Here is a 144,179-nt window from a genome sequence, read left to right as displayed (position 1 = left end):
AGTATGTCCCATTTTAAGCAAGGTAGTCAGTTAGATATTAATTACTACTTGCAAGGACATTTTCACAATTAATTCTTTCTCGGAAATTAAGGAAAAGATAACGCATGAAGGTAAGAAGAAAAAGCCGACCACCATCAAGCAACTGTCGGAAAAGAAGTCGGGATCGATGTGATGCAAACAAATGATTACATCTTCAGAATAACTGGTTGATTTATGCGGTGGAAAGAGATTCACAAATCCAACAAGTCAACAATTCAATACCGCGTTGGCCCACCTCTGGCCCTTGTGCAAGCAGTTATTCGGCTTGACATTGGTTGACGGAGTGGGTGGATGTCCTGATGCTTATCGTGCCAAATTCTGTTAGACTGGCGCAGATCGTCAAAATCGTGAGCTGTTTGGGGGACCCTGCCCAAAATGCTCCAAATTTTCTGACTGGGGAGAGAGATCTGACGATCTGGCTGGCCAAGGTACAGTTTTCCAAGCACGAAGGCAAGCATTAGAGCCGGCTGGGGCGGCCGAGAGGTTCTATGCGCTACAGTCCGGAACCGCGCGACCGCTACGGTCGCAGGTTCGAATCCTGCCTCGGGCATGGATGTGTATGATGTCCTTAGGTCAGTTAGGTTTAAGTAGTTCTAAGATCTAGGGGACAGATGCACTCAGCAGTTAAGTACCATAGTGCTCAGAGCCATTTGAACTATATGAACAAGCATTAGAAACTCTTGCCATTTGCGCGCAGATATCATCTCGCTGAAATGTAAGGCCAGGATGGCTTGCATAAACAGCAACAAAACAGGGTGTAGATTATCGTCGACGTATCATTGTGCTGTCTGTCCGCTGGCACGTTTCTGCGAATAGACTGGGGTTTTCCTAGCGATGAGTGTCTAGAGATCTTATTCCTCAAGGACGGAGCTGCGAGGTGTGGCGTGGTAGCTTTGAAAGGGCCGTCAAATGACAACGGCAGTGAACGTGTTTGCCGCGCTGTGTTGAGTAACGGCGGACTGGTGGTTCAAATGGCTATGAGCACTATGGGACATAACATCTGTGGTCATCAGACCCCTAAAACTTAGAACTAATTAAACCTAACTAACCTAAGGACATCACACACATCCATGCCCGAGGCAGGATTCGAACCTGCGACCGTAGCGGTCACGCGGTTCCAGACTGAAGCGCCTAGAACCGCACGGCCCCACCGGCTGACGAAGAACCAGGATCAGAATTAATTTAAGGAACTTAATGCGTCATTTATCATTCGCAAACAAATGTTTTTATTTAATAATAGTTCCATCAAGAGCCAACAGACAGTTACCGAGATTCTTGCGAAATATGTACAAACAGTTGATCTTTAATTAAACTCACAATGTATAAGGACATTTGCATTACACATAAAATTACAAATAGTATCCAAAAATGTCAACTCTGTAACACAATGGTGGCCCGATTACAAACAGTTAATTAATTAAATAAACCTGCGACTGCACTCTCCCCACAACTATATCACAGCTGTGGAATAATCCCACAACAGGACTTCAATATGAGTTCAACGAACATTAAATAAAAGACATTAAAATGCATATAATTCCATTTGTTAATCTGCTCTCATACACACAAGACACGGCAAGATGTCTCAAGGCTACCTACATGTAAAACAGAACCAACAGTAGTACTTCACTGACTGGCCACAAGCCTGCCCCATATAAATCACGTTAAGTACTTAAATGAACCACCTGACCCCTAAAACATAACTAAAAGGATAATGGCAATTAAAACCTTAAGTTTTTAAAGAAATTATAAACTCGGTCCTCAGTTTGCCCAAAGTCTTTCATCACTCGCCCGCAAGGGCCGTAGAAAAACGGAAATACTGAGTCAATTAGTTCCTAATCCGGCAACACCTTCGCAGTGGCACGATACCGAAAGAATGACAACAAATTGCTCAGCCTGAGAATGGAACGGGAGATCTGCAGAATCGCGTAGGACATGCCAATACTTACGCCTCGTTCGATGACGCAAAAGCCGCCGAAGCAGAAGCAAAACGCGCACTTAGCCCGAACCAGCAGAACAGCAAAGCGTCAACCGCTGCCGATACGAGACTGTCAACATATATCAAAAAACAAACAGCAAAACAAGTTTGATAAAAATTAACAACACGGTTATACTTAAACGGGCAACTGAAAATTCGACTATCTGAACTTCAGTATGGGAGCGGCCCTCTCATAACCTTGCAACTTAAACTTCCCAGCAATAACAAGAAGCAATGTTGTTGTTGTTGTTGTGGTCTTCAGTCCTGAGACTGGTTTGATGCAGCTCTCCATGCTACTCTATCCTGTGCAGGCTTCTTCATCTCCCAGTACCTACTGCAACCTACATCCTTCTGAATCTGCTTAGTGTATTCATCTCTTGGTCTCCCTCTACGATTTTTACCCTCCACGCTGCCCTCCAATGCTAAATTTGTGATCCCTTGATGCCTCAAAACATGTCCTACCAACCGATCCCTTCTTCTAGTCAAGTTGTGCCACAAACTTCTCTTCTCCCCAATCCTATTCAACACCTCCTCATTAGTTATGTGATCTACCCATCTAATCTTCAGCATTCTTCTGTAGCACCACATTTCAAAAGCTTCTGTTCTCTTCCTGTCCAAACTATTTATCGTCCATGTTTCACTTCCATACATGGCTACACTAAATACAAATACTTTCAGAAACGACTTCCTGACACTTAAATCTATACTCGATGTTAACAAATTTCTCTTCTTCAAAAACGCTTTCCTTGCCATTGCCAGTCTACACTTTATATCTTCTCTACTTCGACCATCATCAGTTATTTTGCTCCCCAAATAGCAAAAATCCTTTACTACTTTAAGTGTCTCATTTCCTAATCTAATTCCGGGAGCATCACCCGACTTAATTCGACTACATTCCATTATTCTCGTTTTGCTTTTGTTGATGTTCATCTTATATCCTCCTTTCAAAACACTGTCCATTCCGTTCAACTGCTCTTCCAAGTCCTTTGCTGTCTCTGACAGAATTACAATGTCATCGGCGAACCTCAAAGTTTTTACTTCTTCTCCATGAATTTTAATACCTACTCCTAATTTTTCTTTTGCTTCCTTTACTGCTTGCTCAATATACGGATTGAATAACATCGGGGAGAGGCTACAACCCTGTCTCACTCCTTTCCCAACCACTGCTTCCCTTTCATGCCCCTCGACTCTTATAACTGCCATCTGGTTTCTGTACAAATTGTAAATAGCCTTTCGCTCCCTGTATTTTACCCCTACCACCTTCAGAATTTGAAAGAGAGTACTCCAGTTAACAAAGTCCAAAGATTTCTCTAAGTCTACAAATGCTAAAAACGTAGGTTTGCCTTTTATTAATCTTTCATCTAAGGTAAGTCGTAAGGCTAGTATTGCCTCACGTGTTCCAACATTTCTACGGAATCCAAACTGATCTTCCCCGAGGTCTGAGGGTATTTCGCCTGTCTCATACATCTTGCTCACCAGATGGTAGAGTTTTGTCATGACTGGCTCTCCCAAGGCCGTCAGTAGTTCTAATGGAATGTAGTCTGCTCCCGGGGCCTTGTTTTGACTCAGGTCTTTCAGTGCTCTGTCAAACTCTTCACGCAGTATCTTATCTCCCATTTCGTCTTCATCTACATCATTTCCATAATATTGTCCTCAAGCACATCGCCCTTGTATAAACCCTCTATATACTCCTTCCACTTTTCTGCCTTCCCTTCTTTGCTTAGAACTGGGTTGCCATCTGAGCTCTTGATATTCATACAAGTGGTTCCCTTCTCTCCAAAGGTCTCTTTAATTTTCCTGTAGGCAGTATCTATCTTACCCCTAGTGAGACAAGCCTGTACATCCTTACATTTGTCCGCTAGCCATCCCTGCTTAGCCATTTTGCACTTCCTGTCGATCTCATTTTTGAGACGTTTGTATTCCTTTTTGCCTGCTTCATTTACTGCATTTTTATATTTTCTCCTTTCATCAATTAAATTCAATATTTCTTCTGTTACCTAAGGATTTCTATTAGCCCTCGTCTTTTTACCTACTTGATCCTCTGCTGCCTTCACTACTTCATCCCTCGGAGCTACCCATTCTTCTTCTACTGTATTTCTTTCCCCCGTTCCTGTCAATTGTTCCCTTATGCTCTCCCTGAAACTCTCTACAACCTCTGGTTCTTTCAGTTTATCCAGGTCCCAACTCCTTAAGTTCCCACCTTTTTGCAGTTTCTTCAGTTTCAATCTGCAGTTCATAACCAATAGATTGTGGTCGGAATCCACATCTGCCCCTGGAAATGTCTTACAATTTAAAACCTGGTTCCTAAATCTCTGTCTTACCATTATATAATCTATCTGATACCTTTTAGTATCTCCAGGATTCTTCCAGGTATACAACCTTCTTTTATGATTCTTGAACCAAGTGTTAGCTATGATTAAGTCATGCTCTGTGCAAAATTCTACAAGGCGGCTTCCTCTCTCATTTCTTCCCCCCAATCCATATTCCCCTACTATGTTTCCTTCTCTCCCTTTTCCTACTGACGAATTCCAGTCACCCATGACTACTAAATTTTCGTCTCCCTTCACTACCTGAATAATTTCTTTTATCTCGTCATACATTTCATCTATTTCTTCATCATCTGCAGAGCTAGTTGGCATATAAACTTGTACTACTGTAGTAGGCATGGGCTTTGTGTCTATCTTGGCCACAATAATGCGTTCACTATGCTGTTTGTAGTAGCTAACCCGCACGCCTATTTTTTTATTCATTACTAAACCTACTCCTGCATTACCCCTATTTGATTTTGTATTTATAACCCTGTATTCACCTGACCAAAAGTCTTGTTCCTCCTGCCACCGAACTTCACTAATTCCCACTATATCTAACTTTAACCTATCCATTTCCCTTTTTAAATTTTCTAACCTACCTGCCCGATTAAGGGATCTGACATTCCACGCTCCGATCCGTAGAACGCAAGTTTTCTTTTCCTGATAACGACGTCCTCTTGAGTAGTCCCCGCCCGGAGATCCGAATGGGGGACTATTTTACCTCCGGAATATTTTACCCAAGACGACGCCATCATCATTAAATCATACAGTAAAGCTGCATTTCCTCGGGAAAAATTACGGCCATAGTTTCCCCTTGCTTTCAGCCGTTCGCAGTACCAGCACAGCAAGGCCGTTTTGGTTAATGTTACAAGGCAAGATCAGTCCATCATCCAGACTGTTGCCCCTGCAACTACTGAAAAGGCTGCTGCCCCTCTTCAGGAACCACAAGTTTGTCTGGCCTCTCAACAGATACCCCTCCGTTGTGGTTGCACCTACGGTACGGCCATCTGTATCGCTGAGGCACGCAAGCCTCCCCACCAACGGCAAGGTCCATGGTTCATAGGGGGAAGAAGCAATGTACATGATAATTTAAAGAATAGTTACATAATAACTCAAATAAGATTTTAAAATCGAGGTCTAACTCTACGGGGGCCTCTTATAATAGACACTCTGTAATTGGGATACACACCAAATGGCAAATGATACACCAATACAGAATGAGATTTTCACTCTGCAGCGGAGTGTGCGCTGATATGAAACTTCCAGGCAGATTAAAACTGTGTGCCGGACCAAAACTCTAACTCGGGACCTTTGCGCCTTACGCAAGTTTCGCAGGAGACCTTCTGTAAAGTTTTGAAGGTAGGAGACGAGGTACTGGCAGAAGTGAAGCTGTGAGGAGGTGGCGGGAGTCGTGCGTGGGTAGCTGAAGTGGTAGAGCGCTTGCCCGCGAAAGGCAACGGTCCCGAGTTTGAGTCTCGGTCCAGCAAACAGTTTTAATCTGCCAGGAAGTTTTTTATACACCTATAACCCGAAGGGCTCCTCAACACGGAGTAAGAGAGCATGGAAATACAAGCACGCACACACATATGACCCACACGTGCATACCTTTAGGCTGCGCGCACACAACTTTAGCTACAGTCCAAATCCAGTAACTCGCTCCAGTAAGGGCCATGAGGTCTACGACAAAGAGAAATTACAATCAGTAGTATCAAATACTCAATAATAACAATCCATGATTTCAGATACAAGAGTGACATTGCAAAATACTAGCTTAGCGCGTACAGAAACCTTCAGATTGAGACACAAAGCCCCAAAGGGATCACCGAAAGGAATAAAGAAACCGGATTCCTGACCATCTCACACCGGGCAGAATCAAAAAACCTTTAAGTACTGTATTTACTGGTTTTAATAGTTAACTTTAAACAAATGCCAAGGGGGCCAGTAGTTTCAGGACTCCAGGTAGACACAGGATAATCACCCTGCTGCTGAAAAGTTGTTGAATACATATCGACATATTTAGCACACCACGACTGACTGATGCACGTCCCAACCAGCTTGCACGCGACGAGGGCCGCTCCTTGCCCACTAAACTCGCCGGCAGCAACAGTCAACGCTGCAGGAAAACGCGGGGCCCCATAGCTCAACGGTCAACGGTGTCAACTCGCAGCAATCGTCAGGATGCCAAGTACTTAGAGACACTCGTTCATCTCCGTGTCCGACTCACCACTCGCCACCACACAGTTCCAGAGGGGACACACAACCCAGCAAAGATGATACGACGAGAACCAGAGTCGATGTAACGGCCGCACAAGTGAGACCAGTAGGATTGCGCGCGTCCTCACGGAAGCCGCCACGTCTCACGTATAGTATGTGGATTTTAGAAAAGTAATACGAAGGTGAATTTGCGCTACCATCGATGCTTTTTGTTGTGGCCAGCGGTTGATATGGGTTGTATTGATGAGCGTCCTGATGTCGCTTGGTTTTCAGAACTCTGTCCGACGGGGTAGCGCTGAGTTTGTGAAGCTCTACTAACGACGTTTCAAGTGACGTGCTACAGCTGAATGCTGAGTGCACGCGTCGTATGAGTTCTTGTGTATAAATCTCCGATCTGCCTTGTTGGAACGGGGATGTGGGAGGACGAAGGTCTCAGTATCACGGGTGAAGAACCACTGGTTCTTGATCAGTTGTACGCAAGGCATGTTTGGAAATGTTCTCAGAGACACGATTACGGAATTCTGACGGACACACCGTCTCATTTAAAGATACGTTGGCGAAATCAAAGTCTATTATTTCCGTGCCTTACGTATATAATTATAATAGTCCGTAAATAGATGTTCTAGTTCAAATGGCTCTGAGCACTATGGGACTTAACTTCTGAGGTCATCAGTCGCCTAGAACTTAGAACTACTTAAACCTAACTAACCTAAGGACATCAAACACATCCATGCCCGAGGCAGGATTCGAACCTGCGACCGTAGCAGTCGCTCGGTTCCAGACTGAAGCGCCTAGAACCGCTCGGCCACCGCGGCCGGCGATGTTCTAGTAATATGAAATGGGTTATTGTTGCTTATTTTACAGCAGAGTCACTTCTGGAACTTTATTAATAATGTTTGCATGTTCTAATATCAGTTTGTAGGTTCAACGAATTAAATGAGTGTCACTGCGAACTTTCACCCTGGTTAGTTCAAAAGTACCTTAAATTTCCATGGTACAGCTGTAACGGTGCTGCGGATGACAACCAAAGGGGTCCTGCTATGAAAAAAAACGGGACCTCAGTCCGTCACTTCTGGTTGCAGAGCCGAATGGCTGGCGACATCTCAGACGCTTCGATTTTATTCTACCCCGGTTTTCTCACTGTCCACGGTTCATTTCTGTTCAACGCTGGCCACAAAATGCACATTCTCAGAAATATCTACCTCAGACTGTGGCCGACGTTTGGTATTAGCTGACTTCTTTCATGATACAGATCAGCTCTTTGTCCATCATAACTTATCGTGACGAATCGCGACGGGCGTTAGTAATGTACACATTGCCGTTAGAGGGTCAACGGCCTCTAGTAATGTTGTACGCTCTTGGTACAAGTGGAACTATCTGAAGCCAGATAGGTGTGCCCTGTGTCCTGTTCTGGCCAGTTTTCGTGTGTTGTGGGCGGCGGCGGATAGGTGGTCTTTGAGTAAAATGGCTTTCTAAGCCTTAATTGCCTTGTGGAGCTCACGTCAATCTACGTGGGTGTCATGAGGGAGTAAACAGGTGGTGGATGGGAGAGGATGTTACACGTTAACAACTAGGTGTGTCTAATTAAGCTTCTCGTGAAATGACTAGCACGGTTCTGGGCGATAGCTCTTGTTGTATCGAAGAGTTCAGCTAGGGCCACATGGTCTTACTGTCTGTAGTAGGCCTGCTACTTCTTTTGAAACTGAATGTCTATTTTTGCTGTATTGTTATGAATCGTATTTTTGTTCTGAAATGTACCACCAGACACTCAACATGACGTATTAATAACGCAATCTGGCGAGTAATACGGAGTTCCAGAGGTGGAAAAGCTTCCTCAAAGCACAACGGAGAAAAAAGGTTGGGGGTTCTGGGTTATTCGAAACCATCATATGAGATTTACATTAGAACATTAACTGCAAACACTGTACTATATTTTCTTAGTTTAGTGTAGTGAACTCGAGAAATTATTTTGTGTCATTACATACCATGAAAATTACCCATCAGGTGGCCCCACGCTGGGCGCCAAAATTGTAGTGAACTCGAGAAATTATTGTGTGATACCACATATCATGAAAATCATCATTCAGTTGGCCCCACGTTGGGCGCGAAAAATGTAGTTAACTCGAGAAATTAAATGAAATAAAACATAAAGTTTCTAGCTCTTTACACAAAACAAAACAAAATTATAAATCTAAGGACCGATTTCACTGGGCGTGGACACGACTCAGTTATTAACGGGAACGAGGAGGGGACGAATCGTCTCTCCATTATTCATTATCGTTCGTCGTGCAGTGCTGTCGGAGGCAGGCGCTGGGTCGGTGTGGCGCGTCGCCTCGGAGCTGTGCTGCGATTGTCGGCTGCCCTCATCAGTAATCCCGGCGTTGCGGTGGGTCCCAGGTACGATCTCCACGTTGTCTGTCCGTTGTCGCTTGCGTGGTCGGAGCTGTGCAACCACGGTGTCGGAAGGCGGATGTTGGCGATTGGTGGAGGAGCGCCCATCCTCTCGCTTCTGCGTTGTCTCCACGACTCCCCCCTTTTCGCTTCTCATCCCTGTCTCAGATCAACTCCTTATTATATCTCTTAAAAGAATATAATGTAACTATTTATTTTGTGGTAACACTCTCCTAGTAAATTTGTTTGACCTTTGATTTATCGTGATCTGTTATTGATTTTTAGTGGAGTTAGTTTTTACTTTTAGCTTTCAAAAAAATACAAAAGAGATATAATAAGCAAAATAATGAATTTCGTAGGTTGCCAATTACGTATTATATCTGGTTTTATCGAGCGCCAGGCTCCCTACAAATTACTGTAAATGCAATAGTGTAATATTACTCAGCTCCAGTTCACTATCACAGAAAATAGACAAGTTTTAATAAAATTATTTCACTGGATTACTTCAATTAATCTCACTGAATATTTTAACATAATTTCTTCCGCTCCGGCTATCAGACATTGTGCTGTGAAAAAATGTTTTTAAATGTACCGCGTAATGGCGGCTAATTGTTAGCAGTCAGAGATTACTGTTACTCGCTCCGCAGCAGCTGGAAACATGCAAAATAATTTTCATTAAATATTCTTTTCATAAGATAAATGTGGCGTAGGTTCTTGAAATAACACACGGAGATCACTTTATACTAATATATTCTTACTAGGACAGAGTTTACACCATTAAATATTTGCAATTACGTTACGACAGAAACAAATGCTAGCGCAGCACAATAGCTTGCGTACCTTATCCCAGCTAGCACCAGAACGAACAGAACAAAACAGACTAGACAGAAGAATGAACATTGCATTGTGTTTTATACTCTTACAGAGATGATAATACTTCTTTTAATTACTTACACATTATAATCTCATACACTAAAATTAATGTCTTTTCCGCATTTATCGATATATATTGTATATTTTTACAGTTAAATCAATGATAAATCAATGTTTGCAATTCATTTTGAGTCACATACAGTCATTTTCATTTATATTTCACCTCGATAAGGGTGAATATTGCAAAAGGGACACTACATTCTCTTCGAAACATTATTCCTTTCGGCATTGTCATTTGGAGGACGAAATTTTCTATGTAGCCCAATGACAGATCGCCGTTTCATAACCACGCCTCTCCATGTGGGGTGGAAACTTCTTATCTGGCGTGGGCTGGCGAGGGCCTAGTGAATTGGCATCTGCCGGCCGGAGTGGCCGAGCCGTTCTAGGCGCTACAGTCCGGAACCGCACGACCGCTACGGTCGCAGGTTCGAATCCTGCCTCGGGCATGGATGTGTGTGATGTCCTTACGTTAATTAGGTTTAATTAGTTCTAAGTTCTAGGGGACTGATGACCACAGCAGTTAAGTCCCATAGTGCTCAGAGCCATTTGAACCATCCAGCTAGTGCCTCAGTAATATTTGTTATCGTCCTGTGTTGAGGCCTAAATTAGGCCTAGAGTGTAAGTTACTAATTTTACTCGGTATGGGCCGGATACATGCGTTAGCTCTCCATATATTTGTTTCTTTTGGGGCCGTGTTAATACTACTTCCAATGGACTGCTCTGTCTGGCGTAGTGAGGCTTTTGCGCCGTGCTGTGAGCGTTACTGTTATTAGCATCGCCCTAGTTAATTGTGTGTTTATGGCGTGGCTGCGCTATCTGACTCTTTGTGTCCGGCCCGCTCTGGACCATCACTTTTTTCGTCCAACGCCTAAAGAAGGGAAAAAAAAGATAAAACGGAGGTGCAAATACTTGACGCAGTGTCCTGTATATGTAAATTTATATTGCAATTGTATCTTTTCCACTATCACTCGCTCTTGGCCAGTCTTAGTGTGTTATAGATGTGGTTCCATTTGCAATATACGGCAGTAGCCTGTTTAGTGGTGCTGTGACGTGTATCTCGTCTGAAGGCGAGGGCCTTGGTGTGCATTTTGGTGTGGCCACAAATTGTATTTACCTTCACCTATTGCAACATACTGCGATCAAATAGTTTACTGTTTCAATTTTTAAATGCTTAAAAACGGATTTGCTTAAACTTTTGTCATTATTATTGTGTGGGATGAAATTGTTAAATATTTCAACCCTGTCGTTAAAGTGCAGCTTTGTTATTATTATTGTTCTGGGAAACTATTTAAAAACTGATTTTCAGAAGTTTTTGTCATTATTGTTGTGTGTGGTAAGATCGTTAATTGTTTGAGCCCTACTGTTTAAGTGCAGCTTCGTTGTTGTTCTCAAAAAAATTTTTAACTACCTAAAATTTAATTTGCACAGGTTTTCCCATTACTATTGTGTGGGGTTAGATCAATAATTATTTGGGCCTTGTTGTTTAAGTGCATCTTTGTTAATATTATTATTCTCGGCTAAAAACGTTTTTGGTATTTAAAAACTGATTTGCCTAACCTTGGTCCCTATTATTGTTTGGATTAAATTGTTAATCATTTGAGCCCCTGTTGTTCACCTGCAGCTTTATTACTAATACTGTTCTGGGATAAGAAATTCTAGCTATTTAAAAACTGATTTTGTATAAGCTTGTCATTATTATTAGGTGGGGTAAAATTATTAATTATTCGAGGCCCAGGAAGAGGCTCCAGTAGAAGCAGATGTAGTTAAGATGCAACAGAATCTCACTAGGAAACCAACTATTTCAAAAAAAGTAGAATGTAAGAGGAAAGTTCTGTTGCTAGGTAGCAGCCATGGAAGAGGTGTGGCCAGATTTTGCAGGAAAATTAGGTGACAGGTACCAGGTCACAAAGTTTTTCAAGCCAAGTGCATGTCTTAGCCAGGTGGTAGAGGATACAGGTTCCTTGTGCAAGGGTTTCTCAAAGCAGGATCATGTGATGATAATGGGTGGACTGGGAAACAGTATTGATAGGTATCAGGGCTACAGTATTGAGTGTAACCTGGTGAAAAGAGCCTCTGCAACGACTCATACCAATGTTGGGCTGGTGCCTGCTTTCGTGTGGTATGATCAGCCCCAGTTGAACCGCTCTGTCAGGAGGGTAAATATGGAGTTGGATCACTTGCGTAGGGATTGTTCCTGTCGAGGTTGTTGATAAGGGGGATTTCGCAAGGCACGGGCTACACCTCAATAGGGTAAACTGGCAGGGTTGTTAGCGAAATCCATAAGGGGGGACACTAGTACTCATGGATATACCTTTTTTTTAGACTAATATTAGTGTCCAGTGAGAAGTTCAGGCAGTCAGGTGCGAAAGAGGTCCAAAACTCACAAGATTCTTACAACAGTAAAGAAAATAATAATGTTACCATATATAACCAAAAATTGGTGGATTAAAGAAAAAAGTAGATTCTCACAAAAGTAATGTAAAAAATTATGTTACTGTTTTTCACCAAAATATTCTGGGATTGAAGAATAAAGTAGATGAGCTCCTGGTTTGTTTAGATGACATTTAATCTGATAATGTAATAGATATAATATGCCTGTCTGAGCATCACATTGGGTCTGGTATGGAAAAGGTAAATATCAGTGCTTATAAACTAGCTGCACATATGAGTAGAGAGAATAAGGTGAGAGGAGGAGTTACCATATATGTCAAAAGTTATCACTGTGTAAAACGCTTAGAAACAAAAAGGTTTTGTCTAGAGCAACATACAGAAGCATCTGCTTTCCAATTTAAACTGAAGGAGGGCTCTTTTATAATTGTAACAATATATAGGTCCCCTTCAGGAAACTTTCATTTATTCCTGGAAAACTTGGATGCCTTATTGTGCTATCTGTCAGATAGGGGAAAGAAAATTATTATTTGTGGGGACTTCTTTGTTTATTCACTGAAAGAGTGTAATGGGAAGAATGACCTGGAAGCCTTGCTCGGTTCTTTCAATTTGACATATTAATTTTCCTACTCAGGTAGTAAAGGACAGCAGCACATTGATAGATAACACTTTTATAGACCAAGATAAGTTTAAAAACATAAATTCTTGTCCTGTTGAGAATGACCTTTCCGATCATGGTGCTCAGCTAGTTACAGTATATGACATAGCTCCATTCAGTAATTCAAAACTACCCCCCAAAGTTGTGCGTTCAATTAATGACTCACAATTAGAAATTTCAGGGAAAATATTCAGCAGTTAGACTGAGATAATGTGTACAAGGAACCGATGCTAATTTAAAATATAACTTATTTCATGATACACTTGTAAGGGAATTTGAAAACTTTTTCTCCAAGAAAGTAGTTAAATCTAATTATAAGAAACCATGTAAAAAACCTTGGCTTACTAAGGGAATAAAAATATCTTGTAACCACAAAACGGAACTGCATACAACAACAAGAAAGAGTAATTACCCAGGAAGAGCCAAATATTATAAAAACTACTGAGCTACATTAAGAAAGGTGAAACACGTATGTATTCATAACCAGCGATGGCGAGGCATGACAGAATCTCTGACCAGAGAGTTATTTATCGTTGCTAGTCTGCGCTTGACCGCGCGTGAGTGCAGTTGCGAGTGGCACTCTGTCGGCAGTAGTAGTCTGGTGCAGTTGCGAGTTACACTCTGTCGGTAGTAGTCGTAGCGAGTGGACGGTTGTACTGAGCGGGCGTCGGCATGCGTCGGCGGCGTGCTCTCCTTGCACCTCTGGTTACGATTCGGGACGAGGTATATTGTTATCGAAGGTAATGAAGCAGCATTGCGCTCAGCTAATAACATATGTTAATTGTAATTAATTTGTTCAAGAATTGCCCCAATAATAATTTTCTTATAAAGTAACTGTTTTAAAGAAAAAGATTCATTTCAAGTTAAACAGTATTTCCCATGCATTCCTTCCAAGAATCAAAATTAAATATGGGCCAGCATTGCACGGAGCTGTGCCATAAAATAAGAGCAGATATAGATGCAGTTTACTGAGGTAAGAATTTTGCTTTTTGTGTTCAGGTTTTAATTATTTCACAGAGCCGAAGGTCAGCGTCGCTGCCCTTATAAGATTTATCAGGTTTAATTATTTCTGTTGAGATGTTACATTCAGTACATGGTTTATTATTTAATTAACATTATTGTGGGTTTAATGAGCAATCTTCATTCTTTAACTTTCGTGTGGAGTTTACATTTTGGGCAATTATTATCTTTAATTTTACAAGGAGGTTACGCTTGACTCATTTTTATTATGCAGTTTTGTGGGAAGACAACATTTCACTTAACATTGACTTTCATATTCTTGCTGGGAGGTTACATTTTGGTAATCATTGACTTTCAAATTTCTCACAGGGAGGTTACACTTGGCGACATCCGGACCAGGATCGTATTTCTTTGAGAATCTTCTGATAAGTAGTCAGATATCTGCTCTTATTTACTTAAATATAATTAGCATTTAGCGCTACGCTTTTACTAATTTTGTCACTTTCTTTTACAGATCATCGGCAATTCGTTGCTCTTTGTTGTATTTGTTTGTTGAATTTTGTATTGTCTTTGTTTCATTATTGAATAATTGTGATTTGTGTAAAAATGCGGCGAAAAACTGTTAATAGTACATCGCGAGGTATAATGAGTGAAATAACCGACTTAAACAACTTGACCGATAGTACTTGCGACACGCAGGGTAATGATGACAGTTCCCCATTTACGGACAATCAGTGCGTGCTGATCATCGGTAATGATTTTATTGCTAATGATGAGCAAATAAATTCAATTGTGTCCTCTGTTAATTTTACGACAATTGATGACGCGGGGCGTTCTGTTGCAATGAGCGCAGCCCAGCTTGAAACACCCGGTTTGCAAAATTTAGGTAATGAACAGACAACTTTTTCTAACGAAAATGAACAGTGTAATCAGAATACGACAGATTTATTTAATTCCGAGGTAGTGACTAACAGTGCACATCCGATTGGCAAACATTTTCAAGAATCACAGAATAACCAAATGGTTACACAAAACGTGACAATTGCAGGTACGTCATCAAATAGCACAGAGAATAAAGCCGGTAATATTGACTTGGAACAAATTATGGCAAGATTGCTACAACAACAATTTAGTGAAAATTTCAAACAATTTAGTGAACAGAACAAACAACAACTTAATGAAAACAACGAAAATCTCAAACAACAGCTTAATGAAAAATTAGACAACAATTCCAGACAGCTTAGTGAGCAGATTACAGCCGTTGCCGTGCAGTGTCATGATACTAAAGAACAATTACGTGAGGAAATTGAGGCTTGTTCTAGGAAAAGTAGTGAAGAAATTAGATCTGTTGCTCAAGAATTAAGGGATATGCAAACAGCTGCAACAGAATCACTTAAAGACGAAATTAATGCAGTCGCTAAACAATGCTCTGAAAAAGCAACACAATTACGTGACGAGTTTAAATTAATGACAGCAGAAATTTCGAGCACAATGGATGCAAAGATAGACGCGAGATTTGAACAACAGAACACTCAAATTGACGAACGTTTTAATCTTCACCTACAAAACAGTGATACGCGTTTCCGTAAATTTGTACGGGATCAGAATAAAGTAAAACGACAAGTCCTGGAAACAATCACCGCACAGAGGCAGGAAGATAAACGTAAGTTGTTTGCGAAGGCAAAAACATACGTAGACAACAATATTGCTACAGTGTCCGACGAAAGTAATACCATCAAACAGTTGAACACAGAATTACGTGATGAAATTTCCGATCTTAAATCGAAAACAGACACACACATAGCAGACTTTCAGACAGTGACAGACAGATTCGAACAATTAGAACTAACACAGGATTCCGATGTCATTAAAGCTGACGTTAAAAAATTGAATGAAACCACACGTAAATTACAAAAACAAATTAATACTTCAGATAATAAAAACGATGATCAGGTAAAAATACTGACTGAAAAATATAATGATTTGGCCAGTCATATTGATGTTATCGAAAGTAATAATGACAGCAAATCAGACGATACTGCACCGATTTTGTTTAACCAAACACCTGAATTCCAAAATTTACAGCAGACAATCAATGAGATCGATTCGTCTAATAACACATTGCGTAGAAAACTGCCAAGTTTACAGCAAGAGGTAACAGAGATAAAAAATATTTCAGTTAATAACACGTCACAGCATATGGCGAATTCCGAACATTTCTTACACTCACACAGCCAGTATAATTTAGGTAATCTACAAAGAGTACGTGAGTTAGATTCCGAACAGTCCCAGTCAAATAGATTTTCATTCAATCCTGAACCGGTTCCGACTTACAGAGACGATAATTTTGATAACAAACATTTTCTATCCGTGAGAAAATTTAAAGTATTTAAAAACGATAGAACACAGAGTCACCCCCTGGATTGGATACAACAATTTAGCTTTGCTTTTCCACCGACTTGGCCCGTAACACACAAACTTGAATTTATTTGCAGTTTTCTGGAAGGCGAACCGGCAACTCGTATGAGACCGATCGCGAGACAATGCTACTCAGTAGAAGAATTTCAGAATGCTTTCCTGTCAGCGTATTGGTCGAAGACGACACAGCGCGGAATTGAAGATCAACTAATTAGCTTACCAAAATATGAGAACTCAAAATTTCCGAGTGTCACGCAATTTTTTGAGCATATGGTCCAACAAAACCAGTACTTAAGTGAACCATATAGTGAATCTGCACTCATTCAATCATGTATTTCTAAATTGCCACGATCATTAAGAGTGTCACTTTTAACGGGTCAGCAAAAAGAAAATATCTCGGCATTCAGGGATCTGTTACAGCTTTTGGAAGTGTAGCAATCGGATTATTCCTTTATAAACGAAAATTTTTCTTATAATAACCAAGGTCAACAAACGTACAGCAATTACGATCAGCCGCGCAATTACAATAGCAAAGCTAATAGACGCTTCAGGAACGACAACCACCAGAATTCTAATAACAGGCAAAATTTTAATTATCAGTATCGACAAAATTATCAGCAAGAAGAACCACATTTTAGTAACAATAGACGTTTTTCTCCGCAACAGCATCAAAGCCAGCCGGTTAGCATACCTATCCAACAATGTAATGCACAAGGTCAACCAAGCTTTAATGTTTCGCCGCGTGCACGTATAGTCCCACCTACAACAAATAGTAACGCACGGCAGCAAGGAAATAACTACGTGCATAAAACACAGTACTTCAATTCCTATCGCAATGCACCGTATAGGAATGACTATCACGACAGACGTAAAAACAATGAGCACCATTATCAACATACGTTTCATAACAGTCGGTCTTACCAGCAGCAAAATGATCAGCAAGAACATATTCTCATGAATGAACCAGATAGTAGATATCATCCAGAACGTAATACGTCTGGAAGAAATAACAGAACAGTTCAAATAGTGGAAATGCCACAGCATCTTGCCGACAATAATAACACGTCAGATAGGATTTGACTAGATACAGTACAGGTCGCATCTTCCAGTAACACAAGCACTACTTTAGACACGCAGAATGTTGTTCACGAAAATGTTATTACTTTTGACGACATCAGAGACACTCTTTTGCAGGAAAGACCAATTGTTCAGAAAACCATTTGACATCCTGTCATCGAAATTAAAATTTGTTCATCGAAATTTTCAGCAGTAATCGATTCTGGATCACCTGTCAGTCATAAATGAGGAAACTTTCAACGAGTGTAACAAAGAGAATGCCTATCCTATGTTACCATTAGGTAAAACGAACGTGAGAGGAGCAATATCGAGTAAAGGAGTAGACGTTAAATTACAGACACATTTATCATTTTGCATTGCAGGTCACACATTTCACTCAAATTTTTGGATTGTTCCTTTTATTGACAACAGACGTTATTTTAGGTACGAATTTTCTGGTACAACACGACGCAATTATTGACTTTCAAAATTCCTATTTAATGTTGAAGGATGAAAATGTGCAATTGGTTTTAGAATTTCAGCACTCTTTATCTGCGGAAGAACAAACAATTAATTGTGCTGAGGTCATTTCTGTATCACGTAGCATAGACTGTAATTGCACATTGTTCACAGATACGTACGTACATAACTATAATACTCCAGATGAAGCCGACTATGACGTAATACAGATGATTTCTGATAAAGTCAAACAGAGCAGTGCAAATACAGACGACGAACACACGCAATTACACAAAATTCTTTTACAGCAAGCTCCAGTTTTTGACAACGTTCCTGGTTCTATGTCCGGTTTTATGTATGAATTTCAAGTCAAACAGCATGATACATTTAAAGCCAAGCATTATCCCATTCCATATATCCATAGAGAACAAGTTAAGAAAGAATTGCAAGCTATGCTTGACTAGGGAATTATTGAACCGGCAGTTAGTCCGTACATAAACCCGCTTCATATTGTTAAGAAAAAGGATGGTTCACTTCGCCTTGTGCTTGACTCACGTCACATCAATGACATAATTATTAATGAAACAGATCGACCACAGACACTAGAAGAACTCCTACAGAAATTTCACGGTACTGCTATTTATTCTACATTAGATCTGAAATCGGGATTTTGGCAAATTCAGCTCCATCCGAACTGCAGAAAGTACACAGCATTTCTCTGTTTTGGTGACTGTTATCAATTTTGTAAATTACCATTCGGTTTAACAATTTCTTCTGCAGCTTTTATTCGCGGTTTGAACACAATACTTCCGGCAGAACTTAAAGACAGAATTACAACGTACGTAGACGACATTCTTATTGCAGAAGCTAACTGGTCTGAACACAATCTGATTCTTGAACGACTGTTGCAAACTTTTCATGCACAAGGACTCACAGTTAATCTCAGTAAATCGCACTTTGGCAAAACTTCTATAAAATTTCTTGGACACGTAATTTCAGCAGAAGGCATTGCGCCTGACCCGGAAAAACTTCAAGCTCTACGTGACATTACTGTTCCTACGACGAAAAAACAACTACGCAGCTTTTTGGGTATAATTAACTTTTTCCGTAAATTTATTCATTACTCTGCTTTAGACACACCTAGATTATGTCAATTGACAGATAAAAACACTATTTGGTCCTGGGATAAGCAAGCACATTCTGAATTTGTGAACCTGAAACAAGCTCTGTTGAATGCACCACTTTTATCGCACCCAGATCTTACCAGAAATTTTTCTATTGCCACCGACAGTTCCAACACCGCTTTAGGCGTACATATTTTCCAGGAAATTGAAGAAGATGGTTCCACAATAATTAAAAACATCGCTTTTGCAAGTCGCATTCTGTCACCAGCTGAACGAAATTATTCTGTTACTGAACTTGAAACATTATGTGTTGTATGGGCTTTTACCAGATTTCGTCATTTTCTTTATGGAAGACATACGACCGTTTACACAGACCACAGAGCGATACAGTTTTTACTTTCGGCTAAATTTACACACGACAGATTAAGTAGATGGAAACTTTATTTGCAAGAATTTAACTTCACAATTGTTCACATTCCCGGCACACAAAATGTTGTAGCAGACGCACTATCTCGTACTCTCAGCAACAATCAGCAAGACATCGCAACCAATTTCTGCAAAGCAAATTCCAGCGTCATGTACATTCAACAAGTTGCATTTGAAAATTTTATTTCGTGGTCATTACAGGACATAGCACAAGAGCAAAATAAAGACAGCGTATGGAAAGAGGTTAAACACCTCTGGCAAGATAGGAATAATGTTACGATTAGAAACCATTACACTGTACGCAATGACATTCTGTTTCGCCGCTCTAATCCTGACAGCAGCAATTGGTTATTATGCATTCCTGACGAGCTTGTTAACACATTAACCTGGTATACTCATTTAAGTTACGCACATTACGGAGCTAGAAAATGTTTTCTTATTCTGAGGCAGAACTGTTATTTTACCAACATGGAGAAACGTATACGACGAGTTTTGGCGTCATGTAAAATCTGTCAGAAAGCTAAATCAGACACAACTTCACATATTCCTCCATTATATCCCATTGTACCTGTTAAATTGAGTCATATGGCCGCTGTAGACATTTTTGGTCCGATTCCCAGAACTAATAGAGGTTTTTGCTACATCTTTGTCGCTGTTGAACTCACTTCAAAATTTGTTACCTTCACTCCGTTACGCAAAGCTACAGCTAAAACTTTTTCGAAAACATTTGTAAAAAATTTTCTATTTCATGTAGGGCATGTGATAAAAGTAATTTCCGACAATGGACCACAATTTCGATCTGCTCTATGGACACGTATGTTACGAGCTAGAAACATTTCTCCGATCTATATATCCAGGTACCATGCTTCTTCGAATCCTTGTGAACGAATAATGAAAGAAATTGGTAAACTGTGTAGAATATACTGCCATAAAAGACATATTGATTGGGACACACACATACACTCATTCCAGGATGTAATTAATTCCATACCAAATGAATCCACTATGCTATCTCCGTCTGTTATACTGAAAAATGTTGAACCACCTAACAAAATTAAAGAGTTAGTAAAATTTCCTACACTACGACACCATGACATAATTGACATTGCGCTGAACAACATCAAACGTGCCGCAGAGCGCCGGAGAAGACAACAAAAACAGGTTTGTATACGCCGTGACTTTCACGTTGGACAGAAGATATTAGTACGTACACACTATTTATCCAACAAAATAAAAGGTAGGTGCAGTAAATTTGAACTTCTATACGCAGCTCCATATCGAATTCGCAGCATTCCTCACCCCCAATGTTGTACACGTCGAAACTTTGAGAACCAGAAAATCGAAAGGAAACCACCACATATCTAACATCAAACCCTTTATTGAATGAACATACTTTATGATTTATCACACTGTAATGCCATTTCCTAATTTTTTATGACCACTTATACAATTACATTCATGTGAATACTTACTGATGATTATCGCATTTTTTCTTGGCAAGTGTCCGGCAAGGTAAGGTTAGCAGGTCGCTTTTCTTGTCGTTACACATCAGACCGTGCATATTTTCCATTTTTATGTGTGTACGATTGTTTTCCTGTTCGTTTGTATGCACTATGAAATAGTTAAGATATAGCAAACACCAGTTGTCTTTGACATTTTTGCCTTATGATATCTCAACATCGTGACTATTTTTACATTTTTTTTGCTGCTGCATTATGATATTCTGTGTACATTTTTGCATCTGAACACTGTCTATATTTTTTGACATATTACGTTTTCTGTCATGTTATGCTGTATGCTTAATTACATCAGTATAAACCAGTTTTTATGTAATGGGTATATGATTTAAATGCAAGACATTAATCTTTGTTCATCATTTTCAGAAAGAAATAACGTGTAAAGGAAATAAATTAAACAGAAATGGGAATGTCACCTACGGAATAAACGAAAGAAGATGCAAAAACCTTATGAGGAAGAGTAAATGGATCAGAATTAACAAGCATTAACAAGAATATACTATACACATCGTAGAATAGCAGTCTTAAATAATTTTTTCTTTCAGAATACGAAGCGACTGATGCGAACTGTCAGACAGAACTATACATCTTAGTTTTAGTGATGAAATATGATAGAAATAAGGAATAGTTGTATAATGAATAATGAAGTGATTTTTTTTGCAGATGATAATGAATGGTGATGAATAATTCTGAAGAATATGCTACTATGAATAATGAAGTATTTCTTTACAGGTGATGATAATAATGGAGTTATGATAATATGGATAATGAAGTGATGGATAATGAAGTTTTTTTCTTTACAGATGAGGATAATGTTGAAGTTTATGTACTTAAGCTATGTAGTTATTTAAGTATTTGTTGCAGTTCGTTTTGACAGTGTGTTTTATATCGTATGGTATGATGAATGAAGGTTTGGAAAGGACAGCTAGAGAACACATATTTTTATACACATTTCACTACCTGGTAATTCGAAGTTCACTTCTTTTCATCATAATATGCATTTCTTCTTCCAGCTCAATAATCCATTTTGTATTTTTTCCAGGAGAAGCTTTTCATGATACTTACTAAACCTGTTTATTATTTAACCTGTACTAGTACTTGCATTTTTTATACCCAGTTGTGTCTATCATTTATAAATGTGATCACATATACTGCCTTGTTTCATAACCTTGCTACAGCTGACTCATGACGAATGACGTTACACATCTTCATTTGCAGCAATAACTCAAAAGCAAACAAAGTAATTACCAGTCCCAAATAATGCTACTACTTTAAGAGAATTCTGAATAATACTGATCAGCTCTGAATAGTATGTCACTTCAGTAATGACTTCTGAATAATACAAAAAGAAAAATGCTTTGTAACTGGCCAATGAATGCCACTGTTTATTGTAATAAGATTACCTATGATGCATATGATTACTATAATTAGACTAATTATGTATAAGTGCTATGCCAATAATTAACTCATTTTCAATAATGACTTCTTAATAATACAAAAAATGATGCTTTGTAACTGGCCAATGAATGCCACTGTTTATTGTAATAAGATTACCCATGATGCCAATAATTACTATAAATAAGTGAATTATGTTAATACTATGCCATTCATTAGGTTATGTTTTGAATGATGACTTCTGATGTTTTGTAACTGGCTAATGAATGCCACTGTTTATTGTGATAAGATTACCTATGATGCCCATGATTACTATAATTAGACTAATTATGTATAAATGCTATGCCAATAATTAACTCATTTTCAATAATGACTTCTTAATAATCCCAAAAAAATGATGCTTTGTAACTGGCCAATGAATGCCACTGTTTATTGTAATAAGATTACCCATGATGCCAATAATTACTATAATTAAGTGAATTATGTTAATACTATGCCATTCATTAGGTTATGTTTTGAATGATGACTTCTGATGTTTTGTAACTGGCTAATGAATGCCACTGTTTATTGTGATAAGATTACCTATGATGCCCATGATTACTATAATTAGACTAATTATGTATAAATGCTATGCCAATAATTAACTCATTTTCAATGATGACTTCTTAATAATCCAAAAAAATGATGCTTTGTAACTGGCCAATGAATGCCACTGTTTATTGTAATAAGATTACCCATGATGCCAATAATTACTATATTCAGTTAATTTTATGAACATTATTCTGTAATACTACATACATGGTACAGAAATGTTCAGTAACTGGGCGATGAGTACCACCCATTACTAGTGTAATTCTCAATGAAGACTACTATGTGACTTAATGTCCTTCACCTTCTGACCTAATTACCAGAAATTACTGCAATATCCGTTTGTCCTGTATATCCTCATGATCATGGAGCACTATATTTGGTTTTTGCACTAATTCTACGTTGTTGTAACAGATAAGAACGTGGTGTTGATACGACATGCTGTCCACCACCTTGAGCGATGGAGATGTTATTATGGTCCCACTGTTTGGTGTACCTAATGTACCACCAAAAAGATAACATGGAATATTACTACGACATTTCAGTGTCTTGGCTACGCTGATTAATACTTCTGGGAAAAGAGCTTCAGATTGTCTCACTTGGTGTTGTGCTTCTGTAGAAAGATATGGACTTTCAGTGCAGCTGCGTGCAACCTAAAGTGCTACAACCATGATGCAATCCTTCCCTTTCCTGTCCTAATTCTTGTGACATAGTAAAAAAAATCATTTTTGTTATCATGATTTGTATTTATGGCCTATGCAATTTTGTGATTTGCAAATATGTTTTGAACTACAGTGCATGTGCACTTTTGTCATTTGTAAACATGATTTCTACTCATTGCATATGCATTTTTGTGATTTGGTCTCAACTACAGTGCATGTGCACTTTTGCCATTTGTGAATATGTTCTGTACTCATTGTATATACATTTTGTCTTTACTTAATATGTTCTGAACTACAGTGTGTGTGCACTTCTGACTTTTGTTAATATGTTTTGTACTGAACTTCAGTGCCTGTGCACCTTTGTCATTTCTCAATATGATTTGTACTCGTTGCCTATACATTTGTGATTTCCTGATATGTTCACTAATTCAGTGAGTGTGCACTTTTGTCATTTATCAATATGATTTGTATATACATTTTGTGATTTGCTGATATGTTCTGTACTCATTGTATATATATATATATATATATATATATATATATATATATATATATATATATATATTTTGTCATTGTCTGATATGTTCTGTACTCAGTGCGTGTGCACTATATTCACTTCATGTTCTACACCTATATACTTATATTTTGTGATTGTAAAGTTAGTCAGTTAAGAAAAAATTTGTTGCTCATGGCAAGTCCAAATGACTCACTATCGCTGCCAAATTTTTGCCCCCCCCAGTGGAGGGTTATGAAACACGTATGTATTCATTACCAGCGATGGCGAGACGTGACAGAATCTCTGACCAGAGAGTTATTTATCGTTGCTAGTCTGCGCTTGACCGCGCGAGAGTGCAGTTGCGAGTGGCACTCTGTCGGCAGTAGTAGTCTGGTGCAGTTGCGAGTTGCACTCTGTCGGTAGTAGTCGTAGCGAGTGGACGGTTGTACTGAGCGGGCGTCGGCCTGCGTCGGCGGCGTGCTCTCCTTGCACCTCTGATCACGATTCGGGACGAGGTATATTGTTATCGAAGGTAATGAAGCAGCATTGCGCTCAGCTAATAACATATGTTAATTGTAATTAATTTGTTCAAGAATTGCCCCAATAATAATTTTCTTATAAAGTAACTGTTTTAAAGAAAAAGATTCATTTCAAGTTAAACAGTATATCCCATGCATTCCTTCCAAGAATCAAAATTAAATATGGGCCAGCATTGCACGGAGCTGTGCCATAAAATAAGAGCAGATATAGATGCAGTTTACTGAGGTAAGAATTTTGCTTTTTGTGTTCAGGTTTTAATTAGTTCACAGAGCTGAAGGTCAGCGTCGCTGCCCTTATAAGATTTATCAGGTTTAATTATTTCTGTTGAGATGTTACATTCAGTTCATGGTTTATTATTTAATTAACATTATTGTGGGTTTAATGAGCAATCTTCATTCTTTAACTTTCGTGTGGAGTTTACATTTTGGGCAATTATTATTCTTTAATTTTACAAGGAGGTTACGCTTGGCTCATTTTTATTATGCAGTTTTGTGGGAAGACAACATTTCACTTAACATTGACTTTCATATTCTTGCTGGGAGGTTACATTTTGGTAATCATTGACTTTCAAATTTCTCACGGGGAGGTTACAAAGGTTATTAAAAAGTCCAGAAGCATGTATATCATGTCTGAGATTAATACCTCTGATAACAAAATCCAAACAATTTGGAATATTATTACAAGGGAGACAGGGCAACCAAGAGTTCAAGATGACGGCATTAGCATCAAAGAGAATGGAAACTTGACAAACAACAAGCCAGAAGTCGAAACATTTTGAATAATCATTTTTTAAATCTTGTAGAGAAAATAGGATCCAAATGTTTACTAGAAGAAGCAAGCCAGTTAATGGAAGAGGCCTTACCACACAATTTGATAGAATTGAAATTCCATCCACCTCTCCTTCTGAAGATAGGAAGATAATAAACCCTCTCAAGAATAAAATCTCACTTGGAATTGATGGCATTTCCAGCAGGATAATAAAAGTTTGTTCCAAAGAGATAAGCGGGATTCTTAGCCACATACGTAATAGCTCTCTGAAGGAGGGTATTTTCCCAGATAGACTGAAGTATGCCATTGTTAAACCACTGCATAAAAAAGGGGATATGTCTGATGTCAATAATTACTGCCCAATCACTCTTCTGACTGCCTTATCCAAAATTCTTGATAAAGTAATGTGTTGTACAGTAGCTTCTCACCTTCGTAAAAATAAAGTTTTAACAAAATGTCAGTTTGGTTTCCAGAAAAGTTTTACTACGGAAAAAGCTATATATACTTTCACTAATGAAATATTAAATGACTGAGTAACTGGAAGTCACCCGTTGGGATTTTTTGTGATCTCTCAAAGGCTTTTGATTGTGTAAATCATGGAATACTTCTAGATAAGCTCAAGTACTGTGGTATGAATGGGATAGCCCTCAAATGGTTTAAATCATACCTAACTGGAAGAGTGCAGAAAGTTGAAATAAGCAGTTCACATAACATGCAAAAAATTTGTGCTTTCTCTAACTGGGGAACAATCAAGAATTGGGTGCCGTAAGGTTTGGTCTTGGGTCCTCTGCTGTTCTTAATATATATTAATGACATGCCACCCTATATTCACGAAGATGCAAAGTTGGTACTTTTTGTCGATGATACAAGTATAGCTATCGTACCCAACAGACAAGAATTAACTGATGAAATTGTAAATGATGTTTTTCAGAAAATCATTAAGTGGTTCTCTGCAAATGGGCTCTCATTAAACTTTGACAAAACACAGTATATACAGTTCCACACAGTAAATGGAATGACACCATTAATAATTATAGACTTAGCTAAGGTAGAATATTCAAAATTTCGAGGTGTATGCATTGATGAGGGGTTGAACAGGAAAAAACACACTGAAGATATGCTGAAACGCTTGTGTTCAGCTACTTATGCTATTAGGGTCATTGCAAATTTTGGCGATATACATCTCAGTAAATTAGCTTACCACGCCTATTTTCATTCTCTGCTTTCGTATGGCATCATATTCTGCGGTAACTCATCATTGAGTAAAAGTGTGTTCATTGCACACAAGCGTGTAATCAGAATAATTGCTGGAGCTCATCCAAGATCACCCTGCAGACACTTATTTACAGAACTAGGTGGTGGTGGTGGTTAGTGTTGAACGTCCCGTCGACAACGAGGTCATTAGAGACGGAGCGCTAGCTCGGGTTAGGGAAGGATTGGGAAGGAAATCGGCCGTGCCCTTTCAAAGGAACCATCCCGGCATTTGCCTGAAACGATTTAGGGAAATCACGGAAAACCTAAATCAGGATGGCCGGAGACGGGATTGAACCGTCGTCCTCCCGAATGCGAGTCCAGTGTGCTAACCACTGCGCCACCTCGCTCGGTTACAGAACTAGGGATCTTCACTGTAGCCTCCCAATATATATACCCGCTTATGAAATTTGTTATTAACAATCCGAACGAATTCAAAAGTAATAGCAGTGTACATGGCTACACCACTAGGAGAAAGGATGATCTTTACTACTCAAGGTTAAATCTAACTTTGGCTCAGAAGGGGGTAAATTAGTTTGCCACAAAAGTCTTTGGTCACTTACCTAATAGAATCAAAAGTCTGACAGATAGCCATATAGCATTTAAAAGGAAATTAAAAGAATTTCTGAATGGCAACTCCTTCTGCTCATTAGATGAATTTTTTGATATAGTAAGTGGATAATTTCCCCATCCCCCACCACAAAAAAATTAAGTGTCATGTAATATTTTGTGTAATGTTATCTCTTGCATGGACACCTTTTATTAACCTGACACGTTCCACATCATTACGAAGTGTCGTATTCATGATCTATGGAATAAGTACTAATCTAATCTCTAATCTAATCTAATCTTCCTTGTTTTTACTGTTCTGAGATAAAAAAATTTATCTAATTAAAATCTAATGTGCATGAGGATTGTCGTTTATTGTTATGAGATAGGACCACTGACAATTTACTGTGGAGATAACCTCTGGCTGTTCAGAAGGGTTCACTGTCTGAGTACCACGCTATTAATTATTTTGAGGTTAGCTACGTGTAGTCAAAATTTCATTGGGTTGGAGATAGAAAAGAAAGTTTTTGCTGTTTAAAGCTGCTTTCATATCAACTGGGAAGTTGTTAATTGAAATCTGATTTAAGAGAAAAGTGTACGTAACTATGAATGCTGCTCTGCTTCCACTTCACAGTCACTTGCACTGCACCTTGCGTCGTTTTAACCCAAAGAGACACAGCAATCCCATCGGGAAAGCTCACGCTAAGCAGCCGTCTTTCATAGTGAAGATAGTTTACTGTATTTACCACTTACGTAGAACGCATCTGGCGTATAGAATACGATATATAAAAAGCAAGCAAGGGCGATTAGGGTCTAAGGTACCAACGACGACGAGATCACTCGAAACAGAGATCTGGCAACGATGGGGAAGGAAGTGAACCGTGACCATTCAAAGGAACCTTCTGGGGAATCACAGAAAACTTACATCTGTGTTGCCGAACGGGGATTTGAACCACCATCCGCCCTAAAACGATCCCAGTTTGACCACTGCGCCACCTCACTCGGTCGCATGAAATGAAGAGTGCTGTTAAAAAATGGTTCAAATGGCTCTGAGGACTATGGGACTTAACTTCTGAGGTCATCAGTCCCCTATAACTTAGAACTACTTAAACCTAACTAACCTAAGGACATCATACACAACCAGGCCCGAGGCAGGATTGGAACCTGCTACCACAGCGACCATAGCGAAAGAGAATCTACTCTAATGTTACATTCACTAATATGGTTGTAGCTCTGCATCGCGTGGCCGCGGTTTCCTCGCTTTTCGGTTTTTTAAGCACATGACACTGTGGGGAAAGGGCTGGTTTTTGGTCGGTTGGTTGGTGCCCCGGTGTGCAGTATGGCTGTCGGCGGTTGCTATTTGTGCATGTTCTGCCTCTTTCTGTCACGTGGGCAGTGAGGCTGAGGACGGAGGCGTGCGTGCTGTCGGCAAGGGTGTACAGCATCTAGTGAGACTGTCATGGACTGTGCAGCTGGTCCCGGCGGTGGTTCGAGTCCTCCCTCGGGCATGTGTGTGTGTGTGTTTGTCCTTAGGATGATTTAGGTTAAGTAGTGTGTAAGCTTAGGGACTTATGACCTTAGCAGTTACGTCCCATAACATTTCACACACATTTGAACTTTTTTTTTTTGTGAGAGGGCGATGGTCTCGTCAATGCTGCGAAACGACGTGAGAGAATGTGAGAAGTTTATTATAAACTTTGAAAGGTGGCTACACGGAGTCACAGCGCCAGAGATCGCGCCAAAGAGTTTTATTCCGCCGCCTCCACTGGCAGTGCTTGTTCAGAAGTTGTGGTGGTTAGTGCTTTGCTGAGAGGATGTTGATAGCTGTATTATTTGAGGCCATGTCGTGTGCAGATGATTTCATGGGCTACGCAGCACATGTTCGAATGGGGATGTTGTAATGATCAGAGTGTATTTTTAGTCAATATATATGAAGGTAAAAAACATTTTTTTTTATTTTTTTTTAAATTTCCTAACTAACAATGCCTCTTGGTCACAGGTTCAGTCAACAAAGCATCGGGCTTGTGGTCATGTATTAGAGTGTAATTCTGGTTTCTATGTGCAATTATAGTATTTCAGTTTTATTTAATTAATTCAGAGTAAATGGTATTTAAAATATCTTGTCTTATTGAGGAAGAACCGTGCCAGATGTGTACGTTGAATCACACTTCCACACACGAACAGTTACACTTGTGCTTTGTTGTTCGCAGTTTTTGTTTCGTACCTTTTATAGTTGCTGGGGACTTAATTAATTAATTGTGGTAACGGAAATTTCCTTTCATTCTTTGTTGTTATTCTCTGCAGTCAGATTGCGTACTAATACTACTCAGGGCCAACCGGTTACGAGACAGAGTAACCGGACAGACGGCGACTAATACTAAAAATATTTGCATTCTATTTAATTAAGCCCCCATGCAACTTGTTATTGTTACCACAAGAAGATCATAGTGGATTTGTATTGTTTCAATTGGCAACTCCTTTTCCAGTTTAAGTTCTGGTCCACCAGTGATGATGCTGGGAATAGAGGAAGGACAGAACCAGTGGCATAGTTATCTTCACTATTTGCAACGAGATTTTATTGTGAAAATTTTAATTACTAATTTACAAAACGACTAGTGACAGCCTCGTCGCAATGTAACCAATGTTGTCTGGAGTGCTGTTATGTGTCGTATGCTGCAGAACCGTGGCATCGAGTAGACGTGCACATAACCTAGTTCTGTCCCATAGGCGTGAGGCTGAGCGAAAAAATTTTGGCGGAGTAATTTGTGTGCATTACTTTTTCATGTCAGTAGGAAGTTCTGAATGTGAATGACTTGTGGGTCCCTTCAGGCCGTATTTCTGTTTTGAAATTTTTCTAATGTTATAAGGGTTGTTACTCTGGATGCGGCCCAGTTCTGTGTGGTTTTATGTTGTTGTTTCAGTGGTATAATCAGCGGTGCGCGCCGTCCATTGTAGCTGGTGGTTTAACAGGCGCGACGACGCCTTGGCGGGGCCAGTTGGAATTGTAACCAATAGCGCGGTTGCTGTGTTTATCAGTAGACTCCAGTTACCCGGCTAATTTGAGTGTTTTGTTATTTGTTTCCGGTGACGCCGAGGCGTTCGTCTTTCCTTCTCCACCGTTCCTTTCAGTTTCCAATCAGACTCGGTATGAGTTGTAGTTGCCGCGCACCTCTGATGAGCCATTACTTGTCACTGAAATTTAGTAATACGTGAAAGATGCCTTTCATTGTACTGGATTTTTAATATCTTATTGTGTGAGAGAAATTGTGAGTTGTTTCTGCTGTTGTCTTAAAAGGTGTCTCGCTTCTGTGGGTGTTTTCTCGGTAAACCATTTATTGTTTGTATGGTTCTTAACATTTATGTAAAGAGGTTTCTAAAATTTATTTGGGGTGTGCTTTTACGCCCGTAGATTTTTGTCTGTTTCGTAATGCTTCAAATTCTAGGACAATTATGTATAGCGTGGTGCAATAATTTACCAACAGCCGTTTGTATTGTAGAAATTTATTTTATGAGCTTCCTATATGCTACCAGTTTCGGCATTACATTGATACCGAAACTGGTACCATATAACAAGTTAATAAAATAAATTTCTACAATACATACGGCTGTTGGTAAATTATTGCATCAAGAAATACATGCCAGCCGTTGTCCCACAGTGCATAATGGATCAATAAAGATTAAAAGAATTATGTATATTATCCTGGGCTATTGTTAAATAAATCTGTTGGAAATTGCGAGCCAGAGTTTTTGTTTGATTGGTAATTATTGCCTTGTCATTATTGAGTTGAAGTATCCCTGAGCGCGTGTCCAACGTCTCAACTGGTAGCAGATCGTAGTGATCTAGATATAGTTAATCATAATCAATTATGTGAATCAGTGCGCGCTTTACAGGCTCGGCTGTTTGCTCTTGGTTTAGAGGGGGAAGGTTTGGATTCGGAACCTGACACACTACAGGCCGCAGCTACCGCACCGCCCGCAGTAGGAAATTTATCCGACTAGTTTGCTCGTTTGCCTAAGCCGTTATTAGCATTAATAAAAGATGTTAAAGAATTGTCCGTGGATATATTGCCACAGATCCAAGAGGTATTGTGGTTAATTGTGTGGCTTCAAATTCCTGCCGGTGCCTTGCACCTTTCTCATCCGGTTCTATTGTCCCTTCTTTACCCTATGACCAGAGCGGGATTCAACATAATTTCTTCGGAAGTTTTACACGCGGAGGGATCCTTGGGACACCTTCGGCAACAGGTGATAAAACAAAAGCTCTCCCCAGAATGCGGATCCACTTAGAGCAAGAGTTTTAGTGACGCGTACAGGCACAGAACGACTTTAGATCGATACCTTGATCGAGTATTCCCTGCCGTGCTACCATTAGAATGCTGGTTTCTGAAACGGAGTGTACTGATCGTCTCATTGAGGGGATGCGACCTGAAGACCGGTCACGTTTTACGTTCACGAGTCGTCCTGTATATTGGAGTCGGTTCCAAGAGCTTGTCGACGCAACTCGGGCACTTGCCTTTGCTGATGAGCAACGCGTGACTTTCGGGGTGGACCTTATTGTTAAAACGAGGATGTGCACACCGTGAAACGAGACAGTAAACAGCACCAGGCAGTTCGACATTGTTTCCGGAGCTTTGCTGATGATCAATTCGTTCGCCAGTGTCCTATACAGAGGGGTCCGCGACCGGTAGTGGACGCCTAAGGACGACGGGGTGGGCTCAACGTAGGAATTGGCCGCTGAATTTTAAAGCTATCCGAACGGATGCTATGCCTCTTCTCCCGTATGTCTGCACTCGTTTGGGTCAGGAGCCGGTGTGTGCTCTCCTGGACTCCGGTAGTTGTGTTTCACTTGTTGATCAAAAATTTTATCTGGAATATTGGCACCTATGTAGATTTAATATTCCTAAATCTGTTGATCGGAGATGTCGGCGCGCTGATGGTTAAGGGTTACCTCTGTTGGAGCAGTTACGTGGTAGTCTATCAGTGTGTGGGTTCTACTAGACGGTGCAACCATTGCTAAGAATCTGCGATTTTAAGCAGCCCACCGGTCGCGCTCTTGGTTGTGCTGGAGATACCTTCCATTTCAAATTTTCCCCGGGTAATAGTTCTGCGTTTTGTTCGCGTAGGCATCTGCCCAGGGTTCACACCCCGTCTGTGGAGGCGGTGCAAGTTAAAGTTAGGGGCTACCCTTCTCATCCAATACACCATCCACCTATCTGACATTATTCCTGTGCGTCATGCGCCTTATAGGGTTTCCCTCTGAAGACGAAAATCTTGCGTGCGAAGACTGTTCGCATGCTGGAAGAAGGGGTGATTAGGCGCTCCACCTCTCCGGAAGGCTCACCTGTGTTCCTTGTCCCTAAAGGACCGGGGGGCGATTATCGAGTAGTGGTGTATTATTGGCCCCTTAATAAAAAGGTGGTTCTGGAGTCTGTCCGTTACCTGATCTTCTTACCGGAGAACGGTATTTTACGGTGCTTGAGTTGAACCAGACGCACTATCAGATCCCTCTGGCTGAGGAATCTAAGGCCGCAACCTCATTTTGCACTGATTGGAACCTGTTCGAATTCAGTCGAGTCCCCTTTGGCCAGGCCACAGGCACGGCGATTTTGTCTCGTTTGTTGGATACGGTCTCAGACGATCTCAAATATACTTGTGTCTACAACTATCTGATGACATGGTCATTTTAGTACATCCTTCTCCGACCACCAAGAGCATCTCGATCAGGTTTTTTCTCGGTTGCGTGTCGCCGGTCTGACCATCAAACCATGTAAAATTGATTTGTGTGGATCTTGTATTTCGTTCTTGGGGCATCTAGTGTCGGCAGAAGGGGTTAGGATTGACCAGGAGCGTACTATGCCTCTCTGAGAGTTCCTGCTACCCTAGGTATAAAAAGGGCATCGTACGACTCATCGGGGTAGCGAAATTTTTTTTGAAAATTCATTCCTAGCTTTGCTCAGATCGCTGCACCACTCAATGATTTAGGCAAGAAGAATCAACAGTTCGTTTGGGGGCAAGATCAATAACGTACCTTTGAATCAATTAAAAGTGTTATTACCGGCCAGAGTGGCCGAGCGGTTCTAGGCGCTACAGTCTGGAGCCGCGCGACCGCTACGGTCGCAGGTTCGAATCCTGACCCGGGCATGGATGTGTGTGATGTCCTTAGGTTAGTTAGGTTTAAGTAGTTCTAAGTTCCAGGGGACTGATGACCTCAGAAGTTAAGTCCCATAGCGCTCAGAGCCATTTGAACCATTTTTGAAACTGCTATTGCCAGTCCTTCCGTTTTGGCGGTGCCCGATTTCAATGGTACCTTTGTTGTACAAACCGATGCGTCCCATGCTGGAATCGCCGCGGTACTTCTCCAAGAACAGCAAGGAGAGAGACGCCCGGTCTCGTATGCGTCCCGGCGCCTTACCAATGACGAGAGTAATTATTCTGTCTATGAATGTGAGGCGCTGGCCGTGTTCCTCGCTCTCGAGAAGTTCTGTTTTTATGTTGAACATCAGGAGTTTCTTCTCGAGACTGACAATCAAAGCCTGTGTTGTGTGTTAGCCAGGCGTCGCAAGATGGGCCGCATAGCGAGGCGGGAGGAGCGGATCTCCGCTTTCCGCTTTCAGGGAAAGCATATCAGGGGAACCAAGAATGCCGACGCTGATGGGCTCAGTCGCATGTTCACGGAAGTGTCCGGGCAAGGTCAAGATCTCGGAACGAATATTATTCTATCCGAGACATCCATAACCCAGAGGTACGTGGAACGTAGCCAGGCTCTGCTACCAGCTGGACGTTGGACACACGCTCAAGGATACTTCAACTCAGTAAAGAGAAGGCAATAATTAACAATCAAACACAAACTCTGGCTTGCAATTTCCAACAGATTTTACTTAACAATAACTTATAGATAATTTCCCTAGAATTTGGAACATTACGAAACAGACAAAATGTCTACGGGCGTCAAAGCCCACCCCAAACAATAAACTTTAAAACCCTCATTACATAAATGTTAAGAACCATACGAACAATAAATGGTTTACCGAGAAAACTCTCACAGAAGCAGGACACCTTTTAAGACAAAACAGCAGAAACAACTCACAATTTTTCACTTATAGTAAGATATTTGAAATCCAGTACAATGAAAGGCATCTTTCACGTATTACAAAATTTCAGTGACAAGTAATGGCGCATCAGAGGTGTGCGCGAACTACAACTCAGATCGAGTATGAATGGAAGCTGAAAGGAATGATGAAGAAGGAAAGACGAACGCCTCGGCGTCACCAGGAGCAAATAATAAAATACTCAAATTTGCCGGAGAACTGGAGTCTACAGGTAAACACAGCGATCGCGCTATTGGTTACAATTCAAACTGGCCGCCGCCAGTGCGTCGTCCCACGGCTAAACCACCAGCTACAACGGACGACGCGCACCGCTGATTATACCGCTGAAACAACAACAAACCCACACAGACAACAACAAACCCACACAGCAACCTGGCAGTATCCTGAGTAAGGATCTTGAAAACATTAGAAAAATTTCAAAACAGGAATACGGCCACAAGGGACCCACAAGTCATTCACTTTCACCACTTCCTGCTAACATGAAGTAGAGATGGACACAAATTACTCCCACAAAATTGTTTCGATCAGCCTCATACACATGGGACAGAACTAAGTTAACGTGCTCGTGTACTCGATGCATCGGTTCTCCAGGATACTAAACATAACAGCGCTTCTGACAACAATGCCTACATTGCGACAAGGCTGTCACATTCGCTTTGTAAATTAATTATAAAAATGTTCACAATACAATCACGTTGCAAATAGTGAAGTTTATAACTAAGTCACTGGTTCTGCCCTTCCTCTATTTCCAACTTCATCACTGGAGAACCACAACTTAATCAGGAAAAGGAGTTGCTAATTGAAACAACACAAATCCACTGTTTTCTTCTTGTAGTAACAGTAACACGTTGATAATAAACTTCTCACATTCTCTCACGTCGTTTAGCTGCCTTAATGAGCCCATCACCCACTCACTAGATACTGTATAACCTCGCCGACAGCACGCTCGTCTCCATCTGCAGCCCCAGTGCATACGTGACAAAAAGAGGCATAGCTTGCGCAAAGAGCGACCGCCGACAAGCAGACTGCATACCGGGGTATCAACCAACCTCCGCAAAACCAACCCTTTCCCCACAACATGGTGTGCTTAGAAAATCGAAAAGCGAGAAAAGAGGAAAACCGTGGCCACGCGATACAGAGTCAATCGTAGAGATCTTAAATGAGTATAGTGAAGCGACTGGAGCAAACGGCGCCACGTATCAACGGTATTTACTTTTACTGTCCTGGTCTCAATACAGCACTGTTTCTTATCCAGTACATCGCGAGTGTATTTAATAAAATGATGGAGAGAAAGACTTGCGCGTCATGACGAAGTATTGCTTTATTAGTGAAAATCCGTAGAAAGTTCTCTTAAAGGGCAACTCTTGGAATGGTCGTTGCACTTTATTAAACAGTGATGAATCTTATCATTTGTTTAACACACCAGAACCGCTCACTACTTCGTCTCTCTGAAAATATCACATGGCAGAGATTACAAAAGCTCCACTAAGTTATTGCAGTGAGGAGCAGTACACCATACACACAGTACATTCTAATCTGTAATCAAGTTATTTTCAGCGAACCATTGTATCGTGCAAGCTGCACTTGTAGCCAAATATACGTTCTTTTCTCCAGCATATGAAGGAATGCGGAAATAAATAGCACTTATCTACAGAGGAAGAGAGCTATGAAAATGATAGGCTGTAACTTACGTACAAAAACAGTCATTTATCAGTGGACGAAGGGGAATTGTGGCGAAGTAATTTGTGTGCATTACTTTTTCATGTTAGTAGGAAGTTCTGAATGTGAATGACTTGTGGGTCCCTTCTGGCCGTATTTCTGTTTTGAAATTTTTCTAATGTTGTAAGGGTTGTTACTCATCCTACACATGGAAGCAAGTAAGCTGTCGTTCTTTGCTTTTCAGTAACATATGTGAAATGCAGTGAGCAATGTGGCCTCATACTGCTGTCGTTATTAAGACTCCGCTGTGAACTGAAATGTGTAGGTTCACATAAACCATCACGATATCTCCGGCTGTTCTCCCCGACAGTAGGAAATGGTAAATGAAATCTATTGATACCCAACAGAGCGCCATGCAGTTTTTTATATTCACGGAGATAGTATTAACTAACAAGTTCCTGAAAAAATGAGACCATAGTGTCTGACACCAACTACACAGAAACAATAATATACGCACGTTATTCATTATTGTATGATAAAGAAAATAAAAGCACTGATGTTCTAATTTTCTTCCAAGCAATCTAAGAGTGTGTCATTTGACACTTTTTGAGCTGTTCACAGGATCTCTTATAGTACGTATCATCGATGTCAGAACTTCATCGAAATGCAACGAACGTGAGAGGTGGTTTTGCGTCTTGTGAAGACGAGGTACTGCTGAATGTGTTCGTTCTGCCCAAAACATTTACTCCGTAACGTGGTTAAATAAAAAATCGTAAAAGAGATTGCTCGCCAAGACAGAGAGAGAGAGAGAGAGAGAGAGAGAGAGAGAGAGAGAGAGGAGAGAGAGAGAGATGGGGGGTGGAGGGGGGGGGGCAGAGCCAAGGGTGGTCAGATGCGGAATCGAACCCTGCTGTAACGGTAGCATAACGTTTACGATTACCATTGTAGTGTCTCATAACTTTTAGAACACTGAAAAAATTATATGAAGACTATCACTTACTCTTTAATACACTCTTAGGAAGGGTGTTGTTCTATTGTCACTGAATGTGATATGCGGAACTATGACCGTGCATCTAGCTCTACAGTGATACCGGCACTGAGCTCTTGTTTCGTGGAAATTAAAAGTACCTTTCGCTGTGTCTTCAGTGTATGAGACACTTGGCTTTTAGTAGTCGCTGTCAACTTACCGGACTAAAATATCAGGTTTTACACTGAAAGCTCCAACAAGAGTTGCAGAAAAGTTCCGTGAATAACATTTTGTACGAAATTACGAAGCTCGTGTAATGCACCAAAGTGTGTTTTATTAAGCGTTACGTAACAAGTGATCGTCTTAACAATGTCTTCTGGATTAATGCGCAGCGGTATATGTCGGTAAAAGAATACTGTTTTGATGTATTTAATTGTGTGTTATAATTTGTGTGTAAAATGTTGTCGACAACGCGGCTGCAAATCCCAGTGAGGCAAGTGTTTCCAGCCGAGTAGCATTCCACGCGGCTAAGTTCGACCATAACGCCGCAGCTAGCCATTCTTTCGCTTCAAGACGGTTTGCTAAGAGTGGATCTAGCGCTGTTCATTTAAAGTTACAACCCGGAAACGTTGGAACCAATACACACACATCAGAAAGAGTTTTGCATCACCTCGGTTTCGAGAGTTCCGGAACCTGTACAGAAAATTGGAATAGAGATGAACATAAACATCAATTCCGCCCTTTTTATTGCTCATGAAAACCAAACATTGCATGTTGTACCACCATTCAGCGAGCCCTTCAGAGGTAGCAGTCCAGACTGCTGTACACACCGGTACCTCTAACACCCAGTAGCACGTCCTCTTGAATTGATGCATGCCGGTATTCATCGTGGCATACTACCCACAAGTTCATCAAGGCACTGTTGGTCCAGATTGTTCCACTCCCCAACGGTGATTCGGCATAGATCCCTCAGAGTGGTTGGTGGGTCACGTCATCGATAAACAGCCCTTTTCAATCTATCTGAGGCATGTTCGATAGAGCTCATGTCTGGAGAACATGCTGGCCACTCTAGTCGAGCGATGTCGTTATCCTGAAGGAAGTCATTTACAAGATGAGCACGATGGGGGCGCGGATTGTCGTTCATGAAGACGAATGCCTCGCCAATACGCTGCCGATAAGGTTGGACTGTCGGTCGGAGGATGGCTTTCACGTATCGTACAGCCATTACGGCGCCTTCCATGACCACCAGCGGCGTACGTCGGCCCCACATAATGCCACCCCAAAACATCAGGGAACCTCCACCTTGCTGCACTCGCTAAACACTATTTCTAAGGTGTTCAGTCTGACCGGGTTGCCTCGAAACGCGTCTCTGACGATTGTCTTGCTGAAGACACATGCGACACTTATTGGTGCAGAGAACGTGATGCCAGTCCTGAGCGGTCCATTCCGCATGTTGCTGGGCCCATCTGTATCGCTCTGCATGGTGTCGTGGTTGCAGAGATAGATCTCATGGACGTCGGGAGTGAAGTTGCGCATCATGCAGTCTACTGCGCACAGTTTGACTCGTAACACGACGTCCTGTGGCTCAACGAAAAGCGTTATTCAACATGGTGGCGTTGCTGTCAGTGTTTCCCCGAGCCATAATCCGTATGTAGCCGTCATCCACTGCAGCAGTAGCCCTTGTGCTACCTGAGCGAGGCTTGTCATTGACAATATCTGTCTCTCCTTATCTCCTCCATGTCCGAACAACATAGCTTTGGTTCACTCCGAGACGACTGGACACGTCCCTTGTTGAGATCCCTTCCTAGCAGAAAGTAACAATGTGGACGCGATCGAACCGCGGTATTGGCCGTCTAGGCATGGCTGAGCTACAGCAGCACGAGCCGTGTACCACCGTCCTGGTGGATGACTGGAACTGATCGGCTTTCTGACCCCTTCAGTCTAACAGGCGCTGCTCAAGCATGGTTGTTTCCATCTTTGGGCGGGTTTAGTAACATATATGAACAGTCAAAAAATGGTTCAAATGGCTCTGAGCACTATGGGACTTAACATCTATGGTCATCAGTCCCATAGAACTTAGAACTACTTAAACCTAACTAACCTAAGGAGGCACACAACACCCAGTCATCACGAGGCAGAGAAAATCCCTGACCCCGCCGGGAATCGAACCCGGGAACCCGGGCGTGGGAAGCGAGAACGCTACCGCACGACCACGAGCTGCGGACGGAACAGTCAAAGGAACTGTGTCAGTGATACAATATCCACAGTCGAGGTCTATCTTCAGGATTTCTGGGAACCCGGATGATGCAAAACTTTTTTTGATGTATATATATATGAAGAGGTGGTGCGGAGAATCGCTGTTGGAGGAGGGACGGAGGTCTTGTGCAAGATTCCTATTTTAGCTCGCAACATGGAAAAAGTTTTTGGCTTAGCCCGGACCAACGGCCTTTTGTATAGCCATTCGGACATCCATCTTACTGTCGATGTTACAATATAGTAAGCAAGGATTGGACGACGAACCGGAGCTGGCACTCAGGCAAATTTTACGAATCGATTAATGCATTTGCGAAAGATTTTAATTGGATTAAAAGTAATGCTCAATTGGCCGCACCATTACTATCTGAACATGCAAAAAAAGACACCCTTGTTCGATTTTAGGTGCAAAAACAGTCACCCTTATGTACAGGGTGACAATTATTGAACCATATGAAATAAAATCGTCATATCTTCTAAACTGTTTGCGTTAGGAAGTTCAAGCTGCGCTGTTGGCCGCGGTACATGAAGGGAATTAGTATGGTTTGGTTCAACGACGAAGCCGACCTTCATTTGGATGATTTGTCAATAAGCAGCCGGCCGCTGTGCCCGAGCGGTTCTAGGCGCTTCAGCCCGGAACCGCGCTGCTGCTACAGTCGCAGGTTCGAATCTGCCTCGTGCATGGATGTGTCTGATGTCCTTGGGTTAGTTAGTGTAACATCCACGAGATAAATTTTAGCTACAGTGCGACGAGAGGAAATTATGCCTGTATAAACATTATCTATTCGACGTATGAAAAAACAGTGAAAACTATGATAAATATTAATTATTTATATAATATTCTATGATGTAATTGGACATATCGATGTGTATCATACAAAGACAATGATAATTGTGAATTCCTTTTATGATCTGCGTTTGTCTTCCTTTGTTTTTACTTTTTGTTGGTTGGCTTTTGTAGGTTGTGAACGCATAACAAACTGAGGTCTGTTAAAAATTGTAGTTATTTGTTAATTATTACTTGAGAATAGAGTTCATTATTAGTAATATGAGTGAATAATTATTTCTAACTTTCATTCCTCTCTCAGTAAGCATTATCTGTATTAATTATTTCTTTCCGCTGCAACGAACGCAGCCATTGATGATAGCGATTTGTATCGCGTTTTTGTCTGTGTTGTCCTTAGAAAAAAATCAAATGTTTGCTTGATGAAGTATAAACAGTGCACAATATGAAAGTAGAGTTTATAGAGTTTAATAAGCATTTAAAATACTTTCTATTATTTGCTCTAATAATAGAAAGTCTCTATCAATTGTCTTCCTCTATCTTAACAATTATCTCAGCGGCAAATTCAAATTACGCAACTCTGCAGACATAAATGCCGAACGTAATACAAATGTGTAAAAATAAATGTGCACCGGTGGTCCCGAACTCATTTTAATGAAAATGATTCGAATCAGATTGGTTCTTTAAAAACAGTGCTCATAGCACGATCCTTATAAGAAACTTTTCTAGCTGATGTATGGAGCCGAAATTAATTACGCACGAGTTGCGAAGAATATTGTTTCAGGTAACATACGTCAGTGTTGTGCGCGGCTGATATTCGGTGGTTTTAATGATAATTTTGCTGAAGATAACTGCTTCCATCATAATCAATAGTTGTATAGAATCTGTTGTATGAACTGTGATTTAGTGACACTTACACAACGTACAGACAACACTTTAACACGACGTTAACTTGGAGTTCTTTAGCAACTTGACCAAATCTTTAGCCGGTAGAAAATTTATTTAGTAATTACTCAATGTAATAAAGTAAGATTATTATCTTTATTTACAAATTAGTTAAATACCAAATCACTGAATAACACAGCGAACGCCACATTAGGTTTAAGTAGTTCTAAGTCTAGGGGACTGATGACCTCAGATGTTAAGTCGCAAAGTGCTTAGAGCCATTTGAACCATTCAATTAGCAAAACTGGCGAATTTGGGTGACTCACATACTGCATTTCTGCGATCGAGAAGTCAACGGGTAACTGTGGTGTGCAACGTTCAGTCACGAAATAATCGGTGAGATATTCCTTGATGGCACGGTGATTACCAAACAGTACGTGAAGATTTTGAAGGATGATTTCAGCATTATCCAAAGTGACCATGATTTCGACAAGATGTGGTTAATGTAAGACGACGCTCAACCCCATCGAAGCAGGAGATTGCTTGATGTCCTGGAGGAGCACTTTGGCGACCTCATTCTGTCTCTGGGGTACCGATAGGCCAACTAGCATTGGCCTCGATTGGCCGCCATATTCTCCGGATGCGAACACATGCGACTCCTTTTTGTGGGACTATATTAAACAAGAGGTGTAGAGCAATAACCTGAAAACAATTACTGATCTAAAAACAGCCATTCATGAGGTCATCGACAACATCAATTTTCCTACACTTCTGGGTTTCATGCAGAATATCGTTATTCTTCTGCCCCATATCATCGACAATGATGGCAGGCATGTCGAACATTTCATAACTTAAATCTGGATATCAGTAGTGACGTTCACATGTTGAATAAAGCGCGTGCACGCTGGAGTTTGTAACTAATTTACGTTTTTTTTCATGTAGTTCAGTAATTGTCAACCTGTAAGTCGGGATTGGAGAGGGACTGATGGTTCAATTTTCGCTCACCGCTACATCGATCTTTGCTCTAAGAAAAGTTTTCACCGTACGAAAAATCTTGCTTCGTTTGGATTTTACGTTCCAACACCTTGTTTTTCTACAATGCTTTTGAAGCGCGCCACTTCAGTACTTCAAACTTGTACTAATCGCTTCAAACTCTGAACGAAGGTAAAATATAAAATCAACACGAAATAGATAAAGTTCAATCGAAACATTTTTAAACAATAATAGTTATCCGTTGTCGAAATACGATAGTTTAAAGTCGAGGTAAATGTAGCACGTAAAATTCTTTCTTACGTGAACTGAATCGGTGGAAACAGTTGAATGTGAATCAAATAAATAAAAAAAAGATGCGATTTTGCGATAAAATTGAAAACTCACTTTCAAAAATCTTCATTCGGGTTTTACTTACAAAACATACTTTTCCGTGGTTTTTTACTTGCGCCAATTCTATGTTTCAATCTTGTGCGAACAGGTTCAAATTTTGTGAGAAACGTGGACAGAAACATGTAATTAATGTTCGTTCTTTTATTTTGTCGAAGATTTGGCCATTGACACGATGTAAGCAATGTGGTTGGAAGGAGAATAAAAACACCTATACCGGATCAACCGTTACCCGAATCAACAAAAATCCTCATCAGTTGCTAAGCTGTGGTGGTGGTCTAATGTCAAAATTATGGTTCAGTGAAAGTTGGGAACCAGAATGAAAAATTCCCCTATCGTAGCACAAAAGGAGAATATGTCCGGCGCAGAGTTAGAGACGTAAAAGGAGGGAACTAGCTTTCCGACTTACGCGGCAGAGTGAAAAACGTTTAAATCAAAACATCTCGACATAATTGCCCTTTTTTATGTGTAAACCCTGCTTAGCTAGCAAAGTGAGCTCCCTTATTTGCAAGTGTTGGTACACTTGTATCTTGCAATTTATCGGCTGAAGTCCCTGATCCCGTTCGCAAAATTCAGAAGATTCGCTGGTCATAGTAAAGAACGTATATCATATGAAACTTCCTGGCAGATTAAAACTGTGTGCTGGACCGAGACTCGATGTCGGGATTTTCGCATTTCGCAGGCAAGTGCTCTACAATCTGAGCTACCTAGTCACGGTCTGGAAGACACTTTTAATTTGACAGGAAGCTTCATTTCAGCTGCAGAATGAAAATCGCATTCTGGAAACATCCCCAAGGCTGTGGCTAAGCCATGTCTCCGCAATATCCTTTCTTCCAGGAGTTCTAGTTCTGCAAGATTCGCAGAAGAGCTTCTGTTGGAAGGTTGGAGACGAGGTGCTGGCAGAATTGAAACTGTGGGGACGGATCGTGAGTCGTGCTTGGGTACTTCAGACGGTAGAGCACTTGTCTGCGAAAAGCAAAGGTCCCAAGTTCGAGTCTGGGTGCGGCAAACAATTTTAATCTGCCAGGAAGTTTCATATCAGCGCACACTCCGCTGCAAATAGAAAATCTAATTCTGGGAACGTATATCATGTGGCTCAAGAGCATAGATGTGACAGCCAAAAAGTTTTTTCTGAGGGGGGGGGGGAGGTGAAATTTCTGGAATGGATTTTAGATTTTCTCCTGGGGGGGGGGGGACGCTAAAACAATTTGTGCATGGGGCAGGGGGGGGGTGTTGATTTTTTCCCCTATGTGATAATTTGTCCCCTCAACCCCCCCCCCCCCGCCCCCCTCTTCTGTTACATGTATGGTGAGGGGTGTAACAACAAATACAGACAAAATTTTATGTGCTATTAGAGAGATGGATAAATCTACAATACTAAGTATCAGAAAGTAGATCACATCTATAACAGGAAGTATCTCAGAGTCGTCATGCATGCCTCCTGACTTAAATGGCGCGCTGTGTCACACCGCACGACCTGACAAATGCCATGTATAATAACGTAATAGCATGTGTTATATAACGCGGCATCGGTTCAAGAAAAGACATCTCACCGTGAGAGTACATCTCTCTAGAACTAGTCTGGTTGGAAGGTGCGAACTGGGTTACGTCAACGTAAGCGTTTGGCATTCTGTGAATCAGTCGTTGATACTTGCTGATTTAGAAAGGATTAGGAGTGATTTATTTGGGATATTTTTTGGGCTTAGGTCAACCAAGATATCTGGATTTTGTATAATAGAAAGTGTGGTGTCACTGCCAGACACCACAATTGCTAGGTGGTAGCTTTAAATCGGCCGCGGTCCATTAGTACATGTCGGACCCGCGTGTCGCCACTGTCAGGATCGCAAACCGAGCGCCACCACAAGGCAGGTCTCGAGAGACGTACGAGCACTCGCCCCAGTTGTACGGACGACATTGCTAGCGACTACACGTACGAAGCCTTTCTCTCATTTGCCGAGAGACAGTTAGAATAGCCTTCAGCTAAGTCCATGGCTACGACCTAGCAAGGCGCCATTAACCATATCTGGAGAGAGTCTCACTTGTATTATCAAGAGAAATGTACCACAAAGAATTAAAATTAAGTATACGAGAAGCTCCGTTCTTTTCTTTATAGCATTCATAAGTATCCTGTTTCAGACCTCACGCAAGACGGCGTGAGTTGACGCGTGCCCTTTCGGCTACTTCAGTGTGGCGTAGCTAGCTTGTTACGCCACAACAGAAAGCGACTTTAGGGGCTTAAAAAGGCTGCGGAACTTACATCATAAGTATTGGCTGTGAATTTGCGAATCGACTGTTGAGTAGAGATTGTATGTTGAGGATGGTTTAGAATTGGCATAGGATCCAATTTTGTCCTGGTTATTGGTACTAGTAGTCCTGTACAAAGTACTATAATGAGGAAGAGTGGTTTATTTTTATTGTTGTTAGATGCATGTATTAGTACTGAGTTCTTAGGACGACTCATGTGCATTTTATTGTTTTGCAGGAACTAGTCACCTGATACCAGAACATGTGATTTGAAACACAGTATTAAGAGGCCTGTGACTGACAAGGTTTTTTCCCAATTTTACTTGGAAAGACTAATTTGAATCACGTTCCGTGTTATATCCACTTACGGAAATCCGTGGCGATTATCCAAGCAACTCTAATATTTTGGGAGAGACATAGTCTAGCAGTCAACTCCTGAAGAGGAAGTGGTTTGATTATCTGTGTAACTGACAATCGAAAGTGGCGGTGACTTTAGAATATTTTTATATCCAGATTTGTTGGTAGTTGCGGTAAACTGCACTCATTATCACCTCCGTACTTCTGTATGGACTTTCGGTTAGCTAAAATTTTTCTTTGTTAAAAGCAAAAATAGTCCCCGGCTAGTCAATTTTGTCCATGAAAATTTAGTCACAAATGTATATACGAAAAGTAAAGGAAGGAAAAAGGGAAGAAAATCTTATTCTGTATACAGAGTAGTCTCAGATACTAGTAAAACAAAATAACAATGTTCTTTTAAGTCAAGCAGTACTTAGTTGCTAAGCTGTTATTCGAAAGAAAATAAAGATAAAATAGGGAAAAACCTTTACTTATCAAAGGTACGTTAAGTAAATACTCTACTTCAGATCATTGGAGGAAGATATAATTCGGACTTCACAGAAGCACAAATATGATATTGCTGACTTTACCGATAGTAAGATACTTGATTCTGTGTTACGGAATTACACAGGACAATAGGTACTGGAACGAGTAAATTTTATTACGAAGAGGAATGAATAATACGGTAAAACCAATTATTACCTTGTTTACTAAATTCAGTTGTCCTTTCTTCATTATTTCAGAATAGTTTTACACAGGAGCAGAATAACTTATCTATATACAAAAGGCCATGTCCTGACTGACTCACTGACTCTTCATCGCCCTGCCCAAACTGCTAAGGAAAGAAACTTTAAAACTGGAGAAGGCACTGTACGCTCGTTGAAGAAGCAATTTTTCGATATTCATATCCCAAGGGAATAAAATAGCAGCCGGCCGCGCTGACCGAGCGATTCTAGGCGCTTCAGTCCGGAACCGCGCGACTGCTACGTTCGTAAGTTCGAATCCTGCATCGGGCATGGATGTGTGTGATTTCCTTAGGTTAGTAAGGTTTAATTAGTTCTAAGTTCTAGGGGACTGATGCACTCAGATGTTAAGTCCATAGTGTTCAGAGCCATTTGAGCCATTTTTGAATAAAATAAGGGATGAAATAGGAGATCAAGGTTTTTTTTTAATGTCACTATTAAGGTAATTTTGAAGCTGGACTAACGAAATTGGTATTCGGTTTCTCGGTCAGAAATAAAGACATCTGTGTTTCATCATTTTTCGAAATTTAGCTATGGGGGTGAAATATTGGGTGAAAGCATTTTTTTTGGAAAAAATATCATTAATAAGGAACTACCAAAGTAATTTTAAAGCTACTTGTATTAACGGTGGTCTTTGACTTCTTGGTTACAAATAAAACGAAATACGTGTTTCAGTGTTTTTGGAAATTGAACCCCTATGGAGGTGAAACGGGTGAATGAAAGTCTTTATGGAAATATTTCATTGTGCGAGCGAGCATTTTTGAAGCTAAATCTATGAAAATTTGTATTCGGCTCCTTGTTAGAAATAAAACATAAGCGTGTTACTGTTTTTGGAAATTTAACCCATAAAGGGCAAAACAGGGGTGAAACGTGTTACGAAAATATTTCATTGGGAAAACATTTTTAAAACTGAATCTTTGAAAATCTGGTGTATGGTTTCTCTGTTGGACATGAAAAAATACTTGTTTCACTGTTGTAGGAATTTCATCTCCTAAGGGGGTGAAATAGGTTTAGACTGATTCATTGGCTTGTCATTGCCCAGCCCAAATCGCTAAGGGTATAAACTTGTCGTTTGGAGATATTATACTGAAGGCACCGTTTAAGAATGGACTGCCTGAAATACCAATCCGAAGGGAACGAAATAGAGGATGAAAGAATTTTTGAAAGTATGTCGCTATTAAGGGAATTTTGAAGCTAGAGCTACGAAAACTGGAATTGGGGTTCTCAGACAGAAAATAAAAATTACGTGTTTCAGCCACTAAAGAGGTGAAACAGTGGGTGAAATATTTTTGAAAATAGAGGATTTATAAGGCTACATCTATGGCAACTGGTATTTGACTTCTCAGTTACAAATAAAATACGCGTTTCAGTGTTTTTGGAAATTCGACCCATAAGGGAATGAATTGGAGGATGAAAATTTTTAAGAAAATATTTCTTTACATTAAAATCTTTTTAAGGCTGCAGTGTACTTTTCCGGCTCAATATTATGTAAAACAACACCTATTTTTTTCAGGCATGGTTTATAATGCATATGTTTTACAGATTTTTTGTTGATATCAGGTAATGCAGCAAACTTTCTAAACAAATTAGAAGTATTTTGAATATTTTTGGACCTACTTAGGGTTATTAAAAAATTACAAAGAAATTGATGCAATTTTTTTTCCAAAATGCTTCCTCTATTTGAGGTACTATTTAATCCAATGTTATATATTTGAAGGAGACCACATTTTTACTAGATATGAATGACTTGAAAACTGAGGGGCTAGACCTATTTAAATCCACCAATTATATATATTACAAGGATAAAAATATCACATATTACATCTTAATTTTTATGATTGTTTTTCCTAATAAAAATGTTCTTTTTTTTCTATAACCTAGTTGATTCTGCAATAAAGCTTAGGTCTACTACATAAGTATCGGCTATTCCTAGTTACAGAAAAAAAATTAGAGCAATGCTCTATAAACTTTAAGAAATATTTGTACCTGAATCCTTAAAAAATACAACTTGCAGAAAATTGCGAATGAAAATATGAGTCCAATTACACTATGCCTCAGGACATTCATAAAGCATATTCTTCGTGCTACAGCATTTCTTCATCTTCAAACTTTCTCTTGGAATTCCTTGTAGCACTTATTACTTCTTTGGTAACTTGATGAGCAAATCTTTCATCCTCATGCACCTGTCGTCTGTCACACACAAGTAATTGATCTTATTTTAGAGCCACATTTTATTCTTAAATTTCTCAGGACTTCCAACCTTCCTATCACTTCACCATTGAAACATGCCACTGCATCTAGTACACCAGCTTTTAATGTATTTACTCCTAAGAAAAACATCCTTAAGTAATATTTCCCATATGCAGTGGTTGAAGCATTCATATGTATTCTGAGTGCCCCCATAAAGACATTTACTAAGTGAAACAGGGTCACTAAGGTCTCTAAAAATTGGTTCTATTTCATTCATAACGGGCTCAGGAAGAGATATATTTGACCACTTTATTATGCCTTTTGGTAACCACACCAAGAATCTGCTTCTTTAGGGCAAAATCCGTGAACAGGGTGGTCATCTGTGGACAACTTATGAATGTAGGTAGCCCATACAGTTTTTCTCATTGCTGTAACATCATTCAGAGGTGCATTTCGTCTAATGGCAGTCCATAATAACTCTATAGAAGGCCTATTTCAGTTTATATCAATCTGCCTCGGCCAGACAGGGATTTTCCATCAGGTAGTATCTTTCCTTTCATTTCTCTTCGTAGCCTCCTCAGTCTAGCACCCATCTTCTTTTGCACATGCCCACAACACCCCAGTTTTGTTACCAAGGTATCATCGAAATCATTGAATTCATTAATTTTATTGAAAGCCTTAGAGTCCCCATCGCCTAGGTACTTCATATATCTAACGTTATCAATGGGCACCAACCTCTGAAATATTTTTAGAGGTCCATCACCCTCCATACCTCCACTGTAACCGTCATAATTCTTAGAACACTGATGTTCAATATGTCCTTCAGTGTTGCCATGGCAAGTGTGGCAGTACTTAGATAAGCACTCAACATCAAAAACTTTTCCATTCTTCTGAGAAGTAGCACTTACAACACCAATCAAGGAACGATGTCCTCGACGTTACCATGTCCCATCAAGTGCAACAGCAATGTCCTTGGTTCCACTAATATTTACAGTTTCGTCTACTGCGCGTTTCATAGATGCTTCAGACACAATCGTCAAGTCAGCTAAAAGTATTTTTATGTACTTGCTCAACCTACAGGGAGGAGGAGGAAGCTGCATCAAACCACAAAACTTTTCAGCAGCCTTTTTTACTTTTCCTATTGCACACATTGCATACAATAACTTCAAATTCACATCATATGAATTATGCACATTGCTCGAAGTAAATTTCGAGGTACATTTATTGCAGGATCTACACAGAACAACTATTTTTGACGCTAAACCCTCCCTGCTACTTTGTTGTTCAGTTATTTCCAGACAGCCTACACCATCGTATTGTTTACATTTGGCCATTTCTTTTATCAAAGAAGATAAAGTCTCACATCAACAACAACAAATCCACTACAAACAGCATCATTGTTAGCGCAAAAATTTGAATTACCAGGAGGCTTGCCATGTGGGAGTTTCTTCCCTGGAGAACTGATATATAGGTTACATTCCACAGTGTGGCGTTGCTTTGTTTTTGAACAGGCTACCAAGGAATTTCCTTTTATTGAATTTCTTCATGTATGGCATAGTTTGTATTTATTGCACGCTAAAGGATATGTACTTCCACAAATATATGTAGCACTTGGGCTACAAACATTTAGTAACATGTGAACAAACTGCTTCAGCGAAACAAAAGTAAATACTAGCAAAGATAATCATTTACAGACACTAGAAACCTTCACTGTTACCAACATATACAATATATCATACGTATAATCGCTGGAAACAGAAAGTTCACAGTTCTTTTTGAAATAATACTTGTTTAAGTAAAAGAAATAACGGGGGTGTGCGGCATACATGACCGTAACTTTACAATTTGGTATTTATAGGTCATTTTTCATTTGAAGTCATATAATGTGTATATCAATGTGATCAGGAAAGATCATAAAATTTAATAAAGTCATAAAAATGTAGATTTTTCTACCATTTATAAGTACCCTGTATCCTTAAAGCTAACCTTATGGGAACTGGTATTTCTCTTTCGGTTAGATGTAAGGAAATATTTGTTAGGGAATAAAAACTGCTATGTAAGTATCTCCACAAGAACATAAAAGGCATAATTAACAAAAGATTTGGACTACAGCTACCAGAATAGCTTTCTAGTCAGAAGAGCAGCCTAAAAGACCATGCTTATATGGTTTTAATTAGCGTGAAAAGCTCAGGTGCTGCAGTTTGTGAACGACATAAAAATTCGATTATATAAGAAAACAAAAAAGCAAATAAATCTGTAGGCCATACAGTCTACGTGAACGAAGCAGCTAGGTAATTTAATGTGTGTGTAAACTCAGCGATATACGTAATAAATTATTCAAGATTTAGCGTAAGTCCAGTAACACTTTTTTTAAAAAAAAGTAAAATATTGCCTCAAGAGAAGCTATTTATAGGATAATTATTCATGTAGATCTACTGAACTATGTACAAGGGTGGTCCCATAAGTACCCGATCTGACCGAGAGATGGCAGTCGTTCTTGAAACAATCACTGGATTAGAAAGTATACGATCTATGAAGCATATGTTTCAAGTTTGAAGACGCCACATTGTTTAGTATGTGTTCGGCAGCCACCAATAGTGAACATTGTGAGTGAACGTGTGAAAATAGAGAAAATTGGTCATCGTTAAATGATACAATGTTTTTTGAAAGGCCTCAGGGCAACCAATGTTAAAGCTGAGCTATATTCTACTTTGGGAGAGTGTGCTTCTTTGTTGACAACAGTAAAATAGCTGAGTTTAAACGAGGTCGTACGAGCTGCCAAGAGGGGCATCGCAGTTGGAGACCAAATGAGGTGACGACTCCAGAAATGATGAAGAAAGTCCACAAAGCGGTACAGGCTGATCGTCTACTGAAAGTGCGCAAGCTATCAGACATAGTAGGCATTTCAAAAAGTGCGGTACATCACATATTATCTGCAAATTTGGGGATGAGAAAATTGCGTGCAATGTTTGTGACACTTTTTGCTCACACTCGAGCAGAAACTGTGTCGTGAAGATGTTTCAGTTGAGTGTTTAGCGAAGCTTCTCAGCAAGAAAGCTGATTTTTTGCGCCATTTCATAACCATGGATGAAACATGGGTCCACCACTTCACTCCCGAGACAAAAGAACAATCAAAACTTTGGACACAAATTGGAGAATTGAGTCCAAAGAAGGCGAAGACCGTTGCATCTGCAGGCAAGGTCATGGCCTCGGTTTTTTGGGATGTGCGTGAGATAATTTACATTGACTACATTGGAAAAGGAAAAACTATCAACGGCGAGTATTATGCGAACTTATTGGAACGTCTGGGCGAAGAAATCGAGCAAATACGGCCGCATTTGGCCAAAAAGAAAGTGTTTGTTCAGGGCAATGCACCAGCTCACCTGTTCGTTATTGCAATGGCCAAAATTAATGAATTAAAGTTTTAATTACTACGTCATGCAACCTATTCGCCAGATTTGGCCCCTTCGGATAATTTTCTGTTCTCAAAATTAAGAAAAATGGCTCGCTGGTGGAAGGTTTTCAACAAATTAAGACGTGATGTCGGCAGTTAACGGCTATTTTTAGGAATTAGACAGTTGTCAATATAATAAGGGTAACGAACTTATTGAACATCGCTGGGAAAAGTGTATACAGCTGCAAGGAGATTATGTTGAAAAATAAATACATATTTTCCAAAATCTTTGTGATTCAAGCCGGCCGTTGTGGCCGAGCGGTTCTAGGCGCTACAGTCTTGAAACGCGCGACCGCTACGGTCGCAGGTTCGACTCCTGCCTCGGGCATGGATGTGTGTGATGTCCTTAGGTTAGTTAGGTTTAAGTAGTGTCTAAGTCCAGGGGACTGATGACCTCAGATCTTAAGTCCCATAGTGCTCAGAGCCATTTGAACCATTTTCCGTGTTTTCTTTTTTGGGTCGAGTACTTATGGGATCACCCTCGTAATTACATACGCGTACCCAGATGGTGCAGCCGGTACAAACGATTATTAGGTAACGTTGTTTTCTACTGTGCACAATATATTCTGTCTGTTAAAAACAGAATATATGCAGTCATGTGTCACAAGCTGACTGTGTCACAAGCTACTGCAGCGTGGACCGCTACGAGAAAGAGAGGCACTGAGCTTCTGCAAGGTACCGACAGGGGTGGGTAGTCGTTTTGACCACAGGGCTGTGGCCAGCTGCGCTAGGGTTCTCGCCTGAGGATTAATCGCACCAAAATCCTGATCGAGATGGTCCCATAGAGTCTCTATTCGGTTTAAATCCGCGGTGTTTGGTGGCCAGGATAGTACGGTAAACTCATTTTTGAGTTGAAACTTCCTGGCAGATTAAAACTGTGTGCCGGACCGAGACTCGACCTCGGGACCTTTGCCTTTCGCGGGCAAGTGCTGTACCGACTGAGCTACCCAAGCACGACTCACGCCCCGTCCTCACAGATTTAATTCCGCCAGTACCTCGTCTCCTACCTTCCCGCGAAAGGCAAAGGTCCCGAGTTCGAGTCTCGGTCCGCCACACAGTTTTAATCTGCCAGGAACTTTCATATCAGCGCACACTCCGCTGCAGAGTGAAAATCTCATTCTGGAAACATCCCCCAGGCTGCGGTTAAGCCATGCCTGCGCAATATCCTTTCTTTCAGGAGTGCTAGTTCTGTAAGGTTCGCAGGAGAGCTTCTGTAAAGTTTGGAAGGTAGGAGACGAGATACTGGCAGAAGTAAAGCTGTGAGGACGGGGCGTGAGTCGTGCTTGGGTAGCGCAGTTGGTAGAGCACTTGCCCGCGAAAGGCAAAGGTCCCGAGTTCGAGTCTCGGTCCGGGACACAGTTTTAATCTGCCAGGAAGTTTCATTTTTGAGTTGTTCGAGCCACGCATGTACACTGCGAGCTGTGTGATACGCTCTGTTGTCCCACCGCTAGATGTTATCGTGCTGAAGAACAAGAGTAGGAGTGGGCATGATCCGCAAGGATATATGCATACCTGTGTTCATTCATTGTGCTTTCCAGAGCAACGAGATCACTCGGGAAATGCCACGAATGTATACCCGAGCCAAGTCACTCCTTCCTCCAGCCTGGACCATTCCAAAGATAGTTGCAGGGTGTTTGCTTTCAGACGTCTCACGCCGAGCACGTAAAACGTAATTGTTGTGGAAAGGCCACCTGTCACCACTCGGTGGAGGTCCAGTTGGCGATACTGACGTGCAAACTGCAACCTTCGTCACCGATAAACAGCAGTCTGCGCGGGTGCATGGAGCAGGATACTGCCCGTTGAGGCTCATACTCAACGTTCGCTGAACCGTCATTGAGGAAGCACTATTGGTAGCCCATGGATTCACCTGGGCGGTCAGTTCCTCAAAAGTTGCAAATCTATTCGTCTGTACACGTCTCCGCAGCCGTCGTTGGCCCGTGGTGCACCACAGATGCCTCGGTGCTGGTTTTGGATAGCGCCTTTTTGCTATGCGCGTTCTCGCGTCCGTCGGCCGTCGTAATTTAATATATTATTATTAATATTTTTGATTACGTGCTGGACCTTAATAAAAATTACATTTCATTCAATTTTGACTTACGATGAAATGCTTTTGTGAAGATCTCCTTTTTAACAATATTAATCTTAAATTATTTGTTAGACTCGCTGAGTCTTACGACATGAGCATATAAGTTGGACAATGGAATAAACTTTTCATATTAATTTCTTCGGCTAGTCAGTTCACTTTAAAGCAAAAAAGCTTTAGTTATTAATTACAATTGCGGCCCACACACGCGCGAGAATATTTTTTCTTACCTCCGTTAACCATTGCATTGTAGTCGGAGTCCTGGCTCTGGCTCTCGGCTGTTGTACTGAAAATAAGAGTCTTAAGCTACGTATTTTTTGCAACGTCGGGCGGCTGTGGAGAAAAACGTGTATTATGTTAATAGCGGGCGAGTTTTTCGCTTCCGCTAATTTTTATAAGTTAATATCGCCACGTAATGGCGTCGTTGGCTGCATCGGCCGCTGCGATTGTTGCACTGTAAATTACTCGAATGCAGGTTAATTCAAGGAAGGCGGACATGAAATCGGGATCACTTTTTACAAATTAAAAATGCACAATAACATTAAATCAATATTTTATCTGCTTAATTCATACAAATATGCCTACATTTGCCACCACTCGTCCGTCTACACGCAACCAAGACAAGAGATGAACTGAAGACGACTAAAAAATTAACAGAAGAGCGTATCTTGTCGTCTCTTTAAATCATTTGGTTATATTTCTTTGCACTCGAAACTTACACAGAGAAATTATTATTTTAGGGGTTCATTATAAAAAATATATATATTATTCAAATTTTAAATGTCTCTTCCTTATAAATATCGTATTTTAAGTCTTTTCGTAATATAGCATTGGGGATGCTATAGCGTTTGCTTTAACCACGGTGGCACACGAAAAACTGACGAACTTTGCTGTTTCGCATAAGCTTCCACCTCTGTCCCCAAAGCCAAAGCCAATGATAATGATAATGCCTTAGGACGTCAGATGCATCGCTACGTTTCTACATTACAACAACGACAGGACTGAAGTTCGCGCCCTCCGGACACGCTTTATTTCTTCAACAGCAGATTTTGCGGAAACGGAAAGTGATATTTATGCATCGCTTTCACAGAATGGGTTGGTAGTCATTGGCTCGTATTGTTATCCAATAAACAGATTGTAATAATGCTTAGAAAGTGTACTTTTTGTGCAAGTATACACTTTTTTTTAAAATGAACAGTGCCTATTGACATTAACGAGCGAAAAGTAGGTTAAGTTAGACCGTCAGCAGTGTTTTTTGCAGGAGTCTAGTGCGAGTCGTTTACGACATTTCGTATTTTGAAGACTTTCCACACCGACACTTCTTTGTGCCAAACAACCTGCGTAGTTTCTAGGTACATCTACATCTACATCTACATGATTACTCTGCAATTCACATTTAAGTGCTTGGCAGAGGGTTCATCGATCCACAATCATACTATCTCTCTACAATTCCACTCCCGAACAGTGCGCGGGAAAAACGAACACCTAAACCTTTCTGTTCGAGCTCTGATTCCTCTTATTTTATTTTGATGATCATTCCTACGCATTCGGAAGAGAAAGTTGATGACTGAAATTTCGTAAATAGATCTCGCCGCGACGAAAAACGTCTTTGCTTTAATGACTTCCATCCCAACTCTCGTATCATATTGCCACACTCCCTCCCCTATTACGTAATAATACAAAACGAGCTGCCCTTTTTTGCACCCTTTCAACGACCTCCGTCAATCCTACCTGGTAAGGGTCCTACACCGCGCAGCAATATTCTAACAGAGGACGAACGAGTGTAGTGTAAGCTGTCTCTTTAGTGGACTTGTTGCATCTTCTAAATGTCCTGCCAATGAAACGCAACCTTTGGCTCGCCTTCCCCACAATATTATATATGTGGTCTTTCCAACTGAAGTTGTTTGTAATTTTAACACCCAGGTATTTAGTTGAATTGACAGCCTTGAGAATTCTACTATTTATCGAGTAATCTAATTCCAGCGGATTTCTTTTGGAACTCATGTGGATCACCTCACACTTTTCGTTATTTAGCGTCAACTGCCACCTGCCACACCATACAGCAATCTTTTCTAAAACGCTTCGGATGACATTACTAGACGGTAAATTAAAGCATCATCTGCGAACAACCTAAGAGAACTGCTCAGATTTTCACCCAGGTCATTTATATAGATCAGGAACAGCAGAGGTCCCAGGAAGCTTCCCTGGGGAACACCTGATATCACTTCAGTTTTACTCGATGATTTGCCGTCTATTACTACGAACTGCGACCTTCCTGACAGGATATCACGAATCAAGTCGCACAACTGAGACGATACCCCATAGGCCCGCAGCTTGATTAGAAGTCGCTTGTGAGGAACGGTGTCAAAAGCTTTCCGGAAATTTAGAAATATGGAATCAACTTTAGATCCCCTGTCGATAGCGGCCATTACTTCGCGCGAATAAAGAGTTAGCTGCGTTGCACAAGAACGATGTTTTCTGAAACCATGCTGATTATGTATCAATAGATCGTTCCCTTCGAGGTGATTCATGTTTGAATACAGTATATGCTCCAAAACCCTACTGCCAACCGACGTCAATGATATAGGTCTGTAGTTCAATGGATTACTCCTACTATCCTTCTTAAACACTGGTGAGACCTGCGCGATTTTCCAATCTGTAGGTACAGATATATCGGAGAGAGCGGTTGTAGCCGCCAGCTGAGTGTAGTGAACTCCTGACCTATTCAGCGGAACCCGAAACCCCACCATCCTATGGCGCAAGTCAAGGCATCTGCAGCCAACACGGTCGCAAAACCGTCTGAGACTCTGATTCAGACCCTCCACCCGACTCTGAACCAAAGGTCCGCAGTCGGTTCTGTCAACGATGCTGCAGATGATGAGCTCTGCCTTCATCTCGTAAGCAAGACTGGCAGCCTTCACCAAATCAGATAGCCGCTGGAATCCAAGAGAATTTCCTCAGATCCAAAGCGACACACGTCATTAGTGCCGACGTGTGCCACCACCTGCAGCTGGCTGCACCCTGTGCTCTTCATGGCATCCGGAAGGAACCTTTCCACATCAGGAATGACTCCACCCGGAATGCACACGGAGTGAACACTGGATTTCTTCCCCTCCTTAGCCGCCATATCCCTAAGGGGCCCCATTACGCGCCTAACATTGGAGCTCCCAACTACCAATAAGCCCACCCTCTGCGATTGCCAGGACCTTGAAGGCTGAGAAACATTCTCTGAAACAGGGCAGGCAGCTGCATCTGGCTCAGCCAGAGACAATACCTGAAACCTGCTTGTCAGACGCACCGGGGAGGCTTTCTGATCAGCCTCCGGGGACGTCTTTCCCTGCCTGCCATGCCTTGGAACGACCTCCCAATCAACCACAGGCGAGGGCTCAAACCCACTGCGGGCAGCAACCGGGGCAACCACAGCGGCAGACCGATCTGGGGACAGATGGGACGATGTTGACATCCCCGTGATACCCAAGTCTGGCTCCCCACAGTGGTGCCCATTGGCAACAGCCTCAAGCTGCGCAACCGAAGTCATCGCCGCCTGCAGCTGTAAGCGATGGGATGCCAACTCAGCCCTCATACAAACACAGCAATCACAGTCCCTGTCCATTCTAATTGATGCTGAACAACAGTTACTGAAACACGAGTCCGTGCCTAGATAACACAAGGGAAACACGCAAAGTGCTCTACAATCTGCCTGAATGTACGATTACAGTAACTAAATCTCGAAATTACACGTCCTGCCGGCCGCGGTGGCCGTGCGGTTCTGGCGCTGCAGTCCGGAACCGTGGGACTGCTACGGTCGCAGGTTCGAATCCTGCCTCGGGTGTGTGTGTGTGATGTCCTTAGGTTAGTTAGGTTTAAGTAGTTCTAAGTTCAAGGAGACTTATGGTTCAAATGGCTCTGAGCACTATGGGACTCAACTGCTGAGGTCATTAGTCCCCTAGAACTTAGAACTAGTTAAACCTAACTAACCTAAAGACATCACAAACATCCATGCCCGAAGCAGGATTCGAACCTGCGACCGTAGCGGTCTTGCGGTTCCAGACTGCAGCGCCTTTAACCTCACGGCCACTTCGGTCGGCCAGGGGACTTATGACCTAAGATGTTGAGTCCCATAGTGCTCAGAGCCATTTGAATTACAACTCCTATACGAAACTCACACGCCATTTAAGTAAGAATCTACAACGTTGAAACACGTATGTTGTGCGGCAGCGATGCTGAGACATTGTAGAATCTCTGACCAGAGCAGTTGCGCTCGACTCGCAGTAGCAGTCAGTCAGTCAGTGTGTGCAGTAGTCAGTCCTCAGTAGTGCTAGGAGTCTGTGAGTAGTGGTAGCCCAGAGCAGTCGGCGGGCGTCGGCACAGCAATGGTCGAGATTCAGGATGAGGTATAATTTTATTAAATAAGTATTCATGCAGCTTTGCGCTCATCACATAATCTAATCTATATTCGTTGTAATTAATTTTCAAATCGCCCCAATAATAATCTGATTTCAAAGCAATTTTTAACTAAACAATGATTCGAATTCCTTCCATTTCCTTTAAAGAAAATTTTCAGTTAACTTCAAAAAAAATTTAATTATTGCGATGCATCTCCTCGTGGCGCAGAATAAGAGCAGATATTTCACATGCAGTTATACTAAGGTAAGAAATTAATCCTGATTTCGAACAGGGCCACAAAGACCGACATTTCGGTTAAATTGAGTTTTGATTAACACTGTACTTTCATTGTCATGGGATCATGTTTCATTATTTTATGGGAACTTATACTTGAGTCAGATTGCTAAATTTTGTTTAATTGTCTTTGTCATTAATAGCTCTGGCTCCATTTCTAATAAATATTGTCATTTAAATTTTCCGTGGGGAGGTTACACTTGGCGGCACCCGGTCCAGGATCGTATTTCGTTGAGAATCTTTTGAGAAAAAAGTCAGATATCTGCTCTTATTGCTTAGATATAATTAGAAATTGGCGCAACGCTTTTACTAATCTGTGACTTTCTTTCTACAGGTCAACGGCAATTCGTTGCTCTGTTGTATTTGAGTGTTGCTTTTTGCATTGTGTTTATTTGTTTTGTGATTAATTGTGACTATTGTGAAAATGCCGCGAAAGACAGTGAATAGTGTATCGCGAGGCATTATGAACGAATTTACCGACTTAAACAACGTGACCAATAGTACTAGTGACACGCAGTGTAATGATGACAATGCTGTGTTCACTAACAGTCAGTGCGTTCCAACCACTAATGATGACTTTTGCCTTAATGATGAACAAGCGAACTCAATTGTCTCCACTGTTAATTTGACGACAATTGATGACGCGGGGGGCTCTATTGTAATGAGCGCTGCCCAGCTTAACACACCCGGTTTGGAAAATTCAAATAACGTACAGACAAATTTCTCTAATGAAAATGAGCAAGATACACAAAGTACGACGGATTTATTTAATTCCGAAATAATGTCTGACAGTGTACATCCGACTGACAAACCTTTTTGTAAATCTCAGAATAACCAAATGGTTACAGAAAGCGAGACAATTCCAGATCGACCATTAAACAGCACAGAGAATAGAAATGCTAATTTTGTGTCGGATCCAATTAGGGCATTATTGTTGCAAATTCTTGAAGAGAACAAACAACAGAGTGAAGATAACAAACAATTTAAAGACAGTTTCAGACAACAGAGCGAAGATTTCAGACAACTTAGAGAACAGAACAAACGAGATAACGAAAATCTCAAACAACACTTAAATGAAAAATTAGACAACAATTCGAGACAGCTTAGTGAACAAATTAGAGCCGTTGCCGCTCAGTGTCATGACACTAAGGAACAGTTACGCGAAGAAATTAAGTCTGTTGCTCAGGAATTAAGGGAATTGCAAACAGCTGCAACAGAAACACTTAGAGCGGAAATCAGTACAGTCGCTAAACAATGCTCTGAAAAAGCTACACAATTACGCGACGAATTTAAAGCAATGACAGCAGAACTTTCGCGCACAGTGGATGCAAAGATTGACGCGAAATTCGAACAACAGAACTCTCAAATTAACGAACGTCTTAGTCTTCACATACAGAACAGTGATACGCGTTTCCGCAAATTTATTGATGATCAAAATAAAGTAAAACGTCAAGTAATGGAAACAATCACTGTTCAGAGACAGGAAGACAAACGTAAAATGTTTGCGAAGGCAAAAACATATGTAGACAACAATATTGCCACAGTGTCCGACGAAATTAATACCATCAAACAGTCGAACACAGAATTACGTGACAAAATTTCGGATCTTAAATCGAAAACAGACACCTACACAACAGATTTTCAAACAGTGACCGACAGACTCGAACAATTAGAACTAACACAGAATTCCGATGTCGTCAAAGCTGACGTTAGAAAACTGAACGAAACTACACGCAAGTTGGAAAAACAGATTAACGCCACCGATTCTAAAACAGATGATCAGGCAAAAATACTGACTGAAAAATATGATGAATTGGCCAGTCGTATTGATGCTATTGAAAGTAATAATGACAGCAAATCAGACGATACTTCACCGGTTTCATTTAATCAAACACCGGAATTTCAAAATTTACAGCAGACAATTAATGAGATTGATTCGTCTAATAACACATTGCGTCGAAAGTTGTCAAGTTTACAACAAGAAGTAACAGAGATGAAAAGTATTTCAATTAATAACACATCAGAGCAGACACCACTTTTCGAACATTTGCCAGACTCGCGCAATGCGTATAATGTGAGCAATTTACAGAGACTATGCGACTTAAAATCCGAAAAGCTACGCGACTTAAAACCTGAAAAGATACGCAATTTGAAATCCGAAATGACACAGACAAACAGATTCACACACAAAACTGAACGTGTTCTCAAATTCAGTGGCGAGAACGTAGATTACGAGCAATTTTTATCCGTAAGAAAGTGTAAGGAATTTAATAATGACAGAGCACAGATACACGATTTGCACTGTATGAGACAATTTATGTTTGTATTTTCATTAGCATTGCCTATAATGCAGAAACTGGAATTAGCAAGAATACAGCAATTTATTTCTGAATTTTTACCGACATTGCCTGTAACACAGAAGCTGAAATTTATTTGCAGAGCGTAATAGACCTCAGGGGATTCATTACGCTTTAATGAATATGTGCCGTAGCGAGCATAGGGCCCCGAGCTGTAGTAGTGCTGTTTTCATCTTTAGTTTTCTGCACTGCTGCCTTCTCTTCTACTATCCTTTATATCTATCAAAACAGCTCTTTAACTATTGCTCTTCCTAGAATTGAGAAAAATGAGTAATGAGAACCCGATAAGACAAATTTTACCGAATGTGACAATTTTCAGTAGGCACTTCAGAACCACCAGCGTAATTTTGATAACAGATAAAATCGTAATCATCAGTGTGTGTAAAATTTTTGGCAACAGGAACCACATTTTGGTAACAATAGATGTTTTTCACTGTAACAGCATGAAAGTTAGCCGCTTAGCATACCTAACCAACAATGCAGTCTACAAGGTCAACCAAGCTTTAATGTTTCGCCGCGTGCACGTATAGTCGCAGCTACAATAAATAGTAACGCACAGCAGAGGAATAACTACGTACAGAAACACACTATTTCAATTCCTATCGCAATGCGCCGTATAGAAGTGACTATTATGACAGACGTAAAATTAACGAGCACAATTTTCAGCGTACATTTAATAACAGTCGATCCTTTCAGCAGCAACAACATCAGCAACAACATATTATCACGAATGAAACAGACAATAGGTGTCATCCATAACGTAACATGTCAGTAAGAAATAACAGAACAGTTCAAATAGTCGAAATGCCACAGCATCCTCTCGTAAATAACAACACGTACGATAGAATTTAACCAGATACAGCACAGATTGCATATTCCAGTAACGGCAAACAATACTTTAGACACACCTAGATTATGCCAATTAACAGGTAAAAACACTATTTGGTCATGGGATAAGCAAGCACACTCTGAATTCGTGAACCTGAAACATGCTTTGTGGAATACACCACTTTTATCGCACACACATCTTAGCAGAAATTTTTCCATTGCCACCGACAGTTCCAACACAGCTTTAGGCGTACACATTTTCCAGGAAATTGAAGAAGATGGCTCGACAGTAATTAAAAACATCGCATTTGCAAGCCGCATTTTGTCGCCTGCTGAACGAAATTACTCCGTTACAGAACTTGAAACATTAGGTGTTGTATGGGCTTTTACGAGATTTCGGCACTTTCTTTATGGCAGACATACCACCGTTTACACAGATCACAGAGCTATACAATTTTTACTTTCAGCTAAATTTACTCACGACAGATTAAGCAGATGGAAACTGTATTTACAGGAATTTAATTTTACGATTGTTCACATTCCCGGCACACAAAATGTTATAGCAGACGCACTTTCTCGTTCTCTCAGCAACAATCAACAAGACGTAGCAACCAACTTCTGCAAAGCAAATTTCAGCGTCATGTACATTCAACAAGTTGCATTTGAAAATTTTATTTCATCGTCATTACAGGACATAGCACGAGAGCAAAGCAAAGACAATGTGTGGAAAGAAATTAAACACCTTTGGCAAGATAAGAATAATGTTACGATTAGAAACCACTACACTGTACGCAATGACATTCTGTTTCGCCGCTCTCATCCAGACAGTAACAATTGGTTATTATGCATTCCTGACGAACTGGTTAACAAATTAATCTGGTACACTCATTTAAGCTACGCACATTACGAAGCTAGAAAATGTTTTCTTATACTGAGACAGAACTGTTATTTTTCAAACATGGAAAAACGTATACGACGAGTTTTAGCGTCATGTAAAATTTGCCAGAAAGCTAAGTCTGACACCACTTCACACATTCCTCCATTATATCCCATTGTACCTGTTAAATTAAGACATATGGCCGCAGTAGACATTTTTGGTCCAATTCCGAGAACTAATAGAGGTTTTTGCTACATCTTTGTCGCTGTTGAACTCACTTCAAAATTTGTTACCTTCACTCCGTTACGCAAAGCTACTGCTAAAACTGTTTCGAAAGCATTTGTAAAACATTTTCTATTTCATGTAGGGCATGTGATGAAAGTAATTTCTGACAATGGATCACAATTTCGTTCTGTCATATGGACACGCATGTTACGAGCTAGAAACATTTCTCCGATTTATATATCTAAGTACCACGCTTCTTCGAACCCTTGTGAACGACTAATGAAAGAAATTGGTAAACTGTGTAGAATATACTGCCACAAAAGACATGTTAATTGGGACACACACGTACACTCATTTCAAGATGTAATTAATTCCATTCCAAATGAATCCACTATGCTACCTCCGTCTGTTATACTGAAAAACGTTGAACCACCCAACAAAATCAAAGAATTAGTAACATTTCCTACATCTCGTCGATTACGACACCACGAAATAATTGACATTGCGCTGAACAACATCAAACGTGCCGCAGAGCGCCGGAGAAGACAGCAAAAACAGGTTTGTAGACACCGAGACTTTCACGTTGGACAGAAGATATTAGTACGTACACACTATTTATCCAGCAAATTAAAAGGTAAGTGCAGTAAATTTGAACTTCTATACGCAGGTCCATATCGGATTCGCAGCATTCCTCACCCCAATGTTGTACACGTCGAAACTCTGAGAACCAGAAAATCGAAAGGCAACCATCATGTGTCAAACATTAAACCCTTTATCGAATGAAACCACTTTACGATGTAACATGCTATGAGGCCGTTTACACATTTTATGACCACTTATGCAATTATATTCACATTACTAATTACTGATGATTATCGTATTTTTTCTTGGCAAGTGCCCGGCAAGGTAAGGTTAGCAGGTCGCTTTTCTTGTCGTTACACATCAGACCGTGCACATTTTTTCAGATGAACTTACACATTTTATGACCACTTATGCAATTATATTGACATTACTAATTACTGATGATTATCGTATTTTTTCTTGGCAAGTGCCCGGCAAGGTAAGGTTAGCAGGTCGCTCTTCTTGTCGTTACACACTAGACCGTGCATTTTTTCAGATGAACTTACGCATTTTATGAATAATTATGCAATTCTCTATAATGACGCATTAATTTTACCAAATTCTCTCTCCATTGAAGTCTTTAATTATCGCATCTATTAACTACACTACATATAAGCTGAACACAACGAATGTCACATTTTGTCTTTCTTATGTATGTACGATTGTTTTCATGTTTTGTTTGTATGCACTGTGAACTAGTTAAGATATAACACACACCATTTGACTTTGACATTTTGCCTTGTGATATCTCAACATCGTGACTGTTTTACATTTTCCTTTTTTGCTGCTGCATTACGATATTATCTGTACACTTTTTGCCTTTAAACACTGTCTATGCTTTTGACATATTACGTTTTCTGTCATGTTATGTTGTATGCTTAATTGAGTCACCATTAACCAGTCACTATTTAATGGGTATATGATTTAAATGCAAGACATTAATCTTTGTTCATCAGTTTCAGAAAGAAATGATGCGTAATGGAAATAAATTAAACAGATGAGAATTTGACCTACGGAATAAACGAAAGAAGATGCAATAACTTTATGAGGAAGAGTAAATGGATCAGAATTAACAAGCATTAACAAGAATATACTATACACATCGTCGAATAGCAGTCTTAACTAATTTTTTCTTTCAGAATACGAAGCGATTGATGCAAGCTGTCAGACAGAACTACACATTTTAGTTTTAAGTGATGAAATATGCTAGGGATTAGGAATAGTTGTGTGATGAATAATGAAATGATTTTTGCAGATGATAATGAATGCTGATAATGAACAATGATGAAGAATATGGTACTATGAATAATGAAGTTTTTGTTTACAGGTGATGATAATGATGGAGTTATGATGATATGAATAATGAAGTTTTTCTTTACAGATGAGGATAATGTTGAAGTTATGTATTTATGCTATGTAGTTATTTAAGTATTTGTTGCAGTTTGCTTTGACAGCAGGTGTTATATTGCGTAGTATGATGACTGAAGGTTTTGGAAAGGACAGCTATGGAACACATTTTTTATACACATTTCACTACCTGTTAATTCGAAGTTCACTACTTTTCAGCATAGTCTGCGTTTCTTCTTTCAGCTCAATAATCCATTTTGTATTTTTCTTTCAGGAGAAGCTTTTTATGATAGTTACTAAACTTGTTACTTATTATACCTGTTCTAGTACTTGCATTTTTCTTACCCACTTGTGTCTATCATTTATAAATGTGATAACCTTGCTACAGCTGACTCATGACGAATGACGTTACACAATCTTTTCATTTATAGGAACAACCTAGAAGCAATTTTTTCTCTTATTTCTTCTTGCTTTCCCTTATAATTACCCAAAGCAATGCATTGCTAGCAGAAAAAACCAAATGTATTAACAGTCCCAGATAATGTCACTAGTTTATGATAATTCTGAATAACACTGATCAGCTCTGAATAGTATGTCACTTGAATAATGACTTCTTAATGATACCAAAACATAATTGCCACTATCTATTGTAATGAGAGTACTTATTATGCCCATGCTTATTAATGCTACTAATGTTTTGTACTATTCAATACTTGCTGGCCACTGAGTGCCCATAATTAATGTAACTTATAATGCCCATGCTTATTAATGCTACTAATGTTTTGTACTATTCAGTACTTGCTGGCCACTGAGTGCCCATAATTAATGTAACTTATAATGCCCATGCTTATTAATGCTATGACTGTAATTAACTGATTTTTCTAATAATGATTTCTTAATGATATGAATAATACTGAATGATGAATAATGTTTTATACTATTCAATACTTGCTGGCCACTGAGTGCCCATAATTAATGTAACTTATAATGCCCATGCTTATTAATGCTATGACTGTAATTAACTGATTTTTCTAATAATGATTTCTTAATGATATGAAGAATACTGAATGATGAATAATGTTTTATACTATTCAATACTTGCTGGCCACTGAGTGCCAATAATTAATGTAACTTAACGTTTTGTTAGTGTTTTCAATGATGACTTCCCATATTAATACTGAATGATGATAAATATTTTGTACTAATCGAAAGTTGCTAGGCCACTGAATGTTAATAGTTACTTGTAAATATGTCATTTGAATGAGGAAAAATGTTTTGTAATACTCAATACTTGATGGCGATTGATTACCACTCTTGTCTTTAAATTAATTAATGAACATTTTTCTGTAATACTACATTCATGGTACAGAAATGTTCAATGACTAGAGTATGGATACCGCAAACTATTTATGTAATCACTAATCAAGACTTGTGTGTTAGTTAATGTCCTTCACCTTCTGACCTAACTACCTGAAATTATTGTAACATCCATTTGTCTTGTCCATCCTCATTATCATGGAGCACTATATTTGGTTTTTGCACTAATTCTACGTTGGTGTGCCGCCTCTTAAAAGCGTGGTGTTGACACGACATGCTGTCCACCACTGTAGGCGAAGAAACTACTTATGTAATCACTAATCAAGACTTTGTTATGGAGCACTGTGTGCCGCCTCTTAAGAGCGTGGTGTTGACACGACATGCTGTCCACCACCGTAAGCGAAGAAGACGTTATTATGGTCCCACTGTTTGGTGTACCTGGTATACTGCCAAATGATAGTATGGAATAATACTACGACGTTTCACTGTCTTGATACGCTGATAAATACTTCTGGGAACGGAACTGCAGATTGTATCACTTAGTTGTGATCCTGTGGAAAGATATGGACTTTCAGTGCAGCTATGTGCAAACTAAAGTGCTATAACCATGATGCAATCCTTTCCTTTCCTATCCTAATAGTGAAAAACATTTTTAGCTAACATCATTTATGTTCATGGCCTATACATTTTTTTTTCGATTTATTGAACTCCAGTGCGAGTACACTTGTGTCACTTGTCGACATGATTTTTGCCATTTGTTGTCAAAATACTAAAGACATTTTCGATTTGTTTTGAAGTGCAGTATGTGTGCACTCTTGTCATCTCTATTGTATATACTTTTTGTGATTTGATGATTATTTACCCTTGTGTTTATTTGTTATGAAAATGTTCAAAAGCTTTTCAGTGCATGTGCACTTATGTGAATATGTTTTCAACTGAACTCCAGTGCCTCTGCACTCTTCCCAATTTACGATATGATTTGTGTTCATTCTGTATACCTTTTATGATTTATGTCACTTGTTACTCATTGTATATACATTTCGTTTTTTACTGATATGTTCTCCACTGCAGTGCATGTGCACTCATGACACTTGTCAACATGATTTTTTTTGCCTGTTATGAAACTGCTAAAGAATTTTTCAGTGTGTGTGCATTTTATTATCTGTCAAATAATTTGTATATACATTTTTCCTGATTTGTTTTGTACTTATATTTTGTCTTGTCTGTAATGTTTTGTAATTGGTGCATGCGCACAACATTTAATTCATGTATTACATCCAAATATTTTGTAAATGTTCATTAATTAAAGAAAAAATTTGTTACGATGGCAAGTCCAAATGACTCACCATCGCTGCCAAATTTTTGCCCCCCCCAGTGGAGGGTTATGAAACACGTATGTTGTGCGGCAGCGATGCTGAGACATTGTAGAATCTCTGACCAGAGCAGTTGCGCTCGACTCGCAGTAGCAGTCAGTCAGTCAGTGTGTGCAGTAGTCAGTCCTCAGTAGTGCTAGGAGTCTGTGAGTAGTGGTAGCCCAGAGCAGTCGGCGGGCGTCGGCACAGCAATGGTCGAGATTCAGGATGAGGTATAATTTTATTAAATAAGTATTCATGCAGCTTTGCGCTCATCACATAATCTAATCTATATTCGTTGTAATTAATTTTCAAATCGCCCCAATAATAATCTGATTTCAAAGCAATTTTTAACTAAACAATGATTCGAATTCCTTCCATTTCCTTTAAAGAAAATTTTCAGTTAACTTCAAAAAAAATTTAATTATTGCGATGCATCTCCTCGTGGCGCAGAATAAGAGCAGATATTTCACATGCAGTTATACTAAGGTAAGAAATTAATCCTGATTTCGAACAGGGCCACAAAGACCGACATTTCGGTTAAATTGAGTTTTGATTAACACTGTACTTTCATTGTCATGGGATCATGTTTCATTATTTTATGGGAACTTATACTTGAGTCAGATTGCTAAATTTTGTTTAATTGTCTTTGTCATTAATAGCTCTGGCTCCATTTCTAATAAATATTGTCATTTAAATTTTCCGTGGGGAGGTTACAACGTAAACACAGAAAAGAAGCTATATACGTATCTTTCTGCGCTGTCGATGTGCACCAACTGGGAGCTCAGGCCACACTAGTCTCTGAGAGCCTACTAGACAGACAAGTGCCACTGACGTACCAAAACAAAACAAATGCCTAACGACTTCGCTACAACCTGCCTGAATTTACGATTACAGTAACTTAAACTCGAAATTACGAGGTGCATTCAAGTTCTAAGGCCTCCGATTTTTTTTTCTAATTAACTACTCACCCGAAATCGATGAAACTGGCGTTACTTCTCGACGTAATCGCCCTGCAGACGTACACATTTTTCACAACGCTGACGCCATGATTCCATGGCAGCGGCGAAGGCTTCTTTAGGAGTCTGTTTTGACCACTGGAAAATCGCTGAGGCAATGGCAGCACGGCTGGTGAATGTGCGGCCACAGAGAGTGTCTTTCATTGTTGGAAAAAGCCAAAAGTCGCTAGGAGCCAGGTCAGGTGAGTAGGGAGCATGAGGAATCACTTCAAAGTTGTTATCACGAAGAAACTGTTGCGTAACGTTAGCTCGATGTGCGGGTGCGTTGTCTTGGTGCAACAGCACACGCGCAGCCCTTAATGGACGTTTTTGTTGCAGTGCAGGAAGGAATTTGTTCTTCAAAACATTTTCATAGGATGCACCTGTTACCGTAGTGCCCTTTGGAACGCAATGGGTAAGGATTATGCCCTCGCTGTCCCAGCACATGGACACCATCATTTTTTCAGCACTGGCGGTTACCCGAAATTTTTTTTGTGGCGGTGCATCTGTGTGCTTCCATTGAGATGACTGGCGCTTTGTTTCTGGATTGAAAAATGGCATCCCCGTCTCATCCATTGTCACAACCGACGAAAAGAAAGTCCCATTCATGCTGTCGTTGCGCGTCAACATTGCTTGGCAACATGCCACACGGGCAGCCATGTGGTCGTCCGTCAGCATTCGTGGCATCCACCTGGATGACACTTTTCGCATTTTCAGGTCGTCATGCAGGATTGTGTGCACAGAACCCACAGAAATGCCAACTCTGGTGGCGATCTGTTCAACAGTCATTCGGCGATCCCCCGAAACAATTCTCTCCACTTTCTCGATCATGTCGTCAGACCAGCTTGTGCGAGCCCGAGGTTGTTTCGGTTTGTTGTCACACGATGTTCTGTCTTCATTAAACTGTCGCACCCACGAACGCACTTTCGACGCATCCATAACTCCATCACCACATGTCTCCTTCAACTGTCGATGAATTTCCATTGGTTTTACACGACGTAAATGCAGAAAACGAATGGTTGCACGCTGTTCAAGCAAGGAAAACGTCGCAATTTTAAGTATTTAAAACAGTTCTCATTCTCGCCGCTGGCGATAAAATTTCATCTGCCGTACGGTGCTGCCATCTCTGGGACGTATTGACAATGAACGCGACCTCATTTTAAAACAATGCGCATGTTTCTATATCTTTCCAGTCCGGAGAAAAAAAATCGGCGGCCTTAGAACTTGAAGGCACCTCGTACACCTCCTATACGAAACTCACACGCAATTTAAGTAAGAATCTACGAAGTAAACACAGAAAAGAAGGTATATACGTATCTTTCTGCGCTGTCGATGTGCACCAACTGGAAGCTCAGGCCACACTACGATGTTGTTACGTTTGCCTACAGTGTACATGTGTGTTCCTCGAGCGCACTGCGACTTTCTAGTAAGTTAGTGTGGTACGCCAAGCAGTTGGTTGAAGGGACGATGGGATTTACAAATATAGAAAAAACTGACATGCCCTTGGTGTATGGAGAATGTAGGGAGAATGCAATTAGTTCGTGTACGGTGTATGCGGCAAGGCACCCCAACAGACGTCAACATTTAAGGCAGTAATTTTTCAACCTTTTCAACCAGTTAAGTGAAGGTGGTAGCGTAACGCATAGTAAACGTAACAGAAGGGAAACAAGTGATAATGGCAGAGGGAGAAAATAATGTTCTTGCTGCCGCTGTAATTGATCCGCACGTTAGGTCACTCACAATCGCTCGAGTAAGTGGCATGAATCAGTCAAGTGCCCTACTCATTCCCCATCTACGTAGGTCCTACCACCATCCCATCTCTCTCCATCAAGAGCTGCGTAGAAACGATTATGGGAACCGCTTTTTTTTCTAAACACGGGAATTAAGACAGGATACTAAAGACGTATGGTGTATTCTGTTCTATTTAAAAATGTATATGTTTGCACAAAAAATACACTTTCTATATGTTATTACAAGGTATTGCTTGGCTAACAATAAGAGACGCTCACTACCGACCGATCCATTCTGTAAAAACGGCACATCAATAGCACCTCTCATTTCCACAATATTTTCGGTGCAAGTTTTAGGTGATTCATCTTTGTGTGAAGGCACATCTGTGAAAAAGTTTCTGAATCATTTTCTTCGTGTACTGCTGAGAGTACCGTTTTATCGTATGAGGGAATGGAAGTCTTGGCGCTAGTCTACAAGGAGGTACGATAGCTGTGCATATGACGGAGAAATGTTATCGAAGTGGCGAACATCACAGATATAACGAACACAGGCATTCATAACCTGTTCCTGGCGCCGTGAACGTTCCTTAAAAATGGCCCTGCAGGATAACATCGTAGTCATCAACAACTGGAATCAATAAGTGTTTGGATAAGCTCTTTTTTCGAGTCAAGCAGGAAGAACTTTTTATATTTTTGTAGGAAATGGAGAGATAGTGACGCCTTCTTGCACACTGCAGTTAAGTGCTCCGTCCAATTTAGATTTTCGTCTGTTGTTACTCCTAGATTCTTGGCTGGAGGGGAGAAGTTGATATTTCTTGTAACTGCCTGAAATTGTAAGGAGGAAAGGAATCTTTATATCAGTCTAAAAAAGTTTTTATTGCGCAGATCGCAGTTAACACATATATTGATTACTTGTTTCAGCGAAGTCGTATTGCCATATTCAGATCGTCGAATACTTCGCTGAAACTTGTAATCAGGAAATGCATCAATTGCGATCTGGGCAATAAAACGTCTATTTTGGAAGGTTTTTTAAGTTGATATTTTTCCCATTTTGGGTTAATGACGATAGGGATTCCCGGTATTTCGGGATAATGAGCCTAGAATGACCAACCAGTACCGCTTTGGGTTTCGATATTAGACTGAACATTTTGAACTGTTCACATCTGTCAGCATCTGCCTTCTTTGGAATACGTTCTACTTGAAGACTGACGGAATTTCGCCTGCTTTATATAATTTACACATCACAAGGAATAGATTTGCCATGGCTGAACCTCCCAAGGATCTCAAAATAATTGTGAGAGAATGTTGCTACTGCAGGAGCTTTGCTTCGACTTAAGTCTCAGTGCCATGGCAAATTTTTCTCGCAGTGTAATGTCTCCGGTATCATCTGTATTTACTTCTTCTTCCCTTTCAGTATTACTGCCTTCAATCACCTGGCATAGCGCGTTTATATATTACTTTGAAATTTGAGATTTCCCTTCTCTTCTTGATACTCACCTTCCATCTGAGCTCTTGATACTCGTACAGTGCTTCTGTTTTCTCCAAATGGCTCTTTAATATCCCTTCTGTGGCAGCCACCCCCCGCCTAGACCGCCATGCTTCTTTCCTCTAGCTATTCCTGCTAGCCAGTTTTTATTCTCTCAGTCTTATTTCTTAGGTGTCTGTATTCCCTTTCGCCCACTTCATTCGTTTTAGTTTTGTATTTTTTTTCTTTCGTCAGTTAAATATCGCCTGAAATTTCCAAGGATTTCTACTAGGTCTTGTCGTCTTACCTGGTTGATCGTCTGCTGTCTTGAGTGTAACTCTCAAAGCTACCCGTTGGTCCTCTATCATATCCCTTCCCCACTTTCAGTCAAACGTTGCCTTTTATGCAGGCTTCACCTACCCAATGTCCTGCCTTTTTGCAAATTTATCAGTTTTAATCTACAGTTCACAACCAGTAAATTATGATCAGAATCAACATCTTACAGTTTAAAATATGGTTTGAAAATCTCTGTCCTACCATCATACAACCAGCCTGATAATTTCCGCTCTCTTCCTCGTATACAGCCTTCTTTCATGAGTCTGAAACCAATAGTTAGCCATGGGTAACTTAAGGCCTGTGGAGCCTTCCAGCAGGTGGCTTCTACATTCACCCTTTTGCCAGTTGTTCTAAAATTTATCGTTTGCATTGTAACATAAATGAAATCTTAGAAACTGGCTGATTAATTTGTTTACAGTCAGCTTTTGGAGAAACATTACTGCGAGAAAATGAAAATTCTCTTACAATTTTCGCGAAGATATAACTGAACCCAAATGTCTCAAATTACCTCTTCCAACTTTTGGTTGTTGCCTTCACGTAACACGTTTTACATTTGTTTTGCGAAATGAGTCAATAGTTCCCAGATTGGGAATAATTTCCACTTTATGGATAAAATGTAATTTTCTTAGGAGTAAAAACAAAAGGGTTCAGTTGTGTTTGGGTTACGAAGCTAATGTTTTTAAAAAATATCATTGCTATTATCACTACCTCGTATTACTGTAACTCCGATCACATACTTGACCAATAATTAATTCTTTTCCAGTATCACCATTAAAGAGTGACACTGTTGTGAAAGGAGTACACGAAATTGTTCATATACTGGTTTCACAAGTTGTCCTAAGTCCACCCGCTACACACATTCATAGCACTAGGCATCTACGACAGTAAAATTGAGACGTATACGCGATATACCCTTAAAAATATCATGAAAATACCTTCTCCGAGTTTTAACTACTCCCATTAAGAGACCAGAAATTGCTTCATTATTCGATGCACAATACATAAACGAACCAGTTGACAGAACAACAGTAACTATTTGGTGGATACTACACTGATGTAGGTCCTTCACAGTGTTATTACTATTATTATTATTATTATTATTACTGTTAGCATTAGTGGTCATATAAATAGCTTTGCAACCAGAAGTCTTTCAATTTCTGCCAGCTGAGAAGTAATGAGTCCAGTGCTTAGCTCATTTAGAAACAGTAATATTAAGTTTAGTGTACACCTTTTAATTTGGTTTATTTCAAATGCGTATGTAGGAGGAGGGTTGTTGCAGAAGAAGCATTTTTTGTAAGAAGTTCCTACCCTCAACATGGATAGTCAGCTTTTTTTGCTGAAAATGAGTGTTTTGTAACATTCAAATGCACTGAGATTTGCTTCATCATTATATAAAGAAGGTTATTAGAAATAAGCTGCATCAATTGTCTCTTTTGATCATTAATTTTTGGTTTAATAAAACATCAACAAAAACATAACATCATTTGCGCTTCGTGGTTTTAGAAATGAAACTGTTCAAAGAAAATTCTTTATTACACAAAAGTTGATAATGTTGGTGGGAGGATACTACCAGATAATATTACTCAGGGGTAATGGTCTCAGAAAGGTTGGGAGCCACTGCTGTTGGTCGACCAATATCGGTTACGTGACTTCCTGTAAAATAGAGACAGTCTTACGCCCGTCTAACGCTGGAGTATATTTGATTGTGCATGTACATCCAGCGATGAAAAAGATATTATCCAGATGGAATCCGTAAAGCTCGACCGAATCTCAAAACTGAGTCACGTCAGTTGATGTCAGGAAAAGTTTTTAAAAAATCCATTTGTAGGAGCCTAATTACAAAAGTGTGAAAATGAAGTTTACGTACCACAAAAGGTAGTAAGTTTTTGGTATACAACGTCCTAGCTTGAGCGAGAGATTGAGAGGAAATCATCTGTAGACTTGGATTAACCTTGGCACAAGAGAATGATTGTATCGTCTGCATATTTCTGTCATTTGCGAAATGAGTGCTAATCACTTGTTATTGTTATAGAGGACTAACCACTTAAAAGGGAAAAACTGAGGATCAGTTAACTGTTTCCTTTTCCAATTTATGAGGAATTGTCATGAAGTGTTATTTATTACCTCGAAAATGTCAAGCTGCGACCATGAAACTTGGTAATGGTGTTGGCCATGATCTGGTTATTCATCTTCCTGGGCGATACATTTTTTGCAGAAACGGATAACTTGATGGAGACCTCAGTTGTGGAAGTGTGCATTTTCACTATTTAGGAAACGTTACACCTTCAAAATTATCATCCTGATAATGCCGTTCTTTCATCTGAGAAAAGAGGCAGAATTCCCTGAGTGCCATGTCGGAAGAATACAGGGATGAGATAAAATTTGCCGGCCCAAAGAAGCAGCACGTGTGACTATATCCAGTGCAAAATGGGTTGGGATCCTGTCGTGGAGCTAACTCTCCTCCCAGGGCAGCTACCATCCATGATTTGCCTTGGTATCCTCCCGTAAACTCGTCAGAATTTTTTTTAACGTACTCCTGTGGTGGTTTGGTCCTCATGGGCGTAATATTTCTTCACCACACCATGGAAGTCCCAAAAAACACGCATCACCCTCTGGTCAGGTGATGGCACATTTTCATTGCTTGCTTCGCTCTTTTGCCTCAGGGTCATAGTGATGCACCCACCACTCACCCATGATGATAAGACGGCTGAAACAGCCCTGACACAGCTACAACTTTGCCGCATCTGTCTCCATTCGGCGGGCTTACTGCATTTCTACTTTCCACAGAGAGATGCTATTGTCGCTTAGTACCTCGTCATTCACAACGGGAAGCGGCTGCGCCACCTAGTCACTGTGTCATCTGATGGAGAATCATTCCCGTACATTTTCAGTAGTGATTGTCGGAACGTTATTCCCTTTCAAAGAGAGTAGACGAATTACCGCACGATACATCCATTTATCAATAGGCTGCGCTCGTTTGGATTGGTTCCTCTAGCGACGTTCTGCGGTAAAGTGGTTCGAGGATTGCAAGGTGTCCCACAGTACCCTAGACATGTAACTGTACGCAAACAAGAGATTAATTTTGCAAAAATAATTTCCCAGAGCGAAAATTAAAACTTTTTGGCTCGGGTAATCGTACGGCTACAATGTGACATATTTTCTAACCGGGTACAACAAATTTTGTATTTTTCACACGCTATTTAAAGTCCTCTATGGGGGCCACAGATCTAGATATATGTGACTGACTGAAGGTGGAGGAGAAGTTTTTCACAGAAGAGACCGGCTCTGCAGAGGAAAGCACTTTGTGATACCTCACATGTCCAGTACTGTGCTACTAGTCTCTCTTCGACGGTCATAAAACAAAACTCCCAAGGAAACACTGATTCTGTCCTATTATACCTACCGCACTATGTGGAATTCTTCGTAATTATTGGAGCCACAATTTGTCGCATGCATGGGAGTCCGTAGAATTATTTCCATGGAGGGGGAGACTCCAAAACTTAAAATTGCAATTTTTGACATGAGGTTCGAGATGTGTCATGCCAAAAGAAGTTAACTCTAAGGGTGAGAAGGAAACCTTATTATCTGTCTTACGAAACGGATAAAATGGTGACACGTTCCCACTTGTAGGTTGCCTATCTAAAAGCGGCCAGTAGCAAAAAAAATTTGATTTTCCGTATTTCACACAGGGGAAATCTGGGAAAGTGGCCACTCTAAGCAAAAATTTTATTTTTCTCTGAACGAAAAATAAGGGTCAGATGATGTGAAATCTGGTTTATAAAGCCCATGTTTGGATGTCACTTTCTAAACTGTGACTCATAATTCATGCCTACTAAATTTCTCTCTTTGTTCAATGGGTACTGTAGATTATTTCGCTTAGCAAGCTTAGATGCCTAGTGGATACATCAGTTACTGATATGCAATAATACATTCATTCCATATCAAGAGTATGGTTGAGGAGTTCTTCTTCTTGTTCTCTGTTGAATACACATTTGAAGTTTCAAAGAATCTTCTAGTCTTTAGTAGCATCAAGGTTTTTTTTTCTTTTTAAGAACTCTTTTTTAAGTACATTTCTTGAATCAGCGAACGGCGTCTTTGTTTGCTTATAGCATCCAAAGCTTGTTTTATAGCTTAGAAATCCCATCACATTTGATTTTCTGAAATAAGTTGATGATAACATAAACCTGTAATAAGAGAACATAGTTTTTCACTAAGTTTTAATACACTTCCGCCTCCGTATGTTTATTAAATGGAACACTCTTGTCTGATTATCAATTGCGCTGTCCTGTAACAAGGTAAATACATTCCAAAATACATGTCTTGGCTAAGTGGCATTTTGACCCGTCAGAAGACTGGCCACGTTGGTTGAGGTGAAAGCCATTACGTTAAATATGATATGAATACGAAATTGCATAACGTAGGCAATACATGATCACACGGTTTCGAAGGTTAAAATATAACATTTTACCCTTTTTAGCAGCATTGTTTCAACTGTCACAATATACATACAGTACCGTTTGTGGAAATTGCAACTCCAAGAAGGAGCTGCGTGAATTCAGTTTATTTAATGCCACAGCTCAGGTTCATGACAAGTAACATATGATTACCTTTTCAAATCTGTACATGTCCTTTGAGGACTACTATTCAATGTGTCGTGTGGCCACCATGCACTGCAATTAGAGCTGCCATACGTCGTGGCATTGAATCAATAAGGTTCTGAATACGTTCCTGAGGGATTTCCTTCCACGCAGTTTGTACCCGAGCCCACAAATCCGTGACACCAGTTACTGGAGGACCGTGATGCATCAGGTGCCGACAAACCATATCCCTAACATGTTCGATGGGCGACATGTCTGTCGAACTTGCAGGCTAGGGAAGCAATGGTACCCGTCGTTCTTCGAAGAAGGCCTGTACATTCCTCGCAATATGTTGCCGGGCATTGTCCTGTTCAAATGTGGCCTGTGGGGATGCCTGAAGCAAGGGGAGTACCTCAGGCTCCACAACCTCCGTTAGGTAATGGTTGCTGTTCAAAGCGCCCGCAATACGTACGAGGCGAGACCAGTTGTTATAACCAACGGCGCCCCAAACCATGACACTGCTGTTTTTCCGCTATGCCGCTCCACAATGCAGCCCTCTAGGTTGCGCTCATCGCCGGACACGTATGCGGCCATCACTGTAGGACACGTTGAAGCGGGACTCATCCCAAAAGATTACATGTTACTACTCAGCATCCCAGTGACGGTGTTCACGTGCCCACTGCAGTCGGAGGAGCTTGTTGTCTTTGGACAATGGAAAACAGTCCACCCTGCAGCAGACGGCGACTAACCGTCGATGCAGACAAGTTCACACTTGTTGCAGTGCTCCAGCGACGAGTCAACACCGTGGATGACGCTGTACGGTCCGTAATGGCCATGCGGACAAGATGACGGTCATCCCGTGCTATAGTCATGTTCCGTGGTCCAGTTCCCGCTCGTCGCTGTGTACGACCTTCCTCTATCCACTGATTCCACACAGGCATCACTGTCGTATCAGCATGCCCTCTACGAGCCAAAACGTCACAGTATGATAATCCCGTTTCCCGGAGACCAATCATTCTGCCCCATTCGAACTCTCTCATATGCCGATATGGCTCCCTTTGACGTCAACGAGGCATACTGGAGCTCACTGTATTGTTTCCACCTTGTGTGACAGCTCTGCACCGACTACTCAAGGCGCAACACTGACTCTGTCGGACCGGTACGAGAGGCGATAACAGGAATAAAATCACATTCTGTGTACAATTTTATTTACATTAGTTACAGTTAACTGTAAATGCCATCAGTGACACAATGAACGTATCATTTGTACTGTATCTTATAAGTTGTTCTGAAACTGACCGCCATCAGCCTCACTGCAAAACTCACATTGAAGAACAAGTTTCTGACGCATCCTGACAAATATCTCTCGAATGTTTCGGATCACATCACAGGCAGCTACAGTTCTGGCAACTAATTTCATCCCAGTATCTACCGGGGTCTCATACTCAAGTGAGTTTAGATGTCCCCATAGAAAACAGTCAAGGGGGTTCAGATCAACTGACCTCGCAGGCCACGGAATAGGACCTCTTCCTCCAATCCAGCGACTAGGAAATACAGCACAGAGATGGCTGCCTGACATCCACACTGAAGTGAGGCGGTGCACCGTCATGTTATATCCACACCCTCTCACGAACAGCCTAGGATACTGAGCCATATTGCAGCTCGCGTTGGTGCTCCGTTGGTAGGTGGCATCAAGTAATAGGGATAGTGGCGTCTCGTTTTCTTCTTCTGTTTTCTGGCGCCATTACGTTTGCTAGCATTGTCTGTCCACGAGTGGTAGCAGCAGCGGTTATCGATATCTAGTACAGTGGTACTATTTTTGGAGGAACGTCAAGTGTTTTCTGGGAAGGGAGTGTGTCGGGTAGTTCAGTTGGGACGGAGCAGCAGTGAGGTCCGGCAGCACGGTGACATGCCGGGACCGCTGGCGGCACGTAGGCACTGCCGGTTCGAGGGGCTGTTGTTGCAAGGACCACAACCTCGTTGTCGACTGGACCCAGGATGTTTGAGCTGAGTGGACATTAACCCAGTAGCGAAACCTCCACTATTTTGAGATGACGCCGTTTGTTTGCGCGTTGCTGCTCACAGGGTCGCTGACACGAAGAGCAACGAGTGGAGTGTTTGTGGTTGGCGAAATTAATTAGTTGTCCTCCACTTCTTATTATTATTCATTGAATTCCTTCTGTTATTATCGGTGAAGTTCAGCCAGCTATATTTTTCTGCATAGTGGCCTCTAATGCGCCAGTTACCTGCCCTGAAGGGTTGGTGTATTTTCGCGGCATCGTATCTTTCCTCAACTTGCCGCTGCTGTCCGGTAAGGCGTGTAGTTCGACAGCCTCCTTGATTCTGGTTTGGATATTTTGTTCTTCTGGACTACCTTTGTCGTAGTGGTTCCCCCTGCTTCTGGATGTTCTAAACACCGGATTCTGAAGACGCAGTGCTGTCCGCCAGCTCTGCCTTGTCAGGATTATTCCATCGTTGTGCTGATTACCAGACGTTAGGTAGATTTTGCAAGAGTGTTCGTCTGCGTTTAAACTGTCACTAGCCTGAGCTGCCATCTCGTTAAGTGAATAAAACTCTTGGCTGCCTGTCTCATCGGTTACGAAGTTGAGCGACTTACCCAGGCCAATCCTTCGACCAATGTCTGAGGCCCATTTCCCTCTTTGTTTGATCGGATTGTGATGATTGTGTGTGTTTTTTTTAAAGCATTTTAGTATCTCTTCGAGAAGTTAACTCCTCTTAAGAATTTATCATCCAGGCCTTCAGCTGTTAAATTGATTTTTGTGTTGTTACTATTGGGGCCTTTAGCCGACAAATAATTTGAATTTCTGGTCTGTAAGGTCTAGGGGTAGCGTCTTTGATTCATAATCAAAACGTCTTCGGTCCCGGGTTCGATCCCCGCCACTGCCTAAATTTTGATAAATAATCAGCATTGGCGGCCGAAGACTTCCAGCATAAGAAGTCAGCCTCATTCTGCCAATGGCCTTGTCAAAGAGGGTGGAGGAGCGGTAGAGGTTCAGGGCACTCTCTTGTCCTAGGGGTGGGAAATTGCCCCTAAAGACGGAAGAATCAGCAATGATCAACGACAAGAGGATGCAGAAGGCAATGGAAACCACTGCATCAAAGACACGTAACGTGTATCCACGGACATGTGCCTGTAATTGAAGATGTGTCATGATGATCTCTCCATTGGCAAAAGATTCCGGAATAGTCCCCCATTCGGATCTCCGGGAGGGGACTGCCCAGGGGGAGGTTACCATGAGAAAAAGATTGAATAATCAACGAAAGGATAACGTTCTACGAGTCGGGGCGTGGAATGTCAGAAGCTTGAACGTGGTAGGGAAACTAGAAAATCTGAAAACGGAAATGCAAAGGCTCAATCTAGATATAGTAGGGGTCAGTGAAGTGAAGTGGAAGGAAGACAAGGGTTTCTGGTCAGATGAGTATCGGGTAATATCAACAGCAGCGGAAAATGGTATAACAGGTGTAGGATTCGTTATCAATAGGAAGGTAGGGCAGATGGTGTGTTACTGTGAACAGTTCAGTGACCGGGTTATTCTAATCAGAATCGACAGCAGACCAACACCGACAACGATAGTTCAGGTATACATGCCGACGTCGCAAGCTGAAGATGAACAGACAGAGAAAGTGTATGAGGATATTGAAAGGGTAATGCAGTATGTAAAGGGGGACGAAAATCTAATAGTCATGGGCGACTGGAATGCAGTTGTAGGGGAAGGAGTAGAAGAAAAAGTTACAGGAGAATATGGGCTTGGGACAAGGAATGAAAGAGGAGAAAGACTAATTGAGTTCTGCAACAAGTTTCAGCTAGTAATAGCGAATACCCTGTTCAAGAATCACAAGAGGAGGAGGTATACTTGGAAAAGGCCGGGAGATACGAGAAGATTTCAATTAGATTACATAATGGTCAGACAGAGATTCCGAAATAAGATACTGGACTGTAAGGCGTACCCAGGAGCAGATATAGACTCAGATCACAATATAGTAGTGATGAAGAGTAGGCTGAAGTTCAAGACATTAGTCAGGAAGAATCAATACGAAAAGAAGTGGGATACCGAAATACTAAGGAATGACGAGATACGTTTGAAGTTCTCTAACGCTATAGATACAGCAATAAGGAATACCGCAGTAGGCAGTACAGTTGATGAGGAATGGCCATCTCCAAAAAGGGCCATCACAGAAGTTGGGAAGGAAAAAATAGGTACAAAGAAGGTAGCTGCGAAGAAACCATGGGTAACAGAAGAAATACTTCAGTTGATTGAGGAAAGGAGGAAGTACAAACATGTTCCGGGAAAATCAGGAATACAGAAATACAAGTCACTGAGGAATGAAATAAATAGGAAGTGCAAGGAAGCTAAGACGAAATGGCTGCAGGAAAAATGTGAAGACATCGAAAAAGATATGATTGTCGGAAGGACAGACTCAGCATACAGGAAAGTCAAAACAACCTTTGGTGACATTAAAAGCAACGGTGGTAACATTAAGAGTGCAACGGGAATTCCACTGTTAAATGCAGAGGAGAGAGCAGATAGGTGGAAAGAATACATTGAAAGCCTCTATGAGGGTGAAGATTTGTCTGATGTGATAGAAGAAGAAACAGGAGACGATTTAGAAGAGATAGGGGATCCAGTATTAGAACCGGAATTTAAAAGAGCTTTGGAGGACTTACGGTCAAATAAGGCAGAAGGGATAGATAACGTTCCATCAGAATTTCTAAAATCATTGGGGGAAGTGGCAACAAAACGACTATTCACGTTGGTGTGTAGAATATATGAGTCTGGCGACATACCATCTAACTTTCGGAAAAGCATCATCCACACAATTCCGAAGATGGCAAGAGCTGACAAGTGCGAGAATTATCGCACAATCAGCTTAACAGCTCATGCATCGAAGCTGCTTACAAGAATAATATACAGAAGAACGGAAAAGAAAATTGAGAATGCGCTAGGTGACGATCAGTTTGGCTTTAGGAAAAGTAAAGGGACGAGAGAGGCAATTATGACGTTACGGCCAATAATGGAAGCAAGGCTACAGAAAAATCAAGACACTTTCACAGGATTTGTCGACCTGGAAAAAGCGTTCGACAATATAAAATGGTGCAAGCTGTTCGAGATTCTGAAAAAAGTAGGGGTAAGCTATAGGGAGAGACGGGTCATATACAATATGTACAACAACCAAGAGGGAATAATAAGAGTAGAGGATCAAGAACGAAGTGCTCGTATTAAGAAGGGTGTAAGACCAGGCTGTAGCCTTTCGCCCCTACTCTTCAATCTGTACATCGAGGAAGCAATGATGGAAATAAAAGAAAGGTTGCGGAGTGGAATTAAAATACAAGGTGAAAGGATAACAATGATACGATTCGCTGATGACATTGCTATCCTGAGTGAAAGTGAAGAAGAATTAAATGATCTGCTGAATGGAATGAGCAGTCTAATGAGTACACAGTATGGTTTGAGAGTAAATCGGAGAAAGACGAAGGTAATGAGAAGTAGTAAAAATGAGAACAGCGAGAAACTTAACATCAGGATTGATGGTCACGAAGTCAATGAAGTTAAGGAATTCTGCTACCTAGGCAGTAAGATAACCAATGACGGACGGAGCAAGGAGGACATCAAAAGCAGACTCGCTATGGCAAAAAAGGCATTTCTGGCCAAGAGAAGTCTACTAATATCAAATACCGGCCTTAATTTGAGGAAGAAATTTCTGAGGATGTACGTCTGGAGTACAGCATTGTATGGTAGTGAAACATGGACTGTGGGAAAACCGGAACAGAAGAGAATCGAAGCATTTGAGATGTGGTGCTACAGACGAATGTTGAAAATTAGGTGGACTGATAAGGTAAGGAATGAGGAGGTTCTATGCAGAATCAGAGAGGAAAGGAATATATGGAAAACACTGATAAGGAGAAGGGACAGGATGATAGGACGTCTGCTAAGACATGAGGGAATGACTTCCATGGTACTAGAGGGAGCGGTAGAGGGCAAAAACTGTAGAGGAAGACAGAGATTGGAATACGTCAGGCAAATAATTGACGACGTGCGTTGCAAGTACTACTCTGAGATGAAGAGGTTAGCACAGGAAAGGAATTCGTGGCGGGCCGCATCAAACCAGTCAGTAGACTTATGAAAAAAAAAAAAAAAGGTCTTCAGCCATGAGTGCAACTTGCTTAGGAATTTTTTTGTTAGACGTTGTGTCTTAATAGTCAAATTTGACAATTGTTCTTTATTGTCAACCTCATTCGCAATTGGTTCCAAATAAAGTGTACATGATTTTTAAAAAAATATACCGAGTAACCAACGGTAACTGAGTAAGGCCCCGTCCACACCTAATCCTGCCTTTCCCTAACTCTCATGTTTCAGTTACGTTCTCCAACAACTCAGGTAGAACTCTTTGCACGAACCTCAAGTGCAGGTGGCGATTCAGACGGCATCATGACTTCCTAGTAATCAGGCTCGTCCTCCTTGTTTCCTTTCAGCAAATAAGGAATGTACATGTAAAAACAGCACAGCACGTTTAAACTTGTACGCATGTTAGTTGTAAATAAGTGGGGAAACACTAATGTTGCCGGCCGAAGTGGCCGTGCGGTTCTAGGCGCTGCAGTCTGGAACCGCGAGACCGCTACGGTCGCAGGTTCGAATTCTGCCTCGGGCGTGGATGTGTGTGATGTCCTTAGGTTAGTTAGGTTTAAGTAGTTCTAAGTTCTAGGGGACTAATGACCTCAGAAGTTGAGTCCCATAGTGCTCAGAGCCATTTGAACCATTTGAACACTAATGTTAGACAAAGCGGTAGACAAGTTTACTTCCATATCTCCTTAAGCTGCCTACTCCGACCCCAGGTTCCCTTATCCAAATTGTTCAGCGTAGTATTCTCTATGTTCTATTATATATATGCATGTGTGTGTGTGTGTGTGTGTGTATGTATGAGTTTGTGACAAAATTATTAAACATACACACACAAACACACACACACACTCACACTCACACGCACACACACACATGTTGTGTATACCTTCATGCACAACGATAACGAGGGGTTGGATGGAAAGTAGTGTGGTAACTGTCACCATAGGAAAGCTGGAGAAGAGCAGAAATGATTGGTGAACAAGCTAACACAACAAAAAATTAAATTGTATTTCTACACGTGTACGAAGATTGATCGGAAATAATGCATCAAGAAAAGGGTCCAGGTATCATAACATCAAGTAGGACGCGGCTCGATGTACTAAGCACGAACCAGGATGTCGTATGAAGAGGTTCCGAGTGCAAGTGGTTGATCGACTGTCACCGGCCGTCCCTTATCATGACGGCAGAGGGCTCTCAGAGTCCAGAGCCGCTGGAGACGTGGCACAGTGAGCGCTCACCATTGGGTCCGCTCAAATCCCGCACGACCGCTATAAGCGTCGGAAACTCCCTATTCCGCTGCCTACTGTGAAACGTCGGTAGAATGATATCGATTCATGATACCACAATATAGATTTACACAGCGTGTCTCAAAATAGCACGGATAAATTTTGAGGAAAGGTTCTTTAACCTAAAACAGGAAAAAAAGGAAAACAAGGACTATAAGGCGCTTACCTTAAGAGATGTGAACACTTGTTCATCTGCGATACTGTGGAACACATCTCTTCAAGTGTAACGTCTTTGCTTTTCGTATTTTGGGAGGAGGTTGTATGGACCAGGAAAGGCGGGCTCTAAAATGCATACCTTAACAGCTATCAACTCTTGTTCAGTAGGAGAGAAGTGTTTCACACTAGCGAAGATGAACAAGTGCTTATAGTTTTTAAAGTATTCATTTTGGAACCCAAGTTTACTATACATTTTTTTCTTGTTTTAGTCAGTACTTCCTCCTCCAAAAGTATGAGAAGCAAAGACCTTGCATTAGAAGAGATTTCTTTCATAGTATCGAAGATGAACAGGTGCTTATACCTCTCAAGGTATCCATCGTAGACAGCATTTTTAATGGAGATTTTTACTTATTGCCGAATGAGGAACTTGTCTTTAAAAGTTTGTGGATGTTTCTTTGAGGCACCGCCCGCATCTCGTGGTCGTGCGGTAGCGTTCTCGCTTCCCACGCCCGGGTTCCCGGGTTCGATTCCCGGCGGGGTCAGGGATTTTCTCTGCCTCGTGATGGCTGGGTGTTGTGTGCTGTCCTTAGGTTAGTTAGGTTTAAGTAGTTCTAAGTTCTAGGGGACTTCTGACCGCAGCAGTTGAGTCCCATAGTGCTCAGAGCCATTTGAACCATTTGAACTTTCAGGCAACCTGTACACACACACACACACACACACACACACACACACACATATCTGAAATGGGTTGCAACACTCTCCATGAGAATAAAACGAAGTAGCTCCTTTCCCCACTCTGGCCACTATACCCATCTTTATCCTAATTAATGACCGCATTTAAAATTTAAAGTTTGTCATAATCTACTCATTAAAGCGAATACTTACATATTAAAGGAGGTTCAACAGAATAATTCAAGTATTAAAATAAAAAACTGTGTATAACTCTTGAGGAAGCGTAACTCAAAGCGCGCAAATTACCCAGACCATATTCATGCAACGTTGGAGAAAGAGAGTGCTTACCGAGATACAACAAATACCACGCGTAATTTGAAACCTTTTAGAGACTTCTGTCGCTGCCCCCTCCCACACTGTCTCCGAGCGCGACAAAGTACTGAAAGGAGAAAAAATTTATCGCAAACGTTTTCACTGTTCGTACAGTAACACTTTAACATAAAGAATGATGTTGTAATGTATTACTTCTTTAGTGCAATCTGATTTTGCAGAACATTTCGCACGTATTATCCACATACAGCACTGAATGTACATTGAAACCTTCCCACACGAAATTATTAAGTAAATTAATATGAATAATGAATGTGATTCTAATTTAGTGTAACCTCTCTACAGAAATTCATTCACATTGAACCTCCACACAAAATTTGTTTCCCATTTAATGTACCCATAAAATTCCTTTCTCATTTAATGTAAGCTCGAAACAGAAAAATTCCTAAACCTCGTAATAAAAAACAAATTCAGTAACCTGGTAAATTTTGGACGACAGCAGTGCTGCGTCATGGCCCTGTAAGATCATTCTGAATAAAAAAGCAAAAATTCTTACGTCAATAAAAATGGCGAATATATCTGCTCTTACTTAAAATTTTTCCGGCACAGCTCCGTGCAATGCTGGCCTATACATTTGTGATTTGTGAAAGGAAGCAACTGATTTTTCTTTTGCAACAATCGGAGTGATCATGGATTGGAGGAATTAGTGAATTCTTTAAATTGAAATGAATGCTTGTAAAAAATTATTTTTATATTAAAAAGATTATTATTAGGACATTTTTTTAAAAACATTTGCATGACAGTTCATATAATACTAGATATGCGCGAGACTGCTTTTTACCTTATACAATAATACTCAGGCTCCGGCATCGCTGCACCGCGACCGGCCCAGCCAACACGATACACCAGACCAGAGCAGACAGCAGACAAGCGCAGATTAGCGACTAGCAACAAATTACTGCTACAGCTACACAGTTCCTACTCAGTCAACACTGCTCTCTGGTCAGCGATTCTCTTATACCTTGCATATTGCAGGCAGCGCATACCTCTTACATAACCCTCCACTGGGGGGGGGGGGGCAAAATTTGGCAGCGATGGTGAGTCAATTGGACTTGCCATGAGCAACAAATTTTTCTTAATTAACTAAGTTTACAGTCACAGAATATATATATATATATATATATATATATATATATATATATATATATATATATATATATATAAGTGCAGAACATGGAATGAAATATAGTGCACATGCAGTGAGTACAGAACATATCAAGCAATGACAAAATGTATACGCAATGAGTACAAAACATACTAACAAATGACATAAAGTGCACACGCACTGTAGTACATAACATATCAAGCAATGACAAAATGTATACGCAGTGAGTACAAAACATATTAACAAATGACATAAAGTGCACACGCACTGTATATATATATATATATATATATATATATATATATATATATATATATATTACCATTTTACAAGAACTAGGATAGGAAAGGGAAGGATTGCATCATGGTTGTAGCACAGTAGGTTGCACGTAGCTGCACTGAAAGTCCATATCTTTCTACAGAAGCACAACACCAAGTGAGACAATCTGAAGTTCTCTTCCCTGAAGTATTAATCAGTGTAACCAAGACACTGAAACGTCGTATTAATATTCAATGTAATCAGTTTGGTAGTACATTAGGTACACCAAACAGTGGGACCATAATAAAATCTCCATCGTTCAAGGTGGTGGACAGTATGTCGTGTCAACACCACGTTCTTGCAGAATCCATACTCTTTCACCAACGTAGAATTACTGAAAAAACCAAGTATGGTGCTCCATGTCCATAAGGATGGACAGGACAAACGGATATTGCAGTAATTTCTGGTAATTAGGTCAGAAGGTGAGGGACATTAAGTCGTATGCTAGTCATCACTGAGAATTACACTAGTTTATCAACCGATTTGAGTAATTGGTGGCACTCATCGCCTAGTTACTAAACATTTCTGTACTATGTGTGAAGTATTACAGAACGGCACTCATTGACCAGTTACAAACCATCAGAAGTCATCATTCAAAACAGGAGCTAATGAGTGTAGCATCAAGCTACTGGTATTTCATTGACAGTTACTAAACATATAGCAAGTATTGAATATTACAAAACATTTTTCAGCATTCAAGTGACATACAACATATTCAAAATAATTATTGGCAGTCATTGACCAGTTACAAACCATCAGAAGTCATCAGTCAAAACAGGAGCTAATGAGTGTAGCATCAAGCTACTGGTATTCACATATATAGCATCTAAGTGACATAATACAAATTTAAAATATAAGAAACAGTGGCACTCATTGGCCAGTTACTAAACATATAGCAAGTATTCAATATTACAAAACATTTTTCATCATTCAAGTAACATACGACATATTTAAAATAATTATTGGCACTCATTGGCCAGTTGCAAACCATCAGAAGTCATCATTCAAAATGAGAGTTAATTATTAGCATAGCATTTATAGAGTATGACAAAAATATTATTTACAGAAATTATTGGCATAGCATGTATGCATTATTACAAAATATCATTCACTATTACTCAGAACTCATCATTCAAGTGACATGTGACATATTTAAAATGTAACACACTGTAACTATTACTCAAGGTCTGTGATTAGGAAACATCATTCAGTATTACTCAGAACTCTCTTAAACTAGTAGCATTATTTGGGACTGGTAATACATTTTTTTTTTTTGTGCTAGCAATGCATTGCGTTGGGATCGATAATTACTTGCTGGGGCATAACAATATTTGCTTTTGACTTATTGCTGCAAATGAGGATAGGTAACGTCATTCGTCATGAGTCAGCTGTAGCAAGGTTATGAAACAAGTAGAGTATATGTGATCACATTCATGAATGACACACACAAATGGGTAAAAAAGTGCAAGTAGTAGAACAGGTTTAATGACTTTCTGCTTATAGCACATTAATTTCATGAATAGCTTCTCCTGGAAAAAATACAAAATGGATTATTGAGCTGAAAGAAGAAATGCATATTATGCTGAAAAGTAGTGAACTACGAATTAACAGGTAATGAAACGTGTACTCAATATGTATGTACTCTAGCTGTCCTCTCCAAAACATTCAGTCATTATACCATGCGACATAAGACATACTGTCAAAACAAACTGCAACAAATACTTAAATAACTACATAGCATTTCTTAACTAACAGTAAATATATAAACTTCATCATTATTCGCATCTACAAAGAAAAACTTCATTATTCTTATTACCATAACTTCATTACTATCATTACCTGCAAAGAAAAACTTCATTATTCACAGTACCATATTCTTCATCACTATTTATCATCATTCATTATCATCTGCAAAAAGACACTTCATTATTCATTATTCAAATTACCATTTACTTCATACAACTATTCATAGTATAGAGTTTCTTATTTCTAGCATATTTCATCACTAAAACTAAGATGTGTAGTTCTGTCTGACAGCCTGCATCAATAGCCTCGTATTCTGAAAGAAAAATAATTAGTTAAGACTGCTATCATACGATGTGTATAGTATATTCTTGCTAATGTTTGTTAATTCTGATCCATTTACTCTTCGTGACGAGGTATTGCATCTTCTTTCGTTCATTCCGAAGGTGAAATTCCCATTTCATAGTAATCCACTGTGGTTTGTTTAATTTATTTCTTTTACACGTCATTGCTTTCTGAAAATGATGAATAAGGATTAACATCTTGCATTTAAATCATATACCCATTAAATAAAAACTGGTTTCTAGTTATATAATTAAGCATACAGCATAGCACGACAGAAAACGTATTATGTCCAAAACATAGACAGTGTTCAGGTGCAAAAATGTACACAGAATATCATAATGTAGTAGCAAAAAAAATGTAAAATAGTCACGATGTTGAGGTATCATAAGGCAAAATGTCAAAGTCAACTGGTGTTTGTTACATCTTAAACATTTCATAGTGCATACAAACGAACAGGAAAACAATCATACATACACGAAAAAAGGAAAATGTGCACGGTCTGATATATAACGACAAGAAAAGTGGCCTGCTAACCTTACCTTGCCGGGCACTTGCCAAGAAAAAATATGACAATCATCAGTAAGTAATCACATATATATAATTGCGTAAGTGGTCATAAAATGTGTAAGTTTATCTGGAAAAATGTGCACGGTCTGATATGTAACGACAAAAAAAGCGATCTGCTAACCTTACCTTGCCGGGCTCTTGCCAAGAAAAAATATGATAATAATCAGTAAGTAGTCACATAAATATAATTACATCATTGGTCATATAAAAATCAGGAAATGGCATTACAGTGTGATAAATCATAAAGTATGTTCATTCAATAAAGGGTTTAATATTGGAGACATGGTGATTGCCTTTACTTTTTCTGGTTCACAGAGTTTCGACGTGTACTACATTGGGGTGAGGAATGCTGCGAATTCGATATGGACCTGCGTATAGAAGCTCAAATTTACTACACCTATTCTTTCCTCTGTTGGATAGATAGTGTGTACGTACTAATATCTTCTGTCCAATGTGAAAGTCACGGCGTGTACAAACCTGTTTTTGCTGTCTTCTCCGGCGCTCTGCGGCACTTTTGATGTTGTTCAGCGCAATGTCAATTATTTCATGGTGTCGTAGTCGACGAGATGTAGGAAAGGTTATTAATTCTTTAATTTTGTTAGGTGGTTCAACATTTTTCAGTATAACAGTCGGAGATTGCATAGTAGATTCATTTGCTATGGAATTAATTACATCCTGGAATGATTGTATGTGTGTGTCCCAATCAATATGTTTTTTATGGCAGTATATTCTACACAGTTTACCAATTTCTTTCATTAGACGTTCACAAGGGTTCGAAGAAGCATGGTACCTGGATATATAGATCGGAGAAATGTTTCTAGCTCGTAACATACGTGTCCATATAGCAGATCGAAACTGTGATCCATTGTCGGAAATTACTTTCAATATATGTTCTACATGAAATAGAAAATGTTTTACAAATGCTTTCGAAACAGATTTAGCAGTAGCTTTGCGTAACGGAGTGAAGGTAACAAATTTTGAAGTGAGTTCAACAGCGACAAAGATATAGCGAAAACCTTTGTTAGTTCTGGGAATCGGACCAAAAATATCTACAGCGACCATGTGTCTCAATTTAACAGGTACAATTGGATGTAACGGAGGAATATGTGAAGTCGTGTCTGACTTAGCTTTCTGGTATATTTTACATGACGCTAAAACTCGTCGAATACGTTTCTCCATGTTGGTAAAATAACAGTTCTGTCTCAGTATAAGAAAACATTATTTGGCTCCGTAATGTGCGTAACTTAAATGACTATACCAAATTAATTTGTTAACAAGCTCGTCAGGAATACATAATAACCAATTGTTGCTGTCAGGGTGAGAGCGGCGAAACAGAATATTATTGCGTGCAGTGTAATGGTTTCTAATGGTAACATTATTCCCATCTTGCCAAAGGTATTTAATTTCTTTCCACACTTTGTCTTTACTCTGCTCTTGCGCTATGTCTCGTAATGACGACGAAATGAAATTTTCAAATGCAACTTGTTGAATATACATGACGCTGAAATTTGCTTTGCAGAAGTTGGTTGCGATGTCTTGCTGATTGTTGCTGAGAGAACGGGATAGTGCGTCTGCTACAATATTTTGTGTGCCGGGAATGTGAACAATTGTAAAATTAAATTCCTGCAAATAAAGTTTCCATCTGCTTAATCTGTCGTGTGTAAATTATGTGGAAAGTAAAAACTGTATAGCTCTATGATCCGTGTAAACGGTAGTGTGTCTTCCATAAAGAAAATGCCGAAATCTCGTACATGCCCATACAACACATAATGTTTCAAGTTCTGTAGCAGAATAATTGCGTTCGGCAGGTGACTGAATGCGACTCACAAAGGCGATGTTTTTAATTACTGTAGTATCATCTTCTTCTATTTCCTGAAAAATGTGTACGCCTAAAGCGGTGTTCGGTGGCAATGGAAAAATTTCTAGTAAGATCTGGATGTGATAAAAGTGGTGCATTCAACAAAGCTTCTTTCAGGTTCATAAATTCAGAATGTGCTTGGCTATCCCAGGACCAAATAGTGTTTTTACCTGTCAATTGACATAATCTAGGAGTGTCTAAAGCAGAGTAATGAATAAATTTACGGAAAAAGTTAATTAAACCCAAAAAGCTGCGTAGATGTTTCTTCGTCGTAGGAACAGTAATGTCACGTAAAACTTGAAGTTTTTCCGGGTCCGGCGCAATGCCTTCTGCTGAAATTACATGTCCAAGAAATTTTATAGAAGTTTTGCCAAAGTGCGATTTACTGAGATTAACTGTGAGTCCTTGTGCACGAAAAGTTCGTAACAGTTGTTCAAGAATCAGATTGTGTTCAGACCAGTTAGCTTCTGCAATAATAATGTCGTCTACGTACGTTGTGATTCTGTCTTTTAATTTTGTCGGAAGTATAGTATTCAAACCGCGAATAAATGCCGCTGAAGAAATAGTTAAACCGAACGGTAATTTACAAAATTGATAACAGTCACCAAAACAGAGAAAAGCTGTGTACTTTCTGCAGTTCGGATGGAGCTGGATTTGCCAAAATCCCGATTTCAAATCTAATGTGGAATAAATAGCAGTACCATGAGATTTCTGTAGAAGTTCTTCTAGTGTTTGAGGGCGATCTGTTTCATTAATAATAATGTCGTTGATGTGACGTGAATCAAGTACGAGGCGAAGTGAACCATCCTTTTTCTTAACAATATGGAGTGGGTTTATGTACGGACTAACTGCCGGTTCAATAATTCCTTGGTCAAGCATAGCTTGCAATTCTTTCTTAACTTGTTCTTCTGTGAATATACGGAATGAGATAATGTTTGGCTTTAAATGTGTCGTGCTGTTTAACTTGAAAATCATACATAAAACCGGACATAGTACCAGGCACGTTGTCAAAAACTGGAGCTTGCTGTAAAAGAATTTTGCGTAGTAGCGTGCGTTCGTCGTCTGTATTTGCACTGCTCTGTTTAACTTTATCAGAAATCATCTGTATAACGTCATAGTCGGCTTCGTCTGGAGTATTATAGTTGTGTACGTACGTATCTGTGAACAATGTGGAATGACAGTCTATGTTACGTGATGCGGAAATGACCTCTGTACGATTAATTGTTTGTTCTTCTGCAGATAAAGAGTGCTAAAATTCTAAAGCCAGTTGTACATTTTCATCCTTTAACATTAAATAGAAGTTTTGAAAGTCAATAATTGCCTCGTGTTCTACCAGAAAATTCGTACCTATAATAACGTCTGTTGTCAATAAGGGAACAATCCAAAAATTTGAGTGAAATGTATGACCTGCAATACAAAATGATAAATGTGTCTGTACTTTTACATCTACTCCTTTATCAGATACTGCTCCTTTTACCTTAGTTTTGCCTAATGGTAACGTTGGATAGGTATTCTCTTTGTTACATTCGTTGAAAGTTTCCTCATTTATAACTGACGTAGGTGATCCAGAATCGATTACTGCTGAAAATTTGGATGATCCAATCTTTACTTCAATGACAGGGTGTGAAATGGTTTTTTGAATAACTGGTCTTTCCTGCAAAAGAGTGTCTCGGATGTCGTCAAAAGTAATAACATTTTCGTGAACAAGATTCTGCGCGTCAAAAGTATTGCTTGCGTTACTGGAAGATGCAACCTGTACTGTATCTAGTCAAATTCTATCTGACGTGCTATTATTTTCGGGAGGATACTGTGGCATTTCCACTATTTGTACTGTTCTGTTATTTCTTCCTGACGTATTACGTTCGGGATGATATCTACTGTCTGGTTCATTCATGATAATATGTTGTTGCGGATGATTTTGCTGCTGATAAGACCGACTGTTATTAAACGTACGCTGAAAATTGTGCTCATTACTTTTACGTCTGTCATGATAGTCATTTCTATACGGTGCATTGCGATATGAGTTTAAATGGTGTGTTTTCTGTACGTAGTTATTTCTTTGTTGCTGTGTGTTACCATTTGGCGGGGGGGGGGGGGGGGGGAGGGGGGGGCGACGCTATACGTGTAGGCGGCGAAACATTAAAGCTTGGTTGACCTTGCACATTACATTGTTGGTTAGATATGCTAACCGGTTAGTTTTGTTGCTGTTGTTGGGAAAAACCTCTATTGTTACCAAAATGTGGTTCCTGTTGCTGATAATTTTGACGATACTGATAATTAAAACTTTGTCTGTTATTAAAGTTCTGGTGGTTGTCGCTCCTGAAGCGTCTATTAGCTTTGCTATTGACATAGCGTGGCTGATCGTAATTGCTGTATGCTTGTTGACCTTGGTTATTATATGAAAAATTTTTGTTTATGAAGAAATAATCTGATTGCTGAACTTCCAAAAGCTGTAACAGATCTCTGAACGCCGAAATATTTTCTTTCTGCTGACCCGTTAAAAGTGATACTCTTAATGATCGTGGTAATTTAGAAATACATAATTGAATAAGTGCAGATTAACTGTATGGTTCACTTAAGTACTGGTTTTGTTGGACCATGTGTTCAAAAAATAGCGTGACAGTGGAAAAATTTGAGTTCTCATAATTCGGTAAACTAATTAATTGGTCCTTGATTCCGCGCTGTGTCGTCTTCGACCAATACGCTGACAGAAAAGCATTCTAAAATTCTTCTACCGAGTAGCACTGTCTCGTGATCGGTCTCATACGAGTTGCCGGTTCGCCTTTCAAAAAACTGCAAATAAATTCAAGTTTGTGTGTTACGGGCCAAGTCGGTGGAAAAGCAAAGCTAAATTGTTGTATCCAATCCAAGGGGTGGATCTGTGTTCTGTCATTTTTAAATACTTTAAATTTTCTCACGGATATAAAATGCTTGTAATCAAAATTATCGTCTCTGTATGTCTGAACAGGTTCAGGATTGTATGAGAATCTATTTGTCTGTGACTGTTCGGAATTTAAGTCACGTACTCTCTGTAAATTACCTAAATTATACAGGCTGTGTGAGTGTGAGAAATGTTCGGAATGTGGCGTATTCTGTGACGTGTTATTGACTGAAACATTTTTCATCTCTGTGACTTCTTGCTGTAAAGTTGACAATTTTCTACGTAATGTATTATGGGACGAATCTATGTCACTGATCGTCTGCTGTAAATTTTGGAATTCAGGTGTTTGATTAAACGAAACTGGGGAAGTATCGTCCGATTTGGTGTCATTATTACTTTCGATAACGTCAATACGACTGGCCAATACATCATATTTTTCAGTCAGCGCTTTTACCTGATCATCGTTTTTAGTATCGCAAGCATTAATTTGTTCTTGTATTTTACGTGTGGTTTTGTTCAACTTTTTAACGTCTGCTTTGATGGCATCGGGATCCTGAATTAGTTCTAATTGTTCAAGTCTGTCGGTCACTGTCTAAGTCTACGGTGTGTGTGTGTCTGTTTTTGCTTTAAGATCGGAGATTTCATCATGCAATTCGGTGTCCAACTGTTTGATAGTATTAATTTCGTCTGATACCGTAGCAATATTGTTATCTACGTATGTTTTTGCTTTCGTAAACAATTTACGTTTATCTTCCTGTTTCTGTGAAGTAATTGTTTCCATGACTTGTCGCTTTACTTTGTTCTGTTCCTGTATAAATTTACGGTAACGCGTTTCACTGTTTTGTAAGTGGTGATTAAAGCGTTCGTCAATTTGGGTGTTCTGTTGGTCAAATTTCGCGTCTACTTTCGCATCCAGTGTGCGCGAAAGTTCTGCTGACATTAATTTAAATTCGTCGCGTAACTCTGTTGCATTTTCAGACCATTGTTTAGCGACTGCACTAATTTCATCTCTGAGTACTTTAGTTGTGGCTGCATGTGTATCACTTAATTCTTGAGCCACAGATCTAATTTCTTCACTACTGCTCCCAGCACAAGCCTTAATTTCCTCACGTAATTGTTCTTTAGTATCATGACATTGCGCGGCAACGGCTGTAATCTGTTCACTAAGTTGTTTAAAATTGTTGTCTTGCTTATCATTGTTTTCATTAAGTTGTTGTTTGAGATTTTCATTAAGTTGTAGCAATAATGCCATAACTTGATCCATCCCAATATTACCTACTCTATTCTCTGTGCTGTTTGATGGCGTACCTGCAATTGTCACGTTTTGTGTAACCATTTGGTCATTCTGTGATTCTCGAAAAGGTTTGCCAATCGGATGTGCACTGTTAGTCACTACCTCGGAATCAAATAAATCTGTCGTACTTAGAGTACACTGTTCATTTTCGTGAGAAAAATTTATCTGTTCACAATTCAAATTTTGCAAACCGGGTGTGTCAAACTGGGCAGCGTCCATTGTATCGGAACGTGCCGCGTCATCAATTGTTAAATTTACTGTGGACATAATTGAATTTATTTGCCCATCATTAGGATTTGACTCAATACTAATGATCGGCAGGCACTGATTATCTGTTATTAGGGGATCATCAATATTACACTGAATGTCGAAAGTATTATCGGTCAAATTATTCGAGTCGACTATTTCACTCATTGCACATCGCGATGTACTGTTAACAGTTTTTCGCGGCATTTTCACTAATCAAAATTAACCACAAAATGAAATAAAGACGAAGCAAAAAAAAAAAAAAATGGAACAAACACAATTACAACAAAGAGCAATAAATTGCCGATGATCTGTGAAAGCAAGAGTGACAATTTAGTAAATCCGTTGCGCCAGATGCAAACTACGTTTTAGTAAATAAGAGCAGATATATGACTACTTCTCAGAGATTCACAAAGAAATACGATCCTGGCCGGTTGTCGCCAAGTGTAACCTCCCCACACGAAATTATTAAATAAATTAATATGAATAATGAATGTGATTCTAATTTAGTGTAACCTCTCTACAGAAATTCATTCACATTTAACCTCCACACAAAATTTGTTTCCCATTTAATGTACCCACAAAATTCCTTTCTCATTTAATGTAAGCTCGAAACAGAAAAATTCCTAAACCTCGTAATAAAAAATAAATTCAGTAACCTGGTAAATTTTGGACGACAGCAGTGCTGCGTCATGGCCCTGTAAGATCATTCTGAATAAAAAAACAAAAATTCTTACCTCAATAAAAACGGCGAATGTATCTGCTCTTACCTAAACTTTTTCCGGCACAGCTCCGTGCAATGCTGGCCTATACATTTGTGATTCGTGAAAGGATGCAACTGATTTTTCTTTTGCAACAATCGGAGTGATCATGGATTGGAGAAATTAGTGAATTCTTTAAATTGAAATGAATTCTTGTAAAAAATTATTTTTATATTACAAAGATTCGCCGGCCGGTGTGGCCAAGCGGTTCTAGGCGCTTCAGTCTGGAACCGCGCGACCGCTACGGTCACAGGTTCGAATCCTGCCTCGGGCATGAATGTGTGTGATGTCCTTAGGTTAGTTAGGTTTAAGTAGTTCTAAGTTCTAGGGGACTGATGACCTCAGATGTTAAGTCCCATAGTGCTCAGAGCTATTTGAACCATTTGAACCATTACAAAGATTATTATTAGGACATTTTTTAAAAACATTTGCATGACAGTTCATATACATTACTAGATATGCGCGAGGCTGCTTTTTACCTTATACAATAATACTCAGGCTCCGGCATCGCTGCACCGCGACCGGCCCAGCCAACACGATACACCAGACCAGAGCAGACAGCAGACAAGCGCAGACTAGCGACTAGCAACAACTTATTGCTACAGCTACACAGTTCCTACTCAGTCAACACTGCTCTCTGGTCAGCGATTCTCTTATACCTTGCATATTGCAGGCAGCGCATACCTCTTACAACATGCATAATTATGGCATTATACATCACATCGTTCAGCAGATACGACGTTATAAACATTGAGATGAATGAAAAATTAGTTTTTTTCCCTAAAGCGGACCGCAAATGTTTAACAAATTAACTCATTTATAAAGCAGTGAGAACTTTGAAGCTGTTTTGTGTACAGTAGTTCAACTCCTTAATGGATCGAAGGTAGGGGGTTCCAGCTATGGCAGAAAAAAATTCATGGTTATCCACTCACATCTATAATAGAATCCTGCAATGACTGAGAATCCCTTACTAATGATTTCAGGAGGGTGGCAGGCAGGCTGTACAGCTGCCCCCTGTTATTAACCCCCCCCTCCCCCCCCCCCCCCTTCCTTGCGGACACCTGCGCAAACACGATTTATCCTGCAAGGATACACATTTCTTCTCCGAAGTGGTGTACGTGGTCAATAATGACAAGATTAGCCGTCGTAGCACGCTGGTGATGATGGAGAGAGGCTGTTTAGTAGCCTAGCTGGACAATGGCTGGCGACAGGAGCCGTTATCGCTGCCGCTGCTATAGCGGTCAGGTTAGTCGATAGCGAGCGTGCTCTAGGAAAAGGCGCCGTGTCCGCGGGCATCGGAGCGAACAATGAGCGCGCGGATTCTGGCGCTATCGAAACAAGCCATGAACTCCGCCGGGGGCAATTCGAAATAAGCGATATAAAGGTCCGCGGTATTACGCCCGGGGCTCTGCTATATGGCTTCCCGCGGGAACCTGACACACATAAATTACGGCACGGCCTGATATTAGTGCCGCGAGTAGCCGCACAGAGGTGGGAGTCTAGTCGGGGGGAAAAGAGAAAAGAAAACAGCGTTGCCAGGATTTACCATCACAGCTGATTGTGCGCCTGTGAACATCTGTGTAAAGTGAGATTAGCTTCGAAAGTTCCATATTTTAATCATTGGTACGGCAATAAAACTGTTTCTCCTTTCCCAATTTCTCGCTCTGAAAAATAATCGATCTCTGCAGGACTGAAATATGCAGGGAATGCCAGGACAAAATTTCAGAATTCGGTGGTGTAGCAAAAATGTCTATATAGACTAGAGGTTTCCAATAGATCCCGAGATGAAATATGGTAAATACTAGTTGTCAATATAACATAGTTTTATTTTGTTATTTCCTTTTTCGTGTGTGCCTATTACTTCTTACAAAATGATTATGTAAAGCGTAAAAGATGCCCAAGCAACGTTGTGACTCATGTAACAGTGATACGGCTGCGAAGTGTAACGGAATATCGTCCTTGAGACATTGTTGTTATTTGTCGTGAGTGGTGTATGACTACCGTGCACTACTTAACGTAAGTGTGGGGTGTAATACCCTCTCACAATAGAGGACGCACACCGATCTCCATACTGCATATTAGGCAGGTTAACATGAAATCTAGTACATCTGTATCTCCTTATATGCCCCGTAAAGCTACTCCTATGTGGTTTGGGGTTGCAAACAGATGACGACGTCTTGCCACCTCGTTGACGTCACCTGGCTGTAATCCCAAAACCTCACAGAATACTCAATTTACGTAGAAAAAACCTCAAAAATCAGATTACAGTGGATGACTAGCTAATGCCTGCGCGATAACAATGGAGATACTATCGAAGACAGTGCTGCCAAAGCAGATTTACTAAACACAGCCTTCCGAAATGCCTTCACAAAAGAAGACGAAGTAAATATTCCAGAATTCGAATCGATAACAGCTGCCAACGTGAGTAACGTAGAAGTAAATATCCTCGGAGTAGTGAAGCAACTCAAATCACTTAATAAAAGTAAGTCTTCTGGTCCAGACTGTATACCAATTAGCTTCCTTTCGGAGTATGTTGATGCATTAGCTCCATACATAACAATCATATACAACCGTTCACTCGACGAAAGATCCGTACCAAAAGAGTGGAAAGTTGCACAGGACACACCAATATTCAAGAAAGGTAGTAGTAGTAATCCACTAAATTACAGGCCCATATCATTAACGTCGATATGCAGCAGGATATCAGAACATATATTGTGTTCGGACGTAATGAATTACCTCGAAGAAAACGGTCTATTGACACACAGTCAACATGGGTTTAGAAAACATCGTTCCTGTGAAACACAAATGGTTCAAATGGCTCTGAGCACTATGCGACTTAACTTCTGAGGTCATCAGTCGCCTAGAACTTAGAACCAATTAAACCTAACTAACCTAAGGACATCACACACATCCATGCCCGAGGCAGGATTCGAACCTGCGACCGTAGCGGTCGCTCGGTTTCAGACTGTAGCGCCTAGAACCGCACGGCCACTCCGGCCGGCCTTGTGAAACACAACCAGCCTTTTTTTTTCATTTGAAGTGCTGAGTGCTATTGACAAGGGATTTCAGATCGTTTCCGTATTCCTGGATTTCCGGAAGGCTTTTGACACTGTACCACATAAGCGGCACGTAGTAAAATTGCGTGCTTACGGAATATCGTCTCAGTTATGTGACTGGATTTGCGATTTCCTGTCAGAGAGGTCACAGTTCGTAGTAACTGACGGAAAGTCATCGAATAAAACAGAAGTGATTTCTAGCGTTCCCCAAGGTAGTGCTATAGGCCCTCTGCTGTTCCTTATCTATATAAACGATTCAGCCGGCCGCGGTGGTTGTGCGGTTCTAGGCGCTTCAGTCCGGAACCGCGTGACTGCTACAGTCGCAGGATCGAATCCTGCCTCGGGCATGGATGTGTGTGATGTGCTTAGGTTAGTTAGGTTTAAGTAGTTCTAAATTCTAGGGGACTGATGACCATAGAAGTTAAGTCCCATAGTGCTCAGATCCATTTGAACCATATATAAACGATTCGGGATACAATCTGAGCAGCCGTGTTCGGTTGTTTGCAGATGACGCTGTCGTTTATCGGCTAATAAAGTCATCAGTAGATCAAAACAAACTGCAAAACGATTTAGAAAAAATATGTGAATGGTGCGAAACGTGGCAGTTGACCCTAAATAACGAAAGGGTGAGGTCATCCACATGAGTGCTAAAAGGAACGCGTTAAACTTCGGTTACACGATAAATCAGTCTAATCTAAAAGCCCTAAATTCAACTAAATACCTAGCTATTACAATTACGAACAACTTAAATTGGAAACAACACATAGAAAATGTTGTGGTGAAGGCTAACCAAAGGCTGCGTTTTATTGGCAGGACACTTAGAAAATGTAACAGACCAACTAAGGAGACTTGCCTACACTACCCTTGTCCGTCCTCTTATAGAATACTGCTGCGCGGTGTGGGATCCTTACCAGGTAGGTCTGACGGAGTACAACTAAAAAGTTCGAAGAAAGGCAGCATATTTCGTATTATCGCAGAATATGGGAGAGGGTGTCACAGAAATGATACAGGATTTGGGCTTGACATCATTGAAAGAAAGGCGTTTTTTGGTGCGACGGAATCTTCTCACGAAGTTCCAACCACCAACTTTCTCCTCCGAATGCGAAAATATTTTGTTGACACCGACCTACATAGGGAGGAACGATCACCACGACAAAATAAGGGAAATCAGAGCTCGTACGGAAAGATATACGTGTTCTTTCTTTCCCGCGCGTTATACGAGATTGGAATAATAGAGAATTGTGAAGGTGGTTCGATGAACCCTCTGCCAGGCACTTAAATGCGATCTGCAGAGTATCCATGTAGATGTAGATGTAGATGCGTTGCAATGCCTCCTTCAGTTGTTTCGTAATTTTTTGGAAATAGACACGCTTAAGCGGATCAGACAGTTATATGTGTAGAAAATAAATAAAAGACTGATTTCTTCATTATTGTGTTTATGAGAGTATGTTTATTCAGGCGCTATGGGCTGTACGTGTTTGTTCTTTGCCTTTTGTGCACGAACAAATACATTTTTCGCTTGTCCACTCGTGAGCATGAAACATATAATTGACCATGTGAGAAGCATGGATTTTGCAGATTTAATCCACGCACTTGAAGCGACTGATCTTTCGCTTTGTTCATGAATGGGAATGCTAGGCGAGCGGGGAACTGTAGCCGTTTGAAATGGCCTATCGGTGGGATTGGGCACATCTTCTCAGTTTGACTTACCATTCAGAACTGTCGTCTAGAGGACGCTCGGCGTCAGTTTTTGACAGCTAGCTTTGTTCCACTGCCCAATCAGTTTAGATAAATGTTGCGCACAGGAATTATTGGTGCGCCAATTTTGAGGGACAATGTATATGGTGGGACAACAGAAGGGTCCAGTTGCAAAGTTAAAAATCTCGTATCCCTTCCCGCTACCGTAATTCGATTTGTAACAGACAGACTCGCCCGCAGTTTGTTTGTGGGTTGCACAGCTGACTGCATTAACGTTGGTGTCCTTTGCTGCCTGAATAGCACGTTCACAAAGCCACTGATGGTTTTTGCAATGTCGAGAATTGCAGCATTGTCTTTCTCGCAATCTGATTTAATGGAGAACGGGGTACATTGTTGCTGGAGAAGCTATATTGCTCTGAACCTCCACACAATGATAACCACATTCCAAATAACCGCCCGTAAATGGGGCCGTTACTCTTTCAGATAATATGCTCCATCGCAAAACGTCAGAGTAGTAGGCGGAATTCACTGTTTGGTTGGGTGGGACGAATTCTTTGTGCACAATTCCCTTGGTATCAAAGAAAACGATGATCATGCTCTTCACTTTGCTCTTCAACTGTCTCGCTTTATTGAGTCTTGGAGAGCGTACTCTTACGGCTCATGCTCTGACCCCCAAACAATGCCGGCACGGTAGCTCAGCGTGTTCGGTCAGAGGGCTATCTGCTCTCTGTAATAAAAAAAAAAAAACTGAGTTAAAGGATCAACAACGAACTAAGACGGGTGTCTTTCGACGTCCGCCGAGAGCAGATACAACGAACGAAAACGAACAAAATGAGATTAAAAAAAAAAAAAACACTTGTTGAATCATTGCAAGGTGTCCGTAGCACTTTTCCCGAGATTCGCACAGAATTTGATACACACGCGCTGTTCTGTTCGCGGATCCATCGTAAAATCGCCACACACCAAACACAGAGTATTACGGAAATCACTGTAGACACGCAACACATCCTTCCAGCTGAATGCCACTCCGCACGCTGACTCATCAGATATGCAGTTCTCGCAACCTAGCGGTGCAAAGATCTACTACTTCTAATTTCCAGATGGCAGCACCAGTCCTGAAAATTTTGGATTCCACCTCGTATAGGTTGTACTTACCACAGAAAAACAAGTAAAAGAAGTTCATTAATGCCTTTAGCAATGGGATCATGGATGATACTGGCTCACAAGAACTGTGTTCGTTCTATTGAACTTAACGCCTCCCTGCGGGAAAAGGGAGGATTGAAATTAAATAGAAAAATGCACTGGAGCAGACAGCCACACACACACTTAACCCCACCCCCCACCTCCTCTGCGAAACACGCACACATAGATTCACAGACAACAATGACAGCTAGTCGCTCAAAGGAGCATTTTATCAAGGCCCTGACCAGAATGGAAACGATGAGTATGGAGCGAGGGAAAGCAATGGCGAGACGGGCTCAACTCATGGAAAAGCTACTCACATGGTGGCGCTTCGGCGTCGATGGAGATGCAACGAGAATTACTGCATAACCACCATTCAACAACAAGACTCCGGAGGCCTTACAGCTTCGCTCTTCAGGTACTTCTGTTGAACAGATCTACCACCACTTGGCACTCGGAACCAACCCAAGGGGAGGTGGTATGAGAAGAACAACCCCCGATTTGCCCAAGCCAAGTGCGAGTACCTCACAGAGCAGGCAAGAAGCAACCGTTCAGCGCCGGAAGCAGCGGCAGAGGGGTGTATGCTGTCCCCTTGGCGCCAGGTTGGTTAAGTTACATGTTCCACAGATTATTTTAACCATACTTTATCGAAATGATATGGAACGAGTTAGTTTAGAGGATACGTATATGTTTAGTGAGAAGATTTTTTTCTCTCACTCACTCTCTCTCTCTCTCTCTCTCTCTATCCCTCCCGCTCCCTGTGTTTAGTTTTTTCCAGGCTACCATCTGGACGAAAGATCAAAACGTTTCGCTACTCCACATTGAACTTCTTTCCGAGTCACTGACAGCTTTAATAAAGGGCAGTGAAGGTAATTTTTCCTCTACTGTTGTAGGCGTGGACATCAGTCTTGTTCTCAAATTATGATTCATTCAAATAATCCCATGGAGAAAAACAGTGCAACTTATTAATAGCATGTTTTGTGGAAGGTCAGTCCTTGTCACACTGGGTGACAAGATAAGCTTTTCAAAGAACCTAAACGATGGACTAACTTAGGAATCTGTTCTCACCTCACTACTGTCTTACCTGTACATCTCCGATGTGCCTGAAAGTAGTTCTCGTAACTGTCGATACACCGATGACTTGGTGCTGGCAGGGGGATATCGTTAATTTAAAGAAACGGAAGCCATCTGAACCTGTGATGTGGCGGTAATGGAAACATGCTTGCGAAGATGGGGACTCAAACCAAACTCTAACAACACACAAACAGCTTGCTTTCAATTGTGCAACAGAGGGACGAATAGACAGCTCCAAGTCTCTTTTCTCGACAGACTACTTAACAAAGTCAGCATACAAAATATTTAGGGGTTACGCTGGAAAGGCCACTGTCCTGTAGGAAGGATCTGGAAATACCGCTGCGAAGATACGAACTTGGAAAAACGTCTTAACTAAGTTGTGTGGAACAACACGTGGCTCAGCTGCTGACATTCTGCGCACTTTGGGACTTGGACTAGTCTTGTCTTCTATGGAATATGGCGCTCCTCTATGGCTCAGTAGTCCACACACAAAAACTCTCGGCACAAAGCGGAAAAACACAATGGGAATTTTCAGTGGTAAAATAAGGTCAACCCCCGTCGAATGGCTGTCCATAATGAGCCACATTCACCCCATGGACTTTGACGAAAAAGACCTCCACTCCCCGTGAGTAGGAAATCCGCAAGTCCCTAGCCATCAAGATGCGGTTATCCCTTAAAGAAACCGACTTCGATCAAGAAAACCACGCATGAAAACAGCCATGGAACAGCAAACGCCTCAGTTCAACCCATGGGAATTGCATAAGAAAGTAACCCCCTGCCTTTGACCAGTCACTCAGGACGTGGACAATGTTTAACAGAATGCCCACCAATCATGGAATAAACATGGACTCCCTTCATAGAAAAGTCTCCATCTGCAAAATCTGACTGTGGAGCAACCAGGCAAACCGTTCGTCACATAGTTGCAGGAAGTCACAACTGGGCTTTAGTGGTACTTTCGGCGGTTTTCTGGTGGCAATAAATGACGCAGTTGATTGTATTAAAAATTTAGATGTCCGTTCGTAATTTACATGTGTTATTGTTTGTGTTATATTTAACATTGTGCTTAAAAATTATACGATACACAAATAAATAAATGCACTACCGAAAGTTTGAAGTGCGATAGTGCAGTTAAAATCCCTAATGCCTTGAAGATGTACCAGCATGAAGGTCGCTGACGAACATAATACATTATTCTTAGTGTTCGCATTTGTACAATCAACAATGTCCTTCTAAGTGATTAGTTATTACAGAAAATTACTCCATAAGACATTGTTGAGTGGAAATATGGAATTTTAGGAGGCTGACTCGTTTGTTTCCTAGAGCAGAAATCATAAAGAGCAAAAGTAGATGAGTACAATTGTTTGAGAAATTCCTTAATTTGCTTCTTTAATTTTAAGTTTTCGTCAAAATGCACACCTAGAAATTTGGAGCGTAATACCCTATTTACTGACTCCTGTTCATGTGCTACCTCTGTTGTTGGTGTGACTAAGTTCGTTGCAGTGTGTTTTCTTAAAATTAAGGGAGAGTCAGTTTTCGGAGAACCGCTTAAAGATGGTTTCAGAAAACATCATTAAGTATGTCTTCTGTTGCTTTTCCTGTAATGGAATTTATTACACCAATAAAATATCTCTTCTGTTGATTTTCCTCTAATGGGATTTATTACACCAGTAGCATCGACTGCAAATATACTAATGCTGCTTGTTTAACGTGAAGTGAAAGGTCGTATAATAATAGGAACAGATGTAATATATGACTGTGTGAGACTCCCTTTGCGATTTCGCCCCACTCGCAAAAACTTTCTTGTTTTCAGTACTGTCTGAATTACTCAGCGCCACATTATACATTCTCTTTGTCAAGAATATTCGAACTAGTTGTGTGTGAAGTCGTGGATTCGCCAAAACTTCAGTTTTTATACGAGTGTAACATGATCTATACAATCTAACTCATTCTGAAGATTACAAAAATACCAATTATAATATACGACATGTAGTGTTAGGTGGGTGAATGCATAAATAGCATTATCTGTCGAGCAATCCTTCTGGGATTCAAACTGTGATACGTTAAGTAAACTGCTCCAATTCGAATGTGAGAGTACTCTTGAGTCTTTCTCGCCACCTTTCTTATAAATCGTTCAACAACTTCATGTTACGTCTCGAAAAATTTCCTGTGACAATGATGCATAATATGCATCACTGGGAAGATTACTTGTGAAGTTAGAGCAACTTTCCAGAGTTCTGCTTAGAATTCCATCAACACCTTGCAAACTTTTGGTTTTTAGAATTTTCGTAATTCTCTTAATCTCAGTGGAGAATCTTGGTGCTATATCGAACTGCTTAAAGTTTTGTGGAACGATATAAAAGTATTTTAAGATCCAAGATAGGAGTAAGGGCAGTATAGCAGGTAAATAGCTGGTTAATGCAGATCGATTTAAGCTACTGTGCAGCTATGTTCGGTGCAATTATATTCAAGTCATGATGACACATCATAAATAAAATCACACATGGTACAACATTGCCATTAGAAATAACCAACAGTGAACCTGCTTTCTGATGGAAACAAACCTGAAGGGTACATTTTAATATATTCTCTTACTCCTTCACCTGAACCATTTATTTTTGCTGCTGGATTTAAGAAGTGATTGTTGAAGGTGCTCGCAACTTGCGAAATGTGAGTCAGAACATTGACATTTACTTAAATGTTGTGGTATCTTGTACACTGACTGGCTGTCTTGTCTCCCGTTTGACAAAATTACATAGTCGATAGTTCTGCACATTTTAATGACTTTCCTTAAAATAATAAACTTCTATTTGTAATACGCAAGAAATGCCCGATCTTATTCTGGTCCTTACATAAATTTCCCTCTTCCTCTTACATGATACTTTAATTCCCTTAATTATTCAAGGCTTACTTGTTTTTCTGTGTAATCGATTTTCTGAATAACTGTTTTATGAAACATACTCTCAGATACAGACACAAATTCACTATGAAATAAATGGAATTTCACATTAGCATTTCGTTCAGTATGCACCTCATTCCATAGCACCTGTTTTAAGTTACTAATAAAACGCTATATCTTATTCTCATTAGTAGGCGTCACTGCTTCGTATGAACCTGCCTCAGAGGGTGGGACTACACGTATCCTTCAGCCTAAAGGCCAAAATTGGCACCTTATTACCGAACCAAAACTTCTACAGCAGCTTTTGTGCTTTTATTTGCAACATTGCAGTTTAATTTCAGTAAGTGTGCCAACGATGTGGCATTGTACCGAACGAAAGTGGAAATGGAGGGTAGTTTATTGACATCACTAGTTATTCTAGAAATTTACAATTATCACGTTTAATTGGCAAATTACACGCTGGTACAATAATGATAAGCCATTTTCAGTTAACCTTCCACCATGCGTGTGTTGGTTGTATGAACCAATTTATTCCTCCAATTGGCAATATCGCACTAATTCGTTTACATGTGCATGTTCGTTTTGCAAACGAAGTGCTACAATGCATACTTCATCAGGCCTCCAAACTCTGCAACAATACTATAGGATTGGTGCACTAGTATATTGCGTGAGATTTACTTTACATGTACACTGAATTATACCAGAACAAATTTAACGTTTTCACGGCGTTCCCTGATACTGATTTTAAGTGATCGTTCTACACTGAAGCGCTAAAGAAACTGGTGCACGCATGCGTATTCAAATACGAGTACAAAGATAGCCGCGCGGGATTAGCCGAGCGGTCTCGGGCGCTACAGTCAAAGACTGTGCGGCTGGTCCCGGCGGAGGTTCGAGTCCTTCCTCGGGCTTGGGTGTGTGTGTTTGTCCTTAGGATAATTTAGGTTAAGTAGTGTGTAAGATTAGGGACTGATGACCTTAGCAGTTAAGTCCCATAAGATTTCACACATTTGAACGTTTTTAAATACAAAGATACGTGAACAGGCAGAATACGGCAACGCCAATATAAGACGACAATTGTCTAGTGTAGTTGTTAGTCCGGTTACTGTTGCTTCCATGGCAGATTATCAAGATTTAAGTGAGTTTGAACGTGGTGCTACAGTCGGCGCACGAACGATGGGATACAGCATTCCCCAGGTAACGATGAAGTGGGGAATTTCCCGTACGACCATTTCACGAGTAGGCCATGAATATCAGGAATCCGACAAAATATCTAACCTCCGACATCGATGCGGCCGGAAAAAGATCCTGCAAAAACGGGACCACAGTTCAGCGTGGCGGAAGTGCATCCCTTCTGCAAATTACTGGAGATTTCAATGCTGGGCAACAAATAAGTGTCAGCGTGATAACCTTTCAACGACACATCTTCGATATGGGGTTTCGGAGGCGAAGGCCCACTCGTGTACCCTTGATGGCTGCACGACACAAAGATTTTCGCCTCGCCTGGACCCGCCAACACCGACTTTGGACTGTTGATGACTGGAAACATGTTGCCTGGTCGGACGAGTCTCATTTCAAATTGTTTCGAGCGGATGGACGTGTATGGGTATGGAGAAAACCTCATGAAGCCATGGACCTTGCTTGTCATCAGGGGACTGTTCAAGCTGGTCGAGGTTGTGTAATAGTGTGGGGCGTATGCAGTGTGAGTGGTATAAGGCCCCTGATAAGTCTAGATAAGACTCTGAGAGGTGACACGTACGTCAGCATTCTGCCTGATCACCTGCATCCATTCATGTCCACTGTGGATTCCTACGGACTTGGGCAATTCCAGCAGAACAATGCGACACCCCACACGTCCAGCATTGCTGCAGAGTGGCTCCAGGAACACTCTTCTGAGTTTAAACACTTCCGCTGGTCACAAAACTCCCGAGACCTGAACATTATTGAGCATACCTGGGATGCCTTGCAACGCACTGCTCAGAAGAGATCTCCACCCCGTCGCACTCTCGTGGATTTATGAACAGCCCTGCAGGATTCATGGTGTCCGTCCCATCCAGCACTACTTCAGACTTTAGTCGAGTCCATGCCACGTCGTGTTGCGGCACTTCTGCATGCCCACGGGGGCTCTACCCGATATTAGGCAGGTGTGCCAATTTCTTTCGCTGTGATTCACACCGCTTGCTAGTATTACGTCTAAATACTTATTAGGTGTGACGTACTCAAGATGTTTACTACTAATATTGTAATCAGATGCTATTATGTTTTCTCTTCTTCGCATAGGCATTGTCTTACAGTTATCCTAATTTAATGACAGCTGCAGTTGATTACATACACCACGTGGAATTTTTGTCCAAATCCTTATGCAGTTTCTTATGCTCATCCTAAGACGATACTTTCCTGTATATAGAATCATCGGTAGCGAACAAACAGTGCTAGTGATCCCGTCCGATATATGTGTATGAGTATTGAAAATAATACGGACCCTACGATTCTTATACGGGCACTTCAAGTGTTACTTTCGTCTTTATAGAAAATTCGATGGTCAGTATAACGTATTGGAATACGTCAGTCAGATATTCAACATAATATCACATTTGCGGAGATTCTCTGTATGATAATCTCTTGACGAGTTCTTTACGACGATGTACAGTGTATACCGCCTTTCGGAAATATTGGAAGACGCGTCTGTTGTTTGGAAAACGTTATACATCTAGCAAGCGCCTTTGCGGGTTCAGCAATGGTTCATGGTGATGTTGCTGCAGGAATCAATAGGAAATACGCGTCTCTTGCATATTCAGAAGAACTGAGTCCAGAAAATGGGACGGCCACTTGAGATGTTTGATGCCTTCATGTTGTGGGTACTTTCACCCCGTACATCCGACTGAGCTGAGGTTACTAAGCAACACGAACTACATTGTCCAGTAACATCGTGTGACCACCGTCAAAAGACTGAATAACCACCTATTGCAACGCGGACCGCTGGCATGGAAGAAGAGAGTCAATGAGATTCTGGAAGGTGCCGGCAGGACGTAGAGCCGTACTGATCTCGATGTCTTGGACAGCTGTCCCGGCGGAGGTTCGAGTCCTCCCTCGGGCATGGGCGTGTGTTTGTCCTTAGGATAATTTAAGTTAAGTAGTGTGTAAGCTTAGGGACTGATGACCTTAGCATTGAGGATCCAAGGCAGGAACAGCCCGACTGAGGTGATTCGACAGATTCTCGATTGAGTTCAAAGTCGGTGAATTTGGTGACCAGTGTAGTATGGTCGACGTCCTGGTGCTCTTAGAACAACACACATACACTGCAAGCTGTGTGACATTGTCCTGCTGCTCTTGAGGAAAAGCAAACTGCATTTAGTGGTGGACATGGTGCCCAAAGATAGATGCATGCCTGTGTTGATCCATTGTGCCTTAAAGAATAACGAGATCACCCAGGGAAACCACAAAAATATTCCTCAGACCACAAAGCTCCCTCCTCCGGACTGCACCCTTCCAATGATAGCTGCATGGTGTTTCTTTTGGGACGTCTCAAGCCGTACACGTATAAAACGTATTTCATGTGAAAAGACTGCCTGTCGCCACATGGTGGACGTCCAATTGCGGTACTGGCATGCGAATTACAGCCTTCGTCGCTGATGAACAGCATGGTTGCATGAAACAGGCGCCTGTCTCGCAGGCACATTCGTAGCAACGTTCGCTGAACGGTCGTTGAGATGACACTGTTGGTATCCCCTTGGTAAATTTGGATGGGCAGTTGCTCAGACAGTTGCATATGTACTTTCCCCTCAGACATCTGTGCAGACTTCTCCTACCCCTATCACTGACGGCCCGTGGTGCACCACCTGAAACCTGGTAGTCTAGTAGGGAAGACAGGATTCGGTTACGAATGTGGACGGGGCCATAATCAGTTACTATTGGTTGTCTTTTACAGTTACACACAATTTATTTTAAACCAGTAATTCCACACTCAACAATGAATAAAAATTACCACACGTTATTAATGAAGGAATAAACAACTGTGTAAACAATAGTGTTTTCAGTGAGTTACAATTTAGCAAATCACCATTAAATATAGGTACAGCAGATAATGTTTTAAAAGCAAGCCATTGGGGCAGAACGCCTTGTTGTTGTTGTGGTCTTCAGTCCTGAGACTGGTTTGATGCAGCTCTCCATGTTACTCTATCCTGTGCAAGCTTCTTCATCTCCCAGTACCTACGGCAGCCTACATCCTTCTGAATCTGTTTAGTGTATTCATCTCTTGGTTTCCCTCTACGATTTTTACCCTCCGCGCTGCCCTCCAGTACTAAATGGGTGATCCCTTGATGCCTCAGGACATGTCCTACCAACTGGTCCCTTCTTCTACTCAAGTTGTGCCACAAACTCCTCTTCTCCTCAATTCTGTTCAATACCTCCTTATTAGTTATGTGATCTACCCATCTAATCTTCAGCATTCATCTGTAGCATCACATTTCGAAAGCTTCTACTCTCTTCTTGTCTAAACTATTTATCGTCCATGTTTCATTTCCATACATGGCTACACTCCATGCAAATACTTTCAGAAACGACTTCCTGACACTTAAATCTATACTCGATGTTAAAAAATTGCTCTTCTTCAGAAACGCCTTCCTTGCCATTGCCAGTCTACATTTTACATCCTCTCTACTTCGACGATCATCAGTTATTTTGCTCTCCCAAATAGCAAAACTCCTTTACTTCTTTAAGTGTCTCATTTCCTAATCTAATTCCCTCAGCATCACCTGACTTAATTCGACTACATTCCATTATCCTCGTTTTGCTTTTGTTGATGTTCATCTTATACCCTCCTTTCAAGACACTGTCCATTCCTGTCAACTGCTCTTCCAAGTCCTTTGCTGTCTCTGACAGAATTACAATGTCATTTTATTTCTGCTCCATGGATTTTAATACCTACTCCGAATTTTTCTTTTGTTTGCTTTACTGCTTGCTCAATATACAGATTGAATAGCATCGCGGACAGGCTACAACCCTGTCTCACTCCCTTCCCAACCGCTGCTTCCCTTTCATGCCCCTCGACTTTTATAACGGCCATCTGGTTTCTGTACAAATTGTAAATAGCCTTTCGCTCCCTGTGTTTTACCCCTGCCACCTTCAGAATTTGAAAGAGAGTATTCCAGTCAACATTGTCAAAAACTTTCTCTAAGTCCAGAACGCCTTACACGCCAGGAATGGCAATAAATTAAGAGTTCTTTAAAACTCGCTGCAACTTACAAATTACAAGTTTTGAAATATTAAAGTGAAGTCACCACAAACACAGTAGAAGGCATCAGACGCCAGGAATGGCAGTAAATAAGGTTTCAAAGGCTTACTGCGTAAATACAAATACCAAATAAGAATTTTGGGCAAGTGACCACAATCACGGCTGAAGGCCTTACACGCCAAGAAAGGCAATAAATTAAGAATTGTTTAAGAACTCGCTGCAATTTACAACTTACAGGTATTAAAATATTAAAGGTAAGTCGCCACAAACACAGCAGAAGACATCAGACGCCAAGCATGGCAGTAAATAAAAGTTTTAAGGCTTACTGCTGAAATACAAATACCAAATTAGAATTTTAAGGCAAAGGACCGCAATCACGGCTGAAGGCCTTACACACCAGGAACGGCAATAATAGGAAAAAATTTAGAAACCTGCTGTAAAACATCAAATACAATAGCAAAGGTTAATTAAAAAACAAGCAACTGATCACCAAATGGGTGAAATAAGATGATGGTAAACTTTGTAACACAACTTTTAACATCCACTGAACACTACACTGCTACATTTATTCCGGAAGGCGACCAGAACTATTAACTAGACATATATAACCTTTAATGTAGGCATTACAAGGTATTGTAATAAATAATACAATAATAAAACACAAGGACCAGTACGTAAGTTCCTTAAAGGGTACTGAGGCAGAGTATACCAGCAGAAGGCGTGGACTGAAGGAGCGTTACACTGAACTAATGGTCATCAGACCTCCTTTTAGAACACACACGTCTTAGAAGAACCAAGGGGCCCAGACGGTGCTCCCGGAATCGACCTCTGAGAAGGTCGAGCCACAAATACTTTCGCGAGCCGTGAGATAGGCAGCCACGAGTTGCATTCACTTCACAAGATGGTAACTCAGACTAGTGGCAGTCTAACGAATGACTAATGATAATCCAGCTGAATCTACCTGACGTCCGATAAACCAAATGCAACGATGGACGCCAAAGCCGGGACCGGCGGTTTGCACTACGTCCCCAGAATACTGTGTTTAGAACACTAAGAACATGAAAGGAATCACTACCACCAGAGTAGAAGAATCGCCAACCGGCCTACAATCAAGGAAACTGTCAAAACTACGCGCGTTACCAGACAGCAGCGGCAAGGCGACGAGGTAAAGTACACTGCCGTTACATACACTAACCCTCCATCAACCCCCCCCCCACCCCCTCCAGGGGAGGTAACTGAGGCGTTAGCGGCCACCGGGCAAGAAAAATTACCGCTGGTTGAACAAAATGTATCAAGTTGAACGCAGTAGATAGTAATAAGAGGTCCAGGAAAGCTAATCAGATCCGCCTTCCCCAAGCACTCCGCGCGCTGCTCTTCGCCTCGGCGACAATACCAGCAGCAACACGAACGCAAGTCACTGTAGAATCGCAAGATATCACAGTGGTGGAGGTTTCTCCACTTGGATTGAAATGCACTCATCTTAAAGCTTGCTGGATCCAGTTTACGACGAGGTCGTGCACCCTCGTGATCACAGCCCTTCCATCTGGCAGTCCATGCGTGCCGCCAGCGGTCCCGGCGTGTTCTGGCACTGCGCGGACTTGGCTCCTCCTGAGTCCCCAACCGAACTCGCCCACGACGTCGCCCAAAGATAGGGCAACAGTTACAACATATCGATAACCATCTCTGCTTCCACTACAGCAAGAAAAAGGAATAAATGTGAGATAGGGTTAATACTTTCATCCTTCTTTACCTCCTCTGCATTACTGCAGATGACGTGTCACTGAGTACATTTGTACTGTGCATGCAGTACACGTGAGGTGTCTAGTTGTTTCCACTGCCCTGTGCCCCATAAGTTCTTGTACACTTCACTAACCTGCTGTCTTTATGATGATGATGTCCCCAGCGCAGAAAACAGCACACAGGTCGTAGATTCTTTTTCTTGAGACTGAAATGAACTTCGCAAGGAACTGCTGCTACGAATAAACTATAACTCATTTGGGATGCCACTCGCGTTTTTATTGATATAGACACGAGAAACTATTCTTGATCACAACTTATTGAACATATCTTTCCACAGTCATTATTTTTTTTTTGTTTTTTTGTCATCAGTCTACTGACTAGTTTGATGCGGCCCACCACGGATTCCTTTCCTGTGCTAACCTCTTCATCTCAGAGTAGCACTTGCAACCTACGTCCTCAATTATTTGCTTGACGTATTCCAACCTCTGTCTTACAGTTTTTGCCCTCTACAGCTCCCTCTAGTACCATGGAAGTCATTCCCTCATGTCTTAGCAGATGTCCTATCATCCTGTCCCTTCTCCTTATCAGTGTTTTCCACATATTTCTTTCCTCTCCAATTCTGCATAGAACCTCATCATTCCTTACCTTATCAGTCCACCTAATTTTCAACATTCGTCTATAGCACCACATCTCAAATGCTTCGATTCTCTTCTGTTCCGGTTTTCCCACAGTCCATGTTTCACTACCATACAATGCTGTACTCCAGACGTACATCCTCAGAAATTTCTTCCTCAAATTAAGGCCGGTATTTGATATTAGTAGACTTCTCTTGGCCAGAAATGCCTTTATTACCATAGCGAGTCTGTTTTTGGTGTCCTCCTTGCTCCGTCCGTCATTGGTTATTTTACTACCTAGGTAGCAGAATTCCTTAACTTCATTGACTTCGTGATCATCAATCCCGATGTTAAGTTTCTCGCCGTTCTCATTTCTACTCCTTCTCATTGTCTTGGTCTTTCTCCGATTTACTCTCAAACCATACTGTGTACTCATTAGACTGTTCATTCCGTTCAGCAGATCATTTAATTCTTCTTCACTTTCACTCAGGATAGCAATGTCATCAGCGAATCGTATCATTGATATCCTTTCACCTTGTATTTTAATTCCACTTCGGAACCTTTCTTTTATTTCCATCATTGCTTCCTCGATGTACAGATTGAAGAGTAGGGGCGAAAGGCTACAGCCTTGTCTTACACCCTTCTTAGTACGAGCACTTCGTTCTTGATCGTCCACTCTTATTATTCTCAGTTGGTTGTTGTACATATTGTTTACGACCCGCCTCTCCCTATAGCTTACCCCTACTTTTTTCAGAATCTCGAACAGCTTGCACCATTTTATATTGTCGAACGCTTTTTCCAGGTCGACAAATTCTATGAACGTGTCTTGATTTTTCTTTAGCCTTGCTTCCATTATCAGCCGTAACGTCAGAATTGCCTCTCTCGTCCCTTTAGTTTTCCTAAAGCCAAACTGATCGTCACCTAGCGCATTCTCAATTTTCTTTTCCATTCTTCTGTGTATTATTCTTGTAAGCAGCTTCGATGCATGAGCTGTTAAGTTGATTGTGCGATAATTCTCGCACTTGTCAGCTCTTGCCGTCTTCGGAATTGTGTGGATGATGTTTTTCCGGAAATCAGATGGTATGTCGCCAGCCTCATATATTCTACACACCAACGTGAATAGTCGTTTTGTTCCCACTTCCCCCAATTATTTTTGATTTTTCTTTAGCCTTGCTTCCATTATTAGCCGTAACGTCAGAATTGCCTCTCTCGTCCCTTTACTTTTCCTAAAGCCAAACTGATCGTCACCTAGCGCATTCTCAATTTTCTTTTCCATTCTTCTGTGTATTATTCTTGTAAGCAGCTTCGATGCATGAGCTGTTAAGCTGGTTGTGCGGTAATTCTCGCACTTGTCAGCTCTTGCCGTCTTCGGAATTGTGTGGATGATGCTTATCCGAAAGTCAGATGGTATGTCGCCAGACTCATATATTCTACACACCAACGTAAACAGTCGTTTTGTTGCCACTTCCCCCAATTATTTTAGAAATTCTGATGGAATGTTATCTATCCCTTCGGCCTTATTTGACCGTAAGTCCTCCAAAGCTCTTTTAAATTCCCATTCTAATACTGGATCCCCTATCTCTTCTAAATCGACTACTGTTTCTTCTTCTATCACATCAGACAAATCTTCACCCTCATAGAGGCTTTCAATGTATTCTTTCTACCTATCTGCTCTCTCCTCTGCATTTAACAGTGGAATTCCCGTTGCACTCTTAATGTTACCACCGTTGCTTTTAATGTCACCAAAGGTTGTTTTGACTTTCCTGTATGCTGAGTTTGTCCTTCCGACAATCATATCTTTTTCGATGTCTTCACATTTTTCCTGCAGCCATTTCGTCTTAGCTTCCCTGCACTTCCTATTTATTTCATTCCTCAGCGACTTGTATTTCTGTATTCCTGATTTTCCCGGAGCATGTTTTTACTTCCTCCTTTCATCAACCAACTGAAGTATTTCTTCTGTTACCCATGATTTCTTCGCAGCTACCTTCTTTGAACCTATGCTTTCCTTCCCAACTTCTGTGATGGCCCTTTTTGGAGATGTCCATTCCTCTTCAACTGTACTGCCTACTGCGCTATTCCTTATTGCTGTATCTATAGCGTTAGAGAACCTCAAACTTATCTCGTCATTCCTTAGTACTTCCGTGTCCCACTTCTTTGCGTATTGATTCTCCTGATTAATGTCTTGAACTTCAGCCTACTCTTCATCACTACTATATTGTGATGTGAGTCTATATCTGCTCCTGGGTACACCTCACAGTCCAGTACCTGATTTCGGAATCTCTGTCTGACCATGATGTAATCTAATAGAGATCTTCCCGTATCTCCCGGCCTTTTCCAAGTATACCTCCTCCTCTTGTGATTCTTGAACAGGGTATTCTCTATTACTAGCTGAAACTTGTTACAGAACTCAATTAGTCTTTCTCCTCTTTCATTCCTTGTCCCAAATCCATATTCCCCTGTAACGTTTTCTTCTACTCCTTCCCCTACAACTGCATTCCAGTCGCCCATGACTATTAGATTTTCGTCCCCCTATACATACTGCATTACCCTTTCAATATCCTCATACACTTTCTCTATCTGTTCATCTTCAGCTTGCGACGTCGGCATGTATACCTGAACTATCGTTGTCGGTGTTGGTCTGCTGTCGATTCTAATTAGAACAACCCGGTCACTGAACTGTTCACAGTAACACACCCTCTGCCCTACTTTCCTATTCATAACGAATCCTACACCTGTTATACCATATTCTGCTGCTGTTGATATTACCCGATACTCATCTGACCAGAAATCCTTGTCTTCCTTCCACTTCACTTCACTGACCCCCACTATATCTAGATTGAGCCTTTACATTTCCCTTTTCAGATTTTCTAGTCTCCCTACCACGTTCAAGCTTCTGACATTCCACGCCCCGACTCGTAGAACGTTATCCTTTCGTTGATTATTCAATCTTTTTCTCATGGTAACCTCACCCTTGGCAGTCCCCTCCCGGAGATCCGAATGGGGGACTATTCCGGAATCTTTTGCCAATGGAGAGATCATCATGACACTTCTTCAATTACAGGGCACATGTCCTGTGGATACACGTTACGTGTCTTTAATGCAGTGGTTTCCATTGCCTTCTGCATCCTCATGTCGTTGATCAATGCTGATTCTTGCGCCTTTAGGGGCAATTTCACACCCCTAGGACAAGAGAGTGCTCTGAACCTCTATCCGCTCCTCCGCCCTCTTTGACAAGGCCGTTGGCACAATGAGGCTGACTTCTTATGCCGGAAGTCTTCGGCCGCCAATGCTGATTATTTATCAAAATTTAGGCAGTGGCGGGGATCGAACCCGGGACCGAAAACGTTTTGATTATGAATCAAAGACGCTACCCCTAGACCACGGCTACCCAGTCATTACATCTGGCTAAAATAACATGAAATACATCCTGCCACAGAAAACATGTCTGTCTACTGGAACCGTCCGAACTGGACAATAAAATTACATGAATCAAATACTACTATTACAGACAACATGCCTGTACCTAGCAACGGTCGGAACTGTAGTAAATAAAACTGCGTGAAACAAATACTGCTATACCGGACAACATGTCTGTCTACTGGAACGGTCAGAACTGGAGGGCCAGACTACCCGACACACTTCGCGCGCCAAGCCAGCAAGGCGTGACCCGAACGCCACCGAAGTACATCGGCAGTAATATCGTCAATGTTTTAGTAATACTTTGATTTTAATAATTTTGAAATGACTGATTGATAGCTGGCTGCTGAGAGATGTTTATTTTAAAAAAATGAAGTAATTTGGATGAGAGGTTTAATTAATAATAGCAACTAAAGTTTAACGTCTTGGCGCCCTACCACCGAACAAAGCAGCCAATCAGAAGCAGCAGCATCATGCAGGCGGTCTTTCCCAGGGGAATGGTACCGAATCTAAGATCTGTCACCGGTACCTCATCCCATATTGTGTGATCTCTATGCTTCTTGCATCCCCACTGCCCTGGGAATAGCTTCCTGGAGCCTAATATGATGGCTGAATAAGCCAGAAATATTACACCACTAGCGGACAGGACACGCTTGTGAAACCGAGTGGCGCCAGTAAACACGAGAAGAAGACAAGCAACCGCAACCATGCCAACTAAACGATACCGTGTGGCCTTCAAGAGAGGGCGGAAACCTACAAACAGCACCAACGCGAGCGGCAGCGCGGCTCACCACCTGCACCACAGTTGCCTCAGCGCCGGTTTTGGACAGCACCATGTTCCCATACACATTATTAATTTAATCTCCGCAGCATGCAAACAGTTTACAGACTTAACCGTTTCGAAAATGCTTCCAGCCTTGGCCCGAAAGACAATGATTATGCCCTTTCAGACGTCAGATAAATCGCTTCGTTTCCTTGTTAACAACGACTGCATTGATTTCCACGTTCCCCCGGTACCTTTATATAACCTCCACTGCTAGTGCTGCCACCAGCCATCGGTGAGTGAGTGTTCACTGCACTTTGATATATATGGTGATCACATTAATGCGACTGGACTGTGTAGATCTACAGAGTAATGTAAAATTTATCCCTACAGACAGAAGCCTTAACAGTACCCGTACGACACAGATGCAGTGGCCTACGATGTCCCAGATGATTGCAATGACGCTGCCACATCGGCCGTTTCCCATATTAGTAGCAAGCTTGTAATGTGAAGCACAGGTCTACGAAATAAATAGACGATAAGAAATACTCCTCATGGAACACGTGAGGCAATACTGACCTTACGACTTATCTTAGAAGGAAGATTAAGGAAAGGCAAACCTACGTTTCTAGCATTTGTAGACTTAGAGAAAGCTTTTGACAATGTTGACTGGAATACTCTCTTTCAAATTCTAAAGGTGGCAGGGGTAAAATACAGGGAGCGAAAGGCTATTTACAATTTCTACAGAAACCTGATGGCAGTTATAAGAGTCGAGGGGCATGAAAGGGAAGCAGTGGTTGGGAAGGGAGTGAGACAGGGTTGTAGCCTCTCCCCGATGTTATTCAATCTGTATATTGCGCAAGCAATAAAGGAAACAAAAGAAAAATTTGGAGTTTGTATTAAACTCCAGGGAGAAGAAATAAAAACTTTGAGGTTCGCCGATGACATTGTAATTCTGTCAGAGACAGCAAAGGTTTTGGAAGAGCAGTTAAACGGAATGGACAGTGTCTTGAAAGGAGGATATAAGATGAACATCAACAGAAACAAAACGAGAATAATGGAATGTAGTCGAATTAAGTCGAGTGATGCTGAGGGAATTAGATTAGGAAATGAGACACTTAAAGTAGTAAAGGAGGATTGCTATTTGGGGAGCAAAATAACAGATGATGGTCGAAGTAGAGAGGATATAAAATGTAGACTGGCAATGGCAAGGAAAGTGTTTCTGAGGAAGAGAAATTTGTTAACATCGAGTATAGATTTAAGTGTCAGGAAGTCGTTTCTGAAAGTATCTGTATGGAGTGTAGCCATGTATGGAAGTGAAACATGGACGATAAACAGTTGGGACAAGAAGAGAATAGAAGCTTTCGAAATGTGGTACTACAGAAGAATGTTGAAGATTAGGTGGGTAGATCACGTAACTAATGAGGAGGTATTGAATAGGATTGGGGAGAAGAGGAATTTGTGGCACAACTTGACTAGAAGAAGGGACCGGTTGGTAGGACATGTCCTGAGGCATCAAGGGATCTCAAATTTAGCATTGGAGGGCAGCGTGGAGGGTGAAAATCGTAGAGGGAGACCAAGAGATGAATACACTAAGCAGATTCAGAAGGATGTAGGCTGCAGTAGTTATTGGAGATGAAGAGGCTTGCACAGGATAGAGTAGCATGGAGGGCTGCATCAAACCAGTCTCAGGACTGAAGACCACAACAACAACAACAGTAAGCCGACTTTCATACATGAGAATATAACAGTTATTTTGGGATTCAGTCACGGTGAGGATGTCGTGCCTTAATGCGAGATGAATGCAAGAGGAGTGTCTTCAGAATTACAGAACGATATGCGGTGTGATGGAAAATGTGTGGCCTGTAGGCTGGTATTTCGTCTCTGTTGCAGTGGAGTGTCGCCAAACTTAAGAGCAATGCTAAGTGCCACGGGAATGTGCGAACTACGAGCTGTCATATTGTCTGTACACTGGACGGGTACTGCCCTAGTTTCTGAGCAATTAAGGCACGATAATGAGTCTGGTCTGGGGACACCGCAGTGATTCGAGCTTGCTTGCATTGACATTTAATGTGCCCTCCGTAATGGAATATTTGCTACAGAGACAAAGTCCGAGGTCGATCACATGCTGACGGCGGTCGGTCCCAAATTGCCAGTGATTTCGACACACGTTGTGTTCATTGAGACTTACTTGTTGCGACCTGTGTTACTGTGCCTCAAATACTACGTGCCGGCGGCACAAAATCCATATCAGATTCCTTATACTCAACATATCTGTCCACAGGGATCTCATTCATGCTTATCCGAATGAGTATTGCGTCGTAATTGTCAACAACACCTATTCATTCGCCGATACCGGGCAAGCGACTTTCAATTAATGTGTACTAGTGCCGGTTGTAGACACATGGTTGACGACGTATGGAAGATCGGTTCGGACCGGGGAGCGTGCTCAGGTAGCCTAATACTAAGGCTTCTCCTTGAGACAAGCGGAAAATCCGAGTGCGAATCCCGATGTGGCACGAATATTCACTGCCGTCACTCCACTCGTTGTCCACATTCGCAACTGAGAATACATTTCATAAAATACCTTTTCGCCTTGGTCAGGCGTGGTGAATGGTAATCTTATGTGTGCTTCCTGTCTGGAATGCAACACAGTGGTGACTACGAATGATTTGCCAGTTTGTGTCATTTTATGATGCAGATTTTACAGTCAGGAATGTGTGGTGGCAACCTTTGAAAAAGGACATGAATGCTATATAACGGACGTCAATCCGAGATGCATTTAGTTTCCGCAACGAAACTTGTCTCAAAATATGGTATTTAACCCAAAGAGATTCTGGTCGTATATAAAGTACACCAGTGGAAAAAAAAAACAGTCAATACCGTCACTGCACGATAGCGATGGAAATGTTACCGATGATGGTGCCACTAAAGCGGAGTTACTAAATACAGTTTTCCGTAATTCCTTCACGAAAGAAGACGAAGTAAATATTCCAGAATTCGAAACCAGAACAGCTGTTAGCATGAGTGACATAAAAGTAGATATCTTAGGTGTTGCGAAACAACTCAAATCACTTAAGAAAGGCAAGTCTTCCGGTCCAGATGGTATATCAATCAGGTTCCTTTCACAGTATGCAGACACAATAGCGCCTTTCTTAGCAATCATATACAACCACTCACTTGACGAAAGGTCTGTTCCTAAAGACTGGAAAGTAACACAGGTCACACCAATGTTCAAGAAAGGAAATAGGAGTAACCCATTGAATTACAGACCCTTATCACTCACCTCAATTTGCAGTAGGATTTTGGAGCATATACTGTACTCGAACATTATGAATCACCTTGAAGAAAATGATTTATTGATACATAACCAACATGGATTCAAAAAATATCGTTCTTGAGCAACGCAGCTAGCTATTTATTCCCATGAAGTAATAAGTGCTGTCGACAAGGGATCTCAGATCGATTCCATATTCCTAGATTTCCAGAAGGCTTTTGATACCATTCCTCACAAGCGTCTATTAATCAGATTGCGTGAATATGGAGGACAGTGTCATAGGCCCTCTGCTTTTCCTGATTTACACAAATGATCTAGGTGATAATCTGAGCAGCCCCCTTAGATTGTTTGCAGATGACGCTGTAATATACCGTCTACTAAAATCATCAGACGATCAATTCCAATTACAAACTGATCTATAGGGAATTTCTGTTTGGTGCGAAAAGTGGCAATTGGTACTAAACAAAGAAAAGTGCGAGGTCATCCACATGGGTACTAAAAGAAATCCGATAAATTTTGGGTATACGATAAATTGCACAAATCTAAAAGCTGTCAATTCGACTAAATACCTAGGAATTACAATTACGAGCAACTTAAATTGGAAAGCCTACATACATAATATTCCGGGGAAGGCGAAAAGAAGACTGCGCTTTGTTGGCAGAACACTTAGAAGATGCGACATATCCACTAAAGAGGCAGCCTACATCACACTTGTCCGTCCTCTGCTTCAATATTGTTGCGTGGTGTGGAATCCTTACCAGGTAGGATTGACGGAGGACATCGAAAATGTACAAAGAAGGGCAGCTCGTTTTGTGTTATCGCGCAATAGGAGTGAGAGTGTCACTGATATGATACGCGAGTTGGGGCAGCAGTCACTGAAACAAAGGCGGTCTTCTTTGCGGCTAAATCTATTTACGAAATTTCGGTCACCAACTTTCTCTTCCGAATGCGAAAATATTTTGTTGACACCCACCTACGTAGGGAGAAATGATCATCATAATAAAATAAGAGAAATCAGAGCTCGAACGGAAAGATTTATGTGGCCCTATTTCCCACGCGGCATTCGAGAGTGGAATGGTACAGAAATAGTATGAAAATGGTTCGATGAAACCTCTGCCTGGCACTTAAGTGTGAATTGCAGAGTAACAATGTAGATGTAGATGTAGGTAACAACGCAAAGTTCGTGCTGGTGCGCTAATTTCCAAACTGCTGCTACTATTTATCACTGCCGAAGACTTAATTAACGGCTTCTTTGGAAAGACAACAGTTTCTGCGTACAACAGTTCCATAATAGTGTGCTCTGCGCACAGTAGGGGGCACCGACATTCTAAACTCAGACAGTATTACAACAGAGCCCGGTGCCTGCAGTTCAGTGTAGTTGCCAAAGCACAGGCGCCCAAGGCTGCGTGCCTTTGACTGTTAGCCCGTTCCCTCTCGCTAAAACAGCAATTTCCGTTTCAGCCATTGCTTCGACTACTGCGGCACCGTTGCCAAGGGCGAATCTGCAAGGTGTGAAATTGAATTTCACCAAAGTTCCTACAACATTCGCATCCCGGTATCTAATTTTGTTTCTAGTAATTTTGTTTCAGAGATCACAGAGTCAGTTCACAGCGCAACATTGTGCCAGCACTGATTTGATACCGACCCAGCAATGGTATCCCAGAGCACATTTGCGGTCTACACAAACTGAAATATTTCCTTTTTTACACCCAGATACAGGTCCCAGTAACTGAAACAAAACTGGTAAGAATAGCTCAAAATTCAATGCAGGATAATTTTTATTTCCTTAGTTTATGTGCATAACAGAACTCCGTTACCAACCCCTAAAAAGAGAACTGTACTAATTAACTATAAAAAGTTTTTCTTCTTTTTCTGTCTCTTAACCCGTAACTTCACAGGGTCGACATGTTAATTAGCGGATTTGATAGTATTAGTGGTAGAGAGTTGCGGGATGCTCTAACGCGTGACTATCGCCGGCAGATCAGTACATACATTTTTGCTGATGTGGTCTTCAGTCCGAATACTATTTGATGCAGCTCTCCATTCTGCCCTATCCTGTGCGAGCCTCTTTATCTCCGAATAACAACTGCAACTTACATCCTTTCTGAATCTGCTTATTGAATTCATGTCTTTGTCTCCCTCAACGATTTCTACCCCCCCCCCCCCAACTATCCCACCATAAATAAATTTCTGACTTCTTGATGTCTCGAATTGTCCCACAAATTTCTTGTCTCCCCAATTCTATTCAGTATCTCATTAGTTACATGATCTACCCATCTAATCTCCAACATTCTTCTGTAGCATCACATTTCGAAAGCTTTTATTCTCTTTTGGTGGAAACTCTTTATCGTCCATGTTTCACTTCCATACATAGCTTCACTCCAGACAAAACTTTCAGGGAAGTCTTCCTGACACTTAAATCTACACTCGATTTTAAGAAATTTCTCTTCTTCAGAAACGCTTTCCTTGCCATTGCCAGTCTATATTTTATTTACTCTCTACTTCGGCCATCGAAAGTTATTTTGCTCCCCAAATAGCAAAACTCCTTTACTACTTTAAGTGTCTCATTTCCTAATTTAATTCCCTCAGCATCACCTGTCCGACTACATTCCATTATCCTCGTTTTGCTTTTGTTGATGTTCATCTTATATCCTCCTTTCAAGACACCATCCATTCCGTTCAACTGCTCTTCCAAGTCCTTTGCTGTCTCTGACAGAATTACAAAGTCATCGGAAAAAGTGAAAGTTTTGATTTCTTTTCCCTGAACTGCAAGGCCTACTCCAAATTTGTCTGCGATTTCATTTACTGCTAGTTCAGTGTACAGACCGAATAACATCAGGGACAGGTTACAACCCTAACTCACTCACTTCTCAACCACGACTACCGTTTCATGCCCCTCGACTCTTGTAACTACCGCCTGGTTTCTGTATAAGTTGTAAATAGCCTTCTGCTCCCTGTGTTTTACATCTGATAACTTCAGAATTCCGAAGAGAGTATTCTTGCCAACATTGTCAAAAGCTTTCTCTAAGTCTACAAATGCTATAACGTAGATTTGCCTTTCCTTTATCTATCATCTAAGATAAGTCGTCGTGTCAGTATTGCCTCGCTTGTTCTTACATTTCTCCTGAATGAAAATCATCCCCGAGGTCGGCATCGATCAGTTTTTCCATTCTTCTGTAAAGGATTCACGTTAGTACTTTGCAGCTCTGACTTATTGAATTAATAGATGTGTAATTTTTGCACCTGTCAACAACTGCTTTCTTTGGGATTGAAATAATTATAGGGTATTTCGCCTGTCTCATATATTATGCACATCAGGTGGAAGAGTTCTCTCATGGCTGGCTCTCCAAAGGCTATCAGTAGTTCTGACAGAATGTCATCTATTCCCTGGGTCTTGTTTCAACGGACATTTCTGAGTTCTGTCAATTTCTTCTCGTAGTATCGTACCTCCCATTTCCTCTCCACCCACTTCAATTTCTCTTTCTACACTACTGGCCATTAAATTGCTACACCACGAAGATGACGTGTTACAGACGCGAAGTGAAACCGACAGGAAGAAGATGCTGCGACATGCAAATCATTAGCTTTTCAGAACATTTACACAAGGTTGGCGCTGGTGGCGACACCTACAAAGTGCTGACATGAGGAAAGTTTCCAACCTATTTCTCATACACGAGCAGCAGTTGACCGGCATTGCCTGGTGAAACATTGTTGTGATGCCTCGTGTAAGGAGGAGAAAAGCGCACCATCACGTTTCCGACTTTGATAAAGGTCGGATTGTAGCCTATCGCGATTGCGGTTTATCGTATCGCGACATTGCTGCTCGCGTTGATCGAGATCCAATGACTGTTAACAGAATATGGAATCGGTTGGTTCAGGAGGGTAATGCGGAATGTCGTGCTGGATCCCAACGGCCTCGTATCACTAGTAGTCGAGTTGACATGCATCTTATGCGCGTGGCTGTAACGGATCGTGCAGCCACGACTCGATCCCTGAGTCAACAGATGGCGACTTTTGCAAGACAACAACCATCTGCACGACCAGTTCGACGACGTTAGCCGCAGCATGGACTATCAGCTCGAAAACTATGGCTGCGGTTACTCTTGACGCTTCATCACAGACAGGAGTGCCTGTGAGTGTGTACTCAACAATGAACCTGGGTGCACAAATGGCAAAACTTCATTTTTTTCGGATGAATCCAGGTTTTGTTTACAGCATCATGATGGTCGCATCCGTGTTTGGAGACATCGCAGTGAACGCACATTGCAAGCGTGTATTCCTCGTCGTCATACTGGCGTATCACCCGGCGTGACGGTATGGGGTGCCATTGGTTACACGTCTCGGTCACCTCTTGTTCGCATTGACGGCACTTTGAACAGTGGACGTTACATTTCAGATGTGTTACGACCCGTGGCTCTACCCTTCATTCGATCCCTGCGAAACCCTATATTTCAGCAGGATAATGCACGACCGCATGTTGCAGGTCCTGTACGGGCCTTTCTGGATACAGGAAATGTTCGACTGCTGCCCTGGCCAGCACATTCTCCAGATCTCTCACCAATTGAAAACGTCTGGTCAATGTTGGCCAAGCAACTGGCTCGTCACAATACGCCAGTCACTACTCTTGATGAATTGTGGTATCGTGCTGAAGCTGCATGGGCAGCTGTACCTGTACACGCCATCCAAGCTCTGTTTGACTCAATGCCCAGGCGTATCAATGATGGCTGTTATTACGGCCAGAGGTGGTTGTTCTGGGTACTGATTTCTAGGATCTATGCACCCAAATTGCGTTAAAATGTAATCACATGTCAGTTCTAGTATAATATATTTGTCCAACGAATACCCGTTGTCATCTGCATTTCTTCTTGATGTAGCTATTTTAATGGCCAGTTGTGAATACATTGTCTTCAAAAAATGGCCTTCGTAAACCCTCTATATACTCCACACACGTCTTAGCTTTCCATTCTTTTCTTAGGACTGCTTTTCCGTCTGAGCTCTAGATATCCATGCAGCTGCTTTTCTTTTCTCCAAAGGCCTCTTTAAATTCCTGTATTCGGTATCTATCTTTCCAAGACTGAAATATGCTTCTAAATCCTTACTTTTCTCCTCTATCCATTCTTGCGTAGCCATTTTGCACTTCCTGCCAACCTCATTCATTAAACGTATGTATGCTATTTCGTCTGCTTCATTGCTGCGTTTTTATGTTTTCTCCTTTCATCAGCTAAATTCAATATCTCTAGTGTTATGCAAAGATATCTATTAGGCATTCTTTTTTCACCTATTTGAGCCTCTGCGTCCTTCACTATGTCATAAAAGTTACTCATTCTTCTACTGGACTCCTTTATCCTGTTCTAGTCAACTGCTGCCTAATGCTCCCCCTGAAACTCTCAGCAACCTCTGCTTCTTTCAGTTTATCCAAGTTCCATCTCCCCAGTTTTCTACCTTTTTGCTGTCAATCGTTCCATAATGTTCTCCCTGAAATTCTCTACAACCTACGGTTCTGTCAGTTTATCCAGGTCCCATCCCCTTAAATTCCCACCTTTTTGCAGTTTCTTCAGTTTTAATCTACACTTGATAACCAATCTTTTGGTCAGAGTCCACACCTACCCTTGGAAACGTCTTACAATTTAAAATCTGGTTTCTAAATCCCTGTCTTACGATTACATACTCAATCGGAAACCTTCCGGTGTCTCCATGTCTTTTCCACGCATCCAGCCTTCTTTTATGATTCTTAACCCAAATGTTAGTGACGATTAAATTATACGCTGTGCAAAATTCTATCAGGCGGCTTCCTATTTCATTCCTTTCCCGAATCCATATCACCTATTATTTTACCTTCTCTTCCTTTTCCAACTATCGAATTCCATTCCCCCATCACAAGTAAATCCCCATCTCAATTAACTATCTGAATAATTTCTTTTATCTGTTTGGTTAGCTGGCATATGAACTTGTACTGCTGGGTAGGCGTGAGCTTCATGTTTATCTTTGCTATGATAATGGGTTCACTATAGTGTTCATAGCAGCTTACCAGCATTCCTGTTTTCTTATTCATTATTAAACCCACTCTTTCATTATCCCTACTTGATGTTGTATGTGTATCCCTCTATTCTCTTAACCAGATGTGCTGTTCATCCTATCACTTTTTTCCACTATATCTAACTTCAACCTATCCATGTCCCTTTTTAAATTTTTTAACCTACCTGCCGGATTAAGGGATCTAACATTCCACGCTTCGATCCTTAGAATTCCAGTTTTATTACTTCTGATGACGGCACCCTTCTGATTAGGTTGTAGTTTCCTCTTTCTTCCAGCCGTTCGCAGTACCAGCACAACAAGGCCGTTTAGATTGATGTTACAATATCAGATCAGTCAATCATCCAGACTGTGGCACCTGCTGCCCACTTCAGGAATACATGTTTGTCTGGCTTCTCAACGGTCAACAGTTTTTTGTTGTTGCACCGACGGTACGGCTGTCTGTATCGCTGAGACACGTAATCCACCCCACCTATGGCAAGGTCCATTGTTCATATGACAATGGTCAGTATTCAGGATATGATAGGAACGATCATTCCAAGCAAAAAACTGGCTCTAAATTGCATACATTAAGAGCTATGAGCAATTTTTCTTCTTGTACTTCGATACTATAAAACAAATGTCTTCTACTGCAAGCTCTTTGTTATCCACATTTTGGGAGGAGGTAGTATGGACTAAGAAAGTAAACATGGGCTCTGAAACACATACCATAAGAGCTATAATGAGCAGAAGAGATGATTTCACAATAGCTAAGACGAAGAAGTGATCATACTTCTCAAGGTATGCACTTTATGAGCCCATGTTAAGGGGAAGTTCTTACTTATATCTGTCCTCTCAAAATAGGAAAAGCGAAGGGCTTGTAGCAGAATAGACTTGTTTCACAGTGTCGAAGGAGAAGAAGAAGAAGATGAAGAAGTGCTCATAGCTCTTAATGTCGCCATTTTAGAGCCCATGTTTACTTTACTTTCTTGCTTCGAATGATCGTTTCTGACACATCCCTGAATATTGACCATTATTACTAGTACACTCTGTATGCAGGGTGTTCAGAAATTCTCGTTACAATTTTATAGGATTTCCAGAGGAGAGTGAGTACATAACATTTGGAACAGGAACCCAGGCTCGGAAACATACCGTTTCCTTTCTACGACAGTTTCAATTCAGATGTGTACGCGTCCACTTCTGCTGGGGGAATGAGAAGAGTCTCCGAGATACTTGTACTGGAATGCAATAGGGTGGACAGGACGATGCGCAGAGCGTCAGACGGTCACCGGATGTCACTTAAGGTCTGTCTTGTGACGTTAAATTTACGAGACTCTTGTAGATACAGAGGAAGACCTGCTGGCACGATTTCTGGCCGCTGCCCTGGAAATCCACCATGGCTGCTACATCAGCGACCTTGGCGGTATGGTGCGACATTATGGGAGGAAAGATAATTGGCCCCCATTTTATTGATGGCAATCTAAATGGTGAAATGTGTGCTGATTTCCTACGTAATGTTCTATCGATGTTACAAAAAGACGTTCCACTAGATGGCAGAATGGCGATGTACTTCAAACACGATAGATGTCCGGCACATAGCTCACGTGCGGTTGAAGCGGTATTGAATAGCATATTTCATGATAAGTGGATTGGTCGTCGAAGCACCATACCAGGGCCCGCACATTCACCGGATCTGACGTCCCCGGATTTCTTTCTGTGGGGAAAGTTGAAGGACATTTGCTATCGTGATCCACCGACAACGCCTGACAACATGCGTCAGCGCATTGTCAATGCTTGTGCGAACATTACGGAAGGTGAACTACTCGCTGTTGAGAGGAATGTCGTTACACGTGTTGCCGAATGCATTGACGTTGACGGACATAATTTTGAGCAGTTATTGCATTAATGTGGTATTTACAGATAATCACGCCGTAACAGCATACGTTCTCAGAAATGATAAGTTCACAAAGGTACATGTATCACATTGGAACAACCGAAATGTTCAAATGTGTGAGAGATCTTATGGGACTTAACTGCTAAAGTCATTAGTCCCTAAGCTTACACACTACTTAAGCTAAAGTGTCCTAAGGACGAACACACGCACCCATGCCCGAGGGAGGACTCGAACCTCCGCCGGGACCAGCCGCACAGTCCATGACTGCAGCGCCTTAGACCGCTCGGCTAAGCCCGCGGGGCAACAACAGAAATAAAATGTTCAAACTTACCTACGTTCTGTATTTTAATTTAGAAAACCTACCTGTTATCAACTATTCGTCTAAAATTGTGAGCCATATGTTTGTGACTATTAACAGCACCATATATCACAAAGCGAAAAAAGTGGTCCAACTAAAACATTCATATTTATTTACGTACTAAATGAATGTGTAATAAAAAATGGGGGTTCCAGTTGATATCCATTTGACCTATGGCAGCGCCATCTAGCGGGCCAACAATAGCGCCATCTGGTTCCCCCCTTGAAGCTAGACAAGTTTAGTTCTTTGTAGTTTTTTCGTTTGACGCTTATTTCGTGAGATATCTGGCCCGGTCACGATCAATGGACCACCCTGTATAAGTGCGGGTGTTGTGAAGATCGGTGTTCACTGTTGTCTGATGTGTGTGACGGACTACCTGTGACCCTTTGACTAATAAAGTGTTATGAAAAGCATAAATGCCTATCTGTTACTTAATTCACTTAGAACATTGAATGAATTACACATAGGGTCTAGCAAACTTATCAAAGCTTACAAACATGGCCAAGGATTGAAAGAGAAAGTCACTTTTCTGATGGTTAGACAAACGAAAGGTCTTTTGACAAGGAAGGACGTACGGATAAGGAACGGTTGTGTGAAATTTGTAGCTGTTTCACCTCAGTAACTCACGAAGGAAAGGCAAATGTGAGGAATCACATTTCTATCAATAATCATACAAATAAATTCTTGGTAGAGTCGACATCAAAGCCTATTTCTACATTCATGTTTAAAGAAGACACCCAGGAAGAATTGTTTGTTGCTGCTGCAGAACTAATAACAGCTTATAAAGTTGTCATGCATCATCAATCCTTCGTTTCTCTTGACTATACCGTAGAACTGAATGCGGCAATGTGTCGTGACTCCAAAGTCAGTGTAAAGCAGTCTATAGCCAGGACAAAGGCTGCAGAGGTCGTTAAAATATTCTCGCAACATACACCGTGTTGGAATGCGTAAAAGAATTGCAAGAAATATCATTTTACGGCGTAGCCAGCGACGCATGGAACCATATGGGTGAAAAGATGTTTCGTTATTCAATACTCTACTGAACTGACTGAACGCATCGGAAACTGTTGAAGTTTGATTCGCAGAATAATGAAACATCAGAGACAACTGTAAAGTTTTGACTTGACATGTTAAACATCTACAAATTCCATTAGATATATTAATCACTTTTTATGGAGACAATCCGAATACTAACTTCGGAGGGCTTAATCGACGCGTCGTGCGTGATGTGTTTCACCAAATTAAAGAAGAAACAAGAAAAAACGTTGAAGGATTTAGATCCTCTGTCCATATACTCCACGATACTATGTGAAGCGCTGCTGAAGTCTAAACTGTTGACATTGAAAAATGACCATGAAAATATATAATTATTTTTCAATAAAAGCGGTAAGGCCAGGGAAGCTGAAAGTGTTTTGCTTATACGTTGATGTCAATCATGAAGCTATTCTATCTCAATCAAAAACAAGATCGCTATCGTTAATGCCCGCAGCTGAGAGAAATTTTAGCTTATGATTCCATTTAAATCATTTTTTGACGGCAAATAAAGGCCGTTTAAAATAATTTCAGATCTTTTTAGTATTCCGATCACTGAAATTTGCTTCATGTTTCTGCAGTCAAACTGGGCTCTGTTTGAAAAAATATATAAAAAGCGTGGGGAAAAATAGTCTCGATATCTGAAAAAGGAAATATATTAATCGACAATCAAATATGTATTAATGAAAAGAAGACTGCCAATCCGTTGGTATGCAAACCGAGTTGAATTTCAACAAATTAAAGAATAATAACTCTAACCGAGAAATAATTAATTTTATTTCAAAATTTGAGGAAGGGACAATGACTTTCTATACCACAGCATACTTATAGAAATGGGCTATTTCTTTCAATAAATATCAAGTATATGGTTGGATGACGCTATCTGAAACCCCAGATTGGGTGATGATTGAAAAAACTGTTAAATACCTGACTAAAAATGGTGTGAAGATTTCAGGCGACAATTGTTTTCAGGTATATATATATCTGAAGAGCTTTCTAGAAACTAAGCGTGACCCGGTAGAATGGAAGGCTAAACACTCCTTGGAAGATGGGTGGGTTTAATTTCTTAAGAAAACCGAAAATCCTGAATGCAAATTCCAATTGCTAAAATTATGCGAGTATTTGTTTTCTACTTCTGCACACAACGCCAGTGTGGACAGAGTATGTTCGCTGACGTCGCCCCAGTGGACTGATGAAAGAAACCGACTGCTACCGGGGACTGTGAAATCAATCTTACAGTGCCAGTTTAACTGCAAGCTGATTTGCATGAAGTTTTACACAAAAGAGAAAAAAGACTTGCTGAAAAAAGTGGAATCTTCCGAAAAATGTGGTGTACCAAATACTTCTGCCCCAACAAGCTCCGTGTTCTAAATAAAAAGTAATTACATGAAATACATATTTACTTCATTTCTACACCCCCATCTCAGAGTGTCCCTAAAAGATCCCAGTTGGATATGGCAGTCCTAATTGTACATCCAAATAATGTTTATGTGAAGAATTTCCGAATATTACAGAAGGACACGTTAGGCACCTGAGTTACACCATCCACCTGAACTGTTTATATTTCAAATAGTTTTAACTGTAGCAAAGTTATGTAAGTGATTTTCATTATCACGAAAATTTTTATGGCTCGAATGTCTCTTAGCACTATGGGACTTAACATCTGAGGTCATCAGTCGCCTAGAACTTAGAACTACTTAAACCTAACCCAAGGACATCACACACATCCATGCCCGAGGCGGGATTCGAACCTGCGACCGTTGCGGTCGCTCGGCTCCAGACTGAATTGCCTAGAACCGCTCGGTCACAACGGCCGGCGAAGATTTTTATGAGCTAGCCTATTCTGGTTGTAGTTCTTTGATATTTGTGACTTAGATACTAGGTTTTCATGTATGCTTGATACTGTCAAACTAGTTGGCGATCTAGATTAATGCAGAAACACAAGTACAGCTTCAGACAGCCAAGATCGCTATTGTACAGCCTTCATTGTGACGATCGGTTTCAGCAAACTACGTTGTCATCATCAGATCTTCTGTACTACATTTCACTGGATCTTGACCAGATGCTTCTTATATCCTGTCACATCAAAGAACGATACTTTATGTGAAATAATTCGATTTAAAAAGAATTTGGTCAAGATTCAGTGAAATGTAGTACAGAAGATCTGATGATGGCAATGCAGTTTGCTGAAATCTATCGTTACAATGAAGGCTGTACAATAGCGATCTTGGCTATTGGAAGGGGTCAACAGAAAGGTCCGATCTTACTCGTCGGCTTTGACCCGTGACGTAAGCGTGTTGTGGTGTGTGACGTCATTACGGCGCGGAAAACCTAATACATGGTTTGATGTACTCTTGTTTAAAGAACATGTATACGTAATATGAAGCAATTTGATGAACATATTGATCTGTAGCGTAGCCCACTTGAGGTTAGGTTGGGAGTTTTTTTTTTTGGAATGCGGCCGCGGCAGCGGCCGCCTATGATTCGAAAATATTGATTTGACACTAATGAAGCCTGTGGGGAGATGGGGGGGCACTGCAGACTCCCCCCACCGCATAACGACATATTTAGTTTCTCCCCACCCAAAAACCCCCAATTTCCCACGCTTGTCCCGTTACAGTCATTAGGCTTTTTGTGAAACTTGTGTATTTCAGTGTTTACAATACGTATTCGATGTTTTTATATCCGCCATATTGGAATTGTTGTTTATGGTCGTTTCCGCGGTATTTGTGACGTCATGGGTCAAAGCCGACGGGTAAGATCGGACGCTTCTGTATTTCCATTGGAAGTTGTACTTCTGTTTCTATACTAAGATTTCCCTTTTTATGAAGTGCAATGTTTAATATTTCTATACAGTTGAAGCCTTCCATATATAGCCCAAACAGCAACACTCGGACAGCCAACCTGCTTAGTGTTTTCCAGAAACCTCGTTCCCGGAAACCAGTAGTGATTCAGTATTTATGTAAGCTGCATCACTCGTAATCTTTTTCACTGTACAGTATTTGGTATAGTAAGCAGTGATAAGTATTAAAAGCGTTATAATTATTCATGAACTTTCCTGTTAATATGTGAGCCGGCCGCTGGTGGCCGAGCGGTTCTGGCGCTACAGTCTGGAACCGCGCGACCGCTACGGTCGCAGGTTCGAATCCTGCCTCGGGCATGGATGTGTGTGTTGTCCTTAGGTTAGTTAGGTTTAAGTAGTTCTAAGTTCTAGGGGACTTATGACCTCAGCAGTTGAGTCCCATAGTGCTCAGAGCCATTTGAACTATTTTTTGAACCTGTTAATATGTGATGCTACAAATGTATGTTTCTGCTTGTTTTTTTAATTTGATTTACATGCATCGTGGGGATTGGTGGAGTCGGAGGGAAAAATCGTCGTGTCGGGTGGCAGATAGCGTCGCCGAACTTCAATATTAGTCCATTCCACAGTCGTCAGTCTCAGAAGCAAGCCTGATGCAGCCAACCAGCGCCCACGATGACAATGAAGCCAAGTGAAGAAATGTTGAAAAAATGAGAGGTTGGGATTATGTTCTGTATTCAGTGTAGTCTTTCCACGAAAGCTCTCACATTGACGTTACGTAGCGTAAACGTTTACATTACGTGGCTATCATGTGTAGAATGTTGCGAAGTGCAATAAATGCGTATGAATAACTGAAGATAATTAAACGTTGAGTGATGATTTTGTTTAAGATAACTCAGAGAAATTACTATACCTCATTTCTCTTAGATTAAAAAATTAGTAACAATTATTACTAGTGGATTAATCTGAAGGACAGTTATCGCTGTAGCTAACTGCATCTCTGAGTACTAGCTTATCACTGAAAGTTATTTTAAAAAATATCACGAGAGGATAGCATTATTTCCAATGTTATTTCAAATTGAAATCAAAGCTATTTGTTTACCAGTGACGGAAGAGAAATCAGATAGACTTAAGTTGACAAAAGATGACTGTGTTTTATGGCGAGAATTACTTCCACTGTCAAAGATTTAACGCATGTTGCTGTGTGCCTAGAAGCAATGTCTCTGTATTGCTATAATGATGTTACGACTGATCAACAACTACCTTCAGACGGTCTGAAATACGAGATTCTTTCCTCCTAATAAGATAATAACCATTAAGCCTTACAGTATCAACGTCTTTGTCATAGCGCACGAAAGAGGGGGGGGGGGGGGAAGGGAGGGGGCACATTTGGCCTCCACAAAAAGTTTTATAATTCAGATTTCTTTAACTTTTACTGACCTTTATTAATAATATGTTGTATAAAGAGCTACTGATGTGTGATAAAGGTCCAGAAACTGTAAATTTCTTTAGCACTCTCTACAAAAACGCACTTAGTATTTTCCACTTTTTTCGTCATTTAAGTCTATTTAGTCCTATTTTCTTGACAGTATCTCTTTACATGGGTAGTAAAAGTCACTATAGAGTTATTGAAGAGCACTTCATTCTAATTCAAAAATATTACAGATATTTTAGGTTAAGTACACCAGTTTACATCACATAGTTTGAGAAATCACTTATTCACCAATTTCTTCGGAAACTTCTTTACACTTGGAACACTTGACAATTTTATTGCTACGTTTACTGCATGTGTATCTCTTACAGCTGTTATAGATCATTGTTGTTTTGTTCACTTTATTGGACTTCACTGCTTTTGGCTGGCTTTCACGCCAAATGACACCTTCCCCTTCCTCCTTCAGCTTCCTTTGCAGTTAACTGCCGAGGCTGAAACCACACACTTCTGCAATCGTCTGATATTCTTAGCCCGTTCTTGAATGTATGGTTTCGCGAACTGTAGACCCAATTTTTGAAGAAAAAGGAGCTATTTATTAGATTTTGCCTTATTCCAACCTGAGAAGTTGATCAGAAACAATGAATATCCGTTTAACGGTGCTATGTTCACAACAGTATAGAAAAAGATAGTGGCTGCCTTCTTGTAGCCCTTTTAGTTGAAAGTTTCCTCGCCACTGGTCGATTGTGTCAATGCTGCCTTTCGTCTCATTACAGTATAAAAATTACGACTGTTTTCTTTTTAGTGTCAGTAGGCGAACCATTGCAGTGTCATAATGTTAAATCGACAGCAACAGAAGGTTTTTTTTTTTTTTTGGGGGGGGGGGGGGGGAGCGTTCACGGGGATACAGGAAACGACTGTGATTGGAATATTTCCAGTCCTATAATCACTGGAAGCAAATTTACCAGAGCATATTTCTCTTCTTGAGATGTCTTTCAGTTCTTGAGGTGTACGCTTCCTATTATCTTGTAATGTTCCCACGAGAGTTAGCTTGCGATTCATTCGCAAATCTTCGGACAAATCAACTGATGTGTAACATCTGTCTTCGGTAACATAGCGCCCTGAATTATGTATAGGTAAATCCAGGCGTTTCACTACAGCTTCAGCTGACTTTGGTTGTTGGGGATTATAATTTTTTTCCCCTTCATACGATCTCATACTGTGAAGACATTTCGTTTTAGAGTCTCAGCATTCGTATAAGTATACCATACCTTTCAGGTTATTCCATCGGGAAGACTTCGTAGGGACACATACCACGGAACAATGACAACATTTCATTAGTAACAATGTGCATCCCAGCAGAAAAATATCTTGGTAATAATTCCTTCTTTTTAGAAACTACTTCTCGTACTGCAGCAAACTTATAACGTTCCCTGTTCTCATATCTCGTCTCTATGTCATCAGATCTTAAGCTAAAGGAATATATTTCCACTCAGAGTAGCAGTATAAACAGACCTTCCTGAAGTGCTGGACCATTTATCGGGAGAAGGTGACTTCCTATAGCCCTCCCTCCCAATAACAAGAATCAACCCTATATATGACATTAATTCAAGTCTGTCTGTTTTGGGTAAATTTTATCTCAATGCTTCTTCATTGGTATGATTTACAATGATTTTAACAGTTTTTGGGGAAAAGATCTTTTCAAATGATTCTCTTACTGTTCCTACTTGGTGATGTGAGGAGGTCTGGAAGTAAAATTTTCCAGTGCTTGTTAAATACTTCTCGCTAACCTCAACAGCTGCGTTATCATCCGCTGGAGGTGCCAGAGTTCATCTACAGAGTCTTTGTACACCACCGTTGTACTCAGCGGCGCTTACAACACATTCCTTATCAGCTTCACCCACCTCTTCAACACTATCACAAAATTCAATCTCGGAACCTTCAGAGTCTTGTAAAATGTCCGATGCTTCCCTCTCAGTGAGAGATAGACGAACATTTTCTGTCAAATTTTTCTTTAACACTGCACAAAACGGCACTGAACACGGAGAAAGAAGAAACAATCAGGAAACAAAGAGAAATGATCATTGTTGCGATCATTTTTGCTACCCACACAGAGAAATTTTGTGCCCTGAGGGACTGCACTGAAGGAATGCTATGATTTATGGAATAAGACATTCTTTGTCAAGTCATATCTGCTACTAAGGATGTAGAGCCAATGATGACCGCCCTTAGCTTTAATTTAACGGGGTAAGTTAAGCTGAAAGAATTGTATGTTAAGAATTCTGGTAGAGGAAATGATAAAAACAATAAAAATTTTATCAAAATTTTAAAATATGTAATGACAATCTAAATTACAATATTTAGAAAAGGTGGACACAAAGATTCCACTGCCTCCCTTCCCGTTACCGTAAGTGAGTGAGCTACCGGTAAACAGAACCTGTAGCCCCAATACGAAATTATGCTCCAGACAGCTGTAGCGGGTAAGCCCACAGCGTCCACGTAACTAATAGAGAGGTCGAAGCACGTAACCACCATCACTGTAGCGCACACGGTGCTCTAGGAGCGGTAAGAATTTTCCTTTTGTGAGTATTGCCTAAACCAGTGGAGTTTACCATTTGTACCATTTCTACGGTGTGGAAACATAGGGGTAACCACTGGTCTCTTCTCCGCCTATTTACTCTGCTCACAGCGTCATGCGGCTACAACGCCGCCAGACGGCGTTCAATCGCGCCGTGAGCAGTGGCCATAGCGTTCTGCTCATCCGTGTACCTAACATAAATACTAGGGAAGCCATAGTGCAGAACACAAGTCTGAAAGTTTATCAAGATCTGATTGTATATTTCTGCAGCCTTTCTTAGATAGTGCTTGTTAATAACTGCATAAACTTCGCAAAACCTGACGCTTCTGTTAATAATGTTAAAAAAGTAAATAATGTTAAAAATAGTGATTAAAAATAATATTAAAAAGTAAACAAGGATCCTGACACGCATCGCTGGGACACGCCTGAAGTTACATCTGATGACGACGACGCTCCACCCACGGGAACATACTGCTTCCTCTCTGCAAACAAATCGTCAATTCAGTTCCCATTTCATATGGTAGCCCCACACGACTGGGTTCACATTACTTGTGATTTCGGTGTCCGTGCTGGTTGGTATGGTGGACTTTAATATTTCGAATTATAAATCATGAATCTAACATTTGGCTCAAATTGATTGAAATTATAATGTACGGTGTCATGATTTTACTACAGTTTAGGACTAACGTGGTCACTTAAAAACTTGTATCACTGCTACTACTTTGTGAAATAACATGGCCTTTTCAGCCAAATACGAACGGCATATGACACAACGAATGTAGTAGAACAAGGAAATTCTGATACGCTTCTGCCGGCCGGAGTGGCCGTCCGGTTCTAGGCGCTACAGTGTGGAGCCGAGCGACCGCTACGGTCGCAGGTTCGAATCCTGCCTCATGCATGGATGTGTGTGATATCCTTAGGTTAGTTAGTTAGGTTTAATTAGTTCTAAGTTCTAGAGGACTGATGACCTCAGACGATAAGTCGCATAGTGCTCAGAGCCATTTGAACCATTTGGTACGCTTCTCATATGAAAGCCAGATATCGTCAGAATAACTTAGCTAACTTTACTAGTATAACTGTGTAAACGTGTCTATGGAGAGGAAAATAAGTGCGCTATCGGATTTACCTAAATAGATTTTGGCCAATCAGTTGTAGCCTAGTGACAGATTACACACCACTCCAGAATTCCTATTTTTTTAAATCAAAATACAGGGTTGTTATGTCTTTTTTGCAAGATTGGTAGCTGCATTATAAGTAAATGAGTGTAGTTGGGGTAGATTACATCACATGAGCTAGGCTGCACAAGAAATACATTTTCAGTTCAAAAAATTATTCATTAAAACATAACTCAGTTGTAGCAGTCCTAATTGACTGAGTATCTCTAGTAGGCAGCGAAATTCACAAAAATCACACTCCGGAATTTTATTCGCAACTCACGAATGATCGGTAGGACTTTTACTTTCAATAGATATGTTCAACACACTTCCCTAACAAAATTTCGTCTATGGTCTCAGATGCACAGAAATCCTGACTCATAATTTGAAAAAGGCTCGTGAAATAATCAAAGTCCCAACACTTGCACTACTTGGCCACCTACTGTCAGGAAACTAAATCACACGAATTTTACAGACTCACATCCTGGAGACCTCCTCGCTCTTTCGAGTGCAAAAATCAATCCCCATCTACCACACTGACACATATGACTGCCTTACTATGCATTACCCCCATTATATTTTTTATTTTGTTTACTATTGGCTGCCACTTTCGTCCTTCACCTACAACGTCGTTGCATCATAGTAACGTGCATTAAATTACAACTTACATAAAGGATCTGGTACTGGTAGAATCAGAAATACTTTCTAGTTCAGAATCTGTTCACACAACACAATATTTCACAAATATATAGACACACTATAAGCTGTATAGTCAAGAAACATAATATGGATTTTACAGCTTACCGAAAATTATCTACAATGTAGGCTTACAATCAAATTTGCAACTACACAATTATCGAGAACACACAAATTCTGAAACAGACAAAATTAATATTACATGTAAACAATCCTCATCACAGAAATAGCCATGATAATTTCAGTAACAAAACAAAACACAAAAATTACAAGGTTTGCAATAATTTTAAATTATTAATTAAGTTATTTTTTGGAAATTTATATCTACTCTTTAAACTTAGGATACAGAGACGCTGAAATGACTCCTAGTTTTTGTCAGTTCTATCTCAAGTAGAAATAGCCAATTTGAAATATGAAAATTATGTCGTAATTTTGAATTCAAAAGCATAGTTGGTTCTCAAAATTGTTGAGGCCAAAATTACTTTCATTATTTGTAAATCATGATAGGCAATATAAAACAGAATTAACCTATTCATAGAAAAACATAGAACTGCATAACATCAGTTTGACAGTCAGAGAGTAAAACATGTCAAATGAAATTACGTAATTACGTATATAAACATCATATTCCCCTTAAATAATTACCAATAGTTACTGTAAGCGTTATTCTTAACCTGCATGTTTCACATTTTAGTTTCTATAATGATACTGACCTATGTCAAAAGCATGTAAACAAAAACCAGAATAACAACTCCAGCCTGAACCTGGAGTTTTACGAGATGTTTGACGTGTCAATGCAGACGACACACTTAATTGTTGCGGAAGCACGAAAGCGGATGTACGTTGAAGGGTCACTCTATAAACTGTTGACATCACTAATATACGTAAATGCTGTAACCAGTTGCGAAAGTGTATCAGAATCTGGCATTAGACTTTCTGGTAAAAAATGACATGTTTCTTTTTTTTTCATTTATTGATGACATCATGACCAACACTATTACTTTAAAGCAAACGTCAACTTAAGCCTACTACGAGAACCTATTTGTATAAGCTTGCACAATAAAAAGAAACAGCAGCCTGGAAGGCTAACGCCAAAACATCATCACCAAAAAGCTAAGTACACTTGATATAGTTACGCCTTCTTCACTTTGTTCAAATTTAGGTACTTCAGTGCAGAAGACGAGTACTAGAATTTGGTCATGTCTATAAGGTTTTAGACATGCAATATAATTTTAGGACCAATCGGCCAACATTAATAAAAACTTTTTCATATTAAATCTTGCTCAAAAATTATGACTAATGCTATGTATTTGAAATAAATAGCTTCTCATAAATTGTTCCGTTAATATGAATATTCCATTACACATAAATAAGGTGAACGCTTTTACTGTCTACTAACGACGTGAAGTGCCGATATAATGTGACCTAGATTGACATGTTGTGATGTGTACGTTAATATGTACAAGTATGATTTAGTGGTATTTCCACTCCAGTTGCTGGTGGCGGGAATTGCATCTGCACACCAGTGGAGGAAAATTAGTGGCTGCTGGCTAAACCTCATGGGCTGGCCCAGCTTAGCTGCTCATGTACCTCCTTCAGGTATCTTGACAACCCTATGCACATCTTTCTGGATTGGAAAATGCCTTGTTCCCGTTTATACAGACACATTCTGTCCTGCAATATTTCTAAAGGAACGACTATCGAAGTTTTCTAAGCTGGGCTGTGAGCTCATTAATTATTATTATTATTATTATTGTAATTTGTTCTCTTAACTACTCTATATTCACCTTTGCTCGCGTGAATTCTGCAACACGTTGAAACCCATACTCAAGAGTTCCCCGTTTGTGTGACTTGGAAAGCCCGTCCAAACTGCTCAGAACCTCGCTCCCAACGCTGTCGTTATAGATCGGCTCAAACGAAAACGCAGGTGTTCATGTTGGAGTCTCTCTGAACTTTGATATGTGGATGAGATATGTAATAATTACAAGTTACCAGATTGTGTGCTAAAAAGAATGTGAACACCTCTCTTTCATTTATTTGCATGTTTATTACTGAGGGACATTCTGAAAGTAACTTTTGTCATTTTCTTCACATGGAAACTTTATTGTCAAAAACAAATACTCTATTCCGCCATAGTCTTCACCGACACTGAGGCATTTGTCGAAGTGAGCAGTAAATTTGAAGAAACCACTCTGGTAAAACTCGGCGCCCTGCCATGCAAGGAAATGTCGCACAGACTGCTCCATCTCAGCGTGTCCTATACTCTAGCAACGTCGTATTCATTCGCAGACTTGGAAGTATACCCACTTCGATCTTCATCCTTCACCCACTGACTTCGCTCTCTGAACATGCAACACCGCAACCAACCATTTAACGAGACATACATGGTATGTAGGCATTCATGGATGACTAATACACTAGTACTACATGCCCATTCATACCGAATAACACTATGCATCTCCAGTGGCGACCGCGTTGTCAACACACGTCCATCTTCCATCGTGATGTGTACTCGAATAATCGAATATTCCGAGCATGTCTTTCTGACGACGTCCATTCCGTCATGGAACCAGGAACAGGTGCTGATTCATACGGCATCTGTTTCTTTCACGTGGTATACCATCTTCTCTTTCAGAAGCAATGACCAAACTTATTTTCGAAATGTCCCTCACGTTTATCCTGGCAAGACTGGAGCCTTTAGATCTTCTCTTGCATTTGAATAGGCATTCTACACATTTTATATTATATTCACATAATGATATAAACGTAATAAATTTTGAAGTGACAGTGATAGATGATGAAAATATTTCATACGGAGTACAATAATTAGAAGTAAATATTAGCAGTGGAAAGGAGAAGTACCTGTAATAGAAGAAAAAAACAGAATTTAAGTAGTTTGGGCGTAGTAAAACGAAGATAGAGCACAGTCCAGGAGATGTAAACTAGTGTTACTGGTAGCAATGGACGTGAAAGTATGGGTGTGTTGTGTATGACTTCATACACAACAGTAAGGAAAGGTGGGCTACAGAGTGGTGCAGCAACTGTCGTCGTATGAGAGACAGACAGGAGCAGAAATGATTAGCGAACAAAATAACACAGAAAAACAAAAGATTTACTCACTTGTATTTCTCCAAGTGTATAAAGACTCATTGCAAATAGTACAGCAAAAAACAGAGTCCAGATTTAAAACAACAATAACAAGGAAGAGTCTCTTTGCACTAAGCACAAACAATGGTATCATAACAATGAGGCTACAAGTGCGAATGGGCTGTGTGTCTGCTGCCAGCCATTGTACATTGCGGCAGCAGAGGGCGCTATCAGTCCGGAGCCACTCTAGGCGTGGCTCAGTGGGCTCGGACCATTGGGTCTGCCAGATCCCGCCCTACTGCTGTCGGCGTCTGAAGGAAACTTGCAGTTCTGTTACCAACTTCACGACGCCATTGGTGTCTATACGTGATAAGACAGGGTGAGAGAGGGAGAGTCAGAAGAACGTGTCAGGAACAAGTAATGAAGAAGGGGGGAAAGAAATGGCCTGCTCCTGAAATAAAAAAGCGCAAGAGGCGTAACTAGGGGATGACAGGATCAGCTGCGTTACGATTTGCCACAGAAAAGATGGGCACATGTGTTAATGTTTTAGGGAGACATTGCAAGGTTGGAAAATGGAGTACTTCAGCATGTTCTTAAAGGAAATGGGACATTAAATTATGCAAGTATCTTCTTCCAGAGACGGACAGTACCAGCGGCGAGGGAGACTCCGAATGTTTCAGTTTTAGAAATCAGCACAGTTAGGATAATAAACAAGTGAGATCTTGTTATGTGATTACGCTGAGGTGAATTACGTGACCTATGATGTGAGATGTTGGGCTGCACTCACACAAGGGAGATGACATCCTAACGCAGCGTATGAGACACTGATATGATCAATTAAACGGATGTTACTCAGGTAACGCTCACAAGCAATCACGAACGTTGTAAACTTCTAAAGTATTCAATACTCGTGTTGTGTTCAATTACATCGAAGCAGTGGAGGTTCGTGGAACGAGTGACTGACAAGTGTGCGTTTCACTGCCTGTATAATTGTACTGCGAAATTTCTAGTGAGCATTGAGGCCAGCGGGAGTCTTACTGCTAGTGGTGACAGTATTTTCTGCCCAGTCGAGTTGCTCGTCCAAAGTTACAGCAAAGTCTTTCACCGTTTACTTATAGGGTATCGTGATATCGTAGAGAAGAAAGGGAGGTAATGTTTCGCGGAATTCAGAACAAATTAATTTTAATCGGATGGAGGGGTGGTGACGTACTAGCAATTTGCTGTCTATGAGATATTACTGTCTTCGACCAGTTGGTGGCTGCTCAGCGTGCCGGCATCTCGCCAGAGCCAGTGACGTGCGAGTCGGTTGTATAAAGGCGTGAGCATGTCCTCAGTGGCGGAAGCGGCTTGCAATGCGACGTGGCAGCACAACTTTCGGTGGGCCACGGCGAACGTTTTGGCTGTGCGTTAATGCCGAGTGGCTGATTCACTGGGAGGGTTCGCAAGTTGGCATGCAGCGGATGCGTTTAGCTGCGATGTGATCGCTGCCCCATTGGTGGAACCCGTCGCTTGCTGCCTGTGTTGGAGGCAGTCCACTGTTCAGAAGGGATTTATGTGCTTCATTTGGTGAACATCTGACTTATCATTATTCTGTGTTAGTGACAGTTTTTTGAGCCCAGTAGTGTACCGTAAGGTACCGACATATAGGTTCTCAGATACTAGGACTCGAACCCTTCACACCTTAGACGCGCTTTCTGGCTGTGCTGTCTACAAATAATGTGAGGGACTGACGTATTGGTTACCTACGATCGGTGTTGCCATGAAAAGGGATTGATCTGTGAACCGATTTACTTGTGTCGAATAGCTGTTTATGGTCTAGTGCCTGAGTAGGCTAACAACTACTCCTTAAATTGTCTTCACGGTGATCACTGTAACTGTATTCATGTGAGCAGAAGAAACATCTACGTTTATTTAGACTGACGTTTAACTGTTTAAGCCGCTGAGGCGTACTTAATTATCTTGGATGATTCTCCATGGTCACTTCAAATATTGGCCGAACTGACTGCGATGTTCAAAGCTTTGAGTGATGAATCTAGCTCTCCTAGTGATGTTAGATTTAGTTTCATTTAATATCTTTACTATGTATTGCTCTTGTCTTAAAGATTTTGATGTCTTGCGAGCAGGTTTATTGTGTTGTACAGTAGAAGAGTTGAAATTAAATCGGTTCCAAGGGGGACGTTACTTTTCGGAGGTGCTGCCCATAAGCGTTACCGCATTCAAACCTGGCCTTCGTGTTGTAATATTTGACTTGGCTAAGAGGTTGGAGCTTTAATACGAGCCACTTGTAACTGTTGTAATTTATTCTGCCATTTTAGCTATGTTCTCTTAATTAAGTAATGTTCATTTCTTGTGCTCTAAAATTAAATTATTCCTGAACTCAAATTTTAAGAAAATGTTAACGAATTTTTGTTTTTGTTTTAAATTTAACATGGCCCGTCCTTATGGGTTCAATTCCGCCAGTAGCTCGTCTCCTACCTTCCAAACTTCACAGAAGCTCTCCTGGAGATCGTA

Source organism: Schistocerca nitens, chromosome 6 (assembly GCF_023898315.1).
Source record: "Schistocerca nitens isolate TAMUIC-IGC-003100 chromosome 6, iqSchNite1.1, whole genome shotgun sequence".
Taxonomy (NCBI): domain Eukaryota; kingdom Metazoa; phylum Arthropoda; class Insecta; order Orthoptera; family Acrididae; genus Schistocerca; species Schistocerca nitens.
This window is presented reverse-complemented; position numbering follows the sequence as displayed.